Below are 142,303 nucleotides of genomic sequence, written 5' to 3'. Positions count from 1 at the left end.
AAGTTCTTATAGAATATTATCCTTATATGTTGATGATATTTTAATTGTTGGGGATGACTTAAAAATGATAGAAGAAATCAATGATTGGTTGAAATTTAATTTTGAGATGAAAGACATGGGTGATGTAAGTTTTATCTTAGGTATCAAAATTGAAAGAGACAAAATGATATGTTTATCTCAACAATTATATCTAAAAATATCTTAAAAAGTTTAAAATGGATTGAAGTAACCTAGTAGGAACTCCTATTGAAAAAGGAACCAAATTATCCAAAGTAATGATGCCATCTACTCAAGAAGAGTATGTGGAAATGAAAAATAAACCATATGCACAAGTTGTTGGGGGTATAATGTATGCTATGTTGTGTACTAAGCTAGACTTAGCATATTTTGTAAACCTTATGAGTAGGTAAAAAGCAACCCGGGAAAGTTGCATCAGAAAGTAGTTAAAAATGTTGAGATATATACAAGGAACACAACATTATAAATTAACATATCAAAGCAATGAAATAGAGTTTTGTGATATTGATTTTGCAGGAGATTGTGATGAAAGAAAGTTAATAAAAGTGGTTATATTTTCCTTCTTAGTGGAGGAACAGTTTCTTGGGGAAGTAAGAAGTAAGGGTGTGTGACAAAACACACCATGGAAGATGAATTCATAACTTGTAGATCAACTGCTATTGAAGCTATATGGTTAAGAAGATTCTTGGAAGACTTAAGTATACCAAGCAAGTCGATCACCATCAGAAATGATAACCAAACTACAATTCAAACTATCAAAAATGGTGAAGTTGGTCCCAAAGGGAAACATATAGAATTATAATACCCTTACATCTTTGATGTGCATCAAAAAAATGAAATACATATTGAATATGTGCCTACTGAAGAAATGATTGATGACCCTTTAACAAAACCATGCATTGTTGTTGATTTCAAGAGGCACATATGGTCTAAGAAGCAATCAATAAAAGTATCTCATCTCAGGTCAGTACGTCTAAGTGGGAGATGTTGAGCTGAGTGGCCTATGGCCCTCGATGATCTAGCCTTGGTGTGTTGGAAAAACCGTGGCCACTGGATATAGCCACACACTAATAGACTAATTGTTTGCTTTTTGTGTACATTTTGACACACAATATCACACCTTATTTCTTATTATATTGTATTTTATTTTCATATAAATAAAATGATTTTGCAAACAAGTTTTTACACTATTTCACATGTACAAATTTGTAGGGCCAAGTCAGTCCAACATCTATGAACGTTAGGAGTAGAAGACTTGGCAAGAGTCGTTGAGAAAAGTAAGGCTTTAAGCCCCACTCTACGAGACACCAGTCTCATCCTGATTGGAGCCCAACTAATAGTGAGGACAAGTGGCAGGCATGGAAGTAAAAGTGGTTACCTGCATTCTAGGAGGTTCCCAATGTTCAGATTCTTTTTGCAACTATAAATAAGAGGGTAAAGTTGGGAACCAAACACAAGTGAATTGCATTTTATTCAGCTCCTACAAAACCCACTATATTGGTGCTCCTTTAGGCTATTGAATAGTCCAGGGTCTTGTATCTTGAACTGACAGGTGTTGCAATCCTAATCTTTCATCATCATCAGCTCCATCTTGTTGGGTTTTTCAATCAACACAAGCTCCACCTTTGTCAGTATGCCTAGGGTCATATAATATGGGATGAGCAAATTTGCCCCAACCATCTGCCATATCAAGGTTCAATATCAGTTTCTTGCCAATGTTGGATTAAATGACGAGCCCTTCAATATTCTTGCCTTCTTGGGCTCATTTGGGCATGATTTTTAAAAGGGAAATTTGGTCAAAAGAAGTTGACTTTTTATTCCACTTACTCGTTTTGCAATTTGTTTTCAAACATATTGGATTTTGTCAACTCATGAAACATTATTAAATTTTTCGTGAAAGACCCATTTTAAAATTAGAAAATTAAAAAAAATAGAAAAAAATATAGATGCCTTTGAGAAGAAAAAAAAAGATAATTGGCTTCAAGAATAAACCACAAAAAGAGAATTATTTGCACACATGCACCTATATTTAAAATTAAACATCAAATACTTTTAAATCACCCTTGTACGAATTGGGATCTGCTCCTCATACAGGGCGCCTCACAAGCACATCCCACCATGCATTGGGAACATCTCCCATAAATAATAACACAAGTACAGGAGATGTTCCCAATGCACGGTGGGATGTGCCTGTGAGGTTGGTGTCAGGTGCCATATGTGAGGAGTAGATTTGGTCTCCCCTTGTACATTTCAAATCCAATGATTATACGTGTAGAACATATAAATCTTTGAAGTTTTTTATTTTTCAATTTTGTCATGTTGCATTCCATGTTACTTTACAGAAGATAGTTAGCTTTTACATATCTTTGAATAACATTACTTTTAGAGTTAATAGAATGGTGCTTATATTGCATGTGGCATTACTTCATCAAATTTAATTCATCTTTTGCAAAAAAAGCATATTCATTTGGTACGTTTTAGCATATTTGTTCACAGTCGGGATCCGGTAGGCACAAAGTTGTAAGCACGTTCAATGAGCACTTAGATTTTTTTTACACGTCCCTTAATATACCCCTAGCCTACCCTTGAAAAAAATTAAAACCCACTTTTGACACTTGTCAGAATATTTATCAAGTGCTTATAGAACGCGCTTACTATATTGTGCCTACTAGATCCAGTTCAATCGAAGCATCTATATTGCCCCTTGTTTTGCCACCCGATCTATCGAGATTCTCTTGTATGCCCAACCAATCTACAACCACCCAACCCACGGCACACCAACCCATAAACATGCCTATCTTTCTATGATGAATATATTTATAATGCATTGGAGTGCTTATTATTTTTACAATATAATATGAAAATTTCCTTTGTCTCCATGGCCAATGGATAGGGCACTTTTTGTATGATTGTTTGTTTCTTCTACACATAAATTAGTAAAATTATTCAGGTTTAACATAAGTTAGTGTTTAGAAGATTGAAGTCTTATTATATTTTATTAGAGTAAGAACTTTCTTTTATGTTTGGGCTTAATTATTGATTTTTTTACTATCCCTTCCCCACTTCTTTTACATATTTCTTTAATTATTCAGCTGCATTTTTTCAACAATCACAACAAATACTCAAATACTTTGCTCCACATTCATTTTTCAACATGCTTTTCTTGGGAAAAGCATTTTAAAGACACGATAGTTTTTCACAGAGAAACTTCATGGCATTTTTGTTGGATAACGTTCTTTGGAATCCCTCCCCAAGTTGATTACTTCATACAAAACCCTCCCAATTTAGCATCACTTTTTAGAAGATACACAATCAATTTTTTTCAGCATTTTATCCCAATATTTTAGCACATTGCATGCCTACTTTTAGTAGCAAAATATTTTGTACTACATTACATAAGAAATTTATCCTATAACTAAGTCATTCTCTCATGAGCATTGTTGTTTTAAAATACTTCCCTTACAAGTCTTTGATTATTCTGAGAACATGTACATATGAATGTGCTACTATCATCTGCAGCTCACCTTTTGATTACCTACCATGATATGGTTATTCTTGTTAGACAGTCTTGTATGCCCTTAGCTTCAATCGGATTTGATGTACTTTTATTATTTAGTGTAAATAAATTAAAGTGCATGTTTGATTCATTTGTTTGGTGTAATTCTATGTAAGACCCTAAAACTGGACACTTATAGAAACTTGTGTTAGTTTTAAATGTTCATAGCCATTGGATAAGTCTGGGGAGATTTATCTTGCCAAGGCTGATACTGATGCGCCACCAAGTGTTGGGATGGCTTGTTTCGGCCATTAGGGTAAGACCCAAGGCACATACAGTATGGGATTGCTTGAACCCTTGAACCGAACCAGATTTCCAGTATTGCCCTAGACCTTGGAGACAGATGGGCAAAACCGGAAAGTTTCACCTGACCCCTAGACTGGATTATGACACATCACTAGGTGTCGGATCGAACTGTCTTTGATGTGTCAATCAGTGAGATCCTTGGTGGAGGTCAAAACCTGGACATGTTGGGGCAGTCTGAGAATTCATCTGAGTGAGTGGTCATAGTGATAGGATCAGCCCCTTTGTCGGACAATGGTAATGATCGGGAATGCACTCTCTCTGATGGAAACCAAACTGTCGGCAGTTGATTTCAATCGTTGGAATTTTGTTTTGCAAAAATAAATAATATATATATATATATATATATATATATATATATATATGTACAGTTTCAAAAGATTTGCAAAAGGTTTTAATTCCCGGGATCCATGTGAGTAGAGAGTGCGGCACTGTTCCTTGCAGCCGAGGGAGAGGTCTTCTCTTGTTGGGCAGTGCTTGATCATTAAGGGCTGAGAGGTTAAGTGTAAGACCATTTAGGATAATACCTGATGGGCTAATCTTGCACCTGCCCACAGTCCCTGGGTTTTTATAAGATGGCTTGGCCCAGGGACCACTTAATGTAAGTGTTGGGCCCATAGGGTCCATGTGATGGGCTCAAGGGTGTCACTGAGTCTTTTAGTGAATTCGGCTGGGCCTTGTAATAAAGCTGGGCCGAACCCATGTGGCTGGTGTGTAGATCAATGCTTGGGTCCCACGCCATACAAAGAAACCCAACTGGGCAGTAGGTTTGAAACTGGTTAAACACTGAACACTTAATGGGCCAAAAGCCCATTTCCAACTAGGCTGATATGATCACCAATTCATGGGCCGAATCTGAGATTAGTGTTAGTAAAAGGATTGGGTCTTTGACCTTATCCACTCTAAAAGACCAAATTCAAATTAGATTTGAATCTGGTAACCTCCTGATAAGATCATGAGTTAACTAACTTGATCTGCGGATAGGATTAAGATTAACCCGTATCCAAATACTGATTTGGATTGGGATAACTCCCAAAATATGGGGAGGTTTCTTAATCAAAAAGAAAGAGGAGAAAACCCAAGCAGAAATATCAGATTTTGAACTAGGGGTTTTGAGGAAGCAAGAAACACATCCTGCAATCTGAGATTTGATCTCTCACAGACTCTAGAGAGAAGAGACAGTTCTGCCCTCTTCGTCCCTGCACTTCTCCTCCTTTAGCCACCGCCACTCCCTGTTGGAATATTGAATCTTTGAAGCAACAGGAAGTCAAGAAAGCAGTTCTTAACAATAGTCTTGCAAGAAAGACAAAAGGATTCGATGTTCAAGGTTTCCAGAGGGTTCTTGTGAAGAATCCAGTGTGTATGACGCACCCTCTTGTTTCGTTCCATCCACAGTTGTGTCATCTTCAACAGGAGTGGATCTTGGTTACTTCTTTGGGCATGAACACCAACTTTGGGAGATATTATTTCTCCAGATCAGGTATAATCCTTCCTGTTTCTTTTTGGTTCAGATCTGATTTGATTATGATTCAAGTTGGATCCTTGAATAAAGTATTCTAAATTTAGGGAATGTGATTCCCAGTTGGAAGAAGGTAGGAATTTTTTTTGAAATTCGCCCTCCATTCCGCACCCTTCTTGGCATCCATTAGATGGATCCTACCATTCTTTCAGTGGTATCAGAGCCACAGGTTTGAATCTTGAACCAAAAGAAAATCAGATCTGACCCTGCGTAGATGAACAGAAAATGTTCTGCCAAGATCTGCGCAGTTTGCTTCCTTTTTTTTCAAGAAATGGTTTCTTATTAAGGGCGTTAGATCTGAAATTAATTTTGTTGAATCCAAAATTTTATTTAGAATTGTTCTTTATTTATTTATGATCGCAGTGCAGTTTTGGCGCAGATAGTCTGCGCACCCTTTTTTCCTTTTATTATTATTTGGTCTGTAAATAATTTTTTTTTAATTTTTCTAGACTGAATGTATAGGATTTGTTCAAGAATGTAATTAATTAATAGAAATAGGATTTCTATTTTTTATTTATTTTCTTGATTAAAGAAGAAGGAAGAAGATGGCAGCGCTGGAGATTCGCAAATGGAGAAATCGCCTACTGCGATTTACAATTTATGAAACTATAACTTTTGTGTTCAACCTCTGTTTTGCAGGTGGTACAAATAGTCCATAATTTTGATTTGTGATTGTCTAAAATAAAAAATTATTAATTTCAGATCTCTCATTAATTAATTCTTGAATTGAAAATCAGTTTTGGACAATTTCGGACTAAATTGGACCAAAACTGTTTGGACCGAATCTGATATTCGAAAGGGGCTATTTTTCAGTCCATATTTCTCATACTGGTTATTCCAAATCTGATGTTCAATTACAGGGATTAATTTGGGCCACCTGTATAGCCCTGTTTTAAAGGGTTAAAACTGCAAAAGCCCATTATTGTGAGAAAATCTATATGGGCCGAACTACTAACTGCTATTCAGCCCATACACCTAGTAAACATTAATTGTTAATGCTTTAGGTTTTTTAATGGGCTATTCGATGGGCTTTACAGTAGTTAATTGATTGGATCAGTTCTTCCTTTACATGTGATGTTTGGAAGTATGATGTGCTGCGACCATGGGCCATAAGCACTTGGCCCATGTTAACTCGTTAGTGGCTCTTGCGCTCACCATGGCTGAATGCACATCATTGCCATGGTGTCCCTTAAGGTCATTGGATGACCCCTCTCTACTTGGCGGGCCCCACAACCATGAAAAGGGATGCATACGGAACCCCTAGCCCATTGAGGCCCACCAGAAATCTGGCTTTATGAAAGTTAGTGGGAGCCACTTTGGTTTGACCTAAATTAGAACTAGGGCGTAATTTTGTTCCCTCCAAGCAAATATGAATGTGTGTGATAGGGAGATCCATTTGATGGACTCTCTAAAGGCCTTCCATCATTAGCACAATGATGGGTCCATCAGTAATGAGGAAACACACCATAAAATTGAGCTATCCATTTGTTGTTGGATCTGTTAGAGTGTTTCATTAGATGATAGGGGTGTCATAGACCGATGTGGGAGGGGCTTCACCAGAAAATGGAAACTCTCTCACGGTACCTTGGCATAACTTGAATATGATGGGTGTGCACTCACTGGACAAAAAGGTTTACCTAAAAACGGCTCTGAACCTTGTCTGACAGAGGCCAAAGGGAGATTCATCTGATTAGTGGATATGATCCGTCACGGAAAGGTGGTGGGGTTATGCAGCTGAAACAGTTGGCTTCACGCACCCTATGTGATTTCCCACATTTCCAGAGACATTCCGTCGTCTCCGTCACTGAGAAGGGAGGGAAAATCTCATAGATGAATAAATGGGAATGGAACATAGATTAAAAGCCATATCTATGTAGGTAACATGAATCAAACTAAGGTTGTGGACTAACGTTTTTGTTGTTTTATCAGAAAATGGCAAACGATCAATTTGCAAAGCTTCTAGACGATAACAAGCTTAAGGGCCCAAACTATGCCGATTGGTACAAAAATCTTATGCTGGTCCTAACTTCTGAAAAGTTAGATAAGGTGGTGAAAAATCCTGCCCCGGAACGTCCAGGTGATAGGGCTTCTGAGGCCCGTAGGAGGGACTACCAAGATTGGGAGGATAAGAACTCCCTAGCCCGCTGCTTTGTCATTGCCTCATTAGACAACTCAATACAGAGGCAGTTCGATCAGACCGAACTAGCCAAGGACATATTGGACAGTCTAAGAACAATGTATGAAGAGCATAACTGTTCTACTCGACAAAAGGTCCTAAAATTGTTCATGACTGTGCAGATGTCCAAGGGGCAGAAAGTTCATGACCATTGTCTTCGAATGATGGGATACATTAACGAACTTGAAGCTCTTGGATCTGGGCTAGATCTTGGCACGCAAGTGGATGCCATCCTAAATTCTTTGCCCTCTTCCTACAATGCGTTCACTATGAACTACAATATGAATAAGCTGAATGTTAGCGTCCAGGAACTCAGCAATATGTTGCAGAGGGCCGGTGATCTTTTAAAGAAGGATGAGTTTGTGGTTATGCTTGCTGAAGCTAACAAATCGGGCAAGAAAAAGAAAAAGGCAAAGAAGCCTCAGAAAAAGGCTGCCAAATCCAAGAAGCAGAAGAAGAACAAGGCATCTGATGAATGTCACTTTTGCAAACTGACCGGCCACTGGAAGAGGAACTGTCCTGCCTACCTAGAATCTAAGAAAGGTAACATCGAAACTTGTGTCATAGAAACTAATATGTTAGTTACTTCTGTGTCCTAGTGTGTTGACTCTGGGGCTTCAACTCATGCGTGTAACTCATTATAGGGGTTCAAAGTTAGTAGAAGATTGAGTGATGGCGAAGTGACACTTTTCTTGGGAACGACTGCAAGTGTTGCAGCTGCGGCGATAGGAACGACTGCAAGTCAAAACGTTTGACTTTGAGCAGAATCCGGATGAGCCCTGTGTTTACAGGAAGTCCAGGGGGGATAAGATCACCTTTTGGGTGTTGTACGTGGACGATATCCTACTCATTGGGAATGATGTAGGAATGTTGACTTCGGTCAAGGTATGGCTGTCACAGCAGTTCTCCATGAAAGATCTTGGAGAAGCCTCATATATACTAGGTCTTCGACTCTATATAGATAGATCAAATCAGATAATTGGATTATCCCAGGCTACTTACATTGACAAAATTGTCAAAAGGTACAGCATGGAAAACTCCAAGAAAGGAAATGTTCCTTTCAGACATGGAGTAACTCTCTCCAAGAAGATGTCTCCCAAGACTTCTGAGGAGATTGAGGGCATGAGAGACGTTCCCTATGCCTCAGCCGTAGGGAGCATCATGTATGCCATGCTGTGCACTCGCCCGGACATAGCTCAGGCGGTGAGTGTGGTAAGTAGATTCCAAGCTAACCCAGGGCAGGAGCATTGGACTGCTGTGAAGAACATACTTAAATACCTTCGAAGGACAAAAGAGTTTTGTCTGGTATTCGATGGTAGTTCACTACAAGTTCTGGGGTATACCGATGCCGATTTCCAGTCGGATCCAGATGATAGAAAGTCTACATCTAGGTATGTTTTCACGATAGGATCGTATGCTGTTTGCTGGAAAAGTAGCAAACTGGGGTCCACTACAGACTCCACAACCGAGGCCAAGTACATTGCCACAAGTGAAGCTGCCAAGGAAGCCGTGTGGATGAAAAAATTCATACACGAATTGGGAGTGATTTCGTCTAGCACATCGCCCATCCCGTTGTTGTGTGACAACAATGGAGTGATCGCCCAGGCTAAAGAGCCTCGAGCCCACTCGAAGTCAAAGCACATCGAGAGGAAGTACCATGTACTGCGGGAGATCGTTGGTAGAGGGGACGTCCTAATTCAGAAGGTAGCATCAGCGGATAATGTGGCAGACCCATAGACTAAGCCACTGACACAGAAGGTGTTTGAGAAACACGTGGAAAGTATGGGACTCCGGCTTGTACAAGATTGGACCTAAGTGCAAGTGGGAACTATTAGACAGTCTTGTATGCCATTAGCTACAATCGGATTTGATGTACTTTTATTATTTAGTGGAAATAAATTAAAGTGCATGTTTGATTCATGTTGTTTGGTATAATTCTGTGTAAGACCCTAAAACTGGACACTTATAGAAACTTGTGTTAGTTTTAAATGTTCACAGCCATTGGATAAGTCTGGGGAGATTTATCCTGCCAAGGCTGATACTGATGTGCCATCAAGTGTTGGGATGGCTTGTTTCGGCCATCAGGGTAAGACCCAAGGCACATGCAGTATGGGATTGCTTGAACCCTTGAACCGGACCAGATTTCCAGTATTGCCCTAGACCTTGGAGACAGATGGGCAAAACTGGAAAGTTACACCTGACCCCTAGACTGGATTATGACACATCACTAGGTGTCGGATCGGGCTGTCTTTGATGTGTCAATCAGTGAGATCCTTGGTGGGGGTCAAAACCTGGACATGTTGGGGCAGTCTGAGAATTCATCTGAGTGAGTGGTCATAGTGACAAGATCAGCCCCTTTGTCGGACAATGGTAATGATCGGGAATGCACTCTCTCTGATGGAAACCAAACTGCCAGCAGTTGATTTCAATCGTTGGAATTTTGTTTTGCAAAAATAATATATATATATATATATATATATGTACAATTTCAAAAGATTTGCAAAAGGTTTTAATTCTCGGGATCCATGTGAGTAGAGAGTGCGGCACTGTTCCTTGCAACCGAGGGAGAGGTCTTCTCTTGTCGGGCAGTGCTTGATCATTAAGGGCTGAGAGGTTAAGTGTAAGACCATTTAGGATAATACCTGATGGGCTAATCTTGCACCTGCCCATAGTCCTTGGGTTTTTATAAGATGGCTTGGCCCAAGGACCACTTAATGTAAGTGTTGGGCCCATAGGGTCCATGTGATGGACTCAAGCGGGTCACTGAGTCTTTTAGTGAATTCGGCTGGGCCTTGTAATAAAGGCTGGGCCGAACCCATGTGGCTGGTGTGTAGATCAATGCTTGGGTCCCACGCCATACAAAGAAACCCAACTGGGCAGTAGGTTGGAAACTGGTTAAACACTGAACACCTAATGGGCCAAAAGCCCATTTCGAACTTGGCTGATATGATCACCAGTTCATGGGTTGAATCTGAGATTAGTGTTAGTAAAAGGATTGGGTTTTTGACCTTATCCACTCTAAGAGACCAAATTCAAATTAGATTTGAATCTGATAACCTCCTGATAAGATCATGAGTTAATTAACTTGATCTGCAGATAGGATTAAGATTAACCCATATCCAAATACTGATTTGGATTGGGATAACTCCCAAAATATGGGGAGGTTTCTTAATCAAGAAGAAAGAGGAGAAAACCCAAGCAGAAATATCAGATTTCGAACTAGGGGTTTTGAGGAAGCAAGAAACACATCCTGCAATCTGAGATTTGATCTCTCACAGACTAGCAGAAAATATCATATTTCAAACCTCAGCCGCCGCCACTCCCTGTTGGAAGATTGGATCTTTGCAGCAACAGGAAGTCAAGAAAGCAGTTCTTGACAATAGTCTTGCAAGAAAGACAAAAGGATTCAGTGTTCAAGGTTTCCAAAGGGTTCTTGTGAAGAATCCAGTGTGTAGGACACACCATGCTGGTTCCGTTCCATCCACAGCTTTGTCATCTTCAGCAGGAGCGGATCTTGGTTACTTCTTTGGGCGTGAACACCAACTTTGGAAGATATTATTTCTCCGGATCAGGTATAATCCTTCCTATTTCTTTTTGGTTCAGATTTGGTTTGATTATGATTCAAGTAGGATCCTTGAATAAAGTATTCTAAATTTAGGGAATGTGATTCCCAGTTGGAAGAAGGTAGGGAATTTTTTTGAAATTCGCCCTCCATTCCTCACCCTTCTTGACATCCATTCGATGGATCCTACCATTCTTTCAATTCTCTCATACATAATGAAATTCTTTATATATGTACATGCTACTAACACTTGCAGCTTATAGTTCTCTAGGGGCACCAAGTTGCCAAAAGACCTAATAACTCTGAGGGGCTTTGTCTCAATGATAATCCTCTAGGAAGTGTATCAAAAAGGCACCAATCTGCCAAAAGACCCAATAACTCTAGGGGCTTCGGCTAGATGGTAATCCTCTAGGCACTAGCATTGTTTTATGGGTGCTAGTTATCATTTCAACCCATGAAATGCACATTTCCACGGCTCAATTCTATTTTTGAGAACTACTCAACATTGGCCTCTATTACTGCTAGCCAGTATGCATAATCTTTATATTTCATACATACATTATACATCGCATACTCACAGCACTACAATCATAAAGCCATGATACACATATTCATACTTCTATACACATCACTTATAGCTTACCATTTAACATCCTTCATATACGATAAAACAACTCATACACCAAAAACTTATAGCTCACGAAACCATTACATGTCCATACATTAAGACATTAATGTTTGCATTCATACACTACATATCTATATCCATACCACCACAAGCACAACACCACATACTTGCAGACAATTCACATATACCTCCATACATAAGCTAAACAATACAATCTTTCACAAATAACCTTACGCAAAGCCTGCACTCTCATCAATATTTACAACCTTATACTATTCAATAACTACTCTACCAATATTAGGGGCTAATAAAATTGAAATTTTCCAAAAATTTGAGGTATAAAAAGTTAAATTTTTTTGAAATTTTGGGAGCTAATGAAGTTGAAATTTTCCAAAATTTTGGGGGCTAATGAAGTTGAAATTTTCCAAAATTTTGGGGCTAATGAAGTTGAAATTTTCTGAAAATTTGGAGGCTAATAAAATTAAAAGTTTTTAAAAAAATCTGGTGGCTAACAAAGTTAAAATTTTTTAGAAAATTTTAGGGGTTGAAGGCTTCTAATTAGGAAAACTAAAAGTTCCAATTAGTTTTCCAACTGGTTTAGAAGGCTTCTAATTAGGAAAAAAATCATAACCGTATTAAGAATTTGAGAGAAATAGAAAGTTTCCTAATTCAACCCAAAGCATCCAACAACTAAACTACCTAGTCAAGCTAAATAACTAACTAGTCACATTTGTTTACCTGTGTTTTCAACCTACTTCTTAAGTAATATCTATTCTCTATTCTGGGTCCTGGAATTTGTTTAAAAACTGTTGACCAAATCACAAGTTGCACATTAAATATGTATGCACACTTCCAAAGGCCATAGCTTTGTTCTCTAACGATTTATTGGGGTGATTCTTTTTTATTTTTATTTTAGGTAACTTTTTGAGATCTATGTGTCCCAAGGGTCGTTGGTGCCTTTCCCCACTATGCTAACTTTTTTAAATGTTAATGTGGAATGTCTAACATGTTCAATCTAGACAATCAAATCAATGACCTACGACCCAGAGGTAAAAACTGTTTGGCCTCTGGTTTGGTTTTTAAAACATTGGTGTTTAGTAGGCTAGTAGCCTTTGACTTGATCCTTGTATGGCATGGGACCCACTAAGCTCTCAAGTTAAACCACATACGTTTGGGCCATATGCAAAAGCACATGGGATGAATTCACTAAGGGTTTCTTAGTGAACCACCCCTAATTCAGTTGGACTTAATTCAGCCCAAAACCTAATTAATAAGTGGGGTTTGGGTTTTAGTCATCACATGCTCCCAACCTCTTAGCCAATAATATCAAAACACTACTAATAAGGAAGGACCTCCTCTTTAACTACAATATGCAATGTTACACCCTCTACTCAAATAGATCATATGATTAAAACCTTGTGCAAACTCTTTAAAAAATAAATTATGAATATAAATACATTTTGCAATACTAGTCTCAAAAAAGTTAAAACCCACTATCGATTATTTTAGGTTTCCATTAGGGAGAGTGTAATATAGGATATTCTCTTTATTTGATGAAGTGATGGATCCTATCGCAATGGTCACCCACTCAAATACTACTTCAAATTGCTCCAATATTCCTAAGTGTTTGACCTTAAGCGGATCTCATTGGTTTGAATATCAAAAGAAACTTGGTCAAATACTCAGTTTGGCACTATTATCAAGTTTAGGGGTCCCTTTTAGTGAATTTTTTCAATTTTACCTACACGTCTCCAAGGTCTAAGGTATAATTAAAATGGTCCCTTTTAGTGTTTCACTAAACACCTATCATTGTACCTTGGGTCCAACTTGAGCAGTTGAGACAAATTACTCCACCATTTTGGCAAAACAAGAGTGTCAGCCTTAACATGATAAACTCCCAAAGTTCATCAAATGCTTGAGAAAATAAAAATACAACTTATAATTTGCAATGCATTTAATCAATCATCCATTAGATAACAATGGAAAATGACAGTATTGACCCCAATGTTCATTTAAAAAAAATTAATCAAAAGAAAATAAAAATAAAAATAAAAATACAATTTTTGTCCTTAATAAGACACAAGCAACCACTCTATTGGCTATATTTGGTCAATTTTGTTTTCTATACAAAAAAGTGTTAAGGGTATTTTTGGAATAAAAAATCATGGGCCTAATGGCAAAACAAACACTCCTTATGAAATGTTGATTAAGTAAATAAGTTGTAAAATATATGGGATTTTTAGTAAAATGAAAACTATAAGGTAGGTTTAAGTAAATATGTAAAACTATAAGGTGTTCTAATAAATAATCCTAATAGAAACACAAAAGAGTATACAATTGTTTTATATTTTCAACTTTTTAAATAATTAATAATTATTCATATTTTATATATTACTTTTAATAAATTTTTTATAATAGAAAAATAACAATAATTAAATTTTAGTTAGGTTTTTTCATCAAACTGATGAAACCGACCAACCCAACCAATTAGACCCAAGTTGGTCAATTTTCTATTATTTTAGATCGGCTTTGGTTAAAAAATTTTCCAATTCGACCAAGTTGGATCAATTTCACTTTGGTCATTTGTAAACCAACCAAAATCAAACAACCTAACCATGGATATATTAGTATTTTATATTTTAAATATAATTTTTTATATGGAAAAGTGGAAAATTTCACATATTTCATAGTCTAAACTGTTTTATATCATAAATCTAATTTTTTAATAATTGTACAGTGATTTTAAAATTAAATTTAATTCTTAAGTTTAAATCTTTTGAATTGACTAACCAAACCAAAAAATTGACCCAAAGTGATACAACTTGAATGGGTTGGTTTTCACAAAAGGTCAATCGGTTTCAACTGACCAACTCCCCAACCTGACCAGGTCAATTTGATTGGCCAAATAGCCTACGACCGAATAGAACCAACTCATGAACATTCATAATTTCAGCTAAATTAATAGTCTCATCTCTTATAAACAACAATAGTTTAATCTCCAATAACTATTGAAAATTTATAGCAAAAAAACACAATTATTGAAAATATATTGATAATGAAAAATACAATAATTACAAAAATACAATAAGTACTAATAATATATTTACTTAGTCAATAAATAGTATAATCTCTAATAAATATTAATCAATAAGTTATAACAAAAATACAATAAATACAATAAGTGCAATAAATTAAATTAAAAAATTTGAACAATAGTAGTTTAATCACCAATAATTGTTGAAAGTTTTCTGTTAAATAACAAAACAAGATAAATTTATACATAATCGTTTAAAATACATTTATCACAAAAAATAATAAATAATTACTGAAATACAATAAATATTAATTTTAGTATGTATAATTATATAATAAATACAGATTAAGAGTTTAAAATTATTATTAATAAATATTGATTTTTTTGAAATTTATTTTCTTGAATTATTACTTGATATAAGTGAAATTAGTTATTTATGATATTATGTAAAAACATAAATTATTATTAATTTTGATACTATGTTATAATTAATTTTCTACTTTTCAAAATTTTTTTAAATTTATTACATAATTTCTTTATTTTGACTATTTAAAATCTAGTTATGTTAAATATTTTGTTATTTAAAATATGTAGTTATTTAAATACTTAAATAATATGTAATTATTTAAATTTTAAAATATTAATTATTTATTGAATTTAGTTATCCATAAAATCATAATTTATATTATTATTACGTAATTCCATTGTTAATTTTGTAATATATTAAATTATTATTATTTTCAATATTTTGTTATAACTATTTTTCTACTTTAAAGAAATTTTTTAAATTTATTGCATAACTTGGTTATTTTAACTATTTAAAATCTAGATAGTTATGATAAATATTTAAATAATCTATAAAATATTTAATATTTTTTGTTATTTGAGTTTTATTTATTTAAAGATATTGCATATTATTAAACATTTGAAAAACATTTAAATTGATAATCCAAAAAAAACATAATTTATATTTTTTGTAATTAATTTCGTGATATATTTTGTAAAAATATAAAATAAGTTTTTGTGTTTTTAATAAATATTTTAAAGTTATTATATAATTTTGTTAGAATATTTAAATAATTCTTAAATTTTTTAGTTCAAACTTTCTTTAGATAGATATAGATAAAAAGTAGGGGAGAGGATAAATAGGAATTAGAGATAATTTTGGAGATAAATAGGAATTAGAGATAATTTAGAAGATAGATAGGAGTTAGAGATAATTTTGGAGAAAGTGGAGGATAGTGGGAATGGTAGTTTAAGAGAAATTTTAGGAGAAGAGATTATTTAGGTTATTAGGAAAGTGCATCTCATTGGTTGTTTCAAAAATGACATGGAATTAAAAAAAATCAAAAAAGTAGAAAATTTCTAGAACTTCCTTGTTTGAATATAGACAAGTTCATTTACCTTGTCCACTCTACTATAAATTTTTATGCTTCATAGAGGGAATGCTACCATGTATCTATACTATATATAAAAGTGTGGGTGAGGAATGAAATATTTTTTTGGGGATTAAAATGACTCTCTATTTCTTTGTTTGAAAAATGGTATAAAAGTCATTTTACCACAGCTTTAATGCATGTTTAATAGCTACTAAAATGACCATATTTGTATATTTAGTTGAAATTGTAAATTCAATTATTACTTTTCACCTCATTTAATCCTCTCTCATTAAGTCTTATACTTAAGGCATTAACTCCCATTTTCTCTTATTAACTTCTATATAAGTTATTTTTACTAAAAAGTACTACTAATTAGATCTATATCAAAATTTTAAAAATACAAACCCATATATTTTAAACTCAAAATCAAAACCATTTTTTATCTAAGTGGTGGCAAAGAAATCCAGCCATTGGAATCAAATTGATCAACCTATGAAGTCATAGTTAGATAATAAAAATTTTAAAGTAGAAATGAATATAGAAAACTACAAACATGTTAGAAAAAATTACACATTTATGATGTTTTTATTAATCAAATTAAAAAATAAGTGTAATAAACAATAATTATTTTTGTTGATAATGAAAATGAAATACATAATTTAGAATTGACCAAAAATGAAATTATTTTAATGCTTGGCAAAGATCAATAGTTCAACTTTTGGTAAAATGTGATAACCTTTAATTTCATAAATAAATAATAATAATTAATAAAATATAAAAATAAAAAATACAAAAAAAAAGTTGCAAAAAAACTATCTAATCACATGTATAATATCATATATTTATCATACTAAAAAAAAGGTAAGTGTGGCATATCAAAATTACTTTTTACATGCAAAAAATACAAAAAACAATTATAGAAAAAAATGAACACATCTATAATTCTATATTTAAACTATTATTAAAAATATGAATAAGATTGTTGAACTTTCTTCTGATTAAAATACTAATTTTTTAATTTAGTTCCTATTTAATTGTGAGGTTTAAATTGTAAATTGATCTAATCACATGTATAATATCATATATTTATCATACTAAACAAAAGGTAAGTGTGACATATCAAAATTACTTTTTACATGCAAAAAATACAAAAAACAATTATAGAAAAAAATGAACACATCTATAATTCTATATTTAAACTATTATTAAAAATATGAATAAGATTGTTGAACTTTCTTTTGATTAAAATACTAATTTTTTAATTTAGTTCCTATTTAATTGTGAGGTTTAAATTGTAAATTGATCTATTACTTTTCACCTCACTCAATTCCCTCTATTTAAATCTTACATTTTTTGATAAATGAATAAAAAAAAGATACATGAAAAAGATAAAACATTACAAAAACAAGAATCTAGCCAAGTAGGTAGGCCTATCAACGAGAGTTGAAACTTCACAACTCGATCCGATTATAACATGTACAGATGAGATGTTTATGTAACCAGATTTGGATTTTATAATCAAATTTGATTAATAATATAAAACAAAAATAAAAAATATATAAAATTTATGAAAAATTTTGGATACATTATTACTATCATTATCATCATTTAAAATTGTCACGTGCAAAGCACGCGCCAACTTATTAGTCTATTAAAATGATAAAATCATCATATAAAACAAAAAGAAAGGTCATTTAAGGTTCTAAGAAATGTTTGACAAGGCATGTGGCATGTACATGGGCACATGCCAACTTACTAGTCTAATAAAATGATAAAATCATCATATAAAACAGAAAAAAAAGGTCATTTAAGGTTCTAAGAAATGTTTGACAAGGCATGTGGCATGTACATGGCCATGGATTATGTGTGAATGATGTAAAAGTGCATGTATGTGTGTTAGTGGGGATTTAACAAAAACAAAAGGAAGATATAAGTGTGCTAACTAGGGGTGCAACTTGGGAGGGTTGAACCAAGTTTAGGCCTGACCCCATGACCTAAACCTTAAATCTAGGCCTAGTACAATCAGAGTCAATGCCCAAGCTTACCAACCCAAGCTTAGTTCAAGCTAATCCTATCACCACTTTCAGCTTATGTGAGCTTGGTCTGATCTAGGCAAATTGGTTGGGCTTGAAAGCCTTCCTGGAACTTATGTTTTGCATGTTAACTTTTTATTTAGATTTTATAGTCTTTTATTTTTAATTTTTGGTATTGGGCTTGGGCTTCTATGAGCTAGGTATGACCTAGGGAAATTGGTTGGCATGGTTTTTAAAACTGGACTGAGCCAGACAATCAAACTAGAAAAACTGGAAACTAGTCATGTGACCGCTTCTATTTTACCCCATAACCGTTATTTCCCTAAAAAACGTTGATTTGGTCAGCAAACCGATGATCCGAGCGGTCGAACCGTCCAACAGTTTGTTTGTTATTTATTTATTTATTTTATTATTTTTTTTTGTCAAAACAGGCCATCCATTCAGTTCGAATGGTCGATCCGTTTGACTTGGGAACCGGACCCCTGATCAGTTCGTTGTCCGGTTCAATTTCAAAAACATTGTTGGTGGGGGTTTGAAAGCCTTCTTGGAACTCGTGTTTTGCAATTTTACTTTTCCTTTAGGTTCTATAACCTCTTTCTTGGCCAAAGGAAGATGTGGTTTTGTAGGTTTGATCCCCCACCTATTTGGAGGGGTGTCAAGTGACCATCTTGACACCCCAATCATCGGCAATTTAGATTTTATAGTCTAATTGAAAATAGAAAATATAGGAAAATTTATTCAAACACAACACAAATACATAATGTATATACCGTATGCATGCGCAACAAGCACATTAAACAATTATTGGGAAGGAGAGGGAGAGCCTTCCCACAAACTCCAATGCCTTACCAAAACCCCAATGAAGGCAAGATTCAATCCTAAGCCTCTACTACAACCAGAAAAAGACCTTAGTAGAAATAATAAAAAATAAGGGTAAAGGCCCCCTATACTATGACAGTGAGACAAAGACCCCCTTCCATTAGCGTTGAGTTGAAATCCGCTATTGCAATATTTTTTTATCCCCATACTATCCTTGTAATTAGGACAATTGGGAGAAAATCACTGTTCATCTTCCCCAACTTCATGATACATGAATAGCAGTGGTGGTAATCCCTTCTATCTCAGATTCTTTCACATTTCTCTCTCATTCTCTCTCCCCTGATTTCTCTTCTTTCCCTTCCCCTTTCTCTTCTCTTTCATTAACGCTCAGGCTACTTTAACAACAACAACCCAATTCCAGGACCGTGAGCATGAAGACGATTCTCCTGCAGCTGAAGTTGAGGTAGTGATTTGCTATCACCAACCATTTCTCAGTAGCAAAGTTGATGCCTGGGGCTGGGGTAGTAAGGAAATAGCAGTGGGGATGTATGGATTTGCAGCGATCAAAAGCATTGTGGTCCATAGCTTTGCTCTGCCTATATCCAATGCGGTCCTCTGCTTGTCTTTGTTCTTTTCTCTTCTGGCCCTCCTGAAGCTACATTAGACATCTTCTGATTATTTTATGGACCGCTGGGATCGTTGCTTGTTTGTGAGATTTGCTTATTAATGTAATAGGTAAATAAGTGATTATTGTTCACTACATTATTTGTATTTTCTCTATTTTGGATTTCAGATTCATGAATACGGTTATGTAGTAGCATGTTGAGACTTGAGTGTTTGTGATAATTTTTGTCTCATCATATTGTTTCTCTTCTTGTATGGTTTCTAACAATGAAGCTCAACTCGACTTTGATCCATGCTCTCCACTCAAAGTTGCAGTTTCAACGTGGTCATGGAGTCATGGAGCCATGATTGGATGGCTTGGTGAAGGGACAGAATGCCTATTAACCCATTTGGTGGTCGTCGCTGTGGACCACAACGCTTTTGATCACTGCAAATCCATACATCCCCACTTCTTGCTCACGGTCCTGGAATTGGGCTGTTGTTGTTGAAAGCAGCCTGGGCGTTAATGAAAGAGAAGAGAAAGGGGAAGGGAAAGAAGAGAAATCGGGGAGAGAGAAGGAGAGAGAAATATGAAGGAATCTGAGATAGAAGGGATTACCGCCACTGCTATTCGTGTATCATGAGATTGGGGAAGATGAACAGTGCTTTTCTCCCAATTGTCCTTATTACAAGGGTAGTATGGGGATTAAAAAATATTGCAATAGCGGATTTCAACGGAATGCTAATAGAAGGGGGTCTTTATCGCAAAATAAAGTACAGGGAGGTCTTTATCATAGACCCCATAGTATAGGGGGGTCTTTGTAATTTACCCAAAAATAGTTTAAGCACCAATAATTTAACAATGATATGATTTTAAAAATGATAGAAATAAAATCACGCAGTTTACTCATATAGTTGGGATGAGCTTGAATCTCTGCCTGAAGAAGATTTTGGGACTTAAACAAATATTTTGTGCCTTACTACAAAAATAATTAAATATAAACTAACAATATTTCTTATACACAAAGTACATACATATATGCGTGGATGGATAAATGATTAAAGGTAAAGTGGGCTTGGGTTTAGTTAATCTGGGCTAGGTTTAAGCTGAAGCTCAGTAAAGGACTAAGCACAAGTAAATTGGGTCAAGTTCTTATTTTATTGTTAAATCCAAGCCTAGTCCAAAGTTGGAAGATACAACTAGGGATGTTCATAAGAAGGCCCAACCCGACCAAACTGACCAATCCGGACCGATCCAACCCGAGTTGGCCGGGTTTTTATCAGTACGGGTCGGTTCGGGTTGTGCAAATTCCTAAATCGATGATTCGGGTCGGTTCCAGTTTTTATGAACTGAACCGACTTAGTTCCTAGTTCAAACATGAAGTTCTAAAGCCCATTAGGGCACCTAGTTTTTGAATGGTTGCAAGAAACTTTGGATTAGTGAATAGTGATTAATGAACAACTTTTGTGATTAACTTTTCATTTAATTTTTATCATAGGAGATGGCTGAAATGATGTTCAATTTATGATTGTTTTTAAAATTAGCAAGATTTTATCACAGGGATGAACTTAGAATCGAAACCGACCCAAATCGACCCAACCCGACTCAAACCAACCAGGTCGGTTTTGCTTAATATTGGGTCAGTTTCAATTTCTATGTCAGGTAACCCGATCAAGTCGGATCGATTGGAAAAACCGCAGTAAACTGACCCAACCCGACCCATGAACAGCCCTAGATACAACAAGTCCAATCGGTGCCAAAGCAATTAAGTAGAAACTAGAAAGTAGAAACCAGCGGTTTTATTGATTTTTTTTGAGCGGTTTTATTGAATTTTACTTCCCTGTAAAATGAAAAATCAAAGTGAACCTGTGAACCACCGTTTTATCTTAAACCTGCTACCTGATATCATAAGAAAGAGTGAATCGATTTACCTTCAAAACAGGGGATCTCTTCCCTACCCTAAATTGGGAATTATGACCGTTAAGAGTGTCTCGTTGTTCTTTTCCCAACGGCACTGAACTGAGAAGGATTCACCGGCAGAGATATTATCCTACGGCACAGAACGGCAAGGCCTTGTTCACAAATCCAGTTCTTGACATATCCCTGTTTCACTGATGATCGCCGGATGAAGTTATTAGTTCTTTCTCTTTGGGTCTTCTTCAAGATCTGGTTTCTTCATCACAGTCTTTCTGCGGCACTGAACAGCAGGTTCAGACAGATCTAGTTCTTAAGAGAGTCCTGTTTCACAATCTTGCCGGGTAAGGTTATTGGCTCGATAATGCTCACTCTTCTTAAGATCTGGTTCCATTGATCTATTTTCTTTCTAATTTCTTATACAACGAAAAATGCATTGATCTGTTCCATTGGTTCTGGTTTTTTGTGGTTTCCGTTTTTTGTCTTTGAATGGAGATTCAAACGGCTTCACTTTTGATTTTAGTTAGGTTACCCTCGTTTTTTCTTTTGGTTTGGAGAACTTGCTTAGTTTGATTTCAACTTGCTTTCTCTGCCTCAAAAGAAAATCTCTAGTTCTTTTGATTGGCTAATCGGTAGGACTATTTACCTTTGCTTTCTTCTTTTTTGTTCCTTCTATTCCGAAGTCTATGCTTCTGTTCTGGCTTAATTTCATATAAGTATAGCTATAGATGTATAATGCTTATCAGTGGCATCGGGTTTAGTGTTCACAGTAACTATTTAGAAGACCTTCCAGTGTACCTTTTTGTTCAATTCAGGTTTCACAGAACTCTGTCAAGATAATTTCATTATGTCTCATATTGTGATCTTTCTTTCTCGTTTTATCTATTGCTTGAATTTCTGGGTTAAGCAGTGTTTCAGAGGATTCTATTAAGAATTATTTTAACTGTGTTATTTATATTTGATTCCCGCAATTTTTCCTTGTGGAATTATGGTGGACTAATTCAAAATAGTTAACACGAGATACCCTTTCCCATGGCAATAAAATAGGTGGATCTTTCAATTCCAGCAGTCTCTCCACCTCTTCAGCTCTTCCAACTCCCAGTTGTTTGCATTCCTTCTGAATTTGGTAGCCCCAAACTACATTATTTCCAATCTGTTCATAGCAGTCCTTGATGAAACAATGCTCCTTGGCAGGCTTTACCAAGAATAACTTTTGATCATTGGCCAATCGCTTTGTCCAAGGACGATTTAAGGGGAAGGGGTCCATCTCCTTTCCAGTTTGTGAATATGTGCTTTATCACCCAGGATTCAAAGAAAAAATTAGGGAGTGCTGGACAAATAACCCAAGGGTTAACTGGGAGGGTATGAAGTTCCGTCTGAAGATAAAACAGTTGAGAACAAAAATCAAGGATTGGAACATACAATAGTTTGGGAGACTAGAGGAAAAAAAGCAAGAGCCAAGTGGTAATTGATCAAATTGAGATCTTGGACAATAAAGAAGTTGAAGGAACCTTTGGAAAAAGGGAAAAGCAGGAGAGAGGGACCTTAAGGAAGGCATTGGAGACATCTTGTTTAAAGAAGAAATAAGTTAAGGATAGAAGTCCATACAGAATTGGATAAAAGGAAGGGGATATTAATACAAAGTTCTTCCATGCTCTAGCAAATGATAGGAGGAAAAACTTCATTTCTAAGTTAGAGATTGAAGGTGAAACAACTAAACAACTAAAGCACCAGGTCTAGATGGGTTTACGATGGCTTTTTTCAACTAAACAACTAAACAACTAAGAGCTGAGTGGTGGGGATCAATATGGATGAAAGAGAGGTGTCAGAGTGTGTAACTATTTTGGGCTGTGAAGTATCTCAGTGGCCAAAGAATTACTTGGGGTTACCCTTGGGAGGAAACTCAAGAAATGCAAGTTTTTGGAGCCTAGTGGTGGATAGGTTTAAAAAAAGATTAGCCTCTTGGAAGAGGAATTATCTTTCTTTGGGTGGAAGAATTACATTGATCAAACCAACCTTGGCCAATTTGCTTGTCTACCTTCTTTCAGTGTTCAAGATTCTTGTTGGGATTTGTAGAAGCCTTGAGAAGTTAATGAGGGATTCCTTGTGGGAACATGGGGAAGAAAGGAAGGATCATAGGGTTAGATAGGAAGTGGTAAGTAGAAGTAGAAAGTTTGGTGACTTAGGGATTGGGAACATCTAGAAGAGGAATATGGCTTTGCTAGGAAAATGGTTGTTGAGGCTACTGATGGACAAGAATATTAAGCATCCATGGGCTAGCAACTGATGGCTAGGATGCAAGAGTTTGGGCTTGAGAAACTAGTGTGGTGCCTTGGAAAGCTATTCATGCCATCCTTCCGTATTTCCTATCCTTGGTGAGGTACAACCTTTGTTCTGGGAATTTGGTAAGGTTTTGGGAACATTTGTGGGTGGGGGATTTTTTGCTTAAAGATCAATTTTCATCTTTGTTCTCCCTTTCCAATTACAAAAATGAACTTGTTTCTACTTTTCTATCCTCTCCTGGCATGGGCCCTTAGCTTGATTGGGATTTGAGGTTTAGATGGGGATTCAGAGAGTTAGATGTTGATAGTGTCTTGGCTTTGTTTCAGATTCTAAAAAAGGTTCTCTTGGACCTCTCTAAATTGGACTCTCGAATTTGGACCCTTTCCTCCTTTGGTTCATTTACTTGTGCTTCTTTTTTCAAAGCCTAAGTCAACCTTCTTCTAGTCCTGGGCTCTCCTTCCTTGTTAAAAGAAGTGTGTGGGAAACCAGTCCTGCCAAGGGTTGGGGTACTTTGCTGGGAAATATTTTTGGAAAAAATAAACACTTGTGATCTACTTCAAAGAAAGAAGCCTTTTTGGTGCTTGTCTCCGAACTGGTTTACTCTTCCTAAAGCCAATGGTGAGTCTTGCTACCACTTATTAATCTCCTCTCCTTTTGTTTCTTCTATTTGGTATTGGTTTCTTTCTCCGTTTGGTTGCAGGTGGATTCCCTCTCCGAATCTATAAAGCCTCTTTGACTATTCTGCGGGTAGCAGGACAAAGAAGAGGAGGGGAATATTGTGGAGATGTACAAGAGCGATGGTTTGCTAGGCAGTCTGGGAGGAAAGAAACCAATGAATTTTTGCTGAAAAAGAGAGAAGCAGAGAGGCAATCACTACTAGAGTGGTTCATTGGGTAAAAACAGTGGAGATTTTTAAAGACATTCACATAGAGTCCCTGCTGAATAACTGTAAGGAAGTGGTGGTCTTAGCTCCAAGTAGAAGTGCTGCTCATCCGCTATGGATCTGCCTTGTGCAGGTTTTATCAAGTTAAACTTTGATCACATCAGTGAAGGTAACCCTGAACCATTAGGGATTAGTGGAGTCTTTAGGTTAGAGGAAGGTAGTCATAGCTTTGTTTTTAGGCCCAATTGGTGCAATTCACTGCAAGCAGAAATTATGGCATTGATGGAGGGTGTGAAAAGGGCTAAGGAGCTAAATGTCAATAGCCTGATTATTGAAGGAGACTCTAAAGTGGTAATAAGCTGGTTAGGGAAGGAAGATGATGGCATGTGGACTTACCTGAATGAATGAAGACTTTGCAAGTGGCTGACTCAGGGTTTGGAGGTGAAATTGCAGTGGGTGGGGAAGTGCCAATTCATTTTCCGATGCACTTTCCAAACAAGGGGTGGGAAGGAATCAGTTGCTTTGGGCTACATTGTAATGTTGTATCTTTTTGGGGGAGAGTTAAGACAGTTTACCTCTCCCCTCCTTGATTCATATTTTTAGTGAAAATTTTCTGTTATTGATGAAAAAAAAAAAAAAAAAAACCAACAATGCTCCTCAGCCAGAGAAAAAAAGACAAGGGAAAGAGCCTTTGGAGAGGCAAATGAGCACACCAGGTATCAGACCAAAACCTGTATTTACCGCCATCCCCAAGCTTGAAGCCAAGGCCAGCTGAAAATGTATCAAATCAGCTTTCAATACCCTTCCAAAGTGAGCAACCATAAAACAAGAGTACGGCACCTGAGTTCCTATCACCATCCTGAAACCAAACTTAGCAGAAACTAAGGATCTTCACCAACTTTCCCTTTCAACTGAGAACCTCCAGAACCGCTTTACATAGGAAAAGCCGCACTAATGTTCTCACCCTAGTAACAACCAAGTCCACCATATTTGGGCGAGAAAACAGCATCGCAACTCACCAAGTAAATTTTATCCTTAGCCTTCCAACATCTCCAATGGAAATCCTGCTGCAACCTCACAAGTTTTTTTGCCAAGGCACTTTCAATTCAAGTAACCTTACCACCTTTTGGGAGGTATTTGGCTTTCCAACTGGCTAGCTTTCTCTTAATGCTTTCAAGGATAGGCTCCCAAATAGCTTAGGAATTACATCTGGGTCCTAAAGGCAAACCCAAGAATTTGACAGACAACTGAGAGGCTTGGCAATTCAAGATTGCCACAAGCTGATTCAAGTGGTCCACCTGCCCCATTGGGATGATTGTACTCTTCTTGAGGTTGATGTTCAAACTGGACACCACTTCAAACTAGTTGAGGACTCCCAATACACTTGGTTAATATCAGCATGCTAATATTAATAAAAAAAAAATGTCAGCATGCTGATTTGTAGTTGAGCTATATTAGAATTGCTGTTGATGGCTGTAATGGCTTCTTGAAGGAATAAGAGAGAAAATAGGGATAGAAAGAAGAGAAAATACCTGGAATCATTCACAGGGTGCCTATAACCACTCTAGGGCATGGGAATCACTCACCATAGTTGGCATAAGCTGAAGAAAACTCATAAACTTCGTTGCTTTTTGTGTAAAATGTCCATACATATTTATAGACTCTAAACTCATAATAATCCTAAGAAGTCCAAAAAAGGTCTTCAAAATATCTTATTTAATAATAGATAACCCAACACCCCTTATTCCACCCTGAAGTTGTCAAAATCTGGAACCTTATCCCCCTCCCCAATGGACTTGATAGCTTCTCAAACTTTTTCCTCCTCAAACAGTGCTTCCAGATATGCCTTTGAAGAGGAAGAATGGACGTCCACAAAGACCTTCAAAATATCTTATTTAATAATAGATAGCCCAACACCTGTTAAAGAATTCCACCATGAAATTGTCATAATCTGGAGCCTTATCCCCCTATCCAATGGGCTTGAAGGCTTCTCAAACTTCTTCCTCCTCAAATAGCACTTCCAGCTATGAGCCTCTGACCTTGAGTATCTAATAAATAGCTGGGCAAAAGAAAGGCCTTCTAGAGAGGACTTCTCTTAAACTCTTCTTTATACAAAATGGAATTCTCTCTATATTTGGCATTGGCCGTATTGTGAAAGAAGCAAGAGTTGCTATTTCCTTCCCTGAACCATTCCAATGGGCACTTTGTCTCCATTTAACTTCCTCCAGGAGTGCTACTTTATCAAACATTTGCTTCTCTTCTTCTATTCCCATCCTCTTCCCATGGCCCCATGGCTTCCTATTTTTTATCCACCTCTTTGATAGTTTTCAAGTAGGCTTCCTTCATTGCCAAAGATTGCACATTTTATTTTTTAATCCACACTTTTAAATCTCTTTACAGAAACCACAGTTTCTTAGAAATAATTGTAGAGAAGATGGGGGTTAATATTGTAATTTATTGCTGTATTTTATCATTATTGCAAGGACAAGATTGTCCATTTACACAATATATAAATATATCTCTTTCTGGGCGTGTGGCATAGTAACATACAACCAAATCGTGTTTCTCTATTGTTTCATCTCTGTTTTGACTGGAACTGACAATAATGTGCATGCTTCAGCCCTCCACCTTGCACACACCAAACACATCTCCAAAGACTCCAATCCAAAAACCTATGTGTTCATTACCGATATTTTAAAATGTGTAGGTGAGATGTGAGGCATCCTACTACCTGGAGGCATGGGGCATTGGTTCACTTGAGCACAAAAGCCTCATGAAGAGGGAAAGGTGTTCTATTCTTGTTCTTGTTCAGCTGTTCTTTTCTTTTCTTTCTTTCTTTCTTGATGTGTGCATGTGGTGCATGAGGCGTATCAGAGGCAAACATTTATGCAAAAGGCAATTGAGGTGTATGCCTTATGCATCTGAGGTGTAAGCTTCAAAGGCATCCACACCTCCAGAGTGCCTCAGGGCATTTTGAGTGCACCTTGCCTGGAGGGACACTTCCAGGCCTGATACCTAAAATGCCTTTTAAGCATACAGCCATAAATTTTCAAATCTGAAAGGAATTATTTTATCTAGAGGTCCCCTATAAATGCAATCAGCACGTGGTCAAACAATGGCTTGGGGAGGGAAATTTGAGATAATTGGAGAAATGGTCTTCCTAGTCAATTGACACTAAGAACCCATCAAGTTTCACCAACACATGAACACGGCATCATCTTGATTGTTCAACCATGTAAAAGCCTTGCCCAGGGGCAGAAAACCCAACATGGTAGGCATAATTCTTATGCCTTATGTTGAAGGAAAACTGGACTACATTGAAGTAGCCACCAGTGCACCAAGGTTTACTCCATTTCATCCTAATGTCATTGAGCTCTCTCCAGAAACCAGGTTTGGGGCTATGATGCTATCTACATCAGAGCCATAAACCACAGTAATCGAGCACTTGAAACCATCTCCCAACCTCTTGTTAATCGACATTGAGTGTGCTCCCCAATGAAGAAACCCAGTAGAGAGAACTTCGACATATTCCAAATTACTAGATACTGCCAACAACGTTTGCTACCTTTTTGCAACTCCAATCACATGTCCTTGAAACCCAAACACTTTTCACCACCCCAGCTTCCATTTTCTCCAGTTTACTTTCCTATAGCAGCACCATATCAGGCCCCAATGAATGCGCAAACAATCCTTCTCCTGGAATAGAGAACCCTTACTCCATAAAACTGTTTTGAACTTTATCAAAGAAACAAAATTTATGTGCCTCCTCCCCTCCTATCCCTTGACAAAAAGGCACATTATCCCCCGCTTTATCAATCAATCCCCAAGGCAGCTGGAGTGTCTGTCAATTTTTTTTGTTAGCCCTCACTCGGCTTAGCCATTTCCTTCCCTCCTCCACTAAGAATTTCTTGTTTGATAGTGACTGGTAATCATGTGGTGTCTTCCAAGGCAATGAATGACACCTCGAGGAATTCTCCTAATGTAAGAATTTAGACATCATCCACTAAGAATTTCTTGTTTGATAGTGACTGGTAATCATGTGGTGTCTTCCAAGGCAATGAATGACACCTTGAGGAATTCTCCTAATGTAAGAATTTAGACATCTCCTAATGAATCACTATTTGTATTTGTCCTGTAGAGCCTGCTCCTTAGTGCAACATTTGAGCAAGCACCACCTCCACAGTAGGGGTGCTTATCAACTATGATCTCCCCCTTCTGGCTCAGCCTCACAAATGACTAGACCAGTGATTGAGGCGTGCCTAGGTGCATAGGCAAGGTGCATTTTGGGGTATGCGCCTCGCCCAGGTCCTAGGCACACCCCTTTCAAAAGGCGCATGCCTGGTGCGCCTAGGCGTGGGACTGATGCGCCTTGCGCCTCAGCCCAGGCGTGCACCTTTTTAAAATTTTGCGCTTTTTGCTTTGTTTTTTAGTCTAACGGCTGGGTCGGGGGTTCTACCCTCGGACCCTCAACCACGCCCCTCGAGGCAAGCCCAAAGAAGTCTATGTTAGGGTCTGAAATTCTTATTTCTCACATAAAAAATAATGATTTTATAACTTTCATTGTCTTTTAAGAAGATATTTTATTGCAATGAATGAATGAACAACATTGTTGACATACTTGTAAGGAGGATCAACTCTCAGTTTGGTTGGGTCAAACGGAATGCAAATGGGATGGCGGATACCCTAACAAAAAAGGGGGCAAATAGATCTACCTTGTACTGGGCAGAACTGTAGCTGATTGTATGTGGTTGCAGATTAGATTAATGCTTTTCTGCAACCTATAACTGTTGTAACTGATTGTAACTTTTTCTTTGTTATTAATTAAAAAACAAGATTTTTGCTGACAAAAAAATGAATAAATGAACAACATTAGCAAATAGGGGGTTCTCGGAGCTTGCCTTGAGGGGCGTGGTACAAAGGTGACTCATAGAATCAAGAATACTGATTGTAACTTTTTCTTTGTTATTAATTAAAAAACAAGATTTTTGCTGATAAAAAAAATGAATAAATGAACAACATTAGCAAATAGGGGGTTTTCGGAGCTTGCCTCGAGGGGCGTGGTACAAAGGCGACTCATAGAATCAAGAATGCAATATGTTTTACATCACATTAGCTACTTGGAGCAATGCAATTAAGGTAAAAAAGAGATTGTGGGTTTTACATGCTTGAAAATGCTTTATATATTTGCTTTTATTTTTAAATTTTCATTTGAATACGCTTTACATGTTATGTTTGTGTATTTTAATTTTAGATAATAGGTTTTTAAAACATTTATTTTGAAACTTAAGTTTATATTTTTTATTAACATTATGTTTAATATTTTTTGATATTTTTTTGCATTTTTTTTTGAATTTTCTGACTTTTTTTTATTTTTTAGCTTTTTTTTGTAATTTTGCACCTTGCTTAAAAAGGCGCGCACCTTGCCTTGCACTTTGCACCTCAAGCGCAAATTGGCCCTTGCGCTTTTAAAACACTGGACTAGACACTCAAAGATTTGTTGTGGGAGGCCGCTAATGCATATTTCTCTAGCTACTCTTCCCCTACCACCGCCATTGAGCACACTTTATTTGCCTTGTATCTATTGTTGTGACCCATGAAGTGGGCTTTTTTGGCAAACAGAGTTTCACCTAAAATCCCCGCTTGAGTCTCCTCTAACTCCTTTCCTTCTCTACTAGAGGTGGTCATTGCTGGCTCTTTACCTATGGATACAATTTGTGACCTCCACTAGTCCTGTCAAGGCAGATTTGGGCTCAAAGGTGTGTTTCTAATAGAAATACCTCCTATGTCTTTGAATTGGCAAAGGATTAGCCCTAGGTCCCTTGAAACTCTCCCATTGTTGGTATGCTGGTCTAGACCTACCAACCTGTGGCCAAACTAATGTTTGTCTCACCTAGCTTATATTTGTACCATTTCCCCCCTCATGTTGCACCCTTGACTCTCTATTGGATGCTCCTACCTTCATTAGGTGAGACCATTGGGGGGTTAGGCACCTACCAGATGCTGGAGTGAACAATTTGAAGATGCATAAATGCATTCCTTAAAGAGACTTCTGCCTATCTCCAAGCATCTCACTAGAAACTCTTACCTTTTCTTTGAAATTTGAATATCTTTTTTACGGCGATCTATCCTCCTATCTCTTTGTTGACCTGGCAGAAATTTGATGATGTCCACATGAATCACTGTTTGATCTTTGATCATCACCATTTATTCTCTAATGATGATGAAACCATGTCCTCCACCTGAACTAGGGGGCAAAGATCTTCCTATTGTCTGTCCATCTTCTCCTGCTCTAGTGGCCTCTGGTCCATAGTGCCTTTCCAGCCAGTAGGTGATCATTAATAACTTAATATAGATTTCATCCTCAGGATTCAATGTATGAGCTCCCTCCATAAATGAAATAGGATTGTTCATACTCCATGTGCTAGGATTTACTGAGACTTTGGAAAGAATCTTTGGCCAAATGACAATCTCATCCACCACCACACAAACCTTAGATGGAACTGCATCTGTACGGTGGATTTTGACCTTAACCCAACCCATTCATAGTGGATTATCGCTTTATCTAAATTGTGCATCTCCACTAACCTTCCACAGCATTTGTCCATTGCTTAGGGGTCCAACTTGTGTTGGACCAAGTTAGCATTTTACACTGCTTTAGCCTCAGGCCTTTAGGTCAGGTCCATTCAAAGTTTGACAAAAGCCCAAAACGAGCTTGCCCAAGTTGCACCCCTACCATCATTCTAATAATTTTTATGTTCCATAAGAAGAGGGAAAGACCATATATACGTAGCCACAGGAACCTATTGTCTTCCACCTCTTCAGTGTCATTATTGGACACTCCAGCACACAAGCTCCAGTAGTTTAGTAGCACACCTACACCATTGAGAGACCTTGGATGTGTCTGCTTCCCTGCTCAAGGGAAAGATGAAGAGGAAAAGAACCCGTACTAGATGTTTGACCCTCATCACTGAGGTGTTTCCCCATTTTTTGGACCACCCAACTTACCACCTGCCTGCAATCTAGGGGTGCAACTTGGACGGGCTTGGGTTAGTAATTTTTTAAATTCTTCAAATCAGGTATCTGATTTGCAGCCCTATTACAATGTCCCACTTCTTCCACAAAGCAGCCCACTAAACAGCACTTGAAGCATTTTCTTTCCTCCACCACCTTAGAACTAGTGACAATGCACATGGTAGAGGCCACACTACAAAGTTGACAATACCTATTGGCCAGATCCTAACTCACAGTTTCAACAAAGGATTATTTAGATGAACCCTGCAACCATTATAGCCTGGCCCACTGTTTTGGGCAACCCTTCTTTGACAACACCGGCTGCCAATTCTAGGCAACCATGGCACAACCATTGAATCCTAAGTCAGGTTTACTGCATCAAATCTGTTTAGATACAAACAAGATACAAGAAGTGAATGCCATGATCTTTGTATCCGTTCAGTGTGAAATGTTGGTTGCTGCTTTTTCTGAATTAGCCATTATCATCTTGAGGATATTAGTTGAAGTGGTTGCAAATATTGTAACTCTAAAAGTGATATTTAAAGTTACAATTTTCTTATATTGGTAAATAGCTTTAAAGTATGTATGGAGCACATGTTTTATTGCTCATATAACTTCTATAGCTCTGTATTTTAATATTGTTGAGCAAAGCAACTGCTACAATCACAGGAGACCATGTAAGGAGAAATTTACATTCTTTATGATGACTTTTTTCCCCTTTTTCTTGGTAAGCCTTAATTAGCTTGTAGTTTTGGTTGGATTACAAGTTTTCAGCCAGTAACATATTTCCATTAATGCCTTTACCAAAACATATTTCTAGCATTGCTTTTGATCAGTAAAACTGTCTGTATTGATGGTATGATTTTTAATCAATGTTTTAGCTTTGTTATATACATGTAAAGTTTAAGTTCTACTTTTAATTTTAATTGGTTTGAACATTGTACATACATGGAAAGTAGGTGTAGTAGCCTATTCTGTTATCAATTTCTTTACCTGTTTATCATATCCCCAATTTGATTAATTTTATATATGTCAAAAGTTCTCAAGGATACAATCTTTTAGTATAAGCCTTTGATAATCTTAGATCTAGGTAAGTTTTGCATGCTTGCAGAGGGGGTGTCATTATATATCTATTATTGATTTATATATCTGTTGATTTTTTCTTTAATTGAATGAGTTTTATGTAAATCTCCTTATGACTATTATTTGGAATTTTAGTTTAGATAAGTGTTTTATAGATACCGAGATTACTTTCTGGGGACATCGTTTAATAGAAAATAGATACAATTCACAGCTAGGTGTTTTTGTCCGTTTTGCAATCATATATATTTTTTTGATCAATAACAGAGATTTCATTAAATGATTAAAAAAGGAGTACATGGAAGGGGAGCTAAAATAACTTAACTCCCCACAACTGTCACCCAAAATACAACAACAGTTACAATTGAGCCCAAAAAATAGAATTCCTATTCACCCCTTGTCTAGATAATCCATGAAAGAATTAACATTTCTTTTTATCCATGTGCATCGAACTTCCATGTCCTTGGTCAGCCATTTATATTTCCTTTTTTCATTGCTGTAGCTCCAGAGTCTTGAGTTGTCTTAGTAGGAATCTTCTGAATTAAAAAAAATATGAAAGAAAGTAGTTTCTTGAAGAGAGAAGGAAGAGAAGGAGAAGAAGAGAAGAAGAGAAGTTGAAAAGAAAAGAGAGCAATAATCTGGCCGCCCCCTTTACTTATTATTTATACTAAAATAATAGAACAGTACAAAGACAACTATGCCCTTATAGGGCAGCAAAACATAAAACAGCATATATAACACTCAAAAACATAATAAAATTTGAACTCACATAACTACTGTGGTCCCCACCTCCTATCTAACAACTAACATAAAACATCTACTCAGAAAAACATCATAAAACTAATTAATCTTCAACACTCCCTCTCAAGTTGGGAGTAAATGTCACACATTCCCAACTTGCGTAGATCATGTTCAAGCTTGTTCTTTGCCACCCCTTTAGTGAGAACATCAGCCAGCTGCAACTCTGAAGAGACATAAGGCAAACAAACTTCTCCGGTTGTTACCCTTTCTTTTATAAAGTGTCTATCAACTTCAATATGTTTTGTCCTATCATGCTGAATTGGATTCTGGGCAATATTGATTGTAGCCTGATTGTTATAGTATAACATCATAGGTTCCTCTGCTTTCACCCTAATCTCACTCAAAAGAGATCTAACCCAAATAAGTTCTGAGACACCATGAGTCATGGATCTATACTCAGCCTCTGCACTTGACCTTGCCACAACCACTTGCTTCTTACTCTTCTAGGAGATCAAGTTTCCACCTACAAAGGTACACACTCCTGATGTAGACCTCCTGTAATCTAAGCATCCTGCTCAGTTTGCATCTATATAGGATTTTAGCTTCAGATTCTCATGATTTGAGAAAATAATGCCTCTGCCAGGGTGCTTTTTTAGATATGCAAGTATTTTCTCAATAGCTTTCCAGTGCTGAACCCGAGGTACATGCATGTACCGACTCACAACATTGACAGCATAAGAAATATCTAGTCGTGTCATACACAAATATAGCAGTCGACTCACCATTTTTTGATATCTCCTCACATCCTTTACCAATTCACCATCCACACCATTAATTTTGTGATTTGGATCAATAGGAGTGTGCTGGTTTGGTCCCCAGCTTCCCAGTCTCTCGCAGTAGGTCAAGTACATACTCTCTATGAAATGAAGATCCTATGCTTGGATCTTGCAACTTCAATCCTTAAGAAGTATTTGAGCTCACCAAGATCTTTGATATAAAATTCTTGCTGTAATGATTTTTTGAGATCATCAATCTCCTCTAGATCATTTCCTATCACCACTATATCATCCACATACACAATCAGAATTGACACCAGAGCATCTCTTCTCTTCACAAAGAGGGTGTGATCAGACTGTGTTTGTGTGTATCCAAAACGGATGAGTGCCCCTTTGAACTTGTCAAACCAAGCCCTAGGTAACTATTTTAGTCCATACAGAGATTTTCTGAGTCTGCACACCTTTCCTTTACCAACATTTTCATAAAAGCCTGTTGAATGTCCACATATACCTCATCCTGTAAGTCACCATTGAGGAAAGCATTTTTGACATCAAGTTGGAACAAGGGCCATGATATTGCTGTGAGGCTGCCCGTAGTGGCTCAGGTAATGAAACTGGAGGTGCAGGTGCTGGCTGAACTGATGGAGGCACCACAAAAATAGGAAGAGGAACAGATTGTGAGTTCTTCTCCCCAAAACTCTCCCCCTAAGGAGAACCACTTGAGAAGAAGAATGTGGATTCAAAAAAGGTAACATCCATAGTGACAAATCTGCTCCCCAACATTGGGTCATAACAGCAATACCCCTTTTGGTTCTGAGCATACCCAAGAAAAACACATTTCTTGGCCTTAGGATCCAATTTTTTGCGATGAGGGCCAAGAATGTGAGCAAAAGAAACACAACAAAAAACCGTCGGAGGTATATGAAATATCTCTCCATCTGGAAAAAGAAGGCTTAAATGGCACCTTAAACCCCAAAGTTCGTAAAGGAACACAGTTAAACAAATGCACGACTGTAAGAACTGCATAGGAACTGAAGCACACACCATAAGACTCCTTGCCACCTCCACAATGTGTTTGTTTTTCCTCTTAGCAACTCCATTCTGTTGTAGTGTATATGCACAATTGCTCAATTGAACTATACCATGTTCTAAGAGATACGTGGTCAGGTCCTTCTCAATGTACTCTCTGGCATTATCTGATCTAAAAGCCTTAGTTCTCATTCCAAATTGTGTGAGAACCATTTGGTGGAATTGTCGTACTAAGTTAGGAACCTCATCACGTGATTTCATCAAATATATCCAAGAATATCGTGTATAATCATCTACAAACAAGAGAAAGTAGCGGAATCCTCCCACGGAAGGGATTTGATATGGCCCCCATACATCAGCGTGAACAATATTAAAAACAGAAGTACTTCTTTTATTACTTGGTTTAAAAGATTGTCTACAATGCTTTCCTAACTGACAATTCTCACACTCCAAAGTAGATAATTGAAAAGACTCAAACAACTTTGGGAAAAGACATTTCAATGAACTAAAAGAAAGATGTTCCAAGCGATTGTGCCAAAGCATAATCTGGTTCACTGACTCTGACCCACTACTACTGCTGCTGCTAACATGATGGCTCTGATGTCTCGGAATCTCATCCAGAAGGTAGACTCCATTCACCTCACGACCACTCCCAATCATCTTCTTTGACTCCAGATCCTGCAAAACACATTTACCAGGAAGAAAGGTCACAGGACAATTCAAATTTTTGTCAAAGAACTAATAGACAGTAGGTTGGTATGAAGTCTAGGGACATGTAAAACAGAAGACAGAGTTATATCATTGGTCACTCTAACTGTCCCCTTCCCAGCAATGGGCATATGTGAACCATCTGTTGAGTCTCTACCAGAGCACAACTGATAGGAACTGAAAATGGTAGGGGCATTAGTCATATGCTTAGATGCTCCTGAGTCTATAATCCAGGGAGGTCCCTCCTTACCTGAAGTGGATGCAAGATTTGCAGTTGCATATGAACTACCTGTATGTGCAAAGGAAGTGGTGTAGTTGGCTCTTGCATTCCACTGTCCATCTGGAAGGCTAGAGCTGGGTGAATCTTTCTTACTCATAAGCTGTCCAAACCTCTCCAATTCTGTTCTCACTGTTGCTACTGCAATGGATTCCCAATCAGTTTGGGAGAGAGGGGCTGAAGAGTCTCCTGTAGTGGCTACATTTGCATTTCCCTTATTGTTTCTTATCCGAGCAGGCATAAGATTTGGATGAAGCTTCCAACAAGTGTCCCTGGTATGCTTAGGCTTCTTGCAATAATCACACACCAAGTCCTTCTTATCTTCCCTTCTAGTCTCACTACTCCCCCTGTCTCCATTCGGTTTAGGTTTTGTTGTACCAACCATAGCCGACTGGTCAATCCCAGACTGTCTCAGCATTACATTCCTCCTATTTTCCTCTCCAGAGACAAAAGCATTGGCCTGAGAGAGTGTCACACCCTCCCTAGAAAGAATATTATGCCTAGCAATGCCAAATTCAGGGTTCAGCCCTACTAAGAACTCAAAAACCCTATTTCCTCTCTACCAGTCTGTGATAAGTTGCTGCATCATTTACACTTTCCCATACCACAATTTCTAAGTGATCTATTTCCTGCCATAGGGTTTTCAGCATGGAGAAATAGACAGCAAGAGGTTTTTCTCCCTGTTTCATACTTATCACCTGATTTCTTAACTGATAGGCTCTGGCTTCATTTTGCTTATGAGATTAGGTTTTAGTCACTCCATCCCAAATCTCCTTAGCAGTATTAGCCCATAGGATTTTTTTTTGCAATATGAGGTAACATAGAATTACACAGCCAGGACATTACCATGTAATTCTCTTGCACCCATCGGGAAGAGTCTGTATCGGGTTTGTTCTCCTCCCAATGAGATACCCTAATTTTCCACGGGCACCAATAGCCATCTTAGCTGATTGTGCCCACTCCAAATAATTTGTACCATCAAGTTTTACTGTAGTAATGATCCCAGACCCAAAAATTTCACTACTACCTCCAACACCCAGTCCCACAATACCGGTAGATTTCATCTCGGTATTCCAACTCTCCATTTTACTTCAAACAGTTCAACAGTAAGAAAAAATAGATTGGAGACCTTCAAAAAATAATTTAATATCACACACACAGAAACCAACCCTTCCAAAAGAAGAAAACCCTAACTGGAGGGAAATCTCTCTCCTCCCCACGCCTTCCAACAGAGAGAAAAGTGAATCGATCACTCTGAGGGGCCTAGGAAATTCCAGAAACCAAACCGCCCTCTTCAGAAAATCAAAAGAAAACTAACAATACCTGGGCGCCCAAGATCAGATAAAAAACAAAGAGTCCAACTTTTCTAGGACTCTTCCCCGTACTCCAGTTCTTCCCGATTTTGATGCCAAACAGTAGATCACCTTCCTGATGTCTAGATCCCACCAAAAACTCGAAGAACTGGTCAATCTATAGCAGATCGATCAGCCCTTTACTACTTTATGTAGTTGGCTGATCTAGGGCTGCATGAGAATGCTTCAAGAAACCCTAGCCGATGCTCTGATTCCAAGTAGGAATCTGCTGAATGAAAAAAAAAATATGAAAGAAAAACATCATAAAATTAATTAATCTTCAACAGTCTTCTTTTAGCCAGTTCACTACAGTCTCAGAGTATCCTTCTGTAACCAACTTGTTTAAGTGCAATTCTTTAGCCCTTTGAATCCCTTCCAGAGATGCTAAAATCTCAGTCCTTAATGAGTCTCCTGTTCTGACTGGGCGAGAAAACATGGATTTCACATTCCCTTTGTCATCCCTTAGTACTCCCCCTATTCCAGATGGCCCTGGGTTTCCCATGCTGCTGCCATCAAAGTTCAGTTTGGTAAAGCCAAGAGGGGGGGGGGGCAGTATTAGCTTGAAACCTTCCTGACTAAGAATGAATCTGCAATTTCCTTCCAGTTTCCAGTCAGATCATTAACTGAAAATGCTGCATACAAATCCAAGGTTTTCAGCCAATGAATTACTCTTATGTGAATCACTTTTATTACTGCTTCCACAGTTCTCTCCTTTTCTGAGAAGATCCTTAATTTTCTTTCTTCCCAGGTAGACCAGCACACTGCAGCCCTAACACTTGCACAGATTTCTAAATCTTCTTCTGCTTATGCAGGCAGTTTATTGATGCGAATTTTTTAGCAATAAAGGAAAATTTCTTAAAATAAAAAAAATGAGAGTACAATAATAGGTGATAAATAACTAAGAACAGAGGCAAATAAAATCCCATCACCCCCCCCTCCATCAAATTCAACAACAGGAACATACATGAATTTCACTTCTGAAACAAAAAACACAAGATAGCTTAAATCAATAACGAACACTTCAAACTACAAATTAACCCCTGGTCTCCAACCAACTCAAATCACTAAAATCATCATCTAATTGCTAATGGGACTCATGACCTATTAGGCTTGTGGCTTTGTGCACACTCTCACATGATAGATAAACTTCACTGGTACACCAATGAAATAATTGTTTTCTAAGAACCATCTAACTCGTATTTCTGTCATGCTGAGAGTGAACATGCCTTGATTTTTTTTTTTTTTAATTTTTAAAGATGAACAAATTCTTTATAGGCAAATTTCAAGCTGTTACCTCTATCATTTTGTTATTGCGTCTCTTAATTAGAGCCTAACAAATTGAGATTTTTTTTTGCTTTATGCAAATTAGTTTCTCCATTTTGGCATGTATTTCTAAATCTGTTTGCATTGACTTCTTAATCATGTCCAATGATTTCTGACACATTAGCTGTGTGGTCCCTGTCTAGTTGTAGACATGCCTTGACTTTCCCACATCTTTTTTAAAATTTAACTACTTTTATATCTTTAGACAGATGATTCTATATGAGGAATTGTTCCTCGACACTTGGGAGAAGTGATACATCATAAAATAAGGTAGATATCTTCTCTTGGAATATATTTATTTAATGCTTTTCTTTTTTTGATAAATGTATTTAATGCTTTTCTTTTCTCTTTATGTTTCCTTTTTTGTGCTTGTTTCTTTTCTTCCTCTTTCTGCAGTATATATACTGTTGCACCTCACCTGTGTATTCTGGTTGTCAAGTGGAGTTCTACATGTAGCGAGTTTCAGAGGAATTTGTACCAGGGTCGTGGAAGGTTTCAGGTCCTATCACACCCTAAGGTCTTCATCTACAGCAGGATAGGTATTTCTTGAGTTTTTCTTGAGTACAGCTTTTGTGATTTACACTCCATTCCTGCTTCAATTTTCCATTTTTTGTTTTATCTCTCTGATATTTTTTTTACCATGTTTCTAATACTTGAAGGAGGGCTTGATGCGGAGATTTTACAGTAAATGTTCTACTCCTGTCCAGGTCCACAAATAAGGTGTCCTTTGGCTGCAGTAACTATGGTCCTCTAGAGTCCTTCAAGATAGACAGTAGTTGCAAGATGGCATTTTGTACAGAAGAGGAACAAACTGAAGATTACCTTTTCAAGATTGTTTTAATTGGTGATTCAGCTGTTGGGAAATCAAACTTGCTTGCAAGATTTGCCAGAGATGAGTTCTACCCGAACTCCAAATCAACTATAGGTGTTGAGTTTCAAACCCAAAAGATGGATATTGATGGTAAGGAAATAAAGGCACAGATCTGGGACACAGCAGGACAGGAGCGGTTTAGGGCTGTGACCTCAGCATATTACAGAGGTGCTGTTGGGGCTCTGCTGGTCTATGACATCAGTAGACGGCAGACATTTGATAGCATTGGTCGATGGCTTAATGAACTACATAGTAAGGACAATGTTTAACCCTTGAATATTTTCTTTTATTGATGCTTGTTACTTGCTACATCACTTCTTATAGTGAGGAAGGAAATCCCATGCACCACTACAATCCACAATTAGGAGGTTCCCCATATAATAGTGATGCAAAATGGACATACAAAATAAGGAAATCCCATAAGCTCCTCTAGCAATCAAAACCTAATAACTTTTTGAAGGAATTGACACTGTCAATAAAATTTGGCAGTAAAACTAAAAAAATCAACTTATCAGAAAAGCTAAACAAAACAATGCCAAAGGTAAAATTTTATTTCAATTCTCATCCTCCTCATCTAGAGAAATAATATAGGCTTATCATAGGCTTATTTTCATAATCTAGAGACTCATTATCCATTGTTGATTTGACTTTAAAACTGACTAGAACTGCTAAAAGCTCCTAAAATTGGACTCTTTGACTAATTGCAATATTGAAATGAATTTTTAATAATGAAACTAATCATCATCATCATCCATGCCTTACCCAACTATATGGGGTTGGCTACATAATTCCTATTTTGCCAATCCATTCTATTTAAAGTCATATCCACTGTTAAATAATAGGGTTCGACTATGATACGTAAAAGATATGATATGGGAAAAACGTTTCACCTGTGAAGTAGAATCATAAACGTGGTAATCACTCAGTTGTTATTTATCAAAATTCATGGGTCGGTTTTGATTGGTCAAAACTCTTTCGATATCATGTCTTTTCCACATCATAGATTTTCCCTAAATAATAATGAAACTAATACTTATCAAAATAAATTCTAAAACTACTAGAGTTCTAAATAAAAAAATTGAATAATGCAAAAAATGGAAATTCCACCACAAACTCATCATCTCTCCACAAATTGGCCATAACTTGCTTAGTTCATGTCTGAATTGTGTGATTTTGACTGTGTTGAATACATAATTGAGTGGGCTTTATATCATCACCAAAATCAAGACAATATGACTTTTGGCTGCAACTATGGTGACAAACAAGAGAAGTTTCTGCATTTCAAGTTTAAATTTGAAATTTTGAATATTAAACAATTCACTTGTTATTTTGAATTTGAGATCCTTTTTATTCTGCATCAGATAGGCGCAAATAGCTAATCTATCCAAAACAAAAGTAAAGAAGGACCTTCTAGTGTTACACCTTTTCATGTCCTTAGTGGACAAAAGGAAAGAAGGATCTTCCAGTGCATAGTTGCCAAGCAGTTTTGCATACTGTGTAATAAAATACTTTTATATTGTTATTTTTTATATTATAATTATAAAATAGACATTATTAAAGAAAAATATTCATTTTTGTGTTTATAAACTAATTTCTTTTAATTATTTTCTTATTTGTTAGGGTTTAATCAACACAAACATTGCTAACTGCTGTATTGAACCCTCAATGACTTCCTTTCTTCTTTTTCTTCTCATAAATATGTTGATTTTCTAGACTTAAACATGAAGTTTATAATTTTCTTATGAAAATTATGGATAGTTATTAAAGAAAGTTGGTTATGGGACCTAGAGAACTACCCTAGGATATGTGATTTTTACTTAAAAAAATCCATCGCCTAGGCGACAAGGCGCCCCCCTGTCGCCTAGCCTCGCCTTGGCGCCTTGAAAACTATGTTTCAGTGTTACACCTTTTCATTACAATGGAGAATGATGGATGTTCATCCTACTAGGATGAACTTTGTGGATAAAAGGGGATTAAGGACATGAGTGTTTCTGCATTTTTAATAGGTTTACCATTGATGCTGTCCAACTTAAAGTTGGTTTGGATTGGGGGGGAGGGGGGGTATCAATGGGTTTACAACCAAGTTTTCCAGTTTCCTGTAGTAGACCAAGAATATATTTACGCTGTGATATAAAGTACCTATTTTGGACCTTGCAGCTTCTATCCCAGGAAAACACCATAAGAGATCCAAGTCATTGATTTCAAGCTCTTTGGTCCAAAAATTCACATATTCTATGTCATCGAAACTATCACTAGTGACCACTGTAAACATACACAAGGAGTATACTGATGAAGCTCACCTGACTGTTTGTCAAGGCATCACCCATAAAACTACTGTAAACATAACATATATCGAAAACTAAAAGGCACTTCTCTAGGTGACTAAGGCACTCACCTAGGTGACAAAAATCACAAAGTAGATGCCTTATATTAATGCTATTAATATAGTTGCATCCTGTTAATATCTATGTTAGTACCAAGGTTAAATGTCGGTGTTGGTGGAAATGTCGATCATCCAAATATAAGAAACATGTTGGAAATGTTGAAAATATTGTGAAAATTATAGACATGGTGGAAATGTTATGAAATATGCAGGTATGTTTTGTCCGTAAGGTTAAGGATACTAATGAGTTTTCTGTGTCTGAAACAAACATGTTTCAGCCCCAACCGTTGCATGAAGCACTCCAATAGGGTACTGTGAGGGAAGTGGAGGCTGATTCTGAAGTACAGAGTGAGGAGGCTGAATGTAGGGAAGGGAGTTGGTGTGTGAATCCTTTGACGATCTTTTAAGCAAGGAGGTAGAGTATGAAGCTATTGTAGAGGAGTTGGAAAAACAAGATGGTTATCAAATGGAAGGGAGGGTAGTGGGGGAGTGGAGGGAGATTGGGGAGGAACCGGTGGTAGAATTTGTAGGGGAGATGGGGTTGAAGCTGAAAGAAGTAAGAATGTTAAAATTTATGTTAAAAAGAAGGGGAAAAAGGAAAATGAATGCCAAAGGAAGAGGAAGTTGATGGAGGTTGAGAGGTTAAAATCTGATGTGGCTGCGGGTAGTGGGGGAGTGGAGGGAGATTGGGGAGGAACCGGTGGTAGAATTTGTAGGGGAGATGGGGTTGAAGCTGAAAGAAGTAAGAATGTTAAAAATTTATGCTAAAAAGAAGGGGAAAAAGGAAAATGAATGTCAAAGGAAGAGGAAGTTGATGGAGGTTGAGAGATTAAAATCTGATGTGGCTGCCTATTTAGAGTTTAGTGCAAGGGGGGAGAGAAGGAAGGGTACAAAGTAGGGGTGTGGATATGTGAGGGTTGAGTTTATGAAGGGTTGCTATGAAGATAATAAGCCGGAATTAGAGGTTTGGGTAGTGCTAGAAAAAAGGCAGGTAATAAAAGATTTGCTTAGGAAAGAAAGTCCAGGTATATTGATGCTATAGGAAACAAAAGTAGAGAAGGTGGAGTCAAAGTCAAACCGGATGTTCCAACTCCTAGAAGCTTGCTTAAGTCCATATATGGATCGGTTTAGTTTACATACCATGTGCTCCTGACCTACAATTATGAAACCTTACGGTTGCTGCATATAAATATCTATCTTCAGTAAGATCTCCATTTAGGAACGCAGTTTTGACATCCATTTGTCAAATCTCATAGAGAAGGTGGAGTCAAAGTCAAACCGGATGTTCCAACTCCTAGAAGCTTGCTTAAGTCCATATATGGATCAGTTTAGTTTACATACCATGTGCTCCTGACCTACAATTATGAAACCTTACGGTTGCTGCATACAAATATCTATCTTCAGTAAGATCTCCATTCAGGAACGCAGTTTTGACATACATTTGTCAAATCTCATAGTCATGGTATGCTGTTACAGCTAGCAGGATCCTAATGGATTTAAGCATGGCCACAGACGAAAAGGTTTCCTCATAATTGATTCCTTCTTTTTAAGTGTACCCTTTCGCCACAATACGAGCCTTGTAGGTCTCAACCTTACCATCGGAGCCCTTCTTCCTCTTATAGATCCATTTGCAACCAATTGCTTTTACCCCAGGGGGCGGATCTAATAGAGTCCAGACTCCATTGGTCTCCATTGAGTCCATCTCTGCTCTCATGGCATCTACCCACTTCAAGGAATCTATGTTCAACATAGCTTCCGTGGTCGTGGCTTCCACCAAGTAACTTTCTTGGTCATAGCCGTAATGAACTAGAGGCCTGGAATCCCGGGTAGATCTCCTAGGTTGGTTATTAACTGAAGCTTGTGGGACATCTCCCACTACCCCTGAGCTCTCCTCATCAAGAACAACTTCTTGACGATGATTGTTCAGGATGTAATCATCTTCCAAGAAATGGGCATTTCGACTATAGAACACCTTCTGTTCTCCTGGGTCATAGAATAAATACCCTACAGAGCCTTTTGGGTAGCCTACAAATAGGCAACGACTGGTCTTGGATTCCAATTTGTTAGCACTCGTTCTTTTAATATGTGCCGGACAACCCCTAATCTTCAAGTGTCTTACACTTGGTTTCTTACCGGTCCAAAGCTCATAGGGAGTCTTTAGAATGGATTTGGTTGGAACCCGGTTCAGCACGTATATCGCAGTCTCTAATGCGTAACTCTAAAAGGATGTGGGTAGCTCTGAGTGTACGAGAAGTGATTGGACCATATCCAATAAATTCTGGTTTCTCCTTTCTGACACACCGTTTAATTGTGGTGTAGCAAGAGGAGATAGTTGTGATACTATCCCATTGTTCTTTAAGTAGTCTCTGAATTTGTCAGAGAGATACTCGCCACTTCGATCTGATCGAAGGGTCTTAATTTATCTCCCTAACTGTTTCTCGACTTTATGTCTGAATTCTTTGAACTTTTCAAAAGATTCAGACTTATGTCTCATTAGGTACACGTAACCATACCGTGAGTAATCATCGGTAAAGGTTATGAAATAAACGTGCTGGTTACGTGTCCTAACATTCATGGGACCACATACATCAGTATGTATAAGGTCAAGTGTGCTTGTCGATCTTTCAGGCTTACCGTTAAATGGCTGTTTCATCATCTTACACTGAAAGCAAGATTCATAGGTTGGAAGATCTTCTGCAATTAGAAAATCCAAAGGACCATCCTTTACCAACCTTGTGATACGATCTATGTTAATGTGACCAAGTCGGTAATGCCACAGGCACGTGGGATTGACTGTATCACGAGTTCTTTTCTTGGGATTATAATCCGACGTAGTTTCGGTTATATTTGTTTCCAGAGAAGGATGGAGAACATAGAGACCATTATCAAATTCTCCGTATGCGAGGAATTTGTTATTTCTTTTGATAGTAATCATATTACTAAAGAGAACAGAATATCCATCTGTACACAGTTTTGAAACATAAATCAAATTTCTTCTCAAATTGGGTACATAAAGACAATCTCTTAATGTAATCATTCATTCTCTGAAATACAATTCTACAATTCCTATGGCTGTAGCTGCAACACTTGCAGAAGTCCCCAAGTAAAGAATCACCTCTCCGTCACTTAGTCTTCTGCTTGTCCTGAACCCCTGCAATGTATTACATGCACGAGTAGAAGCCCCAGAGTCAATACACCAAGGAAGCAGAATTGGGATAGGCTGGTGGGATAGGAGATGGGTTAGAAGTGTGTGGAACTCTAAAGGGATAGGCTGGTCTTTTGTGACCTTGTGGGGGGCATTTGGGGGTATAATGATAATGTTGATGAAAGTGGTGGTGGGGAGTCTATGGAAGAACTAATAGGTCATTTCTTGGTCTCTTTGAAATTCAAGAGTGTAGGAGATGGGTTCACATGGGTATTGTTGAATGTCTATGGTCCTAATAGATATAGAGAGAGAGGTGAAATGTGGGAAGAGCTCTTTGATACAAGGGGTTTATGGAGTGGCCCATGGTGCTTAGGTGGTGATTTTAATGTGGTCAAATTTACAAATGAAACAAATAATCCCAATCAAGTAGTCACAACCAATATGTAGAAGTTTTATGAGTTTATTTAATGACTTTATGTTATCTGAGAGTCCCCTCTAGTAGACTGTGTTCACTTGCTCAAATCTACAATTTCCTCAAGTGGCTCTAAGTTGGTTAGATTCGTTTTCACCTCTGAATGGGAAGAACATTGGGTAGGGTTGTAGCTAGAGCCTTGCCAAGAGTCGCTTAAGATCATTGCTCGATTAGTTTTGGAAGGAAGGACATTTTTGAGCGGTCTTAGTCCTTTTAGATTTGAAAACATGTGGCTAACACACTTGAACTTTATTCATAAGGTGGAGTGGTGGAATGAGGAAGTGGTTGGAGTTTAATGGGAAGGAGTAAAGTTCCATAGGGAAATTCAAAGGTTCAAATGCAAAATTGAAGAGTGAAATAGAGCATTTTGGGAGAGTGGAGGAGGGGAAACTAAGTTTTACATCCCAAATTGAACAATTGGATTATAAGGAAAGATAGGGTTTGTTTGTAGAGGAAGATAGGAGCTTAAGATGGTCCTTGGAAGAGTTGTTAGAATTATTATATTTGGGGAAGGGATTTATTGAAGTCAAAATCGAGACATAATAGATTAAGGAGGGGATGATAATACCAATTTTTCCATGCAATTGCTAATGGTAGAAGAAAGAACTTCATAGAGAAATTAGAAATGAATGGAGAAGTTGTGGTCAACCAAGATGAGATTGTCAATTGTTTGGTGAATCATTACAAAGCAGTCTATAAAAGGTAGGAGGATGTTGGGATTATAGTGGAAGGTTTATAATGACCAAGATTGGACCCTGAAATGGCAAGATTGTTGGAAAGGGACTTCGAGTTGGAAGAAATAAGGGAGGATTTTTAATGGACAAATTTAAAGCTCTAGGACCAGATGAATTCACTATGGCTTTTTATCAAGATTGTTGGAAAGTTATCAAATCAAATTTGTGGGTAGTCTTTGATACCTAAAAAGGGAGATCCATCAACCTGGTGAGTATAAAATTGTGGCTAGAGTGTTGTCTTTGAGATTAAGAGCAACCTTACCCAATCTAATAAAGTCAATTGTAAGGGGCCTTTATTCAAGGAAGACAAATCACTAGTTAAAGTTTGATAGCTAATGAGTGTGTGAAGGATTTCAAGGGAAGGGGAGAGGGAATTTATGTGTAAAATGGATTTGGAGAAAGCTTATGGTATGGTCATTTCTGTTGGAAACCTTGAGAAATTATGGATAGGTGGTTTGGATGGATGTAAGGCTGTTTGGCATTAGTTAATGGAGTGGTTAGAGATTTCTTTCTAGCTTCCAAAGGGTTGAGACAAGGGGATCCCCATTCCTTTTTACATTGATTGCTGATTTATTTAGTAGACTTATCTTGAGAGCTGATAGGTTGGATCTGATTAGAGTTTGGAGGGTAGGTAAAGAGGGAACTGTTGTAACATACTTGCAGTTTGTGGATGAGACAATTGTCTTTTGTAAGACTGGAGACCCATGGAAGGCAAGGAATTTGAAATGGGTGGTAAATCTGTTTGAACCTGTTTCTAAGTTGAACATCAATTTTGAAGAGTTGTGTAGTGGGGTTAAATTTGGAGGAGGACTTGGATGAGGTACCAGAGTCCTTAGGTTGTCCTAGCTGGCCTTTGAAATACCTAGGAATGCCATTAGGAGCTAACCCAAAAGGCTTGGATGAGAAACTATGTTTCTCTTTGGGGTGTTATTATCTTGATAGAGCTACTCTAGCAAGTCTTCCAATTTACTTTCTCATTGTTTTTAGGATGCCACAATGGGAGGTATTCAAAGTAGAGGTCATGAGGGATTTCTTGTGGGAGCTTGGTGAAGGAAGAAGGATCACTTGGTTAGGTGGAAACTAGTGTACAGGAGGAAGGAGTAGGGGGTTTTTGGGCTTAGGAAAGTTAGGGAACAAGAATATAGCTTAGTTGGGTAAATGGCTGTGGAGATGGCCTTTGGAAAGGAAAAGGCTTTGAAAGTATTCATGGAGGTGTAGGTAATGGTTGGGATGCAGGTGTATCTCAACATGCTACTTTGAATTCTTCGTGGAAGGCTATAAATAGCATTCTTCCCCAATTCTTAAGCCTGATTAGGTATGATGTGTGTACTGGAGATAGAGTTTTGTTTTGGGAGGATGTTTGGATTGGTAACTTTACCCTCAAGGACCTTTTCTATTACCTATATTCCCTCTCTCTTTATTAAAAGTGAACCAATTTAGAGGTTTGTCTTTCTCGTAGTCAGCTAGTTTAAATTGGAATTTGGGTTTTAGGAGAGATTTGAGAGACTTTAAGCTTGACTATGCCTTGCTTAAAACTCTTGATCTTGTTTGCTTGGACCCTTCTATACTCGATGCTCACATTTGGATCCCTAGTCTGTGGGGCTTGTTTTTCTTTTGCTTTTTTTCTCTACTTTGTGCCCAATCCCTAACCTTCTACATTTTCATAGTAAGGATATTTGGTTGAAACCCATTTCTCCTGAAGTGGGAGCTCTTTGTTGGGAAGTATCTCTTGGAAAAATAAACACTTATGACAACTTACAAAAGAGAAGACCTTGTCTTAGTATGTCTCCTAACTGGTGTATCCTTTGCAAAGCCAATGGAGAAAACTGCTACCATTTACTCATCTCTTGCTCTTTTGATGTAGGTCTTTGGGAGAAAGCTTTTGGTCTTTTTGGTTACAGGTGGACAGTGCCATTGAGATTAGTAGTCTATTTGACCCTACAACCTTTAGGTAGCCACAAAGAAGAGGTAGAATCTTATGGAGGTGTGCTAGGGCTGCTTTGGTTTTGACTGTTTGGGAGGAAAGAAATGCCAGAATTTTCAATGATAAGGAGAGGGATGATACTAGTGTGCGGGATTTATAATTATTAGGGCTATAGATTGGGCTAAGTCTTTGGACCTCTTCTCACCTTTCTCCTTTGATGATATCTAGAGGAACTGGGAATTGGTGGTTTCCAAAAGTTCTGTTGCTGGAGATAAGCCTGTGGTGGAGTGGAGGCCCCCTGAAGGTGTTATCAACCTAAACTTTGATGGTAGTTCTGTAGGCAACCCAAGGCCCTCTGGTATTGGGGGAGTCTTCAAAAATGCAGAGGACCAGTTGTAGCTTTATTTTCTGGTCCTATTGGAGCGGGGGATTTAGTTAATGCAAAAGTTGAAGTAGTGTGACAAGGAGCAGTGATTGCTAGAGTTGAGCTTTGAACATTTGTTAACTGAAGGCAACTCAAAACAGGTAATTGGGTGGCTGAAAGAGATGGAGATGGTGGTTTCGTCATATAGGGGGGCTTTGACAAGATTCAAATGGGTAACAACACAATATAACGGCTAGTGTTCAATGGGAATGATGATCGACAAATGGGATGGCAAACTACTGATTCCTTCTCTTTATAATTTTATTACATTGAGCGCACTTCACTCTCGGTTCCTATAGTATACATAATTGATAGGTGGTTTATACCCATCCTTCTCTAATGCTTGAACTGGGCTTTGAGTATGGGCCCGTGCATTGCACGGGTCCTGCTGGACCAAGGCTTGCTTCTCCTGGACTTTCCCAAGCTCTCGGTTCATAACAGCTCCATCCCCCCTAAGAACAACCTTGTACTTGAGGTTCATTCAGCTTCCTATAATCCTCCCAGGTGGCATCTTTGGAGGGTAAGCCATTCCACACAACTAGAGCTTTCTGTACAACCTTCTTACCTATTTTGACCCAATGAAAGTCTGATGGAATGAGGGTTCAATCTGCAACTCGCCTTCATCTGAAAATTCTGGTAATACTGGGCTCTTGGTGGGTGGTGAACCAATGCAGAGATTCAGTAGTGAGACATGAAAGATGGGATGTATATTCCAAGTGGGGGTAAGGTCCAATTGATAGACAACTGAGCCAACTCGTTCAAGCACCTGGAAAGGCCCAAAGAACCTTGAAGATAATTTCTGCCAAGCATGTTTACCACAGATGACTGCCTATATGGCTGTAGTTTAAGATAAACCCAATCACCTGCTTACTCTTCTTGTCATGAACTGATTTCATTCATTGCTGCGCCTGGGAAAGGTGCAACTCAAGGAATTTCAGTATGCTATCTCAAGTAGTAAGTTGATGGTCTACCACTTTGCTGTACCCTTCTCACAGGGAAGTATGGGGTGTGGGTCCCTACCATAAACAACAGTGAATGGAGTGGTACCTGCTGAGGTGTGAAAGGATGTGTTGTATCAATACTCATCCCATGGTAACTAGTGGGTCCATTGCTTGGGCTTTTCCCCAATAAAACACTGCACATAGGTCTCCACACACCTATCCACCACCTCGGACTGTTGTCTGTCTGGGATGGTAGCTTGTAGTGTATAGAAGCTCCATGCCTTGGGCTTGGAAATAAGCCTCCCAACAGTTTCTCATAAAGAGCTGGTCTCTATCTGTTAGTATGGTTTGAGGTGTCCCATGCAACTTAGCCACCTCTTCGATGAAGAGTTTAGCAACTAAGGATGCTGTGTAAGGGTGTGACAATACTATAAAGTGAGCATATTTGCTAAGTCAGTAAACTATCACCAACACGATAGATTTCCCTGCTAACTTCGGGATGCCAGTAATAAAATCCATCATTATGTCATTCTAAACTCTTTTGGGGATGGATAGTGGCTGTAATAGCCCAACCGGGCTATAATACCTGGCATCGCTGGACATAACCATAGACCATTCGCTTCATCCCCTTCCAATAGTAATGTTGGGCTAACCTTCTATAGTCCATAGAGCTCCAGAGTGACTCCCAATGGTTGTCATGAAACAGCCAGAGTAATTTATCATAAAAAAAAAAAAAATGAAACAACCAGAGTAGGTCCTAATGATGAGCTGACTTTAGTGATACCTCCAATGGCTGAATATGAAACCACCAGAGTAGGTCCTAATGATGAGCTGACTTTACTGATACAACCAGACAGCTTTTGTGCAATAGATCATTCCCCTGTAATGAATAGGCCAGATACAAGGCTGGGTTGCTCAAGCATGTGGTTCTGATATGGGCCAGGTCAAGGTTGTGTTGGGCCTCCCCAATGGCTGAATCATGAAATAACCAGGGTAGGTCCTAATGATGAGCTGACTTTACTGGTACAACCAGACACCTTTTGTGGAATAGATCATTCCGCTGTGATGAATAGGCCAGATACAAGGCTGGTTGTTCAAGCATATGGTTTTGATGTGGGCCAGGTCAAGGTTTTGTTGGGCCTCCACCTTTAAACTGTCCAGCCACGGGTATTGTAATTTAGATAAGCCCATAGTAAAGAATTCTTCAGTATGGGACAAGACATCCACTACAGCATTGGATGGGCCTGGCTTGTACTCAATCTTGAAGTCATACCCGAGGAGTTTGACATCCCACTTCTGCTGTTCTGGCAAAGTATCCTCTAATTCAATAAATGTTTAATGCTGCGATGATCGGTATGGACTGTGAATAAGCTGCCCAGAAAGTAAGCCCGGCATTTGTTAATAGCCAAGACAAATGCCATTAGTTCCTTCTCGTAGGTGGATTTCAGCTTGGGCCTGTTTAGTCAAGGCCTTGCTAAAGAATGCCAAAGGTTGCCCCTGTTGCGTGAGTACTGCACCAATGCCACGACCTAATGCATTGGTTTCAACAATAAACTCCTTTGTAAAATCAGGTAGGGCCAAAGTGTGGTGGTGCAGAAACTGCTTGTTTGAGGGCCTGAAAGGCCTTCTCAGCCTGTTTATTCCATTCAAAAGACCCTTTCTTAAGCAACTGAGTCAAGGGTGCAGCCATTTCTCTATAATCCTTTATAAACCGGCGATAATGCCCAGTTAGGCCCAAGAAATCCCTTAGGGCCTTTTGGGTTGTGGGCTGAGCCCAATTCAGCATGCATTTTACCTTCTCTAGGTTGTCTGGACCTTGCCACCAGAAATTATATGACTGATGTAGCGTACTCGAGTCTTCCCAAACGAGCATTTGGATAGTTTAGCAAGCAGATGGTGTCTTCACAAGGTTTCTAGTGTAGCCTTCAAATGTTGCATGTGAGTGGTCCAGGAAGGGCTGTAAACCAAAATGCGATCAAAGAACACGAGTATAAATTGTCGTAGGAAGGGTCTGAACACATCATTCATCAACCTGTAGAAGGTGGAGGGGGTGTTGGTAAGCCCAAAGGGCATTACTACAAATTCGTAGTGCCCATCAGCCACTTGAAAGGCTGTTTTATGGGTGTCTCCTGGGTGTACCCAGATCTGATGGTATCTGAACCTTAAATCCAACTTGGACAAGTAAACGGCTTGACCCAATTCATCAAACAATTCTTCGGTAAGCGGAATGGGAAACCTATCCTTGAGAACGGTTTGGTTCAGTGCCCTGTAGTCGACACAAAACCTCCATGTTCCATCTTTTTTCTTTGTTTTGTTGAATGTTTCGTCTTTTTTATTGACTAATGGGATTGGAGATAAGAAAGGACTATTGCTAGGCTGAATGGATCCTCTGCTTAAGTGTTCTTGGACCGTTCGCTCGATCTCTCCTAGTCTCCCCTATGGTAGTAGGGGTGCCGGTAGGGCCTAGCATTGGCTAGTGGGTCCCCCATTTGCAGATATATTTGAAGATCATGGGCACGAACAGGGATCAAAGATATGGGCTCTTGGAACACATCTGAGTATGCATTCAAGAGTTGGTTTAACTAGGCTTGGCAATCACTCATTACTGGGCCTAATTGTTGTAGCCATTGTATACTGACTACCGAACACCACATCTGCCCTAGCAAATTCTATGGGAGGGTGCAAGTCCGCTAAGAAGGGATTCTCTTGAAGCTTGAGGGTTAGGGTTTTGCATTGGCTACATGGACGGGGAATCAAAGGTAAAAGGCTACTTTGAGCAAATCTCTGAATGGGTAAGCTTTGTTAATTGGTGCAAAGACACGAGGAGTCCAACCCTAATTGTTAGGGTTATCACAGTGGTGACAAAGTTGAGGGAACTGTTGCTATCAATCAAAACCAACACCTTTTGACCCAATAGCTGGTCCACAACCCTCATAGTCTATGAGGGGGCCATCCCAACTAAGGTGTGTAGGGATATGGTATAATAGTTGGCCCCATTGTTTTCAATTTGTTCTTCATTCTCCTTGACCTCTGCATGTTCAATGGGTTCTTCACCCTAATCGTCTAACTGAAGCAAATAGAATTGCATCTCCTTCCAAGTTAGTCATTTGTATGGTATGATAGGGGGTCCAGCGTCCAGGTCTAGGAGTCTTGATGCGGTTGGGCTTGGATCTAGTGGGAGGTGTTTAAGAATAGAGCCCACGGGCCTAGTAATTTTCTTTAAATAGTTTAGTCTTTTTTTTCATCAATAACAAATAACTTTATTGAACTTAATAGTTTAGTCTTTCTTCCTATATCTTGGTGAGGCCAACTACCAATATAGTCGAGGTTGGCTGCATGGCTTGACCACATCTTGGATATCATCATTTAACCCTTCAACAAAACACCCAACCAGGGCTTACTTGTCCATCCATGAACTCAATTTTCCAATTTCTCAAATTTAACCTAGTATTCTCTAACCATACCTATCTGCTTCAATTTGTCCAGTGCCCCGTTGAAGTCCTGATAGCCGGAAGGGGTAAGGTTTGTGGTACCATTTGTACCAGAGGTTGGCTTCATCCAAATGCATCAAAGCCATTAGTACCCTTTGAGCTGTAGGTATCTCATGGAATTCGAAATGGCACTCTCTTGTAAAGCCAAGGTGTGGGATCTTCACCTGAGAAGACCGGGAACACCAGTTTGGTCATTCTTACTCCTAACCACCCTGCTCATCTCACATTGTTGTTGTTGTATGCCTCTTGTTTGTCGTTCTTACCATTGGAAGTTGTCATCCTCTCTAATCGGGAGGTCTTCACCGTCAACACTTGCTTGATGTCCTCCTGATCTCCAGTGATCTTGTGAAGATCATTCTTGAGCCGATCTACTCTCTCATCAATGAACATGGATCTGGTTTGCGGCATCATTGGCTAAGCTCTGATTACCAGTTGTTACAACTCAGTGTGAACTAAAGTTACTTCAAGTAAAGAAAGGGATTATAAATGTTCGACTACGGGTAAGAGAAAAGAATGAGTGTGAAGAAGAGAACGGAAGAGGAGAAGAGAATTAGGGTAATCTGCTCTGCCAATTCCTTCTTCATAGCTACTCTTTATAGTTTTATTACATTGAGTGCATTTCACATGTTGTGCAAGATAACCTATAACAAACTCCCTAGTGATGTAGCCTTCCTGGAGTATACATACTTGATAGGTGGTTTGTGCCATATCTATGGATTTTATATTATTTCCATACAATATTTCCAACATTTCAGATATGCTTCCTATATTTCAATGACTGATATTCCCACCAACACTACATTTTAAACCTTGGTGAGGAATCCTAATACCTTCTAGGGTGGAAAGGTTGTGTAGCTGTTAGCTTCAAAAAATATTTGTACTTTGCATCTGTTAGAGTCGACAGTACAAGGGTATTTTGGTCTTTTGTCTATCCAATTAAAAGTGAGTAGTCTGTTTTATTCAAGTTTAAGTTATGTGTCCCATCTTTAATGAGGGACAATACTGTCTTTTATAATTCAGCTTATACATTATAAATACAAAGTGGGTCAGCTGGGCTAAGTGACATTTTCTCTCCAAGTCGAACCCTTCTCTTTCTCTACTTCTTACATACTTCGAACCTAGAGCTGAATAGGATTAATCTACCTATTTACATGGTATCAGAGCAATAAGATACCAGTTCGATTTTTTTTTTCTCATCGCCCTTCGTCTTCCTGGGATTGCCACCAGCCGTTTCAGTTTTTTTTAATATCTCTTGGACAGATTGGAAGTTTGGTAAGGGGCCAAAAAGGAGTGGTCGTTTTTTGTTCTTGGAGGTAAATATGGCTCCAGTTGCTATGGTGGGGTGATTGTTGTGGTGGTGTACTTGATACTCTCTATTCGATGGTACGAAGAGGGCTGGTTGTGGACAGGTGTGAACAGAAATCCCTATTCGGCTAGTAGTGGACTGCGGCTGCTTCCTTTTGGTCTAGATTTCATTTATGTGGTAGTGTGAATTGATAGGTATGCATATGAGCCTCATTTCCTTCTGTTTATACCTGGATATGTGAGTTGAAAGTAGGGTTTTTGAATGCTGAATTCATGACAACAGAGCAGTGTGGTCCTAGTTATGCTTTGTTGAGTAGTGTGTGGTGTGGTGCTAAATAGTAGAAGGTGACTATTTTGTTTATAATAGTGATTTCTTTGTGAAGTGAGGTGAATCGGTTAGGATGGGAGTGATAACAAAACAGGTGTTATGATTTCTCCAGATTACTTAAATGTTCAAATGACACCTATTAAGTTGAATGGTGAGAACTATGTGTCGTGGGCCAAATCTGTGGAGGTGTTTTTAGAAGCCAAGAAAAAGGTAAAACATGTGAGAGAGGAGAAGCCCCCCTTTGATTCTCTAGGGTTTAGTGATTGGGAATAGGAGGATGCACAGATTATGACTTGGTTGTGGAATATTATGGAACCTAAAGTTAGTGTGAATTTTATCTTCCTGGATACAACTAAGGAAATCTGGGACCATGCTAAGAAACTTTATTCCGACGAAGATAATACCATTAGAGTATACCGGCTTTACTAAGAGTACTTTAATCTAAAGTAAGGTAACCAAAGCTTGGAGGAATACTTTAATCTAGTGAGCTTAATGTATATCATCCTCTGACACCAGATGTTCATGTTCAACAACATCAGTGATAGCAACTTGATGTGACAAGGGTTTGCCCATCTGAAGGTTGAATATGAACCTGTTCGAGCACAAATACTAGGGGGGGTCTACTCTCCTCTCTCTTTAAGAAGTGTTTGCCCGTCTTCGGAGGATATCTATTGACTAGAGGGGGAAGTGGTGGCTGTGGGTTTCCAGGAAACCGAGGTGGTCCTATGTTTAATCGATCTAGTGGCCACAGTGGAGGTCAAGAGTCAGGGGGAGGTCGCGGTAGAGGAAGAAGTAATGGGACTAGAAAATGCACATATTGTGGATTAAAGGGACATACTGTTAATTTTTGTTATGATTTACATGGTCCACCCAACACTTGGGCTAACCATGCTGTGACTAGTGGCAGTGGTACAGTTAATGAAAATCAACAGACTGATCAGACCCCCTCCACATCTACTGGTGCTTCTGGGCAGGAGATGGTGAGTGTACCACGTGAAGTATATGAGAAGTTCATTCAGACATCCTCTTAGCAGAATACAACTACTCTTGCTCATTCAGGTATGGCTTGCTTGGCTTCCAAACCCTCACACTGGATCATTGACTCTGGAGCCTCGGATCATATGTCTAGGACTCCAAATGTGTTTTCTTCACTTTCTCAGTCTTCTACATCCCATGTAATTACCCTTGCTAACGATTCTACCTCTCCCATTTGTGGTGTTGGTGATATTGATCTTACCTCCTTATCTTTATCCTCTGTTTTATATGTATCCAAGTTCCCATTTAACATTATGTTTGTTAGTAGATTAACCAAGTCACTTAATTGTTCTATAACCTTTTATCCCTCTTCTTGTATGTTTCAGGATCTCAAGACGGGGATGAAGATTGGTGGAGGGCATGAGGCTGATGGTGGTGGCCTGCTAGTAGCCTTTTAATCATCCCTTACTCCTCTCCAATGGTACTGCAGACTTGGTCATCCATCTCTCAAGGCTCTGAAGTTGTCTATTCCATCTTTTCATCTCCAACTGTTGGATTGTGAGTTGTGTCAGCTTGGGAAACACTATAGAGTCTCTTTTAGTCCAAGAGTTGATAGTCGTGTCTTGAGTCCTTTTTCTTTAGTTCATTCAGATGTTTGGGGTCCAAATAAAGTGGTCATACAATGGTTATAAGTATTTTGTAATTTTTGTTGATGATTTTTCAAGGATGACATGGCTCCATCTTACGAAAGATCGAAGTGAAATGTTCTCTATTTTTCAAAAATTTTATGTTGAAATACGTACCCAATTTGGAGTTCATATTAAAATTCTTCGCTCCGATAATGCAAAAGAGTACATCTCAACACCATTTCAGCAATACTTAGAGCACTATGGGACAATTCATCAAACTTCTTGTTCCTACACCCCACAGCAGAATGGTGTGTTCGGATGCATCTTCCTTGAATACTAAATGCATCTTCCTTGGATACTTCGAAACCCAAAAAGGGTATAAGTGCTATAACCCTAACTCTCATTGGTCTTTTGTGTGTTTGGATGTCACTTTCTTTGAGTTAGTCCCATTTTTCTCGAGTACTGAGGTTCCTTATCTTGTTCCTGTGGTTCCACTACTTCCTATTCTAGTTAAGGACCCCCTTCTTGTGGTTCCTGTTCCGGTTGCAAATCCCCTTCCCGTGGTTCCTGTTCCATCCCCTCCTTCTCCAGTGCAGGTTACTTCTGAGAGGCCACCAATCAAACAAGTGTATACTCACAGAAGAGCACCGACCCCTCCTCCAGTTCAGTCCTCGTTGACAGATCCTATGGTTGCACCTCCTCCTGTTTTGGTTGCGAATCCCCTTCCCGTGGTTCATGTTCCATCCCCTCCTTCTCCAGTGCAAGTTACTTCTGAGAGGCCACCAATCAAACAAGTGTATACTCACAGAAGAGCACCGACCCCTCCAGTTCAGTCCTCGTTGACAGATCCTATGGTTGCACCTCCTCCTTCGGACCTTGATCTTCCTATTGCATTGCGGAAAGGTAAATGTAGTTGTACATCTCATCCTATTTCTCATTATGTTTCAGTTGCTCACCTTTTTGCTTCTCATCGCCATTTTATATCCTTGCTATCCTCTATTTCCACTCCCAAGACTGTCCAGGAAGCTCTTACCTCTCCAAGGTGGCGACAAGCAATGGAAGAAGAATTATCTACTTTACAACACAATCACATGTGGGGACTTACTACTCTCCCTCCCGGTAAGCATGTTGTTGGGTGTAAGTGGGTCTACACAGTGAAGTATCTTCCAGGTGGTAGTGTGGAACGATTAAAGGCTAGGTTAGTGGCTAAGGGCTATTCTCAGTTGTATGGTGTTGACTATATAGAGACATTCTCTCTTGTGGCTAAAATTGGCTCAGTTCGGGTATTAATTTCATTAGTAGCAATGTATGATTGGCCTCTCTGGTGACTAGACATCAAGAATGCCTTCCTGCACGGTGATCTGATCGAGGAAGTATATATGGAGCAACCACACCAGGGTTTGTTGCTCAAGGGGGATGGTAAAGTTTGTAGATTTAAAAAGGCAATCTATGGGCTGAAACAATCTCCACGTGCGTGGTTTGGTAGATTCAGTGAAGTAGTAAAGAACTTTGGGATGAAACAGTGTCAAGTAGATCATTCTGTGTTCAGCCGTGACTCAAAAGATGGGAAAACCTTCCTAGTGGTGTATGTGGACGATATTGTCATAACTGACAGTGACAACAATGGGATTGACAGATTGAAAAACTTCCTATAGGATCACTTCCATATAAAGGATCTTGGTAAGCTGAAATACTTCGTGGAATAGAAGTCGCAAGGTCAAGGCATGGAATAAACTTGTGTCAAAGGAAATATGTCCTTGACCTACTTGAAGAAACATGGCTGTTAGGTGCCAAACCAGCCGAAAATTGGTGGATTTAGTTCCTAAAATAAATGAAGATCATCCAAACAATGGAGGCTCCTAGGTCCAAGTGATGAGTACAAATTTAATCTTTGTTTGCATTTGAATATTTTCCTGTTTTGTTTATCTCAGCAGCATGCTGTTTACATTTCCTAAGATGCATCTCCTTTCTTTGTCGTTAGGTGTGTCTCTTATGTTTAGGGGTTTTCTCATTTCAATACTAGTAAAGGAAGCATTTGTTATGATCCAAAAAAGGAAAAGAAAAAAAATATTGTTGCGGAATGAATGCTAAATTCATGCAGCAACAGTTACAACACCAAACAAGAAGGTTAGTTTACCCAATATAAGTAGGGGTGTCAATTTTTCACCAAACCCACCCAGAATCCAACCCGCCCAACCCGCCCATTTACTTGGCGGGTTGTGTGATCAACCCATCACCGAACCCACCCATTTAAATGGGTTGGGTTGGGTTGGGTTGTGGATAACCGTTGGGTTAACCATTACAAACATAAGTATTAATTCCTTAGCCTTTTTTTTTTTATTTTCTTCATTTGAATTAAATAATTTATATAGTTAATGCATTAATTTTCTATTAATTGTTGACTAAATTTAGTTGTCTTGAATCAACACACTTCACCCAACATAGATCCAAATCAATTTCACCCAAGTTCGGACCAGTTCAACACAATCTGACCCAATCCAACATATACCGATCCGGGTCAACTCGAATTCGAAATAGACCTCAAATGGGATGGCTCGGTATCGCTTGCTTTGCCCGATTTGGGTCGTCCGATCCAAACATTATTCACACAGCCCAGCCTGACCCGACACAAGGTGATTCGGGTCTGCCGAATCCGAACCAGGTGAAGTCCGGACCCTAAACCACCCCACTTGCTTTACCCGGTTCGGATCATCCAGTTCGTATCCATACAACCTGACCCGAATCCAGCTTGGGTTAGCAATGCTTGCTGACCTAGATCCTTTGGAGTCTCTGACCTGGGACCAACCTAAATTCGGTTCCGTCCGGTCTGGCCCGATCGGTTGAGTCTTGTCCGACCTATCCAAACCGGTTTGGTTGGGGTCTGGTCCGTCGAACTGGTCCAGATCTAAACGGTTCAACCACTCTTGATGTGATTAGCTCAAAGACAATCCAATTAGATAGTTCAAGTTGGTTTGACCGTTTTGAAGCTAAGTGGTTTGTCAAACCGAAACCCGAACATAGTTAAATGGCTTTGATGCTTGTGTAAAAATAATGCATATAATGATATGAACCTTCACCACTTGTGTAAATAGCAACTACTATTACCACTAAGCTATGACCAACTTATTTGTTAGGATGGAGTTAGTTTTTTGTTTCAAGTACATAAATAGAAGATTAATGGGTTTGGGTGGGTTGGATTGGGTTAAAGCGGGTTTGGGTTGAATCCAACCCATTTAATTTTACATAACTGGGTCATTAACGGGTTGGCGGGTTAAATGGGTTGGGTTGAAACTCAACCCAAACCAAACCCAACCCAACCCGCCCAATTGCCACCACTAAATATAAAAAGAGGGTCTTTGAGTCATAAAACATTGTTGTCTGGTTGTGCCATTGTCCTTCTATTATTGGTAATATGCATTTGTTCTAACAACCCCAAGGTGGGACCTGTATTGGTGTGAGTCCCCTATTGACATCATGAACCAGCAATTAAACGGCTATACTTGATGGTTGTGTCATTGTCCTTCTATTATTGGTAATATGCATTTGTTATAACAACCCCAAGGTGGGACCTGTATTGGTGTGAGTCCCCCATTGACATCATGAACCAGCAATTAAACGGCTATACTTGATGGCTTTGTAACATTCGTCTTCACTTTATTTAGTGTTTAACTGATGATGGATTTAATTGAACAGCTCACTCAGACATGAATGTGGTTACCATACTCATTGGAAACAAGTCTGATCTTAAAGACGCCAGGGAGGTAAAAACAGAAGAAGGCAAGGCTCTAGCAGAAGCACAGGGCTTATTTTTTATGGAAACATCTGCCCTTGATTCGTCCAATGTTACTGCTGCCTTTCGGACGGTTGTCAAAGAGATCTACAACATTTTAAGCCGCAAAGTTATCCTCTGTCAAGAGAAAAAAGCAGACACAGCATCACTGGGGAATGGGAAAGCTGTGGTTTTGCAGGATGATGCAAGCCAAGGAGCAGATGCCAACCCTAACAAGGCTGGATGCTGTTCATCTTGAAGCTAAACAGGATAGCTTTGATCATATTACTTCATCTTACATTCTCTGCATACTCTTTGCCACAGCTGCACCCATGTAATGGAATATGTTTAAATTCTTTTTTTTGGCAAAGTATTGATTTAGTTTATCATTTGCCTTTTCTTTTCGGGGTTAATGATGCCACTAATCAGGAAACAGAACTCCAGGAGTAGAACAATGTACATGAACTGAAGACAACACAGCAAGTTATGTATATGTTGGAAATTCTGACGATTAATGCCTGTGCATCTCTTTTTTGTTGGATCGTCTCTTGCCACTGTTTCTTTGTTGTGTGCGTGTGTGGGTGGGTGGGGGGGGGGTGTATTTGGAGAACTAAGGTTCACTGTATTATTGGAAATGCAAAGCATAAAAGGCAATTTTAATAGGCCTTTTGTACAAGTGAGATATCAGGACATAATTAGTAATTATTAACAACTGATAAAAGAAATAAAATGTGTATTGATTTTCAAAAATTAATATAATTATTAATTTTATTTATTAATATATAAAATTTTAATAATCAATTTTTAACATTAATTGACAATCCAATAAAAATAAAATTTGCTTAAGAATATGGTGTAGTAAGTGGCCTTATTGATATTATAAACTAACGAAAGTTAGACAAATTATGAAATTTAAACCTGCTGAAATTCACTTCAACATGGAGGCAAAGCATTGCCATTACTCTTTCTATTCCTTTATCGTTGTGTACAGTGTACTTTAATTTCCTTCACTCATTGAGACTTACCACTGAGCTGATCCCACCTAGATCGTGTAAACATAAATCAACTGGAACACATGATGACATCTATGAATTTTCTGTTAAAATAAGATCTGTTGAGGAAGTAGAGGTTTGAACTTAAAAGATCATGATATCTTCGTCTCAGTTGCACGGTTGCACCGTTTGTATTTGGTCATTTACATGTGAACATATAAAATGTGTAAAATTATTGGTGCTAAAATGCACTCCCTCAACGACTCATGGCCCTCATATCTGGAATTACAGTTACTTAAGTGTTAGAACTCAGAAGTGAACCCCCATTTACTTGGGATGTATTTGGTTGCAGTAAAAATTTCATTTGCACTGGCATAAATGCATGGGAGTGCAAATCATAATTACACTGCTACTGAAGGAGACGAAATTTTATATTTTATATTAGGTATGAGTGCAAATCATAATTACAAACAAATAAATGTAACACAACTGGATGCAAAACTTGTATCTGGTTTAGATTTGCACTTCAACCAAACACAGCCTTAAGAGGTATTCTTCAACGTGCAAGAAATTGTTTTTGAAAAGATGTTTGCTGATGCGGTGGTTTTTGTTTTGAAAAAAAAAATCATACATGCTGCCTTTAACTGTTTGCATGTAGGGATGATAAAGGGGCAGCTTCAGAGAAGGTATTGTAAATTCTAAATCCTACCCGTCTCCCTAACCCTCCGAATCCATGCCCACCTTAAAACTTGTAATGGGTTGAATTTTGAGAATATGCAAAACCCTCCCCGACCCTACCTTCTTTGCATTCAAGGGTAGGGCGGGTTGGGTTTAGAACTCACATCTAATTTCTCTATTATTTCTTATTATATATAAATAATAAATAAGTAACATAACATCTACAAACAATAAAATTTAATGTAAAAAAACACAAGCTATCAATTATCCCTCACATAAAATTCAAAATATTATTAAATTTAACACTTAATATGTAAAGTTCATATACTTTCCAAAAACATAAGATTGAGAAGGATCAGGTTTAGTCTAATACGATACCTTACCCATACCTGTATGGGTTGTGACTGACTACCCAATTAGTCACAATTAGTCCATCCTTCAAATAAAAAAACCCATTCCATTGTGCCAGGTATCCAGCAAATAGGGTAGACATTGCCATCCCTATTTGCATGGTTTAAACTATCAATACATATCGGTTGGTTCTGATGCAAATCAGTTTTAATGTTACAGATATGTCGAATGGGGTGAATGGCTAACCAACAAGCTATTTTGACATCCTTGACCATTGAATTTTGAAGGTTGTGCACATTCACAACTGAAGAAATCGCCGTCTAACAAGGGGTGCTGTGGGGTGGGAGGCAAAATCTACTTTAGAAAGTGAATTTTTCACACCTTTCACCTTGATAATTACATCATATTATTATTATTTTCCAATAACAGATATATATTTATGGTGTTAAATGTTAAAAGTGCTTAGTTTGACACATTTCAATAGCCATAAGTCTTTTGATGAATTGTTAATCACATGACAAATGGTATCACTGCCTACACACATCTCAAGTTGAAATTATAGAGAAGGTTATTTTGGGAGAAGGGATACTTTGAAACATGATTTTTAAAACCGAATCGCACAGGGGTCCGGTTACTGGTTTGAATGGCCTGACTGTTTGACTCGAACGGTCGGCCCGTTTTGACAAAAAAAAATTAAAAAAATTAAAAAATTTTGAAAAACAGTCAAAACAGTTCGAATGGTTTGAATAGTTAATCGGCCAGTTCAGCGGTTTATTGACCAAAATCAACGGTTTTGGGGAAAAAAGCATTTTGGGGGGAAACGGAACCGGTCAGGTGACCAGTTTCTGGTTTTTCCGGTCCGGTCCGGTTTTGAAAGCCATGCTTTGAAATCTATCATGGAAAGGGCTATTTGTGTTGATCTTATGTGTTTTGATTATAATAAACTCATTGGGAGTACTAATAGTGTATCTAAGTGTACAATAATTCTTTGGTAAATTTATCTATAGTAAAATAGTATTAAAGTTTGAATGCTACAAAATATAAAAGATGAAGTGGAAGCTCTAATAAGTTGGTTGCTTGTGCTTCAAAGAGCATCTACACCATCATCATCATCATCATCTCTCCAATTGAGGAAGCTCCAAACAATTTAGGCATCAAGGTTACTAAAGAATTTAAGGTTTTAAAGCTGCTCAAAGAACATCTATTACATCTCATCAAGGACAAGACTATATCAAGTTATATTCAAATTGATCTTATTCAATCAATTGCATGAAGGATTATATAGATGCTCAACAAGATTAAACTCAATTAACCAACCTTAGAAACCATATGCTTTAATGGGTATGGTTTCTAAGTTTTCTTTAGCTTAAATAAGAGTTAAAAAAGTATAGGAAAACACTTATTGAAAGCCAATGGAAGAGTTTCCAAACCTTAAACAAAAATCTTCAAGGTTTGGTGTTGGGCTGCCTATCAAGAAAGTTTATCATGACTATGAAGAGTAGTTGACTACCACAAAAAGATGAAGTGACTAATTATGATAGTCGAGGAATGAAATTCTAAGTCCATAAAGAGCAATCGGTTACCCTAAAAAGATGTGTCAACTAATTGTGACAACTGAGGCATGCAAAATGCTCAATTTGAGAAGATGAGTTGATTGTCCCAGACAAACTAAGTTCAAATCTTATCAGTCAGTTGATAAGGAGGAACCAATCAACCAAGAGAGAAAAAGGATTTTTCCCTTCGTCAAGTGGTCGATTAATAAAATTGATAGTCAACTACTTGAAAGAAATTTAACCATTTAAAGGTTCTAATGGCTACTTGTCGTCTTTGGGAAGCCTTTTAACATGTTGGAGGAAATTTGAATCATTACCAAAGAAAGAAAAATTCCTCAACAATTAGAAAACAATCACTTAAATCTTCTATAAATTATATAAAAAAAGTAGAGTTTAGCTTGACTTAAAAAATAAGGAAGGAGAAGCAAGAAATTTGAATATTGTAAAAACAAATGCATTCCTTATACATATTGTATATAGTTGTTCTTTAAGAGAGAGCAAGGTAACATAGGGTTATTTTGTTGAGAAGATCCTTGAGCTTCAATAGTGTTAGGGGTAAGCAAAGCTAAGAAGCCATTAATAAGCTTATACAATCTCATCCATCTATTGGGATTCTTTTCACTAAGATGAGCATATACATAAGTACCCTAACAACTGAGATAGTTTGAGCATGTATTGCATACATTTGCCAATTAAGAAGTTTCTCTTGCTTGTAAACCTACTCCAGTGCTAAAGAAAGAATATTTGAACAGGTTAAGTGTTCAGCTTGTTAAACACCATTAAGATCTTGATGGCACCTTTGTTAAGGCCAACTACAAGTAATTGAAATTACAAATAAAAGGGGAAATTCAAGTAACTAGGTTTTAATGTTAGGATTCTAAACCAAAGGAAAGGTTAAAAGTCTTAGATTCCAAAGGAAACAAAGATCCAGGTTCGAGTATTCCATAAATATGACCATCCTCGTAGAAAAAGCATCCCAAGTAATAGGAAGTCTCAATGGCTAGCCACCCAAGAATCAGAGTATCATGTCCCTATGGTGCAAGAATCTATCGTTTTAACAAAAATTAATGAGCAGGAAAGGTGGTTTATGTACTGTCCCATTGTAAATTTCAAGAGGAAATGTGAGTTTTGGTGATGAATAGATGAACTCCACTGGTGTCCATGCAGAATAGGAGCTTGTAGGATATGAGAATCCAAGCTCAGCAACACATATGGGAAGGTGTTTCTGGCAATGCCCTAGAGCAAGGTTTAAAGGAGGATGTGGTTACTTTTGCTGGACCCCTAATCCAGAAAGGATTCATCTAAGCTTTTGATGCCTTCGTTTAATCAGAGAATCATCTAGTCAACCACAAGTCCTAGTGGAAGTAGTGGAAAACAATGAAGAACTACTTCATTCTAAGAAAGAATATAGAGAAAACCACTGCCTTCCCAACCCTTGAAGGTCTCTATCCTAAGTGGGGTAGCTACAGTCAGGAGGATAACAATCCAGAAATAAGTGACAGAGTCTGTTACGTAGCTTATGCATTAAAGGATCAGATTTCTTTTAGAAAGTCTGTTGTAAATCGTGTAAGTTTCAGTCATCTATCATCCACACAAATCAATCACTACTAGAATACTAGTCGGCTAGGTAGAACTTATGGCGTTCTTTTTTCGGATTTTGAGAGGGGGGAAAGTTGGTCAATGGGATTTTGGTTCCCATTGACCAAGAATCCCATTTTTTTTTCGGATTTATGTGGGGACCAAGGAAAGTTTATTTTCCTAGGTACCACTTACCCGGGTAAATAATACCCATCTCTTAGGTGGGTAAATAACTTTTCCACCTAGGGGTAAAGTTGCCAACACTTGAATGGGATAAAAATGCCCTTTTTAATAATGGATTTGTATGGCTAAAATGGTCATTGCCTTATTTACATGACAAATAAAAGAGCATGGGTAAATGCATTTACCCGGGTAAGTGTTTGCCAGGAAAAACTTACCCAGGTAACTACTGCATTTATCCGAATAAATAACTTACCAAAAAGCGAACAGGGCCTATATGAAAAATTGAGATAAATGATGTAAAACACAAAATACCTAAACCCTTACAAGTAAGTATTGTCTGTTTGTGTGGTCAAGGAGAATGTGTCTATTCAGTGCCAAAATGGAAAGCCAGAAAATCATGAAAGATGGTAACTTCGCCTACCCTTTCTATTGTGACAATAACATTGGTTGTGGATTCTTTCTCTACAAGGACGAATTGAAAGTATGTCCTTATGGAAAGGGAGTGTGCAGAGTCATAGCATCTAAGTAGAAGAGGTCAAAAGGCAAAAAGGTTTTGGATCTTTGCAAAACCTATCAAAGAAGACAGATGCAACTTCTTTGCATGGATACCCAATTCTCATGAAAGAAGGATGGCACTGAGAATCAGTCTTAGTAGGCTCAGCCTCAACAATGATATCTCCACCACACTACCAATTGCATCAAACCAAAATGAGGAGTTTGATGAAGAGTTTCTTCTTACATTAGAAACTGAGGTTGATGGATAGCGTAGTGATGGCAGTGATCGTGAGCCATACAAGTGGAAGCTTTCCAGACCCTAGAGACATGATCATCAAAAAGAAATCAGGATAATAAAATTAGGGATTATCTGATAGAAGAGGTGATGTACAAGTCTTTGAATGTTGATTAGAAAACTTATTATTAATCTAATCCACATTTTATAATCCCCTTTATGTTTCTTGTTTTGTCTTGATTGATTTGTTCTACTCAAAAAGATTATGGACAATTAACTTTCTAAGATTAGCCACATATGCCTAGATTGGATGAAAGGCATCTTAGGGGAAACAAACTCACTACATCCCTAAGACAAGCATATTTAACGAGGCAACAATTATTTGATTATTATAGAGGTACTTTTTAATGCCTCCGATGCCATTTTTAGTCTCGTCAATTGATGGACAAAAATTACGAGTCATTATTTAGTTTCGCGCCCAACATACATCATTGCTCTTCTCAAAAGAACCCTTCCCTAAGTAACCTATTTTCCATCTCCGAACATCTTTCTCTGGCTCTCCACTTTTTCTTCCTCTCTTCTTTGTCTTCTTTATTCTTCATTCCCACTCACTCATCTTAGAATTGAAGCAGAGCACGTTTGAATCAGGTTAGAGGATGCATATCTTTTTCTTCAATGGTAAAACACCAAAATTTCTTCCATAGTAAAACTCTATTATATTTGTATGTTTTCTACTTCAATGGTATATTTGGATTTAATGACAAGGAATATAGGAAAAAAAATTATTAATGAAGTGAATGCATCTTCCCAAATACTAAGGGAAAGTTTTATCTCCCATGTGAAAATGGAGGAGCTTCAGATTTACCTCTTTCTTATGTGCAACAATCCACCGAAGGGAAAGGGCAACCTACCACAAGTATGAACTGTCATGGAAAGGGCTATTTGCCGCTAGATGAGAAATGCCTAGAGTGAATCTGAAGTATCAGTTACAAAGCATGGTGATAAGCTAGTCCTGAATGTTAAAGTGATTGGCTTGACACGTTCAAACAATAATCATTAATGCTTATCTTGATTAGATTAATAAAGCTGCACACTATTAAAGATAGACTTTTAGATTTTCCAATGCCTCTTATTTTAATGCATGTTATTATTATATTTAAAAGAGAGAGAGAGAGAGAGAGAGAGAAAGAGAGAAAGAGAATAGTAATAATATAAATCAAATAATATAAATAAGTTGAGGTTAAACAATCAAAAAATTATTAATTTAAAAAGTCCACTAAACTTTGACTAAAAATAAATATTAACAAAACATAGTAAATATTAAAATATGTTTCAATTCCACTTAAAAATCAAACTTAATAAACGCTAATAAAAATAAGAAATTTAAATATAAAAATATTAATTGATAGTTTTAAACATTTAATGATATTATTAGATAACTTATGAGTTGAGACCTTTATTGTGCATAATGAACTCATTAAAAATGGTGAAAATTAATGAAAATTTAAAATGCAAAACTCATTTTATTAACAGTATTTTATTGCAAAAATTACTGAATAATAATGAAAAATGCCTATAATTAATTAAAAATAAGAATTTTAAATATAAATATATTAATTGATTAATTAATAAATTTTATGAGTTGAGACCTTTATTGTGCATAAAGAACTCATTAAAAATTATAAAAATTAATGAAAATTTAAAATGTAGACATGTTATACTAACAATATTTTATTGCAAAATTACTCATATGCAAAACTTACTAAATAATAATGAAAAATACCAACAATTAATTAAAAATCCAGAAAATTATGAAAAGCCTAAACATAATTAAAATACAAAAAATAATTAAAAATAATGAAAATTAACAATAATTTATATTAATAAGGGTATTTACTGAAAATAATTAAAAAGTACAATTAATAGTATTTTATTAAAAAGTACCCAAGCCAAAAATTATTAAAAATATTGAAAATTAGCTGTATTTTTTATTAGCTATGGTATTTGTTTAGTTGTTTAATTTATTTTTACTAAAAGCAATATGCAAAAATAAATGCTGAAAATACTGAAAATTATTGAAAAATACTCATATGCAAAAATTACTAAATAATAATGAAAAACACCAAAATTTAATTAAAAATCCGAAAATTCTGAAAAACCTAAAGCTTAATTAAAATACTAAAAATAATTAAAAAATTAAATTAATTGTATTTTATTGCAAAAATTACTGAATAATAATGAAAAAAACGTGTTTTAACTATTAATAGTAATATAATTAACAATAATTATTTCTAAACTGTAATTAACAGTAATTATAGTTTAATTTATAAACAATAGAAAATTACATTTAATTACCAAAAAGTTATATTTAATTACCAGAAAATTACATTTAGTTAGTTTTAGCCAAGAAATTTGCAATATTTCTGAAAATATGATAATTTTCAAAAATTATTGTATTTTAAATAAATATGGTAATTTAATAATTACAATATTTTAATAACTAAGAATATTTTAATAATTAATAAAAAATAACAAATCATTTATAACTTAAGCAACTATTAGATCTATAAATTTGCAGGCTCAAGCAACTATTTTCTTTTGAATTAGGTCTATCTGATATATGCACCATGCCCACACATTATATGGGATAATCATATTCGAAGTCTAATTGGGTATCAAACTTTTGGAGTCCAATGATGGCTTTAGCAGATAGGGCTCAAGCTAAATAACCCCTAATAAGCTCAACTTGGAAGTTATATATGCATATATGGTAAATATTATTATATAATATTTAAATAACAATTTTTATATTAATATATATATATATATATATATAAATGTTATATATTTTTTTACACTAGACTATAATTAAATAAAAAAATTAATTTGTAAAAAATCATAGTTTTATAATTAACACTAGCCTCTTTATCAACAGAAAATGTGCAACCCCAAGCACGAGGATTCCCCATCCTTGATGAGGAGTGGGGTGCCTTGCCCCTAAATTCGCCCAACATTGGGGAGTGGTTGCCTTGCCCTGAACCTGCTTGACACTAGGGACAGGGTGGGGATGGAGTAGTGTCTTGACTATGGAGCAAGGACAGGGATGGGGTGCCCTCGCCTTGAACCCACCCCGTTGTCATTCCTATATTATTGTTAATTAATAGTGAAATTAATAAAAATGTTAGCTTTTGTAATTATTTTTATTTATTTAAAGTAAATCAAAATTTCATTTAAAAATAATAAAAAGAATAACAATTATTAAAATTACTACAAATTATTAATAAAACTAAATTTATTAAAAAATATTTATTCATATTAAATTAACAATAATTAGTTTCTATAAATCAACATTAAATGAAAAATACAATTATTAAAATTTTAAATATTAACAATAACTTTGAATACTTTTAGTTAATTAACAACAAATTTTGATTATATAGTAAATAAAATTATTAAATCTTTCAAATTTCCCGTGCATCACACGGGTCCCCACTAGTATGCCTTGAAAGGTTTTCGTTAGCTTCTCTGGGTGCTTCTGATTGACCTTAACCACAACTAGAGCTCCATTTTCAAGGGTTTCTATTCACCTTCACTTAATTTTTTTCTTAAAATTATCAGTAATTTTACTCAATCGATGAGACGAACATTTTTCTGGTTTCTATTCAATAAGACAATAACTTCAACCAAAAGTGTCAGCTGTAATAGGCTTCATCTCCTTGTCTGGGTAGACTGAAGAATCATTTTGTTTACTTACCAAGAAGACGTAAGAAGAACCATTTAGTCAATCAAGGCAAATGGGCTAGGATGTTAAGAGAAACCACGATTCTTCAGAACAGTATCCCTAAATTGATGAAGGAATGTCGTTCAGGAGTGGTTCTTTACGTACCATCTGCCATTTTGCATTATACACTACAAAACTTTTCTGGTTAATTGGATGGGATCCAAAAAGGTGGCAGACAACTTTGGTACCTCAAGTTCAGTGTCAACTTGGATCATTTATTTCAAAGGAACACTTCTAACTAGTTATGCAACTAATCGTTCATGATGCCTAGATCAACATCTCATCAACTCGGATCATATATCAAAGGGTAGAAAAAACCAATATGCACCTAATAAAAAATGTTTGTTTAATCTGCCATAATAGAACCTCAACAAAAATTCAGTCCAAGGTTCTAGTTATGCAGATAGTTCGTTTCAAATTCCTCTGAATCCAAATTGGAGGGAAGGAAAATTAGAAGAAAAAAAAGAGTAACTAGCACTGAACCACCTATAAAAGTATTTGTTTAATCAATAAGGTTGTAAAACATTTATATTGAATAGTTATAATGTTACAACATATTGTTGTGATAAAATACTAAAGTTGTGTTTGATTTCTATAGACCTATTCATGAGGAGAAATGAAAGAAACTATGCAGGGAACATTAAACAACTATCGTCAGTTACTTATCCAATGCAGGAAAAGCTGATCATGGAGCATATGATCTTAAAATTAAAATGAACTTCCACTAGATGGCTCAAAAACTCGCCTCCTCAGTGGTTGGCCGTCTCAAGTAATACCGCAAGCTATTGGCAAGAACCTGTGCAGTTCATTTGAAATTAATTTATATTATACATTGATATGCTATTGATGAGCACGTAAGGAACTTCCTAGTTTTTACCTGTTGGAGGGGCTTGATGATGGCTTTGCCCTTGTAGCTGACATAAAACTTTGCTTTGGCCAAGAGCCCCTAAATGCAAAAGAACTAAGGGTAAGATCCTGGTGCACAGTCTCAAACTAATAATGTATATGCAAAAGAAAGGCAAACGGATTTTAATTTTCTTATACTATGCTGTTATTAGTATTACTACCTCAGTGTCAAATTCTCCAGATTCAACTGAAATATTTATGTCTGTAATGATTTTGACAAGATCAACCAGTAATCCGGGGCGATCAGCAGCTTCCACATAAAGCATGCTGCAGGCAAGGATAACAATTTTCATCAACCTCCATGTTTTCTGAGTTCTGTATCTTGCATATAAAACTTGATCAGTGAGACTCATTTAATAATCTTCAAGGCTAAAGGTGAAAAGCTCTAGCTTTCACTTTGTAAGTCAAGCTAAAAGTGGATGAACTGCTTTACCACGAAGGACTAATTAGATGTTTGGCTAAGATAAAATTTACTGGGACAGCCTGGTCTTCTAAGTTTAATTCATATTTGTGATCATTCGGGGGATAAGTCCAGCCCACCCCAGCCTATTGAGAGAGGAAATGTAACATTTATACCTCCTATTTGGACCATCATCATAGACATTTATGTGAGTCGCAATATCCACATCAACCTGAATAAAGCAAAACTAAGATTCAGATACCTGTAAACAGAAAAAACTAAATAAAAGAAAAACAAAATGAAAGAAGATTGAGAAGCCATGCACACAATATATTCAAAGTTACATAAAGACCAGAGAAATAGCAAGACGCATTCAACATAGAGCAGACTTGCAGTCTAGTTGTGGACTACCACCATATGGTATAAGCCTACTACATTCCCTAAAAACAAAGTTCACTCTGTTGAGATGATAATCCTAACTATCCAGTCTATATATCATCTTTACAGTAAAAATAATGATGGCTATAGAAAAAGAAAAGGTTAATTCTTACAATTCATATTGTTATGATTTCCAATACTTTCAATTAAGATGTGTGTGTTAGTGTAAGTTAGACCTACATATCGTTATTGTGAATGGTAATACGGTATAAACCTATTATGTTCCCTAAAAACAAAGTTCACTCTATTGAGATGAAAATAACTATCCAGTCTATTTGTCATCTTTACAATAACAATAATGGTAGTAACATAGGGAAAGGTCAAGTCTTATACATCATATTGACAATCTCCATATTGCAATACTTTCAATTAAGATGCATATGTTAGTACAAGTTAGACCTACATAATGTTATTGCGAATGGTAAAGTCTGTATCTTAACAAAAGGGATAATATGAAGTCGAAATAAACATCCCTTTTGCTAACAAAGCATACAAAAATTACCATCTGCAGTAACATTCTTGTGATCATAAAATGTCATAATGCATGTTCTCAACCACCATTTCCCAACGCCCATGGTCATGTGATCATCTAGCAGAACTAGCAGTACCAATGACATATCCAGTTTCAGAGGGATACAGATCCAAAATTAGCATCTTATCAAAATCTGAGTAGACTTCAGATTCATATATTTAACCAAATTTGTTGAGACCCAAACACTCCTTCCAGAACCCACTAGGGGAGTAGAGCAGGCCAACACCCATCAGCCATTCACAAGGAGACAGACAAGACAGGCGATAGAGCCCCAGAATTAGTTACACTCAGAGTTGGTTACTCTGCCGCCAGAGGATATTCCATCCATGTTATCTGCCAGAGTTAGTTACCCAGAAATCAGAGGATATTCCCTCTGATATTACACCTGTAGGCCAGCTATATAAGGCCATCATCATATAATGAAAGCAATGAATGATTCTCCTTTAATTTTCTTCTCCCTGAGTCCAGTTTATTCCTTCCTTCCCTTCTCTTTTTCTCTCCATCTTCTGTTTCAGGAGGTCAAGCCTCCCTTGAAGAGGCTTCCGAGGTGAGCGGAAACTCACCAAGTTGGTATCAGAGCCAAGTCGCAGACCAGCTATGCCGCAGACAAGATCCTCTACCATGGAAGATAGAGTCGACCAACTTGAGATTGGGTTCCACCAGGTACTGAACGAACTCAGGGATCTCAAGGTGGTCATCTCTAACCTCGCCTCTCAACAACAGTCCAGCGAGACCAGTCATCCAGCAGGGGCTGACGCCTCTGCTTCCAGTAGCCAAGGAACTGGGTATTACCCCGCCGGAAAGGTCACTAAAATCAATTTTCCCAACTATTCCGGTGGAGATCCCATTCCTTGGATTTTCAGAGCAGAGAGATTCTCCGAGTACCATGAAACCCCTGCACACCAGCGCGTTGCCATCGCCTCCATTCACCTAGAAGGAGACGCTATTCTCTGGCTCCAGTGGTATCGACAAACCCATCCTCAGGTAACTTGGGCAGAGTTCACAGAAGCTCTGTGCATCCGTTTTGGGCCGACGGCGTTCGTGGATTACGACGAACTCCTCACTCGACTAAAACAGATTGGGACGGTAGCAGACTACCAGCTCGAGTTCGAAAGAATGGCGACCAGGATACATGGATGGCCGGAGAAGGCCTTGGTGGGGTGTTTTGTGGGAGGTCTCAGAGAAGACATCCGCCTGGAATTGAGAGCTCTTCGACCAGCAACAGTCATGGCGGCGGTGGGCATGGCTCGCCTGCAAGAAGAGAAGATCGATAGTATGCGCAGAACCAGCAAGCTATCCTACCCGAATGTGAGGGTTCCCCAGTGGGCCGAACAGAAACCCATGAAACAAGTTGGGGATTCTCAGAAGCCCATTTTTCCCAGGCCCACTGTGCCCTTCAAACACCTCTTGTGGGCTGAGATGCAGGCCCAACGCGAGAAGGGCCTCTGTTACAATTGTGATGACAAGTTTGGACCGGGCCATAAGTGCAAAGTCCAGCAAGTGTTTCTCCTTCAGACAGAGGATGAACCGGAAGGGACCGTCCCAGAACACGTAGAAGACTGTGAACTGATCTCAGATGAACCTGAACCTGTTGAAGCCAAGATCTCCTTACACGCCCTCGTGGCCCTCAACCCTCTTCAGTCCATGCGAGTTGAAGGAAGGTTGGTGGCCCGATCTGTGATGATCTTGATTGACAATGGCTCTACCCTGAATTTCATCACTTGCCGATTAGCAAGGCAACTAGGTATGACTATACAACCCACTCCACACTTTTCGATCTATGTGGCTAATGGAAGCCAAATGTTATGTGATGGTGTGTGCAAGAAGAAAAAGATCCTTATACAAGGCCACTATTTCGTGGTAGATCTCCACCCATTGGATTTCTCAGGGGCTGATATCATTCTAGGAATTCATTGGTTACGTGGCCTAGGGCCTGCACTTTGTGATTGGGCCAAAATGACAATGGACTTTTATCAGGATGGTCAGACTTGCCATCTACAAGGGGTGTGGCCTCCAAGTCCCCAAGGTGATACTGTAGCTTCCATGTTACGGGTCTCCAAGGATACTGGACAGCCCTTATTTATGCACTTAGGCATGCAGCCCACAGTTCCAACTTTAAACAATCAAGGCTGTGACCAACCCACGGAAGCCCAACACGAGGCACTACGATCGATACTCGATCAGTTTGGTGATGTGTTCAAGGAACCAAGCCAATTACCTCCAACCCGGGCCCATGACCATCAGATACCCCTCTTACCAGATTCTAAACCGGCCAATGTGAGGCCATATAGATACCCCTATTTCCAGAAGCTAGAAATTGAGAAGGCGGTAAGAGAGCTAATGAACAAGGGGCATATACAGACCAGCACCAGCCCATTTTCATCCCCTGTACTCCTAGTAAAAAAGAAGGATGGTAGTTGGCGGTTTTGTGTAGATTATCGGGCCTTGAATCAGATTACAGTGAAGGACAAGTTCCCGATACACCTCATTGATGAACTGCTGGACGAGTTAGGAGAAGCACATGTGTTCTCCAAACTTGACCTGCGATCCGGGTATCATCAGATCTGGGTTCACCAAGACGACATCCACAAGACAGCCTTCAGAACCCATGATGGCCATTATGAGTTTCTGGTTATGCCGTTTGGACTCACAAACGCCCCCTCCACCTTCCAGGCCCTCATGAATGACATTTTCAGGCCATTCTTAAGGCAAATTATTTTAGTATTCTTCGATGACATTCTGGTTTACAGCAAAGATTGGGACACCCATATGGAACATCTGAAACTTACCTCACCACTCTAAGGGAACATCAGTTACATGCCAAAATGACCAAGTGTTCTTTTGGACAAAAACAGATACAATACTTAGGCCATGTGGTTGCAGCAGGACGGGTCATGGCAGACCCAGAAAAGATAGATGCCATCCAAAAATGGCCCAAGCCCACTACTGTAAAGGCTCTCAGGGGTTTCCTTGGGCTTACCGGGTATCATAGGCGCTTCATTAAGGGGTATGGGCTCATGGCCGCCCCTCTAACGCGTCTGTTGAAGAAGGATTCTTTCAGCTGGGCTGATGAGGCCCAACGGGCCTTTAAAGACTTGAAGACAGCAGTTTCGAGCCCTCTAGTCCTTACTCTTCCGGACTTCACCCAGCCCTTTGAGATAGAGTGTGATGCCTCAGGTGCAGGGGTAGGGGCTGTCCTGATGCAGAAGGGACAGCCCATTGCTTACTTCAGCAAGGCCCTATCAGCCGCTCACCAGAACCAGTCCACTTATGTCAAGGAGATGATGGCAGTGGTAATGGCAGTCCAGAAATGGCGTACATACCTATTGGGACGCCAATTTATCATAAGATCAGACCAACGAAGTCTGAAGTATATAGCAGAACAAAGAGTGCACACCCGGAGCAGCAAAAGTGGCTTAGTAAATTGATGGGCTTCGACTACCGAATAGAGTATAAACATGGGCCCGCCAACAGGGTAGCTGATGCCTTATCGCGGGTAGAGGAGCTGGCCCAACTAACCTACTCTCAGCCCAGTTTTCCATTGTTTGAGGCCATACGGCAAGAGGCAAGGTCTGACCCACAGCTGCAGGACATTAGGGAAAAATTGAGGCAGGACCCTTCCCAGGTTGCAGGTTACCAAATTGTAGGACCAAACCTCTTCTTAAGGGCAAGCTCGTGATTGCTCCAAATTCCAGCCACAAAACTGAACTATTGAAGTTGTTTCATGATTCCACTTTGGGGGGACATTCAGGAGTGCTAAGGACTCTAAAGAGGCTCAGCAGCCACTACCATTGGGTAGGAATGCGCAAGGACGTGTTACACTATGTATCCGAATGCCAAACCTGTCAACAGCAGAAATACTCCTCACAGTCTCCCGCGGGCCTTCTACAACCCCTCAAGATTCCAGAGCAAGTATGGGAAGACCTCTCCATGGACTTCATCACCGAACTTCCCCGTTCTTTAGGGAAGGAGGTTATCATGGTAGTAGTTGACCATCTCACCAAGTATAGCCATTTCTCTGCCCTGCCTCACCCTTACACCACAGCAACGGTGGCTAACATCTTCATACGAGACGTCGCAAAATTGCATGGGACACCAAGATCCATTGTCTAGGACCATGACCCTGCCTTCCTGAGTTCATTCTGGAAGGAATACTTCCGATCGCAAGGAACCCAACTGCACCCATCCACAAGTTACCACCCCCAGACGGATGGACAGACTGAAGTTCTTAATCGGTGCTTAGAAGCCTACCTGAGATGCTTCATAGGGGAGAAGCCCAAACAATGGGCCCACTGGCTTCCGTGGGCAGAATACTGGTACAACACGACTTATCAGTCAGCGGCAGGAATGACGCCCTTCAAGGCTCTATATGGCAGAGAACCTCCTCCAATATTACCTTATGAATTTGGGTCGACTAAGGTGGCAGAAGTAAAGACTCGCCTACTGGCAAGAGACGAGATCCTTAGACTCCCAGCAACGGATGAAGGTCTACTATGACTCTCACCACCGCCCACTAGAGTTTCAGGTAGGTGATTTTGTCTACCTTAAGCTCCAACCTTACCGCCAGGTCTCAATGATGGGAAGGGCTTGGCACAAGCTAGCTCCCAGATATTATGGGCCCTATAAGGTGCTGGAGAAAGTGGGCCTTGTTGCTTACAGATTGGACCTCCCTGCTACCTCGAAGCTTCACCCGGTGTTTCACATCTCACTTCTCAAGAAAGCTGTGGGGAATCATACCCCTATCTCACCCAACTTACCCCAATTTACAGAGGAAGGGAACATTTACACGAAGCCTATCAAGATTGTGGATTTCCGATGGGTTCAGCGAGGAGGGAAGGTTGTGCCAGAAGCCAAGGTTGAATGGGCCGAACTGCCTCCAGAAGAGGCCACTTGGGAACCTTATCTAAGGATGAAGGAGAGGTTTCCCAACCTAGACCTTGAGGGCAAGGTCAGTGCTAAGGGGGGAGGAAATGTTGAGACCCAAACACTCCTTCCAGAACCCACTAGGGGAGTAGAGCAGGCCACCACCCATCAGCCATTCACAAGGAGACAGAGAAGACAGGCGACAGAGCCCCAGAATTAGTTACACTCAGAGTCGGTTACTCTGCCGCCAGAGGATATTCCATCCATGTTATCTGCCAGAGTTAGTTACCCAGAAATCAGAGGATATTCCCTCTGATATTACACCCGTAGGCCAGCTATATAAGGCCATCATCATATAATGAAAGCAATGAATGATCCTCCTTTAATTTTCTTCTCCCTGAGTCCAGTTTATTCCTTCCTTCCCTTCTCTTTTTCTCTCCATCTTCTGTTTCAGGAGGTCAAGCCTCCCTCGAAGAGGCTTCCGAGGTGAGCGGAAACTCACCAAAATTACAAATCAAATACTATTCTGTTATGTTAATGGTTACTTGGCAATCTTAGAATTAATTGAAATTGAGTCACATCCAAAATTTTTATTTTTCTTTTTTATGCTTGCATGTATGTTTATAAAGTGATTAGTATAGAGTAGTATGTACATAGAAAAATTGGTTATTCTATAGGTGGGGCATGGAACTAATGTGTTTTATGTTACCTCAACTCAACTGAACTAAATTATTTGTTGTGAACGTAGTATTGAAAGGGGAGAATGGAACTTCAATAAAATTTTAAGATGGCCGCCCCTCCACCTGGAGTAAACTTTGGGGTTTAAAAAATGGGGGAGAATAGATCTTATCTTTTGGTGCCTCCCGAACCTGTAGAAGGTGCGGAACAGTACAAAAAGTTGACTGTGAACTGTGAACTGCAGACTGCAAAACAAGAAGTGGTGTGAAAACACTTCTGTAGTTGACTGTGAACTGTGAAACAAGAAGTTGAAGTTTGCAAATAATATGTAATGGGCTGAGTCATGCCACTTGGCTACACTCTTTAAAACTGTATTTTCCCCCTATGAGGCAACCGGATCTTTGCAAATCAGTTTCTAAGATGAAACAACCCACAGGGTTCTGGTAGACTTGCATTCACTTACAGTAGTTGTTGTCTATACCACTGGGTTGACCAACTCTCTATTTATAGATGGTTTACAGCTACCCGAATGGACATAGAAATGCCGTAAAAGAGAGATGTGTCTCTCCTGAACAGTGTACAAGCCACCTACTTGAAGAGACACAAGGACACAAGGAAGAAGATAACACAATATTTAATACAAAGAATCATTTAAATAAAACAAGAAATGGTTAAAAACGGTTAAACCGAATTAAACTAATTAAATACAAGCGATTAAAAAGGTTATGGTGTGATACATGTACACACCCACACCCATGCCTCAACCCAACCTGGCCTGACCCAGCTCAGCACACACATGTGTGAAAAGCACCCACAACGCCTCATAAGCATGTGAATAGAATGTATAGTGTATTCTCCTCTAATGGGTCCCTAGCCATAGGGATAGCAAGTTATCTTATAAGACAAGCTCCACCTCTTTTCCTAAGCAATGTGAGACAAGGTGCTTCCACATGCTTAAAAGAGGCTAGGACAAGAGAGAAAATGACAAATTACAGAAAAAACAAAAGCAAGAAAGACAACTTATTTTTTGATAAATCAAGAAAGATAAAACTTATTCTTTTTGATAAATCAAGAAAGATAAAACTTTTCCAAAAAGAGAGGGAGAGAAAGATTTATATATTTCGAATCTTCCCTCCAAAAAGCATAAATCCAACAATCCCCCACAAGATTTAAAATATAGGAACAATCTGAGCACCAAGATGAAAAAAACTATTCATGTTGATGTCTTTTGGACTTCAATCAACACTTAGGTATGATCAGTGTTTTAAAAGGCACACCTCAGGCGCGCCTAGGCGCAGAGGCAAGGCGCGTTCCAGGCTAAGCACCTCGCCCAGGCCAAGGTGCATAAGACTTGAATAGGCGCTCACCTTTGCGCCTAGGCGTGTGCCTCAGGCCAGGCAATAGGCGACCCAAGCGAGCGCCTGTAATACACAATCTGAGTTAAAATAGGATTCGAAATAATATTAAAAAATAAAAAAAAAAACACAAAATAGGAAACTTACAAAAAAAGGAAGTTGAATTGACAGCCCCTTGCCAAAACTACCAAAAGAAAAAAAAAAAAAAAAAAAAAAAATTGAAGGGAAGGCTTCCTTCGTCCAAAAGTTAGACTTCAGAAGACAAACCAGAGCAAGTTGAAGCTCTTCAAGCTCAAGTTCGTCCAGTTCCAATCCAAGCCTGATTCCTGAATCAAACAAAGCTCATTCAAACAAGAGGCATGTTATTTATTTATTTATTTTTTGTTCTTCTTCTTCCTGTGGCAGTTAGCAGTCCAGGCTGAAACTGGGACTCCGCCCTATGTTTCTCCTTCTTCAACCTCTCCTTCTTCTTCATACAATACATGCATAAAAACAGGGGCTCCGCCCCTCTTATTTTTTTTTTCGATTTTTCTCAGTAAAACAGGGGCCTGTTAATGTTTTCGATTTTTCTCAGTAAAATAGGGGCTCCGCCCTTTTATTTTTTTTTTCGATTTTTCTCAATAAAACAGGGGCCTGTTATTGTTTCCGATTTTTCTCAGTAAACCAGGGCTCCGCCCTTCTTCTTCTTCTTCAGTTTTTTCAGCTCTTCTTCTTCTTCTTCTTCTTCAGTTTTCTCAGCAAAACAGGGGCTCCGCCCTCTTCCTTCTTCTTCTTCTTCGATTTTCTCAGAAAAACAGGGGCTACGCCCTCTTCTTTCTTCTTTCTTCTTCTTCTTCTTCAGTTTACACAGTAAAACAGGGGCTCCGCCCTCTTCCTTCTTCTTCTTCTTCAGTTTTCTCAGCAACAGGGGCTCCGCCTTCTTCAGTTTTCTCACTCTTCTTTCTTCTTCTTCTTCTTCTTTCTTCTTTCTTGCAGTCTTGTTTCTTGCACAAAAATAGGGGCTATGCCCCATTTGTTTTTTCTGTTTTTGTCATAAAAACAGGGGATTCGCCCCTTTTTTTACATTAAAGCAGGGGCTCTGCCCCATTGTTTTTCAGTTGTTATCATGAAAACAGGGGATCCACCCCATTTTTTTCAGTTTTTCTCATTGAATTGAAACATACTGCTTTTCAGTTTTATCATAAAAACAGGGAATCCACCCCATTTGTTTTCAGTTTTTCTCATTAAAATTGGGGCTCCACAGTCCACCCCATTGTTTAAAACTGCCATTACTGCCCATTCTTCTTTATAGTTTATACAAAGAGTCAAATACTTGCAAGTCTTGAATACTTGCAGAATTGCATGCTTGCTTCTTAGTGAGTTAAAAAAAATTCAGTTTTTTCATTATTAAATAGGATATAGTTTATTTATTTATGTTATTATCAAGTAGAACTAGAATAGTTTGTTTATTTTCAAAGATAGGTTCACAAATATGAGTATTGATAGTTGCAAATTGTAATTTGTTATTTGTCAATAGGAAATTTTGCCAACCGAGTAAAGAGATGGGAGATAAGTCCGGCAATACTCAATAATGCAATAGGAAAGACCCGGGCTGGAAATATTGCTATTTGCAAGATCCTAAGAATACAAATTCTGTCACTTGCAAATTTTGTGGCAAAGTGACAAATGGAGGGATCTATAGAGCAAAGGAGCATTTGATTAGTGGAAGAAGAAATGTAAAAGTCTGTCCTAAATGCCCGAAAGAGGTGAAAGAAGAGATATTAGCATACATGCATAGAAAAAAAATCAATTAAAGAGGACATAGTTAGAAGTGAAGAGGGCAGAATTCCTGATTTTGATGATTTTGAAAACATAATTGAAGATGAGGATGAGATGGGGGACAAGGTGGAAATTCTTGGTGTTGGCGGTGGTGATCACATTCCTTCTGCTTCCGGTTCAAAAAGAAGTTCTAAACAGCCCCCATAAGAAGGCAAAAGGGGCCTTTGGATAAATTTTTTCCTACTCCAAGCCCAAAAGAAATTGTGAATTTGAGAAGAGAACAGAAAAAGATGAAGCAAACCACTATTAGTGATGCGTATAATAAAGAAGGGAGAGAGCAAGTATGCATACACATTGCTAGGTGGTTTTATCAAGCTGGTATTCCCTTGAATACCGTACACTTGAAAAGTTTTGAAGCAATGGTAGAGGCAATAGGGCAATTTGGTCCGGGATTAAAAATCCCAAGTTACTATGAGTTGCGAGTTCCTTTCTTGAAGGAGGTTGATTATACAAAAACATTGCTTCAGTACCATAAGGACTCTTGGGAAAAATGGGGCTGCTCTCTTATGTCTGATGGGTGGACAGATAGAAAGGATAGGACCCTCATGAATATTTTGGTCCATAGCCATGCGGGGACAATGTTTATAGAGAGAATTGCTGCTTCAAGTGAAGTAAAGACAGCTAAGAGGTTGTTTATATTGCTTGGAAAGATGGTGGAGAGGACTGGTGAGAACAATGTTCTCCAAGTTATTACTGACAATGCATCAAATTATGTCCTAGCCGGTGAGTTTTATACTTTGTTATTAATTATTTCTGTTTAACTTTAGTCTTTTGACATGTTAAAGCCACATTTCTTAATTCTTATTTATTGAATTGTTTTCTTGTATTATTAGAGAAGTTTTTGATGGCAAAGCATCCTCATCTAACATGGACACAGTGTGCTGCCCATTGTTTGGACTTGATATTGGAAGACATTGGGAAGTTGCCTACTGTGAAGAGAACAATTGAGAGGGCAATTGCACATACTGGTTATATCTATAACCATCCGGGTTTATTGAACTTGATGAGGAAGTTCACAAATCAGAGAGAATTGATTAGGCCAGCAAAAACCCATTTTACTACTTCCTTCCTCACATTGCAGAGTATATACAAACAAAAAAAGAATTTGAGAGATTTATTCAACTCAAAGGAATGGAGTGATAACAAATGGATAAAAGAACCAAAAGGGAAAAGAATAGGGGAGACAGTCATGATGCCCACATTTTGGACTAATGTCATCTTTACTCTTAAAGTGTGTGGCCCTCTTGTTCGTATACTAAGGTTGGTGGATTGTGAAAACAAGCCTTCCAATGGGTTATATTTATGAGGCTATGGATCAAGCAAAGGAGACCATTGACAAGGCATTTGGTGGAAGGAAAGAAAAATATGAAGAAATTTTTGAAATTATTGATAAGAGGTGGGAATGCCAACTCCACCAACCATTGCATGCAGTTGGTTACTTTTTAAACCCCCAATTTTATTATGATGATCAAGAGAGAATTGAAACAGATGAAGAGGTTATGACGGGGATTTTTAAAGTAATTGAGATGCTTGAGAAGGACAAGAACAAGAGAAGTGTAATCACTGATGAAATATCCAAGTACAAAATGCAGAAGGCATTTTTGGTTTTGATATGACTATTTCCTAGAGGAAGACTAAAGCACCAGGTAAATAACATTGACTTAATAACTAATACAATATTTGATTATCTTAATATTTTTAGTTTGCCTAATACAGTTAACATTTATATTTTTTAGTTGATTGGTGGACCATATTTGGTGCTTCTACCCCGAATCTACAAAAGATTGCAGTGGAAGTTCTAAGTTTGACATGTAATGCATCGGGGTGTGAGCGAAATTGGAGCGTATTTGAGCATGTATGCCAAACTACTACACTCAAATACTTCCATTTTTTTGGATAAACTATCTTAAATTTACACTTATTTATTTGTTTTCTTTTTTGAATTAAAGATTCATACTAAGAAAAGAAATCGATTGGACCAGAAGCGATTGAATGACTTGGTATTTGTTAAGTTCAACCAGATGCTTAAAGAAAGTTTTGACTTACGTAGCAATGACCCCATTTCATTAAAAGATATAAATGAGAGCAATGAATGGTTAATGGGGGAGGTAGGATGTGATGAGGATGGTGCAGAAGCTGATTTGGTATTTGATGATGATACACTAACATGGGGAGATGTTGCTCGTGCTTCTGGAGTTGAAGAGCCACTAAGGTATACAAGGTCTAGAGTTTCAACTTCCCAAGCAAGAGCAACAAAATCTAATGGAAAAAGACCAAGACAGCTTCAATTGGAAGATGAAGAAGAGGAAGGAGTTGAAGTTGATGTTGAAGAAGAAATGGAAGAGGGTTTTGATGACTACAAGTCAAATGACAATGAAGATGAAGTTGAACTTCCAAGTGAAGATGAAGATGATTAGGATGAGGATGCTGATTGAGACATTGAGTCTTGAAGAATGGCTGAACTGAAACCTTGGACTCTTTTTGTTTTTAATATAGAAAATTGTCTATGATTTTGTTTTGTAGAAAATTGTCTATGACACATTTTTTTACATATAAAAGAATTAAAGAATATGATTTTGTTTTTTGACTCTTAATATATAGCTTGTTTTTTGAAATACTTTTCAAATCTGATTCCTTACTTGCTTATTACAATAAATGATTAATTTTTATATTGACTTTGTTATGTGTGAGTGTAACAGTGTGAGCAATGGAGAGGATACTAATACCAAGAGGTAAGTGTCTTTTAAGTGTTAACAGTTAACTTCATTAATGCTGATTATCTAATGTTGTATAGGACTATAGGTTGTGCTCATATGTCATATTCTTTAATTCTTTTATATTTATATTTTTATTTTTATATTGAATCATTGAAATTGAAGTTTGAATGTGTTATACTGTTCTGTTATTATTTTTCTTTTTTTTGTAGTCTAGTCTCCTTTAATTATTTATTGCTGATTTCTTAATTCTGTACTTATTGCATCTTTTCCTGATTAACCAATTGAATCATTGCTGATTGCATATTCTTTAATTCTTTTATATTTAATGCTAATTGCAATATTGCATTTGCATATTCTATAATTCATTTATATTTAATCATGCTGATTTCTTAATTCAGATTGATCATTGTTGATAAGATGATTGCATATTTGCATATTTTCCTGATTCATTAACTTCAGAATTCAGATTGCTGATAAGCTGACTGCATTACCTCTAATGAGTAATGTCTAATTCTAATAATCTAAGTACAATTGAGCAAATAATTAATTAACTAACTTTGTTTTTTGATATTTTCCTGATTTCTTAGAATTTTTACGTGTTTTTTTTTCTATTTTTTAGTTTTTTTATTTATTTTGTGTGCCTTTTTAAAAAGGCGCACGCCTCGCCTTGCGCCTTGCCTACGCCTTTCGCTTTTAAAACACTGGGTATGATAGATTATGTTACAGGGTATGGGTAGAGTCAGACTCCTTCAACCTTTCCTCTCAGGTGTAATTAGCTAGTTTGCTAACAAACTCAACTCATCAATTCCTTATGATTCTTTTTGTTTTAGAACATTTCGCCCTTGTTCCCCTCTTGGTATCATGAGTCTTTAGAGTTAGCCCTTAAAATTCTCATAGAAATGTTAGGACAATTACTTAGTGTGCACTAAACACACATTTTGAATGAAGAGATTAAGAGTCTTATGCTCACCCTTCACATTTCGTAGTGAGCATTATCTTACTTCGGCATCAATAATGGAGCACAAGATGATAGTGCCTTCCCAAGTCATTTAATGACTCATTTTTACCCATTGAACCTAATTCCTGGGATCTCCTTTCGCATAGGATGGGTGTCCATAACCTATGACTTATACAATGGGTTTCAACCCCATTTCTATCAATGCCTCATAAACCACATTAGTAACCTATGGTTTGGTCAACGAATTTACAAGGTTATTTTTAGACTTTACAAAATCCAAAGCACTTGTTCTATGTTTGGTTTGTAGGATGGGATGAGAAAAAGGGAATATTCCAAAAGTATTAAATAGGCAGATGAAATGAGAAAAATGTGGGATGTGGGACCCCAAAATTGTGTAATTGGGATCTCACCAAAACAGTGTGATCCCAGTGAGAAAACTCTACTAAGAAAATATTGCGGGTCTTGTCAGAGTAGAGAGCTTCAAGAGACTCTTCTTCTCCAACCTCTACACATCCCAACGATCAGATCTCCGGCCATTTCGTTCAAAGGTAAGACCAGATCCATCTTCTACTTCCTTTGCTCACCTACTATTTTGTTTTTTATTTCATTCTTCCTTCTCGATCCCTTTTATTTCCCCCTCAATGGTTGGAAAGTCAGTTGTTTCCTTCAATGTCTCCGGTGAAGGTTTGGCCGGAGTGAACTCCATTCTCTTTCTTTTCCATTTTCACCCTGATTTCCCCTATCGCAACTCGCAAGAAGAATTAAAATGAATATTTGAATTGAAGTGAAAGAAGAAGTGCAACATCAAAAAATAGGAGAGGGCGAATACACAGGAGAGATGGTTTCCAACAGTCTTATTGTGTGGTTGTGGAAAACCTCTCGGCAAATGTGTGCCAATACATAGCTTGCAATCTAGAGATATTGAGCAGCCAACAGGTATTGGAGCTTGTGTGCTATTTACCGTTGCAGCAATTAGGTTGCCTAGCTCTCTGCTTGTGGACTTTATTCTGCTTTCCTCCACAAAATTCGTACTACAGTTACTTATCTGATGACTTTCGATTCCTCCTTTGGTTGTGGACAAGAAAGGAATGGAAATGATGGAGAAGACAAAAGAACAAAGAATGGAATAACAAGAAAGGAATGGAAATGCTAGAGAAGACGAAAGCACAAAGAATGAGAACTGAATCATCTAGCACCACCTATCACTCAGACTTGACAACCACACATCATTAATTGCATTTCAGGTTGTCGACTTCACGTATTTGCAACATAATGACCCTTGACGGCCAATTAATGCCTTTACCATCAATGCGCCGACACGTCATTTAGTAATCATTCCTTTACACTACATGTTCCCATTTTCATTCTTTTCACCAACTAGAAATATTCCTTATCGATAACATCACCCATTGCATTGGGGGTTTGCACCAGCCCCACATTTTTAATAAATACACAGAACTATTAATAAAATGAGGAACCTCCCATTGCATGTTTGATCTCATCAATCACAGGCCCTAATCGCAAAACTTCATACTTTACATTCAACTAGGACGTTGCACCTTTGCTTACTAACAGAACTACTTCTATCAGTAAGCAGGGGGGCTACAACAAGGTAAACCCTGAAATGACCAGACCCATAGTCAAAAGCTCTTGCTTATATTGAAATAGTTCTATCAGTAAGCAGAGAATCTAATGTAAGTATATGGATTTAGACATCATACTACGTGCTATAAGTGACATACCACAAGCCACAAGGCCACGCAGTCAACCATCGCATAACAATGGTGGCACAATGAGATAATAGCATAATAGTGCAAAACAAGGTTCAAAGTATTGCTTTTGGTTTCCGAAACATATATGTTTTCGGGAACCCCTTTTTTTAATGAAAAATATATGTAAAAATATATATAAACTAAATTTTGAAACAAAAAAAAATTAAAAAAACATAAAAAGCGCGCGGTTTTAAGTACCAATACACCTTTGTCAATACACAAAATCCATACTTTGAACCTTGGTGCAAAGTCACATCACAGTCCTTTCATGGGTCTAAATCAGTTGCTTCTTATCCTTTATCACAAGGAAATCTCTTAACAATAAATCGCGTCGCAATTCTTTATTGCAATCTCCTTATGCCTACATACTCAATATCCACATCACATTCCCTTGGCACATCCCACATTGTGGTATTAGCTCTGTGATGTCTTATCACATCACACTTCTATCTTGAGGACACATGTCAAGACTTTGCCATAACTGTACATTGCTCATCGTAAACACTGTTCAACACTTGAGCATCCTCAGGGTCATACTTCCTTAGCGCTAGGGCTATCAATGGGTACTGGGTCCGGTCCAATTGGAACCGGAACCGATCTGACAAGAAATACTAAGGACCAGAACTGAATTGGACCCGATAAGGTTTATAATTTTCAGACTCATAACCGAACCGATCGATTTTTGGGACAATCGGGTGTGACTCAATGGACCCGATTATAATAAACCTACTAAAAATATTATATATATATATATATATATATATATATATATATTTAATATATTATACATTTAATATATATCATATGTATATATCTCAAGTCAGGTCTGAATCCGTTCAAGACTGGGTGGAACCGATAATAATCAAGGCAATATATCAGGACCCGAAACCGACCCAATCGATTCGAGTCCATCAGGTCAGACCTAACCCATTAACAGCCCTAAAAGTGCATCCACCTGAGGATCTAGAAAGGAGAGTAACAACACAATTGCTTACATGTGAACATCGAGAAAGAGTAGGAATTCAAGTACTGAGGTAACTACATGAACACATAGCGAAACCCTAACTGGCTCAAGTGTTTTAGATCCAACAAACTCATAACTACTTTCCCGAAGAGAGAAAGTCCACCCCTTTGATGCAGGAGCTGAAGAGTCAAAATTGGAATTTTATGAAACTTTGTATTTTTGTATTTTTTGACCAGTAGGGGTATTTTTGTCATTTTGAAAATTTTGTGGGGTCCACTGATGGCAGGGGTGTCAATTGGACTAGATTTGGTCCAATCCAATCCAGTCCATCATTGGTCCATTTAAAAATGAACCGGACCAAATCCCATACAAAATGGATCCAATCCGGTCCAAATTAAATGAATCTTTAATATTTACATAAAGCCCAAAAAATATAAAAAAAATGCAGAAATATATTAAAATTTTCACAAATATATAAAATTGACGCTACCTGCCTTAAAGATACAACATCAAAGAAAAATGGGGTTTTCTGAGAAATTATGATTTTCTCATACATGATTTTGTTTTATGTGGTATAACTTGTGCTCTCAAATTAATGCAATGGAAAACAACATGGCTAGTACCTAGTAGACACGTTTCCTATTTTTCTTTTAATTCCTTTCTCCATAATTGATAGATAGTTGCTCTGTCCACTTCCCTCTATTCACATATCATCCCTTAGGACATGATATGCCAATTTCATTTAGTTCTGCCTATAGAAAATCATGGGAGAAAGAAGATAAACAGAGGGAAGTGGAAAAGGGAGGGTGGGGCTGAGGAGAAGACAAATGAGGAAAGGAGAAATTGGTTCCTTGTAAATGAAATGGAAATTTGCATGCCATCTAAGACAAGTTTGGAATGGTTAAAAATATAGTAATTTTATCTCTTATTGGATCTAATTCATTATAAAACCAAACATAAAATTTTCTTTATCAGCGGCTAATGATAAAAATAGAAGAAAAACAACCTTTTGAGAAGAAATGACTGTTTAGAAAGATGCAAAAATCAAAAGAATGTAGCAGAAATCAGAGTTCAAGAGGGGAATAGGAACCAAAGACACGAAGAGGAATAGGAAAAAGATCCTTGTCCGGATGAAGGAGACTGAAGGGAGACTTAAACCCTAAAACCCTGGATGGCATACGGTTTATAAGGTAAGTAGCAGTGAGAACAGCATCACCCCAAAACTTTGTAGGGACATGTGAGGCAAATAGAATACTTCTTGCAACTTCAACAATATGTCTATTTTTTCTTTCAGCAACTCCATTCTGTTCTGGGGTCCTAACACAGGAGCTTTGATGAATAACCCCTAAATCAGTGAGATAGCAAGTCAAGTTTTTCTCAAAATATTCTTTTGCATTGTTAGATCTGAAAATTTTAATCCTGGTATCAAACTGGGTAAGGACAAATTCATGGAATTGTCTCACAAGTCTGGGAACTTCATCACGGGACTTCATCAAAAATATCCAAGTGAACCGAGAAAAGTCATCAATGAACAAGATAAAATATTTGTATCCACCCATAGAGGGTAAGTGGTAAGGCCCCCACACATCAGAGTACACAATATTAAAAGGAGAAGAAGATCTTTTATTACTCAAAGGACAACTAATTCTACAATGTTTTGACAGTTCACAAGACTCACAATGAAGACTGGACAAACTAATTCCCTTAAACAGTTCTGGGAATAAATGACTTAATGCAGAAAAAGAAAGATGACCCAAACGAAAATGACATAACATGACTCGACTGATGGACTCTGTAGATGTAGACCCAAAAGCAGTTTTTCCAGGTTATTCATGGCACTATCCAGGAGTATCTAGCAGGTATATTCCATTCGCCTCACGGCCACTCCCAATCACCTTCTGAGACTCCAGATCCTAAAAAACACAGAAGGGAAGAAGGTCACACAACAGTTTAATGACTTAGTTAGGCTACTTACAGATAACAAGTTTGTATTTAGTCTAGGTACATGAAGAGCAGAAGGAAGAACCAAGGAGTTTGTAGCCTTGATGGTTCCCTTGCCGGAGATAAGGGCAAGAGAGCCATCGACTAGGGTGATTTTGTCACGTCCAAGAAGTAAATCATATGAAACAAACAAAGTAGAAAGGCTGGTCATATGATCAGAAGCACCAAAATCAATAATCCAAGGGATCCTACAATTACTTGAAATGGTTGCATGATTGGCAGAAGCCCGTATACCTGAATGAGCAAATGCAGAAGATGTTGAATTTTCTGAAGGGTTGGAAGAAGAGGTCACACCCTCTAGGTGATTGTTCATCCTCCCAAACTTCTCATATTCTGCCTTTATAGCTGCTAACTACACACTAGCCGTCATCTCTTCAGTTTGGTATCTGTCACTATCCGGACCAGTAGCAACATTAGCACTCCCTGCCCTTTTATTATCAGGCTTATTCTAAAACCGAAGTGGTAGGAGCTCAGGATGCAATTTCCAGCACTTGTCTTTTAGTGTGTTTTGGCTTTTTACAGTACTCACAGACAATCTCTTTCTTCCCTGAGCCACTTGGAGTCGCTGCAACCCCCTTGGGTTTCACTCCCATATTAGCAAATTGATCATTTAGACCAGCCCCTTGAACCTGGACAAGTCTCCTGCTTTCTTTACTACTTACCAAGGCATATGCATGAGATAGTGAGACACTATTCTTGGATAAAATATTTTGTTTTGTATTAGTCCTGTCAAGAACACAAACACCATGTTTCTCTCAACCAGTTTTCTATAGGTCTCAGCATCATTAGTGGTGTCCCAGGTTATAGCTTCTATCAAATCTATTTCTTGCCATAAAGACTTCAGTGTTGAGAAGTATACAGCTAATGATTTCTCCCCCTGTCTTAAATTCTTCACATCACTTCTCAACTTGTAAGCTCTGGCCACATTTAATTTTTGGGAATAGGTTTCAGTAACACTATCCCAAATTTCCTTTGTTGAATTCATCCACAAATAGTGCTAACTAATCTGTAGTTGCATTGAGTTCACAAGCCACCCAATAACAGTATAATTTTCTTGCATCCACTTTTCATATGATGGATCATCTTCCGAAGGAGCCTTTTTGCTCCCAGAGACAAAACCCCACTTGTCTCTACTACAAATATGAATCTTTACTGATTGTGACCAAGCCAGATAATTAGTTCCGTCCAGCTTGACTGTGGTCACAACCAGTAGAGAGTCTACAGAGGCTCCCGAAACCTGTCTGGATTCAGCAACATGCTTGTTTTCAATGTCTGAGGAGTTCATCTTCTTAAACACCTCAAAAATGATTTCAAACAACTTCGAAAAACACCAAATGAAGACAAAACAAAACTGTGTTGTGAGCCAACCTCTATGCAGCCGTACCAGTAATCTGTGTCACACCCGAAAGCTAGAAGAAACGGAGAAAATTCAGCCACTCCTTGTAGACTTCACAGAACACCAATCCACTTGATTTGATCTTCAAGAAGGAGAATGAGAAAGCCTTCAGTCACTGAGCACCCAGGTCAAACTCCCTGTGGGGCCCGCAATCAGATTTCTCCAAAAAAATAGGGTTTCGGGCAACACACTTGAATCTGTCAAGGGGGCCGACAAAGTCAGTCCTCTTCTCTCCAGAAACCACTAACAACTGGGCTGAAAAAGGTGTCTTTAACTATTCATACGATTTAGTTCTCCATACACACTATGTATGGGAAAAAAGTGAAAAAAAGGGGAAAAACGAGCCTGCTCTGATACCAAGAAGAAAAACAGCCTTTTGAGAAGAAATGACTGTTTAGAAAGATGCAAAAATCAAAAGAATGTAGCAGAAATCAGAGTTCAAGAGGGGAGAAGATGAAGAAGAAGGTGGCAGCAACTTGGGTTCAGAGAGAGATTTTTGAACATAATCTCTTCTCTTACACCATTAGTTCTATTTTATTAAGTTAAACTTTGGTAATTTACAGAGAAGCCCTTAGTTGGGTAGAAAATTAAAAAGACATAACATAAGAAAGAATAGACCCAGATTAAGGCTCATTACAGCAAAGAACATAAAAGATAAAAAAGATAAATAGCCTATGGGTCATTTGGCCCATCTTCTCTACACTCCCCCTCAAGCTGAGCATAGATGTCAATCATGCCAAGCTTGTCAGTATCATGCTGAAGTTTAGCCTTGGGAATGCCCTTGGTGAGGAAATCTGCTAACTGTCCTTCAGAGGTGATGAAAGGTAGACACACTTCACCAGAAGCCAGATTGGACCTAAGTGCAAGTGGGAGCTGTTAGACACTATATGCCCTTAGCTCCAATCAGATTGATGTACTTATGACATTTAGTGTAAATGAATAAAGTGCATATTTGATTCAGGTTATAGTGGTGTGTTTCTGTATAATACCCTTAAACTGGACACATAATGAGACTCGTGTTAGTTTAGAATGTTCACAGCCAGTGGGTCGATCTAAGGAGATCTATCCTGATAAGGCTGACACTGGTGTACCGCCAAGTTGGTTGGGGTGGCCTGTCTCAGCCGCCAGGGTGAGACCAGAGGTACATGCAGTGTAGGTTTAACTTGATACCTTGAATCGGACCAGAATTCCAGTGTTGCCCTGGACCTTGGTGAAAAGTGGGCAAAGCCGGAATGTTACACCTGACCCCTAAACTCGATTATGATACTGCACTAGGTGTCAGATTGGGTTGTCTTTGATATGCCAATCAGTGAGATCCTTAGAGGGGGTCAAAACTTGGGTATGTTGGGACAGTCCGAGAATTCATCTGAGTGGGTGATCATAGTGACAGGATCAGCCCCTTTGTCGGACAAAGGTAATGATCGGGGATGCACTCTCTCTGATGGAAACCAAGACTGTCGGCAACCGATTTCAATTGTTGAAATTTTGTTTTGCAAAATATATTTATACATATATATTATGGTTTCAAATTGTTTGCAAAAGATTTTAATTCCCGGAATCCATGTGAGTAGAGAGTGCAACACTCTTCCTTGCAGCCGAGGGAGAGGTCATCTCTTGTCGGGCAGTGTTTGATCATTATGGGCTGAGAGGTTAAGTGTAAGACTATTGAGGGTAATACCTGATGGGCTAATCTTGCATCTGCCCATAGTCCCTGGGTTTTTATAAGGTGGCTTGGCCTAGGGACCACTTAGTGTAAGTGTTGGGCCCATTGGGAGTCCATGTGATGGGCTTCAGAGGGTTTACTGTCTTTTCAGTAAATTCGTCCAAGCCTTGTAACAGAGGTTGGGCTGAACCCATGTGATTGATGTGTTGATCAATGTTTGGGTCCCACGCCATACAAAGAAGCCCAACTGGGCAGCAGTTTGGAAGCAGTTTGAGCACTTAAACTTATTGGGCCTAAAGCCCATTTCAAACTGGCCTAGTTTGACTAGTTAAATAAGGGGGCGGACCTGGGATTAAATCAACAGATAGGATAGGGTCTTACCCTATCCACTCAGAGAGTCCATATCTGAATTCAGATCTGGAAACCTCCTAATGAGATCAGGAGAGAGTTGATCTAATATGCAGATAAGATAAGGGCTTACCCTTATCTCTTAAAGAGAATTCCCAATCCAAATACAGATTTTGATTAGGAAACTCCTAATGAGATTAGGAGCTCTCTTTAAGCCTATAAAAGGAGGAGGGGGCGAACCATTCAGATCATCCCAAACTCTCCAGCCTTCCAGAGATACAAGATCTGAGAACACAGAAAGAAGTCGAATACAGTGTGACTACGTCTTCTCCATGCGTTCTCCTCCTGCCGCCGCCATACTGCCAGTTCGATCTCCTTGTAGGAGCGATCAAGAGGTGTCTTGATATCAGTCTTTAGAGAAAGACTGATTTGAAGATTGTGCTCACTGCCTCCATCAAATTCTTGTGAAGGGTTTGGTTCTTGGGAAGAACACTGCTGATTCTGTTCCACCCTACATTGTGTCATCTTCAGTGGGAGCAGTCTTTGGAGATTTTCTTTGGGCGTGAACACCTTCATTAGGAGATACTATTTCCTTTTGGTTCAGATCTGGTTCGGTTCTTGGTTCAAGATTGATCCTTAAAAAATGCAGTTTTTCTAAAACAGGGAATGTGATTCCCACATGGGAGAGTGAAATTTTTGAAATTTTGCCCTACCTTCCTGAAGGGTTCGGCCATCCATATGATGGATCTCTCATCCCTTCAGTACATATCGGTCATTGTCGATGGAAGTCATCGCTCTTCAATCCGTCTGATCTCAAGGAAACAGACGAGACTGTCATCGTATAGCAGATTGAAGAAACGGGTGCCAGTATTTCAAGTTTGAAGCTTCAAACACAAGTTTGTAGGAAGAAGTTGATAAGCTTACCAAGGAATGACTATGTATCGTGATGTACATGTTTCTGACTAAGTGTACACGGATGTAAAAGTATTTTGTAGTTGTAAATGAAAAGTAGTTTTTTTATATATCAAAGGAAATTTTGCTTGTGTAATCATTTTGAACTTTAGTCACTCTTTCCTTAATCTCCTAATTTTTATTGCAAAAGTAATTCATTGCTCAATGTGTATACATATTTGCAACAAAATATAAAAGCAAATTGTGATGGATGGATATACATAACAACTCTCCATTAACTGCAACATGGTAGTCGCAGCCACTTCGTTTTAAAATGATTCACAGCTATAATCTTCTAAACAATCACTTAAAGATGTGTCACATAATCGCAAAAAAAAAAAAATGATATCATTGCAACTTGTTCAGTCATACCATGAATGTATTGATTGTTTTGATAAACAAGACAAACAAATTTATTAACAATAGGAGTGAAGCATTCTTTTTCTTCAAAATAGAAGAAAGAAAGGGATACATGAACAAGTGATAAGAAACCACCCACAGGAAAGGACATCTAACACAGTCAAACCCAAAAAGCCTCAATTACATTTATAAAAAGCAAACCTCCCCACAAACAAAACCAGAACTTATAGCAAAAATGCAATCAAACCAAACCCCACTACAAAGCCTGACACCCCATCAGCCCATTCCTCTTCTGCCGTCACCTACCTCTGTCTCATAACCAGCTGTCTCCATTAAAATCCATTTTCTTCTCCAGCTTTAAAAAACTTTTCTTGCAAACTCCTCTCCACCCAAGAAAAAGAGTCCCAATGTTTTGCCTATGAATTTCCTTATCAATAATCATATATAAGTCAAACTTTTTCTCTACCCTTCTTACTTGGCCAGGATTCATTTTCCCTAGCAACATTGAACCTTCTTTATCATCAATACAATCTTTCCCCACTGTTTCTACATCTATTATTCTAGAAGCAGCCTCAACCTCGAGATGAACAGAATATAAGTGTCTCTCCCAATGATTTTTTGCAACTGATCAGATGATTCACAGCTTCCATATTCTTTATGATTTCAGACTTAACCTTTCACCCCCTTCTTATACATTCTCTTAAATTTGTTACAAGGGCCTGCCACAACTAGACCATCTGTCAAACGGAAAAATACTTCCGTTAAATGAACTAAAAGACAATTATTTGTTTCTTTAACAGTATCTTCTGACCTCTTCTGAACCAAATCTTTGCCCAATTTTCTGACTATCACCTCAGCATAAGACTCCAGGTTGTAGATCTCCACACCAGCATTCAGACCTCTGTTACCATCAATGTGGGAAAATCATCACTCCCATTTTTCAGACCACTACTTAGGGGTGAGCAAGAAAAACCGAACCAAACCGAAAAACCGGACGAAACCAAACTGAAAATCCGGTTAACCAAAACGGTTGGTTCGGTTTCGGTTCGGTATTTTTAAAAAACCGAAAGTAGTGGTTTGGTTTCGGTTAACCAATATAGAAAACCAGCTGTTAACCAAACCAACTGGTATACATATATTTCTATATATTTTCTATATATTATAAATTAATAAATATGCATTATATATAAATATATATTTATATACTTATAATATATAATATATTATTTATTGTTTAAAATATAATATTTTATATATTTCTATTTATTTATTATATATTTATATGTCTTTTATAATATATATTATAAATATAAGAAAACCGAAAAACCAACGAACCGAACTGACGGTTAACCGAACCGGTCAACCGCCGATTGGCTTCAGTTCGGTTTCGGTCCAAAAACCGGTAGGACCACTGAATCGTGAGCACCCCTACCACTACTAGCATCTTCTATCTCTAGTGATCCTCGACCACTCTCATAACCAAACTCATGAGGAAGAACCTTGTCATTCTTAAATGGGTTCTTGTTTGAACTTACCAAATATGCAGGTTGGCATTTTATATCAGACGATTTAAAACAAGACGGCTCCAAGACCTCATTAGCACAACCAATGAGCTGCTACACTCATCACAGTCTATAACAAGTGTCCTCCCATCATCAATGACATCAGCCAAATGCGCTCCATCACCATTTATGTCTTCTTTGGGATGTTGAGAAGAAGAATTATCCATCCATGGTCAAGAATAGAGGTATCAGTGGACCAGGTTTGGGTTGGACCCTGTCTGAATCAAAATCAATTTGAACGGATTGGACAGACCAATAAGACATATTGAATTTGACCAGTCCACACTTAATGGTCCAAAGTATTTATTGGATTGGTTCAGACCTGGTCGATTTGTAATGGATTTACATTGGATTGGGTCAAATTGAACCAATATCTGGTCCATTGGCATAAGATAAGAGTACAGGTGTCAATGGACCAGGTTTGGAATTGGGCCCAATCTAAATTAAAACCAATTTGAACAGTTTCGACAGTCCAGACGTTGTATTGGACCAGTCCAGAATGGTCCAAAGTATTTATCGGATTGGATTGGACCTAGTCCATCTCTAATGGACTCATAGCAGACTGGATCGGATTGGACTAATATCCGGTCCATTGACAGTCCTGGTCCAGATACAGAAATCTTGACTCAATCTCGTTCAACTAAGACAGTAAGATCATAATAGTCGACGCTTTTCCCAAGCAAACGGCTTCAGCTTCTAGCAACGGTGTCTTCTCAGATTCTCGAACAAACCTAATAACCACCCATGTCCATATTCCATGTTCCACACTCCCTTTCTTTTTCCATTACAAAACCCATTGATCTCCTGATTCCTAGTTGCAAGTTTCTTAAGAATAGGATTTTAAGCTTTACAAAAATTTATTATTATTTCGTAATTACTATTTATTGTAACTTTTGGAGTTAGTATTTACTGTAACTCCCATACTTTCTCTTTATAATAAAATTAACGTTTACTCTTTCTAGTAGTCTCTAGAGTCTTTACATTAAGTTAGGATTAATAATGTGATATTGGAGTTCTTTAGGTAGTAGAGTCCTTATTTTAGTGTCCCTATGGGATACCTATGAATTTGTCTTAGTCCTAAAACAACTAGAAGTTCATTTAGATAAGTTTCCTAGTTCAAATTAGAGTCTGTAAAGGGCCATTGGAGTTCATAATTTCAATATATAAATAAGGTCATTGTAATTGCAATTTAGGAAGAGTTCATTTGATGAATTAAAATTTGGTTTAGTGAATTCTGGCCATTGAAAGGATTTTTTTCTTTTTTTTTCCTCACATATTTCTTCTTCTAAGTGATCTATCTCTTTGCCATTTACCCTAACAGAAATAGTTCACTCCCTAATTTCTTGTTCATTCTTTGGTGGAAAGCAAACTGTCTACTTACTTTTCCATCCCTGTTCTCCATATTAATCACTCAATGTCCCTCTTTCACCTTACAAAGCCCACAGCCAGATTTGGAATTTGTAAAACCCCCTACAGTATCCTATGTCAATAACATAATTATGTCAACTCCACAAGGACCCAACTATTGACTGTCATTACAAGTACAATAGCTATAATACCCCAGGCCCAGCTTGACCCAATCCATGTATACTCTTATATCTAAGCATTAATTATCTCTTCCTCTGGTGGAGAATATGGCACCAATAATGGATGAAAACACTTAAAAGTAAATCTGTCAACAAATTCTTATACCACATTTCAGTATAAATATTAATCTACCTGTTGCTTTGGGGCCTCAACTCCAAATGCTACTCCCATTGCTAATTGAGTGCTAGATTCCTGGACCACCAACTCCACTAATTCAATAAACACCAAGCAGTACTAGATTATAGTAAGTCATTCAAGAGGTATTCCACCATGGTACCTCTCATGCACAATTCATTAAAAATTACCGGGTGATACTGAAGCAGATTATTGATAATCGTCAAGCGTATTGCCTCTAGCAACTCAGGATCCTCAACCTTCCTGCCAGTATCACTGCAAGGAACACCCCAACAGAAAATCCATCAATAATTACTATAGGAAACATAAACTGAAAACAAGTCCACTCATTTTCAAATTCCCTGCAAGGGGAACTTTCAATCTTTTGGCTTCTTTTCTTTCCTCAGATTTTCATCACGAAAACTTTGGTGGTCCTTTAATCATTCAAAAGGCAAGGATCTCACTTACAATGTTTAGTCAACATACTTCAAGTTATGAGCATATCAGTAGACATCATGCCAGTTTAGCTAAAACTGACATGCATCATATCTTGATGCACTGAGGTCTTTCTTTCAAGTTAAAAATAAGTACCAAATTAAACAATAAAAAGAAGGGAAATTTCTAAAAATGCATGATTTTAATTCTTTAAGACAATTAAGGATAGTGCATGAAATTATTTGCACCGATTTTCCTCATTTCTAAAATTATGCCTACTAAGTCGTAGATCTAGCACAAACCCCATTTTGTGTTACTTCAATACTTTATCAGTTAAGAACATTTTTCTTAAGTTTCTTTTAATTTTTTCTCTCTGTTATTAAAATGATACTCTGCTTTTTAGAATCACGTTAATCAAAACCTAAATGGATAAATGATCAACTAAATAAAACAAAGATGAAAAGAAAAAAAAAATTAAAGAGAAAAGAAAATGTGATTGCTTATGTACAGAATCTCTTTGTACAGAGGATCATGTATACTTTTGATTTTATATAATGCAAATATACAGTACCTTTTCTCAAAAAGAAAATATATTGTTAACATTCTAAAATAGTATAAAAACAAAGGCAAATATAGAAAATCTATTTAGTCTTTGGTCACGCTCTCATAATTAATAATAGCAATCAATAGAAGGGTTACTGGATGCCTAAAATGAAACTTTAGAAGTGATTAGTTTGGCTTCACCATAGAAAGCAATTTCAAGGATTCTCCCCCAATTCCTCCTTTGCATAAGGTATGATGTCTGCTCTAGGAACCTAGTAAGGTTTTGGGAAGATGTTTGGGTGGGAATTTAGCCCTGAAGGATCTATTTCCTTCTCTCTACTCTGTTTCCCTGTGGGAAAATGAATTTGTTGCTAGGTGTCTTTCTTCTCCTATCATCCCTGATTCTTTGAATTGTGATTTTGGGTTCAGAAGAGGTTTAAGGGAGGAAGAGTTGGCTTGTGTTACAGATCTCCTACCAGGCAATGTTTGTTTGAACCCTCCTAAGCCAGACAAAAGGATTTGGTTTCCTTCTGCCTTTCCCTGTAAAGGAAATTTGAACTAAGCCTATTCCCCCTAAGGTCTGTGTTTTGCTGGGAAGTTTTCCATGGGAAGACTAATACTTTGGACAAAGTACAGAAGAAAAGGCCTTACTTGTGCCTATCCCCAAAATATTGTTTTCTATGCAAATCTAATGGTGAGGATTGTTACCACTTGTTTTTATCCTGCCCTTTTGCTGCAACTATCTGGTTTTGGATTTTTGCCCTCGTTGGTTGCAGCTGGCTTTTTCCAGATGAAGTAACTCAATTGTTTGTACCCTCAACCTTTGTATGGCCTACAAAAAGAGGACGGTTGATGTGGAGGTGTACTAGAGCAGCCTCCTTATGGACCATTTGGGATGAAAGAAATGCCAGAATATACCAAAATAAGAAGCATCTAAGAGGTCAAGGACTACATTTTGACAAGGGCAATGGCAATAATACACTGTTCGAGAATGACCAACATGTTACAGCCCTTTTCTTTTGATGACTTTGGATAAATTGTTTAGCAATGGCTAGTAGCTCTTCCTCTAAGACGAGTTTTATTGCAGATTGGGTTCCTCCTCCTAAAGGGTTTTGTTAAATCAAACTTTGATGGGAGCAGTTAAGGTAACCCTAGCCCCTCTGGCATAGGAGGGGTTTTGAGAGATAAGGACAGCACTGTTTTGGCCTTATTTTCAAGCCTAGTGGAATTTGGAGACTCTATCAATGCAAAGCTACTAGCTGTCATCAGGGGTGGCCACGAGTCAAGCTCTTCAAGAGCTACTAAAGCTTGGCTCGGCTCAGTTTCAACCGAGCTCGAGCCCAATTCAGGCACATTTATTAATCGAGCTAAGCTCAAGCCTAATAAATCTCAGCTCGTGAGGCTCGCGAGACGGCTCATATAATAATAATAATAATATATAATTATTATTATTATAGAAAACAATATATATAATAAAAATATTATATATATAATAATAACTAATTATTATAATTCTTAATTTTTTAAATATCAAATAAAAACATTTTTATATATAATTTTTTTTATTTTTACAAAACATTTTCTCAAGTCAAGCTCGAGCTTATGAGCCTTGTACTACCTTGGCGAGCTGAGCTCGAATAGCTAGCTATTTGGCTCGGCTCGGCTCGAATCCACCCCTAGCTGCCATATAGGGGATTCAACTTGCAAGTCAAGTTGGTACAAAAAGACTATTAATTGAAGGTGACTCCAAGGTAGTTGTGGGTAGACCTGTTCATGGGTTGGGTAGCCTGACGAGCCGGCCTAGCCCGGACCGATCTAAGTTGGGCTTAGATAGAATTTCAGGCCCACAGGCCCAGGCTTGGGCCTAAAACATCAAGCCCGACCTTTTCTCGGGCCAGGTTCAGGCTTTCTCACAAAAGCCCGGCTCAAGACCAACCCTAACTTGATAATGTATTATATAATAAAAATATATTTTATATAATAATATATATATAATATTTTTTCTTTATTATTCTTCTCTTTTTTCAAGTAATGGTGAGATCTTTCATTATATTTTAGGTTTTGAGGTCTTTTAATATAAATAAAACAGTTTTTTATTGAATAAAAAAAGAAAAAAATCTTTTCCAATTTTCTAGCCGGGCTCGGGCTCAGGCCCGAGGTTCAAGCTTTATATAAGGGCCAGGCTCAGGCTCAAGACCTAGGCCCAATGGTCAGTCTGGGCTCGGGCTCGAGCCTAAGTATATTCTGTTAATACAGAGACAAAGCCTGGCCCGGCCCGGCCCATGAACAGGTCTAGTTGTGGGATGGTTGCTGGATCTGGATTCGGTTGTTTGGGGTTTTAGGGATCTCCTTAAGAAAGTGATTTGATTAACAAGGAATATGACAGTGAAATTCCAATGGGTAAGGAGGTCAGTAAATGAGATGGCTGACTCTCTTGCAAAGCAAGGGATTAACTGGGAAACTTTGTTTTGGGTTGCTTTGTAGTTGTTTATAGTCTCACTTCTCTTTGGTTGAATGTGATCTCCTCTTTAAGAGTGAGCCAGTGAGGCTGCATCTTGGGCCTCTCTCTGGGATACTTGTAACAGACCTATCTTCTGATTAATGAATTAATTGTTCAATTGTCAAAAAAAAACAAGACCCAGTGGGCACAGTTTTCCATGGAGGAAGATTTTTGCAAAGATTTTATTCCACATTCCTTAATTGTAAGTAGAGATTTTAAAGTAACCTTATTAGTAATTTCCAAAAAGAAAGCATATGAGAAAGTAATCCAAAAGCACTGGCATAAAAAAGAAAGAAGGAAAGAAAAAAACTGGCTTCTGTGAATAGCCTGAACTACTTGTTCAGGTGGATTTCAAGACCCGCCAACTGCCTGCCAGATTCTGTAGCTAAAACAGGGATTAAGGAGAATCTTGTATGGGGAATTCCTGGGACAGGGAGTAAATTGTAAAGAAACTGTTATGGTGAGAAATTGATGTTTTCAGCCTACTGCTTTTGTATAGTGAGGTGATTTTTTTTTTTTCTGAAATGCATCTATTCAACATCATCATCATCTAAGCCTTGTTCCATATGGGGTCAGCTACATGAACTTAAGCAAGATATCCAAGCACAAAAATAACAAACAAGATATAATAAATCAATGGTGATTTAGCTACAATTTGGTCTATCATGTACATGAATAAAGAAATAAAAAAAACAACAAATCAGACTCAATAGTAGATCAAAAAAACTTACGCTTTAGTAATAGCAAACTTATTGTGCTTCCCAGAGGAATCTAAAAAGACATTTGCCTTGACAACATTGAGTCCAAGTTTTTTCAAGGCATTCATCTGCAGCACCCCATACCCCAACCCCCACCAGCAAAAAGAAAACAGTTAGATAATGAACTGAAAAGTATTCCTCATAATAGGATCTCTAATTGCATATTCCCTTTTACCTACAAAAATAAGTTCATGACTTAAAAGTAATGTTTTTCTTCCCTATAAATCCAAGAAACAGAAAAAAAAGTGGATATAGGGATACAATTGAAATTCAGTAACAGAAAGAGATCCATATCTACTTTTGTTCAGGTTCTAAGGAGAGCCACATGATAACAATAAAAACTTTATACATTCACAAGGATGAAACCACCATTTGGTTGCCCACATTTAAGATACATTCCATCCAAGTATCAGAATGAGAACAAATTTCAGATAATACCATATGAAACAGAATGTTGGGTAATCAAGAAACAACAAATTCAAACAACCAGTGTATTTGAGATGAGGATATCTAATATATATATTAAAGGAAGACTTTCAGGCTACAGCCCCCACCATTCAGACACGTGGCTTTTTCAAATTTAGACATATGACATTTTTTGAGAAGCTGTTGTTAAAGCCCACAGCCCACTACCACCATTCAGATAAGTGGCCTTCTCATTTTCTAGAAAGCTAGACACGTGGCAATTTCTGATAAATTCCTGCTAAAGCCCACAACCCACTATCAGGCTACAGCCCCCCACCATTCAGACACATGGTCTTCTCATTTTTCTGGAAATCTAGACACGTGGCATTTTCTGAGAAGTTGCTGCTAAAGCCCACAACCCACTACCACCATTTTCAATCCATTCCTAAAAAATGCAGAAAATGCAAAAGTGGTTATCCACAACCACTTCTGCCTACACTCTATCAATCTCAGTTAATCATTAACCCTCTACATATCATAAAAAAAGAAAACAATTCATATTCTAATAATTATTGAAAAGCTATTTTTTGAAATAAATATTTCTTGAAATTTTAATAATTATTTAAAATATTAGTAAATATAAATTTAACATTATTGATTCCATAATGTAAATTTAATATTACTGATTCCCCGTACTTAGTACGGGGTCATTAACTAGTTTTTTATCAATAATATAAACAAATTCATTAAAAAGGAACAATTAAGTACATAGGAGAAGGGGAGAGATTAACTCTCTTAGGCCTCCCAAAAATAATTCAAACTACACCATAGCCCAAAACAAACTGTTCCTTCCCACCCCTTGTTTAGTAAGTGTGTCAGCAAAAGCACTGGCTTCTCTTCTCACCCAATTAAATGTTACCTCATAACTTTCCTTTTATCAAAGATGTAGCACAACCATCCAGCCTCCTCATCCTTTCTAGGCCAACTTATCACAAGTTTCGAGTTTCCTTCAATTGACAACTTTCGGATATTCAGCTCCTTAGCCTTTTGAATTCCTTCCAAAAAAGCCAGAATTTCAGCCCTTAATGAATCACCATCTCCAATTGGGCCTGAATAAATCGTAATGACTTTTTCATCCTCATTTCTAAATACTCCTCCAATGCCGGACAGACCTGGATTACCTTAACTGTTGCAATCAAAATTGAACTTAATAAATCCTCCAGATGGTGGGGACCAATAAGGCCTAATAGCCTCCTTTAAAGGAGAAGAGTCAGCTGCCTCCCTCCACTTCCTCATCAATTCACCCCTAGGAATGTCCTTAAAGAGATCCAAGGACTTCACCCAATGGACCACTCTAATGGTGATGGCTTCAACAATAGAATCCCTGCTTCTGTCTTTATCAAGAAAGATTCTCTAGTTCCTCTCTTCCCAGCCAGGGTTCAGGGCAGGGATGGAGCAGGGAATTTGAGTTCAGGGTCAAGGATGGGGCAAGAAAAAACCAGCCCCGCCCCGCCCCGCCCCATTGCCATTCCTAATCCCCTGTCTCTTCGGCTACAAGAGGAACTCTACAAAGCTTGGGTCAGACTGCTTTTCCTCTTTATCACCGGGAGGCTCTTCAAACTGTATTGTGACCTTTTCCACCACAAAGAGAGAGCCAATGTTAATGTCCTCTTCACTGTCCATGCACACTTAGACAACTTCTTCAACACTTCTAATATTGGACTTGTTATCAGATGCACTATCTTCCTCAGAATCAACGCAACTAATCCAACGGCCATCTTCTTCATCATACGGCCAAGCTTCTTTTGATCTGGAATATCTTGGGTTGGGTTTGTCTTGCACCGAAGGGGAGTGCTTAGTCCACTAGGGACAATGATATACCCAGATTAACATCCCCCTTCACCCCCCCCCCCTTTAATTTCACACATTACACTTAAACTGTCATGTGTAAATGGTTTGGATCTCGATCGAGCCAAATGGCCCACCCCAAGTTTAGTAAAATTATAACCCAACTTATCCCTTTCTAAAGCTTCGATGTAGGATGAAGGGCCACTCCTTTTAAATTCAAATTTATTTGAGAATGCAATTAGTAGAGGCAAACTAGAGCCTAAATCAGCCTTGCCTAATGATTAAGTTGCCCTACGAGGAAAGTCAACAGTGCCAGCCAAACTTTCCTTTGTCTCTATACCACATGGCCTGCTACTCGCCACGTCAACTTCATCTTCTATCTTTCTCCCTCTCTAACATAGCATCGATCCAACTTCCAACGCTAACCAGACCTGCCATCAGAAAAAACTTTGACCACTCTCAGGCATGTTCGTTTCCTCTTAACTCTTATATCTTAAGAGGAATCTATTAACTTTAAGAGAAAATTGGTTTTTGTTTCCTCTTATCTCTTATCTCTTGAAGTGCAATCATACAACTTTTTGTCTTCCAATGATACCCCCAAAAAGACAAACAAAAACTCTCATATATGGGATCAAAATGGATATTTGATGATTTTCAGAATTCAGAACATTCTCTGCATTCAGGGTTCAGAGGAAAGAAAAGTTCACCAATACCAATAAAGAGGAAAAGCAGTCTGAAATATTGTTTGGCTTGGAAGCTCATAGACTCATGGTGGCGACTTCCAGATGTCAGAATTCAGAGCAGTCTGAAATATTATCACCTCTTAATGTAATTATTGCACTTTCAGGTGTCAGACTTCAGAGCAAACGAACAGGCCCTTAGAATATTGTTCGGCTTGGAAGCTCATAGACTCGTGGTGGCGGCTTCCAGATTTGAAATATTCGCCTCTTCTAAAGAACCTCCACAAAAAATAGGGGCTTTGACCTTCATCTTTAGATGCAAAACAGAAGCATTTTCTTACTTATTTTCTTACACAAAAACAGGGGCTCTGACCTCTTATTGTTTTCTCTTTTTCTGATACAAAAAAGTAGGGGTGCAACTTGGGCAAGCCTAGTCTAAGCCCGAACTGACCCAACCCAAAATTTAACATGAGATGGGCTTGGATTTTTGGTCCTCGGGCTGGGCTTGGACCCAAGAAGTCAGGCTTCTTTATTTTTCAGATGGGCCCTGGCCTAGCCTTTAGGTAGCCCGAACCTGGCCCAACCATTCACATTCATACATACATATGTATATATATGTAAATTTTGCATACATATTTACATATATATCCACCTCTTCTAAAGAACCTCCACAAAAAATAGGGACACTGACCTTCATCTTTAGATGCAAAATAGGAGCATTTTCTTACTTATTTTCTTACACAAAATAGGGGCTCTGACCTCTTATTGTTTTCTCTTTTTCAAATACAAAAGAGTAGGGGTGCAACTTGGGCAGGCCTAGTCTGAGCCCGAACTGACCCAGCCTGAAATAACTTGAGATGAGATTGGATTTTCGGTCCTCGGGCTGGGCTTGGGCCCAAGAAGTCAGGCTTCTTTATTTTTCGGTGGGGCCCTAACCTAGCCTATAGGGAGCCCAAACTTGGCCCGAGCCTGGCCCAACTATACAAATTCGCACAAACACACACACACACACACACACACACACACACACACACATATATATATATATATATATATATATATATTTTCCTATATACATACATATTTGCATACATATTTACGTATATACATACATGTATGTATACATATTTACATAAATGCATATATACATATATAATTTTAGAGTGAGTTCATTGACCACCTGAACCAAGCCTGGGCTCGAGCCCAACCCAAGTGCATCAAATTACAGTGCGAGTTGGGCTCAGGTTGGGAAGATTAGGCTTGACCCTGGGCTCAGTCCGGGCTCAAGCCTTGAGCCCAAATTTTAGGGTCAGGCCTGGGTTGACCATAAACCCGGCCCAACCCACCTAACTTGCACCCCACAAAAGAGGGGGCTCCACCTTATTTTTCTCGCCTATTTTTGTAATGTGAAACAGGAGCTGTGCTTCATCATGTTTTCAGCTGTTTTAACATAAAAACAAGGGCTCCACTCTATTTTTTTCTCTCCTTTTCTTATGCTAAACAGGGTCTGCTCCTCATTTTCTCCCATTGTTTTTAACACAAAACAGGGGTTCTGCCCTATTGTTTTTTCATCCTCTTCTGTATGCAAAATAGGACCTCTACTCCATGGATTTTTAAGTCTTTTATGACATGAAAACAGGGGCCCCGCCCCATGTTGTTTTGGTAAGGTATTTGTGTTTGAATTCTGAAACTCTGAAGATTTCTTTGTTAGCTTCGGTATGGCAGTGTGTAAGTCTTTATTTATGCTAGTTTGTTGGACATGGTTTGGCTTATAATTTGTTAACTCCTTATGTAATTCATTATAAATATGCTATTTTGTTGAACTATCATCTTCTTGGATGTGTTTTAGGCTGAGAAATTATCTCTCTCTCCCTCTCTCTCTTATTTTCATATTTTTCATGAATTGCATGTCTGACTTAAATTAATGAAAATTGAAGTTGAAACTATAGGGAATTAGGGATTAGATAAAATTATGATTCTTTTCCCTTAAAAATGTGGAGATAAGATCACAGGATAGCTAAATTTTCAATAGTAGATTAGTAGTATTGTAGATTAGTAAGATCATTGGCTCACTATTACTACCTACTTATATTATGTCTATAGGTTGAAAATTAGTACAAAGTCATTTTTTTCTGTTTTTTGAGAAGTTTGGGTATTTCCTATAGTTATTTTGACAGCTTTTAGAAAAATCAGAAAAAAATCTTACAATTTACGATACGATTATGATTTTCAAACATTGATTGGGAAGGAGGAGGCAGGAAGTCTCCCCTATCAAACAACCTATGTCCAACAATAGAAACTGGATAGTATGGAAATATTAATAGAGGAAACAGAAACATATACCGTGTCAAGGAGAGCTCCAAGACGATCACCAAACGTTATCTCCACAATAGTTGCATCAGGATCTGAATTCAGGTCTATTATAACTTTAGGAGTAGGAATTGTATCAGCTTCTTTAGCACTTCCATCCTGTTAAAACAAAGGGTTAAATAAGTAGGCACAAAGTAAAAATAAAAGCACAAAGACACAATGGGTTGTTCAATACCTCTACAGCAGTTTTGGATAAAGCTTGTGGAATAATAACACCTGTATAAGATGATGTTCTGAAAACCAAATATCAATGTACATGCACATATTAATGACCAGAAGGAAAAACCCTAAACCACAGCTAAGAAAGAATTTGGTAGTTGAGGAATGATAATAATGTAGCTTTCATAAAAATGGTGGACCACCATGGCAGTTTCATCTCAGAATACCACACAGCTCTGCCATAATATGCAAATGCTCAGCCACAGAATACAAATCCTTATGATTTGATGACATATAAACAATCAATACATGGGCAATAATTATCATCTAATCATGTTATTTAGTGGATATAAATTCACCTTACTGCAGCATGGGCATGTCAGAGATCAATTATACACACTTATTAATGCATTCTTTTCCTTGACATTATGTAATCTTTTTCTCAGAAGAGTGAATGTAAATGTAAAATCAATTTCTTTATCTTCATTTACCATAAAGCTTAGGTCCATATCCAGTCTACCCCTCCCAAGACCCTAGATAGCTGGGGCAAACATAAGGTAATGACCCTTTTGGCCAGTCAACTTCCAAATTGGATGAAACCAGTATGCATTAATAGACATTAATGACACTAAATAAGAAGCACGAATTTTTGAAATTTTTAAATGACATGAGCTAAAATATCATGAAATAGAAATAACTCAAGCCCCTTCATCTTTCAAATTTCTGAAGACCTAACGTTACAAGAAAAGGGTTCAAATTTAATAGAATAAACACAAATCTGACCATTCATTTTTGCAGGTCTGAAGAGGAAAAAGTACTAAAAAAAAAATCCAAACAAGAAAAAGGAAGAAATGTTCACTTGACGGTTGATGGGTGGGTGGGGGAGGGGGTAATTTTAGCTTAAACCAACACCAATGCCAAGGAAAAAGAATAATTTTGAAAGCACGACTATTAAAAACCAAAATAACAAAGTTGGAATCACAACCATCTCCAGAACCTTTTGTTTGCAGAAGGCCACAAAGCAAGGAAAAAGGAAAAAAAAAAAATAGAAGAATCTGATAAGACATTAATAATATCGACACAACACCGCGCAATGTATCTCATATTCAAAAGACAGTGAAAAAATTATTCAAGTGAAAATATGAATTATTCAACTGAACTCCAGAATTCATTCAGACACACAAAACAAATCCAAATAAGAATTATTCAAGTGAATATAAGCTACATTGATGGACACCCATATCCTTAATTCACAAGAACTCCCAGAATTCAGTGAGAAATTTTAAATTATAAAACAGTCCTACAAATAAAACATACAAAACCAATTAGCATACCTTTTCTTGGAAACAGCCCAACATCGGCTATTATCCAATCCGAACAGCCTCTTCATAAAACCCCCATTACTAAAACGATTTTCAACAGTTCTCAAACCAGAACAAACCCCCAAACTCCCAGCAGCCATAGCCACAGCCATTAGCTCTCCAAAGAATAAATAAATTAAACAACTCCTTAAAGAAGAAATAAAGAACAAAATTTAATCCAGAGACCCAAAAATTAAAATTTCCAGAAAGCCCAACAAATGTCAGAACTTAGCTGGTAGATTCTTCTTCTTTTCGGTCATGGAAGCTGAAATTTCTCGTATAACCCGTGAAACCCAGTTCAAAGAGAAACCAAAAACGTACATAAGATCAGAAGAGTCTAATAATCTGTGGGAGTAAGTCGACCACTTGGCTTTGGCAGTGACAGTGATGGTGATATGCGCCATGAAATCTCTCTTCTCTCTCTCCCCCTTTTTAAAGCGAGCCTTAAAAACTTGGCAATTATCTTCAAGCCTCATCATCTGATTTTGTATGGATAAAAACGAAATTTGTGAACCGGAAAGAATTAGAGATATTATCTAAAATCTCACAATCTCACCATTACTTTTTTTGCATCTTTCAAATTTACCATGACTTTTCAATACTTTTAGAAAGGCCCTTATTATTTTTATTGTTCAAATCTTACCTTATGCTCACATAAGTTGTCCGTGTAACTATCGAACAATGTATGCCCTGAGGTCCAGTAATGTTTATAATTGATTAAAATTACAAATAAAATTGCAATTATTTCATGTGCCATGTGTATGTTTCTATTAATTTAATCTTTGTAAATTTTAAGATTATTAGTAAATGTTAAAAGATATGATATCCGAAAAACAACTGATTAATAAATTGGAATCATAAACATGGTGTTATTTATCAAAAATCATGGGTGGGTTTTGATTGGTCAAAACTCTTTCTATACTATATCTTTTCTGCATCATAGATTTTTTCTTTAATTTATCATTTTAAAAATAAATTATACTAATTCAAAACATTGTAAATTCAAGATGTCTTTGAATCCATAACTTTTTAAAAGCTTTAATTCATAGTATTTATTAATGGCAAAGAGAGAGAATGTATTTAATTGTGAAAAATGTCATACATCTACATATATTTATCTATCGGTGTATCCTTCATTTAAAATTTAATAAATGAACTTTATTTTTCTAAATCAAAAAAAAATGAAAGAATAGAAAATGCTCTCAATGCTTCTTTTAAACTTAACACATGGATATTAGATTTATTAATTTAATTTAATATTTTTAGTTTTTTTCAAAATTAATTCTATGTCTTATGAGACTGCATCATTTTTTAGGGTGGATCATGAATGCATTAATTTATGAAGTTGTCATAAGAAGGAAAAACAGAATGGTGGGTTTCAATATTAAGGACATACTTTGATATGTTTAATATGTGTGGCAATATGAGAGAACCAATGGAGAAACTTTCCAACCAAGCCTATAAAAGTAAATACATATTCAACTATTTCATGAACTTTTTTCTTGTATTTTATTTGTATATTACATCTAAATCAATTTGTTATGGATTATAAGGTTTTTTTTATTAACAATGTTAGACATTATATTTTAGAGCTAAGGGCATATACTGGAATGGGTGTTTACTTAAAACACTTAATTGGATCAACTTTCAAACTATTCCTAGACTTTTGGATAGATGGATGGAATAGCTAAACCATTACTTGTGATCCTTGACTTGATAATGGTACATAATCGTATATTCAATTTAGCTTCTTTTGATATGCTAATTAGTGAGATCCTTTTAGGGTCAACATTTGGGTATGTTGGATCAGTTATGAGGGGGATCTAGGCAAACGATCATTGTGATAGGATTAACAACTTTGTTGGGCAAAGAGATTATTTGTATAATAATGGCAACGGGGCAGGGATCATATTCCCCGTCCCCAACCCCGATTCTGAAATTAACCCTCATCCCCGTCCTCGATCCCCATCGTGGATAAAATGTGTCCTCCATCCCTGACCCTCGATGAGGATGGGTTCCCCACGGGGGCCCGAATCCCCGAAATATTTTTAAATAACAGTAGCTTTTTAAAAATAAATTTACTTAAAATAAATAAAAAACTTAAATTATAAATAATCTTTTAAATATGTTTTGGTATATAGAAATAATATAATAATATATATTTAATATACATATATAACATTTAATATATATAATATATAATCGAGGTTGGGTGGGGCAGGGCGGGGCGGGGACCTCAATCCCCATCTCCGACCCCAACCCCAATCGGGGATTCCTATTAATCCCCGTCCCCGTCCCCGTCTTGCCAAAATAATCCCCATCCCCCTCATCGGGGATGGGGAAAATTGCCATTCCTAATTTGTAAGCATACCCTCTTTAGTGGATGGTTAAAATTGTCGATAGTGGATTTCAAAAAATATTGAAATTTGTTTTGCAAAAGTGTATGTATAAGTTTAAATAATTTATTTTGAAAAGTTGTTTGCAAAGAAATTTTTCCCGGGATCCACTAATGAGAGTGTGACATTAATAAGTCCTTTGAATCCCAATGTTGGATATTAATAGCTGAGAAATCATGTAGCAAATATCTTATTTGAACCAAAATGTTGATGGACATATAATTGAATTGGTTCATTAAGACTTGGACTCATAGGGTGCCTAAGGCCTAAGTAGCAAGTGTTCAATACTACTAAAATGTTCAAGCCCATAACTTATGAGGTGATTCACTCATTAATTAGAGTGAAATTGGCTTTGTGGGCCTTAACTCATTTCAAGTGAATGAGAGGGCCCAATAATGATTGATCCAATTGGCATGTGGGTCATTTTCCATACAAGTAGGGGTGTAAACGGTATCCGATTATCTGATTCCGAATTTGATATTTGACATAATCGAATTGAATTCAAATGGTTCGATAAACTTAATGGTTGAATTCGAATTTGTATATCTTACCGATTAGTTTATTGAATTTGAATTTGAATTTGTATCGATCCGATTTGTTAAAATTCGAATTCAATTATTATATAACTTTAATATATATTAATAATAAATATAATAAAATATATATCAATCTATCTAAACTTAAGAGTGGTCATGTCCCTCAAAGATGACATCTCAGCTAAAAAGGTTGCAACAATGTCACCTACTTGAGTACTCCCATTCTTGATAACCCCTCCTCCTCCTCTCTCCCTCTCTCTCTCTCTCTCTCTCTCCTTTCCATTCCCCTCCATCACTTTTAATTTCATTCCTCTTGCTTTTTCCTCATTCTCTCTTCCTCTCTCCCTCCGTCTTTTCTATTCTCAAGCTATGAGCACCAAGCAACCACCACTCATGATCAATATCCTCTATAGATTTTTTTTTCCTCATTCCCTTTTTCTCTCTCCCTCCATCTTTTCTATTCGCAAACTACGAGCACCGAGTAACCACCATTCATGATCAATATCCTCTATAGCTTTTCAAGAATAACAAGTGATGCATCCATACTTTGAAGAATAGCAAACGGTTCATCTTAGTGCCTTTGTTCACTATGTTTTAGGTTTTTTTAGTTTACTTTGTTTTCTTCTTTTTCTTTTTGTTCAATGTCTTGCCATTGATGTTTCTCTTGTTCAATGTTTCGTTGCAGATGCCACATATCACTTGTTAGTTTTATTTTTAAAAGACAGTCTCTTCTTCCTCTTTTCTCAATGCACCTAGTCGTGTTAGGGTTTACAAGGGAAGTGAAAATTCATCTAGCTTGTTAGGGTTTACAACGAAAGTGAAAGTAATTGGTCGAATTCAAATCAAATCAAATATTTGACATTTTAATCGATTTCGAATTCGATTGTTGGTTTTATATATCTTATGGATATTTAATCAAATTTGAATCACCTTCTTTGTAATCGAATTCGAATTCGAATATAAGTTGATTTGATTTGAATTCGCTCCATTTATAGGCCTACATACAAGAATGTCTTCTCTCATATCCTTTGAGAAATTCAAGACCTATTGGAGGTGGTTTAATCGATGTTATAAGACTTCTAGAGAGTTTGACTAGAAACATGAATACATGACTTGACTAGTCATACTAGGACAAAATTAGTCAGCTAACTTGAAGCAGCCAATACCCAATTAAATTGGTATTTTTCTAGGGTTTATTAGAGATTTAATGCTTTAAATACCCATTGAGGGCTACAAACAAAAAGCTACACATTCATCCACTCTAGACAACACAATTCAGTCCAAAAAAACTACTTTTTTTCCAAGAGTCGGACTTGTAGTTGTGTTCTCCTTTCTTCTTCCTTTGAACCACCTCCAAGAAGCCAATTTTTGGGGATCATCTACTATATAAATCCTCCATTAACAAACGTGATTTGGGTATCCAAACACAGTTGTATTCTCAAGGGATTGTGTGATTCAATATCAAAGCTTGTGCCATCTTTATTTGGATTGAATTGCTAGAGAGAAGAGATTGAAGTCTTGGGCATGAATACCACAAATGTTCTTCCACTTATAAGAACTCTTTTATCAGGTAAAGTTCCAACCTTTCTCATATATCTGGATCTAATTTGACTTGGTTTAAATCCCAAAATGATATTGAGGAGAAAAGATAGTTTTCTCCCATGTGATTTTGCTATACCCTAGTTTTGAACAGAAAAATCCGACCTTGTGCATGTCACAACTTTCAATTAGTATCAGAGGTTTTGGTTTAAATTTTGAAATTTGAATTGTATTCAAATTAATCCAATAAGAAATTGATTATCTTGCTGAAATTGTACTAAGTGATTTTTCTTGGTTGGTTCAATTGGAGGTGTCATTAGATTGCACCATGGGCAAGGTAATCTGAAATTAAGATTGATATTATGATGATTACTATGTCTTCATGCCATGGTTTGGCAGAAATCATTAGTGTGCTTGATTGATTATTTAATTTGTATCATTCAAGGTTATAATTCAACTTGGGCAGTTTCTTGTTTTTGAACAAGTTTTCCCAAGTTTTTATTTTTATTGTGTAGATTCAATTTGTATTAGGTTTCTAGATGTAAGCATTAGAAATTTTGTTTTTTTATTTATTTTGGAAGACCTGGAGTTAGACCAAAGAAAAGGTGGTGGAGATCATGGTTTAATATGCACAAGATGGAGATCTTGGTTCAATTTGCAAAATCAAATCTTCATCAAATTTCTTGAAAAGGATGAACAAGAATTTGGCCTTACCATTACAGCTTTGTTTATTAAGTGTTTTGATTATGTTTTCTTTCATAATATGTTTGATTTTAGTTCAGATCACATGATCTCAATTAGGTTAAAGTTGCAACACATCAAATCCTAGAATAACAATTTATTGCAGTCCAACTTCACACCACTGCTATGAATAATTCACATACTATTTGATATTTTAAGTGTTGGAACCTTAACCTCATTGGCCTACGTTTGGGACCCAACCCACAGACATTAAAGCAAGATAAACCCATTGTTGACATCATTGCTATATGGGCTGAATTGACTCTTGTAACAAGGATTACAACTTGGATTGTTAAAAAATCATGTGGTCAGTCACATGTACATTTAATTAAGTGGGCTCATAGTGTTTTAATGTTAAATGGCCTTGGTGCTTTGTTTACTTCTTATTGCTATTGCTTGTTTTATGTGATTATGATTACATAACTAGTGTGTTGAATCGAACATGACCATAAGTGCTTAGCCATGTGAGACTTTTGATAACTCTAGCTCGTTTCGTATGGGATGAATTTCCTCTTGCAATATAACTTGGACTATTAAAAAGTCTTGTGATCAGTCACATGGCTACATAATTAAGTGGGCTCATAGTGTTTTAATGTTAAATGTCTTTGATGCTTCGATTATGTCTTATTGTTATTACTTGTTTTATGTGATTATGATTACATAACTAGTGAGTTGAATTGAACATAACCATAAGTTCTTGGCCATGTGAGACTTTTGGTGACTTTAGCTCATTTCATGGGATCCAAAAAACTCAACCCCATCCTAAGTATTATTGAATAATCCCCTTCCCAAACTAAATCCATTTCAAATTCCTCCCAAAAGGAATTATCTAATTCATTTAACCCATGTAGATTTGGTGTTAATTCTAGTCTTATAAAGGCTAGTGGGAATCACCATTGTTAACTTAACCCTAGACCAATTGGGATTGAAATTTTAAATGTTCCCTCACTATTATATAAGTTCTAGAGATAGGGATGAACTTAAGAAGTCATATCTAAAAGCTTTTCATTATTGGTGAAATGGTGAGTTGATAAAATAACAAATGGAGATACACTTGATGGGCCTACACGATACCTTTTATGTTTCTATGTGATGGGCCTACACTTATCTATTGGAAGACTCTACACAATACCTTTTATGTTTCTATGTGATGGGCCTACACTTATCTATTGGAAGAGGCTTAACTTAAAATGACAATGAACCTTAATATGATAGAGGCTAAAGGGAAGTTCATTAGATGAATGGATAAGGTATCATTCACATAAATGATAGGGTTATGTAGTTGAAACAGTTGGCCTATGCAACTATGTGATTCCTTACACTCTTAGAAGTGTGAAAATGCCTCATTCTCTGGATATGAAGAATTCTCAAAGATGAATAAATGGTAGTATAACCTAGACAAAATCCCATATTTGGTAGGACACATGATTTTAGGTCATAAATTGACTATACATTCTTTCTCTCAGAAATGACATTCAATCCCCTATCCTAATTGCGTGATGATTATAAGCTCAAAGGACCTAACTACATAGGTTGAAATTGTAACTTGAATATTGTTCTTATGTTTGAAAATTTACAAAAGGTTGTGACTAAAGATGCTCCTGAAGATCTTGGAGAGGATGCTCCTGAGTTTAGAAAGAAAAAAAACATACTATGACTAATAAGATAAGAATTCTCTTGCAAAATGTTACATTCTTGTGTCAATCAATGTATCTCTTTAGAAATAGCATGAGGATATCCTTACTTCAAAAGAGATACTATAGAGTTTGAAGATGTTTGAGGAGCATAATCGTTTTGCCATGCAAATGTCCTCAAACAGTTTATGATCACAAAGATGACTAAGAGTATACTAGCGGATGACCATACCATGAAGATGATTTGCTACATAAACGAACTAATATCTCTTGGTTCTGACTTGGATGATGAGATAAATATTGATGCAATCCTTACCTCTCTTCTTTATTCACTTGATTAGTTTGTATTAAACTATAATATAAACTAGATGAACTTATAGGAACTCAACAATATATTGTAAAGGGTTAAGGAACTGATTAAGAAGGATAAGTTCATACCCATGCTTGTACAAACAGGCAAGAAAGCAAATAAGAAGATAAGGTAGGAAAAAAAAGAAGCCTCAAAAGAAGTAGGGGTGCCTTAACAAAAAGCAAAAGATTGATAAATGGATCGACGAGTGTCACTTTTAGAAGTAGACAAGGCATTAGAGGAGAAACTACTTGTTTTTTTTTTTTTTTTGATAAATAGAGGAGAAACTACTTGTTGGTACTTAGAATCCATTAAGAAGAAGCCCGCTAAAGGTAAAACTAAAGCTTATATTATAGAGGCCACTTTATTGGTTACATCTGCTTTTTCTTGGTGTATTGACTCAAGTGCATCGTCATATGTGTGCAACACATTGTAGGGCTTCAAGAAAAGTAGAAACTTAAGTGATAGCAACGTGATGCTTTACATGAAAACATCATGAACTATTGCAGCTACATCTATAGGAATAGAGTTATCTTTTGGGGAAGGAATTTTAATTTTGAAAGATTGTCTTTACATTCTATAGTTAAGAAAAAATTTGATTTCTATTTCTAAACTTAGCTATGATGGATATTCTTGTCTATTTGGTAATATGGTTATTACTAAATTGAGTAACACAAAGTTATTGCTACTAAAGAAATGAAGAATGGTCTCTATATATTGCATCCTTCCCTAGAAATTAATGTGAATAACAATCGTTGTTTCCATGAAAATAACTCATGAAACCGTTAACCCTACCTACTTGTGACATTTCAAACTTGACCATATTAACAAAGAAAGGATCAAAAGACTAGTTAAGGGTGGTCCTTTGAATTTTCTATACATAAAAAATTTGCTAGATTGTAAACCATACCCACAAAGCAAAATGATCGAATGGCCATTTACTAGAAAAGTCCAATCCATATGTATGTTAGATATAATACACATAGATGCATGTGGTCCCATGAATATAAGGGCACAAGATGGATATGTCTACTTCATTACTTTTACTAATAATTTCTCACAGTATGGGTACATATACCTAATGAAACAGAAATATGAGTCTTTTAAAAAGTTCAAGGTATTAACATAAGAGATTGAGAAGCAATTAATTAGGGGGATCAAAGCACTTCGATCAAATCAAGGAGGTGAGTATCTATCATATGAGTTCAATGATCACTTCAAGAAAAATGGAATAATTTCACAATTAACCCCTCTGGCTACATAATTAAATGGTGTATCCGAAATAAGGAATCATACACTATTAGATATGGATATGGTTCGATCCCTACTCATTCTCTCAGAATTACACTTATCTTTCTAGGGTTATGCATTAGAAACTTCCAATATATATATATATATATATTGAATTAGGTCTCAACTAAGTCGGTTTCAAAGACTCCCTATGAACTTTGGATTAGTAAGAAACTAAGTATCTAACACTTTATTACTTAGGTTTGTCTAGAACATGGCAAAAACATAAGTGTGACAAACTAAAATCTACAACAACCAAATGCTTATTTGCAGGCTACCCTAAATACTTTATTGGGTATCTAATCTATGACCCAATTGAACAAAAGGTCTTTGCCAACAAAAATGCACACTTCATAGAGGATGACTACATTCTCAATGATCACCCTCCTTAGGAAATGGTTCTTAAAGAAGAGACCACTAACGTAATGGAAGAATCCCAACCATCTACAAGTACTACTAATCCCATACCCCAACTAACAAAATCTACCAGAATATCTGAGCATCCTATTAGATACGACTATGATCAATAATCATTTATTATTGGAAGCCGATGACAATGAAAATCCTTTGACTTATTGGAAACTATGTTAGATATAGACTCTTAGAAGTGGGAAGATGTCATGAGACGAGATGGACTCAATGAAAAGTAACAGAGTTTAGACTCTTGTACACCTGCCCCAAGGGTAAAAGTCATTGGTTGCAAATGGGTCTTCAAGATGAAGAAGGGCCTTGACAGTAAGGTTGAGACATACAAGGCTCATCTTGTGGTGAAGGGTTACACTCAAAATGAAGGAATTGACTATGAAAAAACATTTTTTCTTATAGGCATACTGAAATCCATTAGGGTTCTATTAGCCATTATTGCACATTCTAACTATGAGATTTGGCAGATGGATGTTAAAACTATATTCTTGAATAGAGATCTTATAGAAGAAATCTACATGTAATAGCCAGAAATTTTGTTGCTAAGGGTCAAGAACACATGGCGTATAAGCTCAATAGATCCATATATGGGTTGAAGTAAGCTTGAAGTTGGAATATTAGGTCTTTCCATTTAGTGAAAATTAGTTGGGTTTTGAGGAGGTAGTTGGAGGACATCCTGGTTAAGAAGGAAATTAGTTGGAGGCAAAAATCCAGGTGTAAGTGGCTAAAGGAGGGAGATAGAAATACAAGGTTTTTTCATTCAGTGGTAAGTGGGAGGAGAAAAAAGAATTTTATCTCTAAATTGGAAGTTGATGGAGTAGTTTTGTTCCACCTGGTAGAAATTGCACAGGCCATAGTAAACCACTTCAAATATATATTTAGAAAGCCTCTGAATGGAAGAGTGTGGCTGGAGGGTTTGGATTGGCCGACTTTAAGTGCAAAGAAGAGAGAGTGGTTAGAAAAGAGTTTTGATATGGAGGAGATAAATGAAGTAGTATTCTCAATGGATAGGACAAAAGCTCCAGGTTCGAAGGGCTTCACAATGTCCTACCAAGATTGCTAGGATAATTTGGAGAACGATCTTAGATCAGTTTTTGAAGAGTTCCACAGAAGGGGAATAATAAATCCGGGCTTGAACTCAACTTTCATTCCTTTGGTCCCAAAGAAGAAAGATGCATCACAACCAAAGGATTTTAGACATATCATTTTGGTGACTAGCTTGTACAAAATTATTGCAAAAGTGTTGTCTCTTAGGATAAAGAAGGTGCATCCCTCTATTATTGTTCCCAACCAAGGTAATTTTGTGGAGGGAAGATAGATCATTGATCAGATCCTCATTGCAAATGAGAGCTTGGAGAGCTTTAGGAAGTCAAAGAAGAAGGGAGTGGTTTGCAAATTGGATTTGGAGAAGGCTTATGACTTTGTTGATTGGTCTTTCTTGTTAGAGGTTTTGAAGAGTTTTGGTTTTGGAGACAGGTGGTGTAAATGGATTTGGGGTTGTGTCAGGACTTGTCATTATTCTATCTTGGTGAATGGAATTGTGGTTGACTTCTTTCCTGCTTTGAGAGGTTTAAGACAAGGAGATCCTCTTTCCCCTTATCTTTTCACCCTGATTGTTGATGTACTTGGGAGATTGATCTATAGAGCAGGCTCGAGGAATCCGATAAGAAGGTGAAGAGTAGGAAAGGAGGAGGATCTTCTAACACATTTACAGTTTGTAGATGACACAATCTTGTTCTGTGAAGGAGGGGACATTAATTGGATCCATAATCTAAAGTTGGCAATACAACTCTTTGAGCAGATATCTGACATCAAGGTGAACTTTGAATAGAGTTGTGTGGTGGGAGTGAATGTGGATGAAAGGGACCTAAGGGAATTTGCAGGTGAGCTAGGTTGCGCAATCTCGGATTGGCCCTTGACATACTTGGGCCTCCCTTTAGGAGACAATCCTAAGAATATAAGTTTTTGGAATCCGGTAGTGGAGAGGTTTGAGAAGAGGCTTGCGACTTGGAAAAGAAATTATCTTTCTTTAGGAGGGAGAGTTACTCTTATTAGGTCTACCCTATCTAACCTACCTATTTACTACCTGTCAGTGTTTAGGATCCCTTCAAAGGTCTCCAATCTCTTGGAAAAATTAATAAGGAATTTTCTATGGGTGACCAGAGAGGAGAAGAGAGATCATAGGGTGAGTTGGGAGGTGGTAACTAAGTGTAAAACACTAGGAGGTCTTGGGATTGGTAACATCAAGAAAATGAATATGGTTCTGTTGGGAAAATGGATGTGGAGGTTTACATTGGAAAATGATAAATTGTGGACTAAGATTGTGACTAGCATACATGGGCTGGGATCCTGGAGTTTTGGCAAGGGCTACAACTGCTTCTCCTTGGAAATCCATTCATAATTTGCTTCCAATTTTTTCCCCTTGGATCAGGTATGGTCTAAACTCTGATAACCAAATAAAATTCTGGGAACAACTTTGGGTAGGGGATTCACCTCTAAAGGACCAGTTTCCATCCTTGTATGCTATATTAGACTCGAAAATTGAACCTATCTGATGAATCAATTTTTTGGTCGTGTATCAATCTTTTGTGCTAAATACCTCATCATTTGCTCTACTTCCAAGTGGCCGATGATTTAGAGGCCAAAGTGGAGAACTTTTGCTGGATGAGGACTTGGATCCATGATGACCAGGTGCCGAGCTACCTGTGAGGTGCTGGGTGACTAGGTGCCGAGCTGCCTATGATGTGCCAAGCTGCCTGGTGGCAAGCTGAATTGATGAGCTTTGTTGCTCTTTAGAGACCTGCAGGGAACCAAATGTCAGAGGACCCGGGGTGGCTAACCCGACGAGGTCGCTCCGATGCTTAAGTTAGTACTCTCATAGTAGACTACGAGCTAAAAATCACAATGTATGAGAGCTTGAACTTGCTTACTTGCTCCCCCCTCATGTCATTGGGGTTGGTGCCTTTATATAGGTTGTTTGGTGTGGGTTTCACACACCATATCCAAGATTCCTGCAAGGTCGTCTAAGTGGTTCGAGATTCCTGGAGGTAACCGCCATGCACGTTGACCACCCTCCGGATCGTTCGGTACGTGGGCCAATTTCCAAGGATCATGGGAGTGTTTGGATATGCATGTCGAATTCGTCAGCGAGCACGTCTTGCAAGTTGCTAGGTCGGTGCCTGTGCCAGGCCGCCAGGTCGCACTTGTGCCAGGTTGCCAGGTCACGCTTGGATTAGGCCGCCAGGTCACGCCAGGGCCAGGCCGCCAGGCCGCGCCTGGGCTACCAGGTGGGACACCATCAATTTGGTTAAGGCAAGGTGTTGCCAAAGTGGTTTCGGGTGTCACCTATTTGTTTCGAGGTGCCATGTGTCACAATATCATTGGAGGTTCAAATCCGCCCTCATCATTTGCCCCCCCACTCCCGAGCCAAAAGTAACTCGACGAAGGGAGTAGATTTCTCCTTTTGGGTCAGAATGAATAATTCAATGAGCTCGTAAGCATCGTTTCAAATCCTTAGGCTTTGGGAGCAACTCGTAGTCCGCTCCTTGATTTTGCCCATGCCGAAGAGGCGACTGGGTCTTATATGGTGAGGGGGTCTTCGCTAGTTCAATAATTTGGCCCTTAGGCTCTAGGAGCAAGTCGTTGTCCACTCTCCTTGATCTTGCCCATGCCGAAGAGGCAATTGGGTCTTGTATGCCCATGCCGAAGCCTTTTATCAGTTCGCCAGTTCACACCTGGGTCAGGCAGCCAAGTCGTGCCTGTGCCAAGCCGTTGGGCCGCGCCAGGGCTAGGCCGCCAGCTCGCGCTTGGGCTAGGCCACGCCAGGTCGGCTCCTTAGAGCTACGGCTGCGCTGCATCAACCTCGTTAGTGACGTCGGTTACCCACTCCTACAAGAAGCTACTAGGAGCTCGATCTACGGGGGCAACACTACTGACTTTAGGTCACCAGCTCGCATGGGAGCCTTGGAAGGCTCGACCAACAGGGGCATCCATGCAGTCTATTGGCTGCCTACTCCCACGGAAGCCACGAAGAGCTCACCTTTATAGAGGGTACCTCACGAAGAGGATTGGTGAGGCTTTATCCGAGTTGAAATAAAGTTGGTAGAGCTGCTTAGTCTGTTAGCCATCAACTTCCTGCATAGTCTTTGAGTTCATAAAAAATGGAAACTAGAAAGTGAGAGCTTTTAGTTTCTAAAATGTGAGAACTTAGCTTTCTAGAAGAAGAGGACTTAGCCTTTTTTGAGGATGAAAACTTAGTTTTTTGTAGCGTTTCCCACAGATGACGCTAATTGATGAATCAATTTTTTGGTCATGTATCAATCTTTTGTGCTAAGTATCTCGTCATTTGGTCTGCTTCCAAGTGGTCGATGATTCAGAGGCCAAAGTGGAGAATTTTTACTGGATGAGGACCTGGATGCTGTGCTGACCAGGTGCCAAGCTACCTGTGAGGTGCCGAGCTGCCTATGAGGTGTTGGGTTGACTAGGTGCTGAGCTGCCTGTGAGGTTCCAAGCTGCCTGGTGGTGAGCTGAATTGATGAGCTTTGTTGCTCTTTAGAGACCTGCAGGGAACCAAATGTCAGAGGACCTGGGGTGGCTAACCCGGCTAGGTAACTCTGATGCTTAAGTCAGTACTCTCATAGTAGACTGCGAGCTAAAAATCACAAAGTCTGAGAGCTAAAACTTGCTTACTTGCCCCCCCTCATGTCATTGGGGTTGGTGCCTTTGTATAGGCATTATTTGGCGTGGGCTTCACGCACCATATCCGAGATTCCTGCGAGGTTGTCTAAGTGGTTCGAGATTCCTGGAGGTAACCGCCATGCACGTTGACCACCCTTCAGATCGTTCGACACGTGGGCCAACTTCCAACGATCATGGGAGTGTTTGGATATGCATGCCGAATTCGTCAGCGAGCACGTCTTGCAAGTCGCCAGGTCGGTGCCTGTGCTAGGCCGCCAGGTCGCGCCTGTGCCAGGCCGCCAGGTTGCGCCAGGGCCAAGCTGCCAGGCCGCGCCTGAGCCGCCAGGTGGGACACCATCAACTTGGCTATGGCAAGTTGTTGCCAAAGTGGTTCCAGGTGTCACCTATTTGTTTTGAGGTGCCATGTGTCATTTTCATTGGAGGGCCAAATTCGCCCTCATCACTATTTCTTTTTTCTTGGTTCCTTCAGACTTCACTTCTGGTTTTGGGTGGAACCTAGGACTTCGTAGGGAAATTAGGGATACATACTTGGAAAGGTTGTTACCGTTGCTAGCCACCCTTGAGAATGTCTTCCTAAATTCTGATAAGGAAGACACCAAACTTTGGACCCCTTCTACCTTTGGTACTTTCTCTTGTGCTTCATTCTTTGAAACCTTAACTCAACCTTCAGTCCCTTTTGGGTTGTCCTTTCCAGCTAAGGAAATATGGAGCAAGCCTATTCCTCCTTGGACTAGTTTTTTTTTTTTTTTTTTGGGAAATGTTCCTAGAAAGAATAAACACATTTGACTTACTTCAGAGAAAGAGACCCAATTATTGTCTACTTCCTAATAGATGTACTCTTTGTAAAGCTGATGGGGAATCCGGCTACCACCTCATGATCTCTTGTAAGGTTACTAAAACTGTATGGGAGTGGATTTTCTCCCGCTTTGGGTGTTCTTGGAATCCACCGGAGAGTGTCCAAAGCTTGTTCTCTCCTTATTTTTTCAGATGGCCAAAGAAGCGAGGGAAGACTATGTGGAGGAGTATTAGGGCAGCTGTGTGCTAGTCACTGTGGGAAGAAAGAAGTTCACATATTTTTTCAGACAAGAAAAGAACCCTGGAAGAACTGTTAGACCTAATCCTTTTAAGGGTTGTCCACTCGCTAAAATCTTTGGAGTTGTTTTCAGACTTTCTTATGGATGACTTGCTAAGAAATTAGAAAGAGATTGCTTCTATTGCTAGGTGCAAGAGGACTCTTTGTCCCTCTTGGTCCCCTCCCCCCTTGGGTGTTATAAAGTTGAATTTTGATGGCAGTAGTATAAGGAATCCAGGGCCCTTTGGGATTGGAGAAGTTTTCAGGAATGAGGAAGGGAATGTTATTGCTTTATTCTCTGGCCCTATTGGAGAATGTGACTTTCTTAGGGCTAAGATCCTTGCAGTGCTTGAAGGAATTCATAGAGAAAAGGAATTAAATATTAGTCGTTTGATCCTGAAGGTGATCCGAAGGTGGTGGTTAGTTGGTTGAAGAAAGAAGACGGTGGATTGTGGAACTATAACAATGAAAAGAAACAGTTCTTATGGTTGTGCAGGGACATTGAGATACAATACAACTACGTGAAGAGGGGTGCCAACTCATTTGTGGCTGGGTTGGCCAAGCAAGGGGTGAATAGGGAGTATGTCTTTTGGGCTAGTTTTTAATTTTTTTCTCTTTGTATTTTGTTATTGGGGAGGTAAGATATTTTATCTCCCCTCTTGTATCCATAATCCCTCTTTTCTTTTAATATTAATGAAGCTGTTGTTATTGGTCAAAAAAAAATATTAGGTCTGATTTAATAATCAAAGATTATGACTTTGATCAAAACTAGGATGAACCCTATGTGTATAGAAAGTTAGTGGAATAAAATGTAGTTTTTCTTGTACTTTATGTCAATGAAATTCTTTTCATTAGGAATGATGTGGGAAAACTAACTAAAGTTAAGGTATGGCTTTTACAGAAGTTCTTTATGAAAAACCTAGGAGAAGCCTCCTACATCTTAGTACTTGAACTCTAGAGATAAAGCGAAGCGAGTTAGGCTATCTCAGTTTGCTTACATAGATAAGATTGTAAAGAGGTTTAACATGTAAGACTCTATGAAGGGTCCAGTACCTTTTATACATAGTCACTCTCTTCAAAGGCATAACACCAAAGACTCCTAAGGAAGTAGAGAATATGAAGAAGTTCCCTTATGCCTTTATAGTAGGGAGCCTCATGTGTGCAATGTTGTGTATCCACCCTGACATAAAACAAGTTAGTGCAACAAGCAAATACTAATCCAACCCGAGAGAGGGACATGGGACTACTATGAAGAACATACTCAAATATTGTTGATGAACCAAGGATTATTGCCTTGTCTTTGAGGGTAATGCATTGCAAGTTATGGGGGATATAGATGTTGATTTCCAAGCAAACCTAGATGATAAAAAGTCATCATCTGGGTTTATCTTGTTGTTAGGCTCAATAATTGTATGTTGGAAAAGCAGTAAGCAAGGGTTGATGATTATGAGCATCAGGAAACTACTCACTTGGGCTGGAAATGGAGTTGCCACATATCACTTGAGGAAATAGAGGTGATGAGACCTCTGAGAATGGCATAAAGGAAAGCAATTTTATCAAATAGTGACTCCAACGGCCCAAGGCACTAGCTAAACCAGCCTGGGTAAGACTCAGATGGGAGAGGAAAAGGGTTAGGTACCCCTCCCGGGTCCAATAGGTGGAGCCCACATGGAATTTCCAAACAAGCATAAAGACAAAATAAACCATCATAAAAGAGAATCTACCTTATCATTTTTTATTTTTTTGTTTTTTATATATTTTTTGTTAATTTCTTTCTTATTTTTCATTATTTTATTTTTTTCATTATTCTATTTTATTTTTATGTTTTATAGTTTTTTTTATTTCCTTGCAAAACCCAATTTGTTTATTTGTTGTATGGAATTACCTTCCTTTTTTTGTTTTTTTTAATCTTTTATTTTTCTACTTTTTGATTTTTTTGTATATTATTTCTTTTATTGTTTCTCTTTCAGTAGCTCATTCTCCCCTCTATTCAACTTATTTATGATTTACCTATTTTTATATTTTTTATTTTTCTTTCTTTTTTTCCTTTTATGATTAGTTCTGTTTACCCCCTCCCCGGCCTGTCATCATTTCTCGCCTTGAATCGATGAATGTATAGCTTTCCCCTGATCTACCGTCTTCCCTCGGTTACCAGCACCATCCTTTCTTTCTTTCTTTTTCTTATTATATGTACATTCTCCTTGTCAAATAGCATCTGTTTGTTTGCATTTTTCTTTGTCTACTGTATACAGATGGAACGAGCTAATTCAGACTACTTAATTCAATAACACGAAGTAACTACTCAGTTTCAGACAACTAAAACTAAGAAAAGGTAGTATAAACTAATCAGAAATCAACGAAATAAGAGAAGTGACAAATGGATATTGAACATGAATATGATCAACAGAACAAATAATAGATCAACAAAACTAACTGGGAGGCAGAATAGTAACGGTCATCACTCGGGGAGAAAATCGATCAAACAAAGAATAAGTAGGTAAAGCAAACAACAAGTAATCGATTCCTTAACAATTGATAAATTCAAATTAAATTTATAGGACTATTTAAAACTTATGGAACAAATTTATGACTGGATTGGATTGATGACGAAGGTTCCACTGGAAGTTTGGTGAAACTTCGTCATCAGTTCCGTTCACTACCTTTGTCTGATTCCGGCATGCACGGCAAAATGCGGAAAAGGAGAGGCTATACGAGGAAATAAAATAAAAAGAAATCAAAGAAAAGAAAAGAAAATGAAAACAGGAGAAACAAAGGCAGAATACTTGGATAGGATTTCGGCCTATTTAGTCAACGGAACAAGGGAATTTCAGCTAGGCTCTAGTTGTTTGACTTGCAACCATGGCGATGCAGGATTTGGCAGCACGAGATAATGCGTCAGATGATCTGTGCTCAAGCTTGCTGCTGTTGAGTCGTATGTCGGCCTGGAACTGAACGCTGGAACAGGGGATCACAGTTCTGCCGCTGTTTAAAGGTTGGAGGAGATGAACAGTTTTTTTTCTTTGAGTTGATTTCAGCCATTTGGTTGGGTGGTGCCGATGGAAAATAATGGAGGGAGGGGAAGGGAGTGATGAGAGAGAGAGAGAGAGAGAGAGAGAGAGAGAGAGGAGATGAGGTGCACCACCGCCGCTGCAACAATGGTGATAAACAGGGGAAGGAAAAGAGTGAAAACTAAGAAGAAGAAGAACAAGAACAAGAAGAAGAGAGAGAGAGAGAGAGAGAGAGAGAGAGAGAGAGAGAGAGAGAGAGAGATAAGAGGTTGGAGGTGGAGATCGGAATTAGTCGTTGCCGCTGCTTCGAAGGTCGAAGAGGGTGAATAGTTGATTAGATTAAATTGAAAACTTAGTTGGACTTTTAGGGTTAGGGGCATTTTGGTAAATTTGGGGAAATATAAGGATATTTTGATAGTTTTAGAAAATTGGGTCAATTTGGGTCTAAGGGGTCAAACCAGGTTTCTGGTTTAATAGTGGGGATTTTTGGGCTAAATATCAGAGGGTTGAGATGGTCTTGACCAATGAGAGTGGTTTTGTGTATGTGGGCCAGCAAAATTTGTCAAAATTTGTCGAAATAGAATCTTTTTAGATAGATAGGTAAATGGGGGTATTTTTGACTGAAATTTGGCAGGGTAATATTTTTGGACCTTCTGAGTTGATTGGTGGGGTCATATTGGGTCAAATGATCCCGGATCAGCCGGATCTACAAAGGGCTTGATTTGGTTAATCTAAAGCTTCAAAATGAATTCTTGGTGCGATGGAAGGGCAAACAAAGGTATTTTGGGCTGAAATTTTATAGCTGGGTATTTAGAGATCTCCGAGATCTGATGGTGATGTCTGATTAGTCTTGGAGTGTCAAGATCGAAGGAATTTGGGTTAGTAGGATGATTTGAAATGGAATCTTGGTTTGATGGAAGGGAAAATGGGGGAATCTAGGGTTGATACTTTATGGGCAAGTGTTTTAGTGTATCCAGAGTTTAATGGTGTGGTCTGATCGGTTCAGATGCGTTTAGATTGAGGGGATCTAGGTTGTGCATGTTTGGGCCAATGAGATGGCTTCGGATGAAATCTTTGTTTGATGAGAGGGTAAATTGAGGAATATTGAGTTAAAATTTTGTGGGTGAGTACTTTGGGTTGTCTAGGTTTTATGGTGGCGTCTGATCTAAGAATTGAGGTGTAGATGGGTGTTAATCAAGACCATAGGATTGGTATTGAGTAAGATCTAATGGTGGATTTGAGGGCTTTGGGGTTGAAAGTTGAGTGTTTTTGGGTATTTGGGTGTTTTGGAGAGGTCGGATGGTTCTGATTGGGTGTTTGGGGTAAATTGGAGGTTCAAGTGGCGGACTAAGCAAAAATCGGGTGTTGACAGTTGCCCCTCTTTGTTGTGAAGTAGGAAATTAGGAAACAACATATACCAAAAAGAAGTACACAGAGATTTTTGTGAAGGGCATGCTTGAAAGAGGGGAAAGATAAGGAATGAGGGTTAAAGTGAGTGGAGAGGCGAAGAAGAGGAATTCCCGTGCAACATTGTTTCATCATGTTCAGACTATTTTATTCTTGGCAAAGTGACCGCTCCTTGGGTATTTAGAACTTTCAAAGTCAATGTACATTTGCCATAAAGGAAAACATCAAAATAAATTCATAATTTTTAAAATATTTGCTTTTGGTAGAGTGGCCTTTCTTAGGTATTAGAAACCTTATGGAATCAAGGTACATTTGCCGCAAAAAAAAGCATATCAAAATCACCTCAAAGCATGTGAACTATATATTTTTTAGAAAAATGACCCCTCTTAGGTATCAGAAACCTTATAGAATCAAGGTAAATCTGTCACTAAGAAAATCATATAAAAAACAACTAACAATGTTGAGTTTGGAAGGAGTACAAATGCAAATATGTAGAGTGCAAAACCTTAACTTTTGTATTATTTTGTAAGTATTTACGCTGTACATATTTGCATTCGTACTCCTTCCAAACTTAGCATAATGTGAAAATTGTTTACTTTTTATGAAAAAATGACCCCTCCTAGGTATCAGAAACCTTACGGAATCATGGTAAACTTGTCGTAAAGAAAATCATATTAGAAACAACTCATAATGTGAAAATTGTTTATTTTTTTCTAGAAAAGCGACATCTCCTAGGTATCAAAAACCTTATGGAATCAGGTAAACTTGTCACTAAGAAAACCATGTTAAAGACAAGCAGATCAATCATCAAGACTAGACAAGACAAAATGTTCAAACTTCTTGCAAAACACAATCACAAAACACCAACAAATATTCTTTATTTATTTATTTTAGAACATTTTGAAAGATTCTAATAACATATTTCAAGTTTTAATAGAGGTTCTGAAATTGAAATACCATAACTGCTCTTTGACATAGCACAATGTAAAATAATTGTTATAGAGTTTCAGACGTTATTTATCCTTCATTCTTTTCTATTTTTTTCCTTTACTATTTTTCTCTTTTTTTGTTTTTCTTTTCTTTCTCTTTTTTCTAATTTTTTTATTATCATTTATATCATCTCCATTGACTCAAATAAAATACTAGTGCAGGTCAAAGCAAGGAGACTTATAAACGAGATTTCTAACGTAGGTCAAAGCATAGATGTTGACATGACCAACGAAGTTTTCTGGTGTAGGTCAAAGCATAGATACTGATATGACCAACGGAGGAAAGACACAAGTCAAGGCATATAGGCTGACATGACCAACGAAAGACTTATGCAGGTCAAGGCATAGAGGATGACACGACCAACGGAAGATAGATGCAGGTCAAGGCATAGTGGTTAACATGACCAATGGAAGATAGATGCAGGTTAAGGAATAGAAGCTGACATGGCCAATAGAAGATAGACGTGGGTCAATGTGTAGAGTTTGACACAACCAACAGAAGACAAACGCGGGTCAAGTTGTGGAGGTTGACATGACCAACGGAAGACAAACGTGGGTCAAGGTGTAGAAGTTGACATGACCAATGGAAAATAGACGCATGTCAAGGCATAGAGGCTGACATAACCAATGATTTTTTGACATGGGTCAAAGCATAAAGGCTAATATGGCTGGCGGAAGACAAACACAGGTTAATGCATAGAGGCTGACATGACCAATGAATTTTCTAACGCGGGTCAAAGCATAGAGGTTGATATGACCAATGGAAGATAGACGCAAGTCAAGGCATAGAGGCTAACATGACTAATGGAAAACAGACGTAGGTCAAGACATAGAGGCTAACATGACCAATGGAAAATGGACATAGGTCAAGGCATAAAGGTTGACATGACCAACAAAAGACATACATAGGTCAAGGCATAGAGACCGACAAGACCAATAGAAGACAGACGCAGGTCAAGGAATAAGTGTTGACATGACCAATGGACGATAAGCGCAGGTCAAGGCATAGAGGTTCACATAACCAATGGAAGAAGGTGCAAGTCAAGGCATAGAGGCTGGCATGACCAACGAAAGGTAGACGTAGGTTAAGGCATAGAGGCTGACATGACTAATGGAAGACAGATGTAGGTCAAGGCATAGAGGTTGACATGACCAATGAAAACAGATGTAGGTCAAGCATAGATGTTGACATGACCAACGAAAGACAAACGTAGGTCAAGGCATATAGGCTGACATGACCAGTGGAAGACAGACGTAGGTCAAGGCATAGAGGTTGACATGGCCAACAGAATACTAATGTGGGTCAAAGTATAAAGGCTAATATGACCAATGGAAAACCAATGTGTAGAGGCAGACAACCAATATTTCATATGTCCCTTGACTTGCAACCATGACAATGTAGAAATCGATAGTATAAGATAATGCTTCATATGATCTATGCTCAATCTTGTCGTTGCTGAGTTATATGTTGGCCTGAAATTGAATGCTACAACAAGGGGTCATAGTTATGTCGTTGTTTAAAGGTTGGAGATGAATAGTGGAAAATAATGGAGAGAGAGATAGAGAGAGAGAGCATGGTGTGCAACTCCAAAAGTGGTAGTTTGGTGGCTGGTAGAATTTTTAAAATTTTTCTAATCCAACCCAGGAAATTGATTTCCTGTTGTTTTTGTAATTTGAAATTTCGGGATTGATCTTGCATTGAACCATACCATATTTGAAACCTAAGTTAAAATTGATCATATCTGATATAAAGACTACAGTGTGCAACTCCAAAAGTGCTAGTTCACGCCCAATATTAGTCCTAAAATCGGCCTCCAAGTGAAGATGGTGCAGTGTGTACATGAAGCCAATTTAGCAACACCGTTTCAGCAAAACTGGATCCCAACTTGCTCAGATCAATGTGGGTATGTGAACTTAATATCCTCTACTATTTTTCTTTTTTTTTGTAAAAATACAATAGAGAACTTATGGAAATCAGTCCCTCCACTAGGTAGAAGTAGGGTTTATAGGAGGCGAGGGAGAAGAGAAGAGAGCAAGAGATTGAAGAATTAGTGAATTTGTTCCTCCCCTCTTAGTCCCTTATATAGAGCATTCTCATACTCTAATTAGGAGTTGATCCAAATCAAATTTGAATGAGGAATTTATTTTTAATTGATAAGCATTATATTCTTAAGAGAATAGGTGCTCCATACCCAGATCTATGCCCATTTTGAACCTAAATCACATGACACTCTTAACTAATCATATTAGTAATGGGCCTTAAGCCCATTTTTTTAATGGTTCACATCCTAAGGTGTTGCATTGCCACTTTGGGCCTCAATATTATATGGCATGGAACCCACAAAGTTTTCACACAAGTCTATAAGGGTTTGGCCCTACACCTGAAAGAGGTTAGGTTGAATTCTCTACTCAGGGATAGTGAACCCCTAACCCAATCAACTTGTTTTCAGTTGGGCCTAACATGTACTCATAAATGATCATTGAATTTAGTCACCCTATGAGGACCCAAGGATAATGGGATTATGTGAGATATAACCCATTAGATAATCAACCCTGTAATGGTCTCTTACACCTAACCTCTCGTTCCATAATCATCAAAACACTACTCACAGGGAATGATCTCTTCCTTGACTAGAAAATGCAGTGTCACACTCTTTGTTCAAATGGATCTCGAGATTAAATTTTTTTTGCAAGTCTTTTACATAAAATAATAGTATAGCATATAAACATATTTTGCAAATCAAATTTCAAATACAATTGAAATCCAATACCGTCAGTTTAGGTTTCTGTCATAAAGAGTGTAAATTTTGATATTCACTTTATTTGATAAAGGTCCAATCCTATCACTATGATTACCCACTCAGATAATTTCCTAAATTGCCCTAACATACCAAATATTTGACCCTTGATGGATCTCATTGCTTGCCTAAGTCGAACAAGGCGAATTTTAAGAAACCCAAAATTAGAAATAAGGTCGAGTGATGGTTTGAATGGTTCAATTGTTTGAGTCAACAACTAGTTAAGTACATTGAATAAAATATCATGAATATTATGATCCATTTATATTCCATTCAAAAATAATAAAAATGAATTAACATGGTAAAAATAATTTATTAATTTACTTCAATAAAAAAAATAATTACTAATTGTTTTTATGGATAAAAATAATTTTATTAATATAATAAAATAGTTTAATTAATAAAAAGAAGTAAGATAAATTAAAAACTAATATTAATGTAAAACTAATATAGAACTATCTAATAATTATTAGTTTTATAATTAATTTTTGCTAATACTAAACCAACTTAAGTTCCACTAAAAAGTAAAAACTTAATATTATTAATTAAATTTAATAAGGATTAATAAAAAAATTATTATACTTGAACATAGTTGAATTAATTTAAAATTAATTGAAATTTCATTTTAAAAATAGAAAATATATAAAAATCTCCTTAGGTTTTCTAAGAATCCTATGAGACTCCGTTGTGTTTTGACCTTAACAAAAACCTCCCCTACTCTTTTGAAGAAAAGGTGGAAATACCTTCCTTTCATTAGCATTCCAAATAAAAAATTACCAATGTAATGTATTATTTTTTAAATACCAAATTTACCCTTGATCGACTTCATTTACATGTAAATTTACTAAAGTACCTTGAAAAAAAGTATTTTTCTTCTTTTTGTGTCACTTCAACTATTTGATTTTAATTTGTCTAAGAAGATTAGAGAGAATTACTCTTAGAAAGTTGTTTGGAAAAATAAATTAGTGGAGGGTAGAATTGAAACTTTAAATTGTGTACAATAATGCCTTAACAAATGATAAGGGTATTTTCGGTAACTTCAATATCTTTGTTACTGAAAAGCCTAGAGAAAGGAGGTATTTACACTTTTTTCTTTCAAAACTATAGGGGAGGCCTTTTGTTAGGATCAAAACACAAAGGTAGTTTATAAAATTGTTATAAGAGGAGGTTTTTTATAAATTTACCTAAATATAACATGGAAATAATAAGAAACCAATAAAAATTAATAAAAATTAACATTAAGATACAAAACATAAAACCAATATATTTAGAGCATAAAAAATTGACCACTCTCACTAAAACAACACTTAAATTGTAATTAGATAAACTGGACATAACAGCCAAAAATTAATACTAGAATTAGACTTAGATGGATCGACACCGCTTAATTGGAAATGTCAAAACCCTTCTTTACGGATTAGGTCCGTCTTGGCCCAATACATTTTGACTCCAAAATCTCAACCATCCATTTAGAATCCCGGTTTGAGCCCACTTGGACTGACCCAAATTTCTAAAAATTATGATCATACCCCTAAGCTTTACCAAATTTATGAAAATGCCCCTGACTCCTGATATAAATGTAACCATAGAGTTTTGATTTGGGGAATCTCTCGAAAACTTATCGTTCTCCGTCACTATTCATAATCTTCAATGAACACCAACGACGAATCAATCCTTCCTGGCCATCTTCTTCCTTCTTCCTCTCACACACTCTGAAATCCCTCTCCCCTCTCTAATTCTTCTTGTATTTTCTACTCCATTTCCTTTCTTGTTTGTATCCACCGTCCTTCTTTCACTTTCATTGGACCGAAGCTGAATCGTGGACTGAGGATACTATTCATCATCTTCAACCTTGCGATGAAGAGCGGGGGCGCTAGAACAACATTCCATTTGATTCCTTTCTATTCTTCTCTCATTTATTTTTTTATCATTTTCTTTCACCCTTCTCTTTCATTCTTCTTCTTCCCCTGTTTGAGCCCCCCCGCCCATCGTTTTCTCGATGAAAGTAGAGCACTCATTGTAGTAGTTGATTGGATCAAAACCCCCTCCTTCGATCTCTCTTCCCCCACCTTCTTCCCTGATTCCCTCTCCCTATCTCACATTCTTTTCCCTTTTTCCTCTCTCTCTGCCCCCTTCCTCTGCATCGTCAAACGACATCTTCCCTCTGTCCTCTCTCTATCCCCTTTCTTCCTCTGCATTGTCAAATGACATCTCTAGTCCTCTTCCCATCATTATTATTTGAACTAGCTGATCATCGCATCTGCTCTGGTTGCCAATGACTATTGTTCTAACCCATTCTTAGCCCCAATTGCCATTGTTATACTTTGCACCACCTTAGAATTTCCAAGTTGTTCACTGAACCCGTTCTGGTCATAATATCTGTTTGAACAAGAGGACCCACCACCGCTGCTATCAAAAGCTTCACTCACAGCGGATGAGAGAAGCTCACTCCTGAGGTATTGTCTTCTTGGCGTCCTCCTAGTTGTGCTTAGTATTCTTCATTGTTCTCGAGGCATGATGAAGCTCTTCTGAAGTCCTTGCCCCCTTCTATTCATTGATTGAATTTAGGCCGATAGTTAACCAGGTAAACTCTATTTTCATATCTTCCCTAGATAATCCTTTCAATCTTCGCTTTACTTATTTTATCTGCTCTACATTCTTGCTGTAATTGGGGCTTGAGGAAGAGGGGAAGTAGACGGGGTTGGTTACGGCTCTGCCGAACCAGTTCCAATAGACTTTCCTTGTTGACCCAACCCGAACATAGTTCCTTGTTGGATTTTGTGACAAGCTATAGATCTGGTTCGAATTCATTGTTTATCTAGAGATTGGATCATTCTTTTTTATTCACTTTTTTAAAATCATTTTCCTTTCTCATTGATCTGATTTGAGTGTGTAACTGATTGCTGGTTAGGTTGAGTGTTTATTTATATTCATTGTTTTTGGGATTGGGTAGTTGCCTATATTAGCTTATTTAGATCCATTAAGAAATATTGTTTGTTGATTGCTCTGTGTTTCTAATGTTGGGTCGGGGAAGACAACCTAACTAAGCACTCGTTAAACAAAGACCCACTTTGGGGTAGATAGGTCAACAGATCTATAATTAAGTGAATAATGCATAAACTAAAAAAATGGTAAAAAATCAATAAAAAAGGAAAGGAAAAAGATCAAGGGTGATCCACGTTTGCAAATTAAACTCAAAAGGGAAGGGTGCTGGTTGTAAAGTGTAGGGCAGAGTTGAATCAAAATGAAATAATAGAAAAAATACAAAAAAGATAAGTAGATAAAAAATAATTAGGATAAGATAGGATAAATAAGTGATAAATTCAAACAATAATAAATAAATAAGCGTAAAAATAGTGCCCCATAACGATAAAGGGATAAATAATTGATAAAATGTTAGATAGTGTATGCCCTTAGTTCCAATCAGATTGATGTACAGATCCATTTATCGTAAATGAGTAAAAGTACATAATTGATTCGTGTTATATTTGGTGCGTTTCTGCGTAATTACCCTTAAATTGGACACCTATGAGACTCGTGTTAATTTAGAATGTTTACAGCTGTTGGATAGACTCTGGGAGGTTTATCTTTCCAAAGTTGACACTAATGTGCTGCCAAGTCGGTTGGGTAGTTTGTCTCAGCTGCTAGGGTTAGACCTGAAGCACATGTAGTGTGTGTTTACTTGAAACATTGAACCAGGACCATTTTCCAGTTATGCCCTAGACTTTGGAGACTGGTGGGCAAAACTAAAAAAGTTATACCTAAACCCTAAACTCGATTATGATATTGCACTAGGTGTTGGATTGGGTTGTCTTTGATATGCCAATCAATGAGATCCTTAGCATGGGTCAAAACCTGGGTTCCATCACCATCTTTACCCACCCGCATATAAACAAAGTTTAGCTCAACAAAAACCCAAAAACAAAATATATAGATATAGGGGCCTTCGAGAGGCCAAATAAGGATGGTTTATCACCCTTTTTAACAAATAAATTTATTAAATATTTTAAAAAACAAAAGAAAATATGTATGAAATAAGAAAAAAAATAAAAATAGAACCGATGGTGATAATAGTCGCCTGTGAATGCTCTTTAATAAAGATATCGTACATATTTAGAAAGATATTGTGCATATAGAGTTTTAGGAAGTTAGAGTTTTTAGGAAGTTGCTAATTTGCATATAGAGTTTTCGGAAGTTAGAGTTTTTAGGAAGTTGCTAATTTTTAGTCTTGCTAATTTTAGTCTTGATGTAATTGTATATATATTAGTTGTTTCCTCCATTGAAAGACAGAGGAGTTACCATTCTTTTTGGGCGTCGATCCTTGCAATTATTCTTTATGGTATCAGAGCCATACTTACACTATGGCTGATCCAAAATCTCCTTATTATCTCGGTTCACAGGACAACCTTGGCTTGGTCGTGACCCCGATCATCTTGAAAGGTGATAATTATGACGAATGGTCCAAAGCCATGAATAGCGCGTTATGGGCGAAGAAGAAATTGGCTTTTCTTGAAGGAAATGTGACGAAACCTGGTGATGATCCCAGCGAATTAGAAGATTGGTATAGTGTGAATTCCATGTTGGTAGCATGGATATTCAATACCATAGAACCAGGGCTACGATCTACAATCTCCTATATGGAGACAACAAAGGAACTTTGGGAGGATCTTTGGGAACGGTTTGCGGATTCACCAATTAAAGAGTAACTTGGCCAATAGCAAACAAGAAGGCATGACTGTATCCACATATTATGGGAAGATGAAGACCATGTGGGAGGAGTTGGCTAGGTATGTGAAGGACCCACAATGTACGTGTGGTGGATGCAAGTGTGGAGCGGCGACCGATCTAGCGTTGGAGCGGAAAAAGGAGAAAATTCATCAGTTCCTCATGGGCCTTGACAGTGTAGCTTATGGCACTGTTAAATCAAATATTCTGAGTACAGATCCTTTACCTTCATTGAACCGAATACATGCAATAATTGTGCAAGAAGAGCAGCACAAAACGGTGGCTCGAGCATGTGAAGAACGAGCAGAGGCTGTGGAATTTGCTGTGCAAACTGGAAATAGAACCAAAGCACCGAACAAGGATGAGAAGATGTATGAAATAAGAAAAAAAAAAAAAGAACCGGTGGTGATAATAGTCGCCTGTGAATGCTCTTGAGCAGCAATACGCGTCTAGTATGATCTGAACCTACGGACACCGGCGGCTGGAAAAAAATGATCGCCGATGGTTGGCGATCTATTCTTAACACAAACAAACATCTAACCGGAAGTTAAATAGAGAATGAACAAAAAAGTTAAACTTATACCTGAAAAATCACTTTCGTTCGTACTATATAGAGAATGAAGACAAACATCTAAAAAAATACATCTAAACAGAGAATGAACACAAACAAACATCTAAAAAAATACAGGAATTGTAGTTTCTGTGAATCAGTTTTTGAACATTAATCGGATCTCCCAAGAAAATATGTTCCAACTCTTCCCAAATGTTGAAACGGTTTTTGTTGGATGGAGACTCAAGCTCCATGGTGGCCCCGAAACGTGCGATTCTATTGGGAGACTGTGAATCTCCTGCCCACGATAACTCTACCCATGTCTACTCATAACACACTATCCCTGTGAATTGGGAACATCTCCCCCGCATAATACTATGTAGGAGGATGAGGTGCTCTCCATGTGTGACTGTGATGTTATGTGGGTAGACATGGACAAATTTTGTGTGGGCAGGAGATCCGAACTCCTATTGGGAAAGATGGAACTGCCATTAAGTTAGGCTTCGGTTGAACAATTTTATTTTGTTTATTTTTTTTTTTTTTGCTTCAAATATTCAGTTGAGCATTTGTTGAATTTGAAATGGCCCTTATTTTACGGTTCGTAGGTAGAGGGTTCATTTGGAATGGCTGAATTGGATAAGCAATTAAGTGTGGTTTAGGCTCCTTAGTTTCTGAATGACATGTTAGAGTGATTAATTAATATATTTGTCTAAATATTTTTTTATTTGCAATTGTAAAATTAATGAAACAATAGTCTTTGGGGTCATTTCCTTGAAGAAAATTTCCTTAATGGTGAAGAAATCCCAAACATCACTCTTTGGAATTTTCTTTTGGTAAACAAGTGATAGTGATATGCATGGTTAGAAGTATAGGAATATCAGGTAAGCAAATTCTAAGACTGACCTTTCAGGGTGGGCCCTTAATTTTTTGTGGGTCCCCGATTATATTTCTCTTTTTGTTAATAATATTATATTTTACATACATTCTAGATTTGAAGTTCAACTAAGAGGAAGAGAGACCTGACCAATGATGTCCAGCATTGAAACTCAAAATGTGAACTAGTCAGGCCCCGCACAATGCACAGGCTTTTTTTAATTTTAAGTAAAATTGAAGACAAAGTTGTGTTTTAGTGAGAGTGGTCAATTTCTTACGCTCTAGATAAAGTTCTTTTATTTTTTGTATCTTAATGCTATTTTTTATTAATTTTTATTGGTTTCTTATTATTTTCATCTTATATTTAGGTAAAAGGTAAAATTATAAAAGAACTCTTCTTTTAACAATTTTATAAACCACCTTTGTGTTTTGACCCTAGCAAAAAGCCTCCCCTATAGTAAAATTATAAAACGTACATTATAGTATTAATTTTTGGCTGATATGTCCAGTTTATCTAATTACAATCTAAGTGGTGTTTTAGTGAGAGTGGTCAATTTCTTACGCTCTAGATAAAGTTGTTTTATTTTTTGTATCTTAATGCTAATTTTTATTAATTTTTATTGGTTTCTTATTATTTTCATCTTATATTTAGGTAAATGGTAAAATTATAAATGAACTCTTCTTATAACAATTTTATAAACCACCTTTGTGTTTTGACCCTAGCAAAAAGCCTCCCCTATAGTAAAATTATAAAACGTACATTCTAGTATTAATTTTTGGCTGATATGTCCAGTTTATCTAATTACAATCTAAGTTGTGTTTTAGTGAGAGTGGTCAATTTCTTACGCTCTAGATAAAGTTGTTTTATTTTTTGTATCTTAATGCTAATCTTTATTAATTTTTATTGGTTTCTTATTATTTTCATCTTATATTTAGGTAAATGGTAAAATTATAAATGAACTCTTCTTATAACAATTTTATAAACCACCTTTGTGTTTTGACCCTAGCAAAAGGCCTCCCCTATAGTTAAAAAAAAAGTGTAAATACCTCCTTTCTCTAGGCTTTTTAGTAACAAAGATAGAAGATGCCGAAAATACCCTTATCATTGCTAAGGCATTATTGTACACAATTTAAAGTTTCAATTTTACCCTCCACTAATTTATTTTTCCAAAAAACTTTCAAAGATTAATTCTCCTTAATCTTTTTAACGAAGTAAAATCAAATAGTTGAAGTGACATAAAAATAAGAAAAATCCTTTTTTCGATGTATTTTAGTAAATTTACATATGAATGAAGTTGGTAAAATGAAATTTTGGTATTTAAAAAAATAATGCATTACATCGGTATTTTTTGGATGAGTGCTATTCTGTGTGCTACGTACATTATCAACCGTATGGGGTTTTGTTGTTAAATATACACACAAATCAAGTGGGAAGATATCGTTCCATTGTTGTTAAATACTCAACTACCACCTGATTGTACTGTTATTTTCTGGATGGGGTTTTGGCTTCGCAACCCTTCAACTTGCCAAAAAAGACAATTTCAACTTTAAATTATGAAGAGGTATTCTTGACCCTAAACTTTGATAAGAAAACCATTTCTAAAAAAAAACAAATAGGGAAATTATTTGTACAATTCAATCCATCTAAGAATAGGGAAACTATTTTCCCAATTGTATTTAAGACCCAATGAATTTGGCATCTTTCCCCCACACTGATGAAGTTATAGAGTAGATTGTAAAAACCCCTAAAATTAATCAAGTAAATTATTTTAAGGTCTAATTAAATGACTATAAACAAGGAAGTCTAGAAAATTTTTACTTTTTTTTTTTTTAATTTTTTAATTTTTTATCTGTCATTTTTAAAACTACCTATTAGATACTCTACTTCTCCAAAAAAATCTTCCTAAAATCTCTCTCTCTCTCTTTAAAGAAAGTTTGAATTAAAAAATTTAAGAATTATTTAAATATTCTAACAAAATTATATAATAACTTTAAAATATTTATAAGAAAGACAAAAAAATAACTATAATTGATTTAATAATATACATATTACTAATAATTATGAATTTTTACAAAATTCTTCACGAAATTATGCAAACAATAAAAATTGTGATTTTTTGGATAGTTCAATCTAAACGTTGTTAAAATAATAAAAATCTAACATTGAAGTGAAATATTATTTAAATATTTCAATAACTAAATATCTTAAATAAGAAAGTATTAAAAATAATATTTTAAATCAATTAATAATATATTTTAAATATTTACTAAATTCCTTTCAATTATAATACATAGATTAAGATTTTAAATATTTAGTTAAATAACTATATATTTTATATACCAAATATTTAACATAACTAGATTTTCAATAGTTAAAATAACAAAATTATGTATTAATAGTATTATAATTTGATGGATTATTAAATTCAACAATTAATTAATATTTTAAAATTTAAATAATGATGTTATTTCAAATGGTGTAGTGTGTATGAGAAGCCAATTTAGCAACATCGTTTCAGCAAAATTGCTACCCAATTTCTTGTATAGAATGAGATTCTGTGCATTACTGATGGTATGATCGAACTGATTGAATGGGATTTTTGATCTTGAATTCCCCAATATTTTTTTTTTTGAAAAAACTAAGGCCCTGTTCGCTTTTTGGTAAGTTACTTATTCGGGTAAATGCACTTACCCGGGTAAGTCTTTCCTAAGAAACACTTACCCGGGTAAGTACATTTACTCATGTTCTTTTATTTCCCATGCAAACAAGACAATGACCATTTTAGCCATAAAAATCCATTATTACAAGGAGCATTTTTGTCCCACTCAAGTGTTGGCAAATTTCTTCCAAGGTGGGAAAGTTATTTACCCACGTAGGAGATGGGTATCACCTACCTGGGTAAATGGTACCCAAGAAAATAAACTTTCCCTGGTCCCCACATAAATCTGAAAAAAGAACATGGGATTTTTGGTCAATGGAAATCAAAATCCCATTGACCAACTTCCCCCCTCTCAAAATCCAGAAAAAGAACACCCCCTAATTATATAGTAATGGGCCTTGGGCCCATTTTGATAGTTCACATCCCAAGGTGTTGCGTGGCCACTTTGGGATTGAATATTATATGGCATGTGACCCACAAAGGTTTAACATAAGTCCATAAGGATTCGACCTACCTTTGAAAGAGGTTTGGTCGAATCCACTACTCAGGGGAAGTGAGCCCCTAACCCAATTAACTTGAGCTCATTTTGGGCGGAAGATGTACTCATAAATGATTATTGGATTCAATCACCCTATAAAGATCCAAGGATAATGGGTTTATTTGAGATAAATCCTATTAGGTAATCAGACCTATAATGGTCTCTTACATCCAACCCCTTGTTCCATAATCATCAAACACTATCCACAGGGACAAATCTCTTCCCTGACTAGAAAATGCAGTGTCACACTCTCTGTTCGAATGGATCCCGAGATTAAAACTTTTTTGCAAGTTTTTTTCATAAAATAATAATATAGCATATAAACACATTTTGCAAATAGGATCTCAAATACAACTAAAATCCAATGGCGGTAGTTTAGGCTTCCACCAGAGTGAGTGTAAATCTTGATATTCATTTTATTTGACAAAGGGGCCAATCAAATCACTATGATCACCCACTCAAGTAATTTCCCAAATTGCCCTAACATACCTAGATGTTTGACCCTTGATGGATCTCACTGGTTGTCCAAGTCGAATAGGGCGGGCTTTAGTAAACTTAAAATTTGAAATAGGGTCAAGTGATGGTTTAAATTGTGCAATTCTCTGAGTCAACTACCAATTAAGTACATTAAATAAAATATCATAAAATTATAATCCATCTATATTCCATTTGAAAATAATAAAAATTAATTAACCATAGTAAAAATAGTTTTTAATTGTTTTTCTAGATAAATATATTTTTATTAATATAATAAAAATAATTTCATTAATAAAAAGGAATAATATAAATTAAAAACTAATATTAATATAAAATTAAAATAAAATTAATACAGAACTATCTAATAATTATTAGTTTTATAATTAATTTTATCTAATACTAATCCAACTTAAGTTCCACTAAAAAACTTAATATAATTAATTAAATTTAATAAGGATTAATAAAAAGAAAAATTAATAAAAAAATATTAAATTAAAATTAATTGAAATTTTAGTTAAAAAATAGAAAAATTATGAAAATCTCCTTAGATTTTCTAAGAATCCTATGAAACTCCCTTGTGTTTTGACGTTAACAAAATCCTCCCCTACTCCTTTAAAAAAAGGTGCAAATACCTTCCTTTCATTATCATTCCAAATAAAAAAAATATTGATGTAATGCATTATTTTTTAAATATCAAAGTTTCCCTTTATCAACTTCGTTTACATGCAAATTTACTAAATCATGTTGAAAAAAGTATTTTTCTTCTTTTTATGCCACTTCAACCATTTGGTTTTAGTTCGTCTAAGAAGATTAAGGAGAATTACTCTTTGAAAGTTGTTTGAAAAAATAAATTAGTGGAGGGTAGAATTATAACTTTAAATTGTGTACAATAATGCCTTAACAATGATAAGGG

General features: G+C 37.4%; 3 protein-coding genes across 20 annotated transcripts; 2 read left to right on the top strand and 1 right to left on the bottom strand.

Moving 5' to 3' along the window:
• Window positions 1-21,426: 21,426 nt before the first annotated feature.
• RABA5A (RAB GTPase homolog A5A) lies at window positions 21,427-60,914 on the top strand. Of its 15 annotated transcripts, none has more exons than XM_088956566.1 (6): window positions 21,481-21,889; window positions 27,419-27,498; window positions 39,214-39,278; window positions 39,448-39,547; window positions 39,716-40,131; window positions 60,324-60,914. In XM_088956566.1, exons 5-6 carry the CDS (start codon window positions 39,792-39,794, stop codon window positions 60,656-60,658), a joined length of 675 nt encoding a protein of 224 aa, XP_088812692.1. In that variant the 5' UTR covers window positions 21,481-21,889; window positions 27,419-27,498; window positions 39,214-39,278; window positions 39,448-39,547; window positions 39,716-39,791; the 3' UTR covers window positions 60,659-60,914. The 15 variants fall into 15 exon arrangements, with proteins under 15 accessions (XP_088812682.1, XP_088812692.1, XP_088812687.1 ...); XM_088956561.1 differs by having other exon boundaries at window positions 39,668-40,131; XM_088956557.1 differs by having other exon boundaries at window positions 39,405-39,547.
• A 9,828-nt stretch (window positions 60,915-70,742) lies between these two features.
• ACR11 (uridylyltransferase-like protein) lies at window positions 70,743-109,287 on the bottom strand. 4 transcript variants are annotated; one of them, XM_088956552.1, is made up of 10 exons: window positions 108,661-109,287; window positions 107,343-107,400; window positions 107,141-107,266; window positions 101,838-101,932; window positions 97,820-97,904; window positions 97,647-97,706; window positions 71,728-71,783; window positions 71,313-71,418; window positions 71,123-71,191; window positions 70,743-71,041 (listed from the first exon to the last, which is right to left on the bottom strand). In XM_088956552.1, the coding sequence occupies exons 1-10, from the start codon at window positions 108,798-108,800 to the stop codon at window positions 70,979-70,981; spliced, it is 858 nt and encodes a 285-aa protein (XP_088812678.1). In that variant the 5' UTR covers window positions 108,801-109,287; the 3' UTR covers window positions 70,743-70,978. The 4 variants fall into 4 exon arrangements, with proteins under 4 accessions (XP_088812678.1, XP_088812677.1, XP_088812675.1 ...); XM_088956551.1 differs by having other exon boundaries at window positions 109,009-109,191; XM_088956549.1 differs by having other exon boundaries at window positions 71,313-71,466; window positions 109,009-109,182.
• Window positions 109,288-135,928: 26,641 nt separating this feature from the next.
• Window positions 135,929-136,273, top strand: LOC148843771 (uncharacterized). Its single transcript, XM_088959448.1, has one exon. The coding sequence runs from the start codon at window positions 135,929-135,931 to the stop codon at window positions 136,271-136,273; it is 345 nt and encodes a 114-aa protein (XP_088815574.1).
• Window positions 136,274-142,303: the final 6,030 nt, after the last annotated feature.

This window comes from Nelumbo lutea, chromosome 8 (genome assembly GCF_056320005.1).
Source record: "Nelumbo lutea isolate HS-2025 chromosome 8, American lotus-T2T, whole genome shotgun sequence".
Taxonomy (NCBI): domain Eukaryota; kingdom Viridiplantae; phylum Streptophyta; class Magnoliopsida; order Proteales; family Nelumbonaceae; genus Nelumbo; species Nelumbo lutea.
Note: the sequence above shows the minus strand (reverse complement) of the source record. Positions and strands in the feature narration are given on the sequence as shown.

Coding starts and splice junctions, on each gene's coding strand:
- RABA5A (XM_088956556.1), top strand. CDS start 39,792: ATGGCATTTTGTACAGAAGAGGAACAAACTGAAGATTACCTTTTCAAG. Junction 40,132..60,323: donor ATGGCTTAATGAACTACATA/GTAAGGACAATG, acceptor TTAATTGAACAG/CTCACTCAGACATGAATGTG.
- ACR11 (XM_088956549.1), bottom strand. CDS start 109,166: ATGATGAGGCTTGAAGATAATTGCCAAGTTTTTAAGGCTCGCTTTAAA. Junction 107,401..109,008: donor TTAGACTCTTCTGATCTTAT/GTACGTTTTTGG, acceptor TTTGGTTTTCAG/AACATCATCTTATACAGGTG. Junction 97,905..101,837: donor AAGTTTGCTATTACTAAAGC/GTAAGTTTTTTT, acceptor TGTTCCTTGCAG/TGATACTGGCAGGAAGGTTG.
- LOC148843771 (XM_088959448.1), top strand. CDS start 135,929: ATGGCTGATCCAAAATCTCCTTATTATCTCGGTTCACAGGACAACCTT.